Consider the following 139,155-nt stretch of genomic DNA (forward strand, 5'->3'; position numbering starts at 1 on the left):
CCTCTAGGTCTGCTATATTCTACAGTGTAACCTCTGAGATTACATTTACCAGAGGTTAAAAGTGAAATCATACATTATCTGTCCTTACATGTCTGATTTATTTCACACAGCATTATGAGTAATGATATCTTAACAAGGTTTGGTCTTCTAATCCATGAACAAGGAATGTCCTTTTATCTATTTAGGTATTCTTTAATTTCTTTCAGCAATATTTTATGGTTTTCCATGTACATGTCTTCTACATCTTTGGTTAAATATATTTCTAGCTATTTGATTCTTTTTGTTGCTATTGTAAATGGAATTATTTCTCGATTTCCTTTTCAGATTTGCAGCCTAGTTTATAGAAACACCACCGACTTTTGAATGTTGATCTTGTATCCCGCTATTTCATGATTTTCTATATATAGCATTATGCTATCTGGAAATAAGGAAAATTTTATTTATTCCTTTCCAGTTTGGATACCTTTAATTTCTTTTTCTATCCTAATAGACGTGGATAGCACTTCCAGTACAATGTTAAATATCAGTGGTGAAAGGTAATCATAATGTCTATAGACCTATAGATAGAAAGTTGGGATTTGTTGGCATTTAAAGCCAGGGTAGTGGTAACTGGAATAAGGGTGCAGAACAGGAGGAAAAGAGGCAGCCATGGGTGAGGCCGAGGAATACCAGCCTTCGAGAGAACGTTGCAGTACGAAGTACCAGGATTGAGTTAGATGGTTCAGGAGAATGTGGAGGCCTAGGAACTGCCTTTTTCCTTCTTGCCAATTCCCCCTAGGGACTACCCCTGTGGGGGGGGCACATAGCTCTCAGAGAAAGGCTGCTAAGGTGGGCAGGGACAGCAAAATGAGACAAGGAACTGGCTTGGGTGTTCTTAGAAAGTCAATAGAATTTGCAATTGTTTGCCTACAGAGCTGCACAAAGGCATTTCCATGCTGTGCTTATGGCACAATCCTACTTCCTCATGCTTCTTGCCCAGCCATCCCCAACATCTGTACCATCCTCAGCCTCCACTACTGCAGAGGTCACCAACCAGACACCTAGAAGCCAGACCCAACAACATGCAACTTGTTCTGTTTTCACATACATGACTTTAACATGTTTAATTGCTCCTCAACTGGAAAAAGTATAAGATTTTAAAAACAATAGCATCTGGATCTGAGGATTGAAAAATCAGAAGGCCTGGTGCCACTGAGCCCGCCACCTAGCTTGGGAACAAGGCAGGAGTTGAGTTTAGATGGGCCTTGTGTGCTCTAATTCGCCCTTGTCGCCACCACTCCCTGTGGTGTCCAGCACGGACACTAGGTGCTGCATGCCATTTTTCACCTGTGTGCACCATAGATTCTGTCCCTGTGTGTAACCTGTGATATCCCATGACAGTCATGACTGCTGCTGAGTGGCCCGGTAATGGCAGAGACCTCTGGCTTGTAGGAAGATTTATTGATGACATTAAGGACATGGGCTCGGAAATGAGGTGACACCTTTTATTGTTTAATTAACCTTATTGGGGTTTAATTGACACTGTAGAATGACCCATTTTAAGCAGTGAGTTTTGACAAATGTGCACACCTGTGTAATCCTCACGATATAGAAGAACTTTTCTAACACCCTCATCATGGTCAAGATACAGTACTTTCCAACTGGCATTGTCCCAATCTTCAACTCCTCTCCCATGCAGCCTGTGGGCCACCTGCCTTCCCTAAGAGGCTGTACTGTTGTGTAGGTCAGTAGTTTGTTCCTTTTTTATTGCTGAATAGTATTCTATTGTGTGAATACATCACAGTTAGGTGTTTTGTTTTGTTTTGTTTTGTTGCATGGGCAGGCACTGAGAAACGAACCCAGGTCTCCGGCACAGCAGGCGAGAATTCTACCACTGAGCTACCGTTGCCCACACTACACCACAGTTGTTTTTTTTTTATATTTTTTATTTTTTATTTAATTTTGAGGAGTTCCCATTTATTTATTTATTTCTTCAGTGCTCTTGCTTTAGGTGTAAGGTCTATAAAACTGCCTCCAATTATAAGATTGATAAGATATTTCCCAACATTTTCCTCTAACTGTTTTATGGTCTTAGACCTAATGTTTAGGTCTTTGATCCATTTTGAATTAACTTTTGTATAGAGTGTGAGACATGGGTCCTCTTTCATTCTTTCGTATATGGATATCTAGTTCTCTAGGCACCATTTATTGAAGAGACTGTTCTGTACCAGGTGAGTTGGCTTGACTGCCTTATCAAAGATCAAATGTCCATAGATGAGAGGGTCTATATCTGAACACTCTATTCTATTCCATTTGTCAATATATCTATCTTTATGCCAGTACCATGCTGTTCTGACCACTGTGGCTTCATAATATGCCTTAAAGTCAGGCAGCATGAGACCTCCAGCTTCGTTATTTTCCATCAAGGTACTTTTAGCAATTCGGGGCACCCTGCCCTTCCAGATAAATTTGCTTATTGGTTTTTCTATTTCTGAAAAGTAAGTTGTTGGGATTTTGGTTGGTATTGCATTGAATCTGTAAATCAATTTAGGTAGAATTGACATCTTAACTATATTTAGTCTTCCAATCCATGAACATGGTATGCCCTTCCATCTATTTAGGTCTTCTGTGATTTCTTTTAACAGTTTCTTGTAGTTTTCTTTGTATAGATCTTTTGTCTCTTTAGTTAAATTTATCCCTAAGTATTTTATTCTTTTAGTTGCAATTGTAAATGGAATTCGTTTCTTGATTTCCCCCTCAGCTTGTTCATTGCTAGTGTATAGAAACACTACAGATTTTTGAATGTTGATCTTGTAACCTGCCACTTTGCTGTACCCATTGATTACTTCTAGTAGTTTTGTGGTGGATTTTTCATGGTTTTCGACGTATAGTATCATATCATCTGCAAACAGTGATAGTTTTACTTCTTCCTTTCCAATTTTGATGTCCCGTATTTCTCTTTCTTGTCTAATTGCTCTGGCTAGAACTCCCAACACAATGTTGAATAACAGTGGTGAGAGTGGACATGCTTGTCTTGTTCCTGATCTTAGGGGGAAAGTTTTCGGTTTTTCCCCATTGAGGATGATATTAGCTGTGGGTTTTTCATATATTCCCTTTATCATTTTAAGGAAATTCCCTTGTATTCCTATCCTTTGAAGTGTTTTCAACAGGAAAGGATGTTGAATTTTGTCAAATGCCTTCTCTGCATCAATTGAGATGATCATGTGATTTTTCTGCTTTGATTTGTTGATATGGTGTATTACATTAATTGATTTTCTTACCACAGTTTTTTAATTTAAAATTTCTATTTTGAAATAATTTCAAACTTACAGGATAGTTGCATTAATAATACAAAGTCCATACAGAGAACTCCAACATACCTACCCCCAGATAATGACCAATTTTAATGTTTTGACATATTTGACGTGTCATTCTATTTGTCCATCATCTATTTTCTTACCTCCCTCCCCCACCTCTCTCCCTTCCTTCTTTCATATCTGTCTATCTATATTGTGTCTGTCTATCTATCTGTCTGTCTATCATCTATGTCTATCATCTATCTGTTTTCTGAACACTAGAGAGTACTTTGCTCCTTGAACAGATAATACTTGCATGTTCATTTCCTAAGAACAAGGATTTTCACTAATATAAACCACCTAAGTACAGTTATCAAGTTCACAAAATTTAACACTGACTTAATGCTTACGGTCTGTATTCCAGTAGTTTCATGTGCCACAATAGTGTTCTCTTGAGCCTTTTCTCCTCCATATTTGCTGAAGCATTCAGCTCACTTGGAAGCCATCATTCTGCTTACATCTTTTCTGGCTGAACTAGGAGATAACTTGATAGTTTTCCAAAGGTTAAGCAACAAGGAATTATTTTATTGGTGGAGACCTCTAAGGAGTGGAAAAGATGAGGGTTGTGTTCTAAGCAGAAAGAATCACTAGAAAACAGTCATATAAAAGGGGGTAAGGGAGGCAAAAGACAAGGACAGCAGCCAGCAACAAAGCCCTACTTGAATGCCTTGACTGTAAAGAGTAAATTAGATGTCTAGGAACACATCTCCTCATCTTCATAGGAGCATTGCGTGCATTCTGATGACTCTACAGGCCAGACAACAGGGTGGCTTTACTGTTTCCAAGAACAGAAGCAGGACCAAGCACTTCTCTCAGCACCACATCATTCATGACCCCACCCCACTTGAGCTCTTTCCTATTTCCATGCATCTGACATACCAAAATGAGCATTGGAATCTTTATCAATAAAAGGAAGGAAAAATAGACTAAAAAAAAAAAGCTAATACAAAATAAGAAGAAAAAAAAAGGAGAAGTGCCTGTAATAGAGAGTGTCAGTCATAAGATATTTGACCTTATTAAGGGTCCCATACGGCATGCTTGCTTTACTGTCCTGTAATGCTGTGTCCATGCAGCATCAGCCAGACAGTTCTCACAACACCCCTTTTGAATGAGGGGAGTCCTTACATAGCTCCTAAATAAATTTGGCAGAAGCTAGAAATTCTAAGATCATGAACTGTTTTTAAATAGGAGAGGATGTCATTGGATAACCTGGGAGGTTCTAGTGGGATATAAGAGCTGTAAATATAGGCTGATCCATTGGAGTGACTATGAAATTGGCTACAAAACAGAAAATTACTGTCCAACTCATCCATAGCCCCCAAATTGTTGTGGTTCCAATCAACCCTTCCATATATGAAAGTTTCTAACATGAAGGGAAAACACAGGGACAAAAATAATGGCTCCTCACACATTTCTTTCATCCTGGAGGCAAGTCTTTCCCAGAGACCCCCAGATATCTAATAATCTTAAATTGGCTAGATTGGGTGACATGTTCATCCTGAGACCAGTAACCAGTAAAGGGGTTCAAAATTGTCATGATTGGTGCCAGTCATGATTCAGGTGCCAGGACTGGAGGAATGCCATAGAGAATGATGGTCACTTGTTGGGAATTCACACATTGGTTTGATTGTCCCATTGTAACCTTTTAGCCTAAACCCAGTAAATTCACACACATATCCAACTTCCTTCAAAAATATTGCAATGCCCTGTTCTCTTCTGCAATATTTTCTCTTTCCTGGCTGCATACCTCCGTGAGGGGTGAACTCTGTGTCCAGTCCCCACTTCCTCCAGTGTTCCTCAGTATCCATCCCTGTCTTCTAGCTCTTCCCTTCAATGTGATCCTGCATCCTAGTCCCAAATACAGATTGCCACTTTGATACCTTGAGCTGCCTCCAACAGGATGGCTTTCAGAACTGGACCCAAAGGGAAGCCATCAGGCTCTCCACAGACATTACAGAGTTTTAGGGGCCTCAACTACCTGCATCTTTGGGCTTTTATAATAATTATTATTATTGCCAGGAGAGAAAGGTCAAAAGCCGAGTGTTTCCTCACACAATTTCATTCTCTTTGATTCCCCCGACACTGCCCCTTCCAATGCTCATCACATCTCCAGTTCCCCTCTCACAGGATCTAAGTTCTGACTTGTCTTCCATGCACCTATCAATACTTGGCTTCCTCCCTTAGGATGATTATTGCAACTATTTTGCAGACTCAGACTTTTTCTGACTCCATCTGCTCTTCACCTCCCTTGCATCCTTCCCTGGTCTTTGGCCTATCCTTGTTTTTGTTCCCTTGCCAGGACCCAGTTGAAGCAGATCAGTCTGTCCTGATTTGCATCACAGCTTCCCTTGACTGAAAAGGAACAGAGACTAAGAGGTTGCTTCCTGAGCTGTCCAAAGTCTCCAGCCACAGGTGATAAAGTTCTCATAAAAATGCCTCCACTCAGCTTGTCATCTCCAATAGATAGTTTCTTGCTCATCTTCCTACCTCTGAACCCCTCTGGTTTACTGGACAGTGACATTTGGGGGACACCAGCAAGCAGGGATTTTATGACTCACTGACTTCTGTCATATCATATTGCTTTGGCCAATACATGTATTTGGCCAAGACAATGCAGTGACTTCCTGGGTAACATCCCTTGATTTCTGGTCACACTGGCCATTAAAATCTTCTAGTCTCTTCCGCATGCTCATCTAACCTCAAGCCTCACCTGTGTCCCAGGGAATCTGAGGCAGGAAGGATCAGGTTTACTTTTTCTCCTGGCCTGTGCTTCTTAATTACACTGCCTTGGGTTTTGGTGAAGGAAGAATCTTCCTTCTAGGAGGGAAATGTTCCTCCTACTTCAGGGCGATCTATTAGTTCCTCTTATGAATCTTTAAAAACTGTTTAGAGGTTTCAAACAGAGTCAAGAGGTTATCCTGGAGGTTATTCTTAAGCATAAGAAGATATCCCTTTTTAGTTTACAGTGTATTGGCATGGCTGGAGGGAAGTACCTGAAAACCTGTGTCTGATGCTCTTTTTATCCAGAGTATGGACAGATGAGTTAAAAAAATATGGATAAAAAGTAAATACTAGGGGGTATAAGGGGTAAAATAAATTGAGTAGATGGAAATACTAGTGGTCAATGAGATGAAGGGGTAAGGTGCATCATATGTATGAGTTTTTTCTTTAACTTTTTTACTGTGAAATATAACATACATACAAAAATAATAAATTTCCAAGTACAATTTAACAAGTAATTACGGAACAGATTTTAAAATTTGGTATTGGTTACAGTTCCACGATTTTTCATTTTTTCTTCTAGCTGCTCCAAGACCAAAAGAAATATCAATGTGATGATTCAGCAGTCGTACTCATTTGTTAAATCCTGTCTTCTCTGTTATACTCCTCCTCCTCTTTTTTTTCCTGAAAAATAACATACGTGCCAAAAAAAAGCAATAAATTTCAAAGTACATCACAAAAATTAGTTGTAGGACAGATTTCAGAGTTTGATATGGGTTACAATTCCACAACTTTAGGTTTTTACTTCTAGTTGCTCTAAGGTACTGGAGACAAAAAGAAATATCAATATATGATTCAGCACTCATGCTCATATGTTAAAGCTGACCTTCTCTGTATAACTCCACCATCACATTTGATCTTTCTCCCACTCTTTAGGGGTAATTGGGCTGTGCCCACTCTTACTTTTTCATGTTGAAAGTTGTCTGTTGATAATATGGGAAAGGGGAATGGAACAAGCAGTTCCATCAAACTGATGTTCTGGAGAGGCTGGCCACTCTGCATTTCAGGATTTATCTGCTCCAGGGACCCATCTGCAGGTTTAAGTTTCTGAAAGTTACCTTAGTTCATGGAACCTTTGTAGAATCTTATATTGTAAGAATTTGAGAATCCGAGAGTTTTGCCACGCAAAGGAGGACTCCAAGAGACGTTCTCTCATGCAACATGCAAGGGGTTTATTTTCCACACATGTGTAGGGCTCCCTGAACACGCAGGAACAGAGAGCCCCGAACTTAAGTTTGCAAAAGCTTTTTAAAGGGTAAGATGAGCGGGGTGGGGGTTGAGCATGGGTCACAGGTGCTGTTTTGCAAAAAAGCAGATAAGAACAGTTTTACAATAAGCATTTCTTAACAGTTTTACAACAAGTAACCTTGGCGCCAGGATTGTTTATCTTCAGCCTGATGGGGCCCATAATTCTTTTCTTTATAATTCTTAACTCACACCAAATGCATAGCCGTGAATATAAAATGACACAAATGCTTTTGCTGGATATTTCAGAAGCTAAAATATATGTAAATAGCTAAATTAAGCAGGAAAAATTAGCTACTGTTAAGCTTTGTAAAATTCCCTTTTACAATATAATGCCCTAGTATTCTTTAGAATTGGCAGGAATGGTTTTGCTTGGGTCTTTTTGTTTTTATTTCTTCTTCTGGAGTGATGCAAATGTTCCCCAAAATGATCATGCTTATGAAAGTACAACTGTGTGATCCTATTGTGAGCCATTGATTGTACACCATGTATAGACTGTATGTGTGTGAAGGTGCGTCAGTAAAAAATAGAAAATAATTTGAGGGCAGTCAAAAAAATCCCTCTCTTAGTTAATTTAGCAAAATCACCTTCTCTGAGAAACCTAGTTCTCTAAAATCACAATCTGTCAGAAACTTTGCTGTGTGACATCATGTCACTAAAAAATGATGCTTGGAGGATCTCGGTCTCATTGACAGAGAGAATCAGCCTTGATTTCCAGCCCACCAGAGCTTCACATAAGGAGTATTCAGATACAACTTTCTTCTTTTATCTCTACTTTGTAATTCCCAAAGATATAGGAGCCAAAGTCTACTTCTCAGTCCACCCTGATAATCATCTCTTATTTACAGCCCTGCTTTGCATGGAGCCTCTCAAGCACTGCTTCATTGACATTCCCCTAAACTCCACCCTTACTCTCAAACCTGTAATTACCTCAGCCCTTCCTTTGTGGGATAGCCTGGAGGGTTGTCTCCCTGGCTGCAGCAAGATAATAAATCTAACTCTTTTGGAATACAGGATGTGATAGAGTCTGCATCATTCTATTCACTCAGCCTATTATTCTAGCTCATGCATTCTCAGCAGGAGCAAAATTGTACCTGAAGGGTGAAAAGCAATACTTGGGGGCTAGAAAATCATATTTAGATGTTACAAGTTTCTTGCCTTCCAAAGGCCACACACAACACGGAAACAGGTATACAGTATATCTGCGCTATTAAAAGTTCCTAGGGATGGTGGTGCAAGGGTAGTTCAGTGGTAGAATTCTCCCCTGCCACACAGAAGACCCAAGTTCGATTCCCAATCCATGCACTTCCCCCAAAACAAGCAAAACGAACAAATAAAAATTCAACAAATAGTGCTGCAATAACAGGATACTCACATGGAAAAAAACATGAAATGTGACCCCACCATACAGCACACACAAAAATATATAAAAGGCATAGGACAGCAAGTCACAGAAATACATCTTTCTGTCTTTGCCTGTCTCTGAGATCTCCTTTCCTTGGCCTCAGGGAGAGATGGAAAGAGCCGTGTCACTCCCCTCATTATTCTCAGGCGTTTGTCCCAACTTCTGATGACTTTTCACCCTCTCCACCTCCCTCCTCTTTTGCTTCCCCAGAATGGGGAGGGTATAGTACTGGGGTGCTAGTTGAGGCTGCACAGCCCATTAACTTGCCTTTGATTCCAGTGAATAAATCTGGGTGGAGGGGTAAGACTCCTGATCTTACTGTTTTCAGTTCCTCTTTGACTTCTAATTTGGGTCCTTGTTAACCATTTTGGGATCACCTTCTTCCCCTTCTGAAGAAAAGCCCATGTTAGCATCGACTTCATAATGACCACCAGCACTCAGTGCTTCGGGACACACTGATGAGCCCTAGGACAGTTCATGTTCTAAAGTTCAAGACATTAGTAGAATGTTGAAAATTAGTCAAACATTGAAATGTCTAAAGTTTTCAGCTCAGCCACCTGCCATAGTAGGTGCTCAATAAATGTTTATGAAAGAATTCTGACTGAGTGCAAATGAATGCCAGCATTTCTCTGATTTCCTCATTGGGCATAGTGGGTCCTCACTAGCTGTTTCTCCTATATCAGTGGAAAAGGAAACCATCCTAAATGACCACGTTTGGTTAAAAAAAAAAAACTAAAACGTACATCTTGTTTGTAGAACCCTACAGTCAACCATGGTGACTGATTGTCCTCATTAATTTTTTCGGAAGTGTTCCTTTACTGGGAAAAGGACACACCAACACTGAAAGTCAATCTCCTAGTTCTGTTTCTCATGTTGAATTGTTGACATTTGTGTGCTGGCCAGATGGCCTCATTGACTTTGGATCTTTGATAGGGTCAGGTTATAGCAGAGGATACAAACTTGAAGGCAGAACAGCAGAGTGGGTTGGGAGAATGCGCTTCAGAGACAAATAGCCCAGGCTAAGTCCTGCATCAGTCACTTTCCAGCTATCGACTCCAGATCCAAGACTTTGGCTCTCTGTACCTAATATGCAACTATTGAGAGATTAGGAGGTCATGCTTCAAGCCAGCCTGTTTAGGTGGATTAGCTGTTATTTTTATCCATCCCACCCAGATTCTCTCCCACGGTCTTGGCATCTTGTCATTTAACCCTTTTCCTGAAGATCTGGCTCATTTATCCTGCTATTCACCAATTCCACTTGACCCACATACACCATAAGAAAAAACAAGAGAATGAAGAAAGTCTGCCCCCTTTTGCTTGCTATCAGATTTATTTGGATAGTTGTTCTTTTGTCATTTTACATAAATGTCCATGAATATCTGAAAAGATTGAGCTGCAGCCACTTCCTGGAAAAAGTCTCATGAGGGCAGGATGCCCCTTCATACCTGGATCCTGAAATGGCTGCCAAAACTGAGCACCCAGTCCTGCCGGGCAGACTGCTCAGAGGGGTGAATTCTTTCCCTCCACAGTCAAAAGCCACTAGGAAGCTCCTTCAGAACCTCATCACAACTTTGAACTTCTCCTTTACTCTTAGATGACCATGGAAGATGACCCACTGCCATGAAGGTCTCATTTTTCTCCAGAGCAGTCTGTTACCTTGACAACTCTCAGAGCCATCCAAACCCTTGTTGTGTGAGAAGCTGTGAAGGGGACCATTACCTTGTGAGCAAGAGTCGGGCTTACTTAGCACCCCCTTATGAATGCTGAGTATATGCTCTGCTCTCAGCCAACCTCAGTCCCCAGGCTGCCACTCCAAAGTCCTACTTGACTTGAGATAAAACATGACCTGTGAATTATGTGCCAGTATACCCCCAAACCCCTAGAAGACCCAGCTCTCAGCCCAGGCCACTTGGCCACACTCTGCCACAGCCTCCTAGAGTCCACTGCTTTTTTCCACCTTAGACATGTCCTGCAGCTGCCCCTCATCTCCATTCTCTGCTTTCAGTTCCGTACTGCCCTCCAGTTTCCAAGGCCCACAGGCCCCAGCCACCCTCCTCAGCAGTCCATGAAAGTCTGCTTGGAACTCAGATGATGAGAAGTAGTAGACAAGGGGGTCAACACAGGAGTTTAGGGTGCTGAGGAGTAACGTATAACTTCTCCAGGATGGGCTTTTGCCCTGGATGAAACCGAAGACATGGGACATATTGTAAGGCCCAAAGCATACAAGGAAGTTGAGCAGTGTGGCAGCTATAAGCCCCGCAACCCTCTTCCTCCGGCGATGGCTGACTCCCCTGCTGAGGATCCATACCATGCTGCTGTAGCAGTAGCATGTGATGAGCAGGGGCACCCCAAAAAGGACCACAGCCATCTCTAACCGGACAGGCAGCAGAATGTCCAGCTGTTTCTTCTGGAACTCTAGATAGCAAGTTACATTTTCACTCTGGCTATGAAGGGAGCCCCCTGAGAATTCAATGATGTAGACCACACTGCAGTGGGCAGCAGCCAGGAGCCAGCAGGCCCCACTGACCAGACCGGCCTGTCTCAGTCTTGGCCGGGCCCTGTACCACACTGGGTAGGACACACTCAGGAAGCGCTCAATGCTCACAGCTGCCAGGAAGAGGGAGGTGAGATAGATGGTGGTGAAGAAGAGGGATCCGGAGAAGGGGCAGAGGAAGAAAGGCATGGTCCAGCGCATTGCACTGGCCGCCTCCACCATGCGGAACGGCAAGAAGATCAGCAGGAGCAGGTCCGAGACAGTCAGATTGAGCAGCAGCACATCCACAACCACTGGGCGACGATGCAGCTTGCCCACGAAGACCACCAGAGCCACCAGGTTGAGGGGCAGCCCCACAAGGAAGGTGAAGAGGTACACAGAGAAGTAGAGCCAGTGATGGCCAGGAGAGAAGGACTGGTCTGGGTCTGTACCCATGGTGGTGGTCACTGGTGGGAGAGAGAGAGACAGAGTTGGCATCTGCAAGGAGGCGTTCTTCCCCCTTGCCAGCAGCTTCTCAACTGTGAGCAGGAACATTGCCTTAAGCCCCAGCTTCCCCCTGATGCTTTCCCCAGCAGAGTCAGCCTGCCCAACTTCCAGTCCATTCTTTGTCTGCAGTGCCTTCCCTCAGCATAGAGAGCGCCAAGGTTCCAGTCCTGACCACTCACCTACTCCTCATACTTTCATTCAGGGCCCCCATGCTCACCTGAGAGCCCAGGTTCTCTGGCCACAGCAACTTGCCGTCTCCTTCAGAGCAATTGTGGTGAGCTATTTATCTAACAGAACTGATAAAGGACTTGCAACTTTTTCCACAGAATAAAAAAATGCCTTTAGCTCTGTTGTCAGAGGTTGGTCAGTATGCAAAAACAGGAACAAATTCCACAGCTGTGTCTTGTTCCTTGTGCAGTGTGAATGCTTGAGCAGACCTCATCTTCCCACCCCAATCCTGACTTGAATTGCCTATGCTCCTCCTGAATGGCACTCTTCCAGATTGCCTTTTAAGGACAGGAAGCTCAGTGCTGTGATGGGGTGTGTGGGCTCTAGAGCTAGAAGGCCTGGGCTCGATGCTGCCTGCATCACTCAATCACTGTATGCTTTAGAGTAGCTATTCAAATTAGACTTAATCTTAGTATTTTGAGGTGAAAACACAGAAGTAATATCATAGGTTTTTGGTGTAGATAAAAGTATTACTCCATGTCTAGTGGTTAGAATGCAGCTTGCATGTGGTGAGCACTCAACTGATGGTCACTGCCATTGTCCCAGGCCCAGTGCGAGCATGTCTCTAGAATGACAGGATTACTGCTACTACAAAACTACTAGTAGTATATTATTCCTGCTACTACTACAGTATCTACTAATGCAACTACTGTGGCTATCACTACAGCTACCACTACTACTAAAATTATTAATACAACCACTGCCACTACAACAACTGATATTAGTACTACTACAACTACTGTTTCTATTACAACTGCTACTACAGCAACTACTACTGCTAAATTGCTACTACTGTAGTTACTACTACTTCTGCAACAAGTACTATTACAATGACTACTACCACCACAACTCTACTACAGCTACTACTATTACTACAACAACAAGCACTACTAGTACTGCTACTACCAATAATAATGTAGCAGTGATGCTAGCAGCTGCCTTTTTCTGGGCACATCATCCATACTGCTCTGCCGGACAGGGTGTTACCATTATGCCAGGCTGTCCTTGATCCTCAGAGAAGGAAAATGACTTGCTCCAGGTAGCACAGCTATTATGCAAATCCACCACAATTCAAACCCAAGGTTTGTCCACATACCTGGAGGTAGTTTGTTTATTCATCCCCTATTACTTATGGAGCACAATGGGATACTGTTTTATACCCTGTTCTAGTTTGCTAGCTGCTGGAATGCAACACACCAGAGACAGGTTGGCTCTTAATAAAAGGGGATTTATTTCATTCATTCTTCAGAGGAAAGGCAGCTAACGTTCAACTGAGGTTCTTTCTTAGGTAGGAAGGCACAGGGTGATCTCTGCTGACCTTCTCTCCAGGCCTCTGGGTTCCAAGTTCTTTCCCCGAGATGATTTCTTTCTGCATCTCCAAAGGCCTGGGCTGAGCTGCGAATGCGGAGATGAAGTATGCTGAGCTGCTTGGGCTGTGCTACATTGAGCTCTCTCGTTTAAGCACCACCCAATTAAATCAAACATCATTCATTGCAGCAGGCATGCCTCCTAGCCAACTGCAGATGTAATGAGCAACAGGTGAGGTTCACGTACCATCGGCTCATGTCCACAGCAACAGAACTAGGCACCGTCATCTGGCCAGGTTGACACTTGAACCTAACTACCACTCACCCATTAGAATGGCCATAAGCAAAAAGTCGGAGTTTAACATGTTTTGGAGAGGATGTGGATGCCTTATAAACTGATGATGGTGACGTAAAATGGTGCAGCCACTTTTGAAATCTGTTTGGCAGTTTCTTGAATGTTAAACATAAATTTACTACAGGTGCCAACTATTCAATTCCAAGTGTCTCTCCAAGAGCAATGAAAACAGACATCCACTCAAGGACTTGCTTGCTAACGTTCAAAGCAACATTATTCAGAGCAGTCAAAAAGTGGAAATACCAACTGATGGTCCATTAACCGACAAATGTACAAACAAAATGTGGTGTATCCATACAATGGAAATCTATTGAGCAATATAAAGGAACGAAAACACCAATAAGTGCTATGATGAGGATGAACCTGGAAAATATTATGCTAAGTGAATGCAAACCAGACATAAGACTACATATTGCATGATTACACTTACACCTTATGTTTCAGTTTGCTAAAACTATTGAAATGCAATATACCAGATCTGGGGTGGCATTTGTAACTGGAGTTACAAATATACAGTTCTAAGGCCATGAAAATGTCTGAATTAAGATGTCAATAAAATGATACCTGGACTCTGAAGAAAGGCCTTCAGCATCTAGAACACCTCTGTCATCTGGGAAGGCACGTGGCTGGCATCTGCTGTTCCTTGCTTCCAGGTCTTTGCTTTCAGCTTCTGATTCCAGTGGCTTTCTCTCTGTGTCCTACGGGTCTTCTTTTAGTGTCTCCAGGGCATTTCTCTGTCTAGTATCTGTAGGTCCAGTCTTAGCTTCTCCAGGGCAAACTCTGGATTTCATCTCTTAGCTTAGCTCTCCTGAGGCATTTTCTTTTCTGTCTCCAAGCATCTGTGGTTTCTCCAAAATGTCTCCCTCTTAAAGGACTCCAATAAGTAGATTAAGACCCACCTTGAATGGGTGGGGTCACATCTCCATGGAAACAACCGAACCAAAAAGTTCTACCCAACAATAGGTCTACCCCCACAAGATTGAATTAAAAGAACATAGCTTTTCTGGGCTATATAACAATTTCAAAGCAGCACACCAGATCTTGTTTTATTGTCCTTCATTTTTTTACGCTTTACATATATATATATTTATTTACAAATTCATTGTATATTTTTACAAATTCATTGTTTGTGGCAACCCTGTATTGAGCAAGTCTATTGGCGCCATTTTTTTCTATATCATGTGCTCACTTCATGTCTCTCTGCCACATTTTGGTAATTCTTTGCAATATTTCAAACTTTTTCATTATTGTGGTGATCTGTGATCTTTGATGTTACTATTGTAATTGTTTAGGGGAGCCACTAACTAGGTTCATATAAAAAGGCAAACTTAAGCGATAAATGTGTGTGATCTGACTGCTCCACCAACCAACTGGTTCCCAGTCTTTCTCCGTTTCCTCAGGGCTCACTATTCCCTGAGATACAGCAATATTGAAATTAGGCCGATTAACAACTCTACAGTGGCCTCTAAGTGTTCGAGTGAAGGGGGAGTTGCATATCTCTCACTTTAAATCAAAAGCTAGAAATGACCAAGCTTAATGAAAAAGGCATGTCAAAAGTTGATAGGCTGATACTAATAATTACGCCTAAGAGTCACTCCCAGAGAACCTCTTTTATTGCTCAGATGTGGTCTCTCTCTCTAAGCCAACTCGGCAAGTGAATTCACTACCCTCCCCATTACAAGAGACATGACTCCTAGAGGCATAAATCTCTCTGCCAACACATTACCTGACTCCTGGGGATGAGCCAGGACCTGGCATCATGGGAATGAGAAAACCTCCTAGATCAAAAGGGGGAAAAGAGAAATGAGACAAAATTAAGTGTCAGTGGCTGAGCAGAGAGGTTATCCTGAAGGTTATTCTTATGCATTATATAGATACCCCTTTTTAGTTTACGGTATTGGAGGGGCTAGAGGAAAGTACCTGAAACTGTTAACAATGTTCCAGTAGCCTTGATTCTTGAAGACTGTATAACTATATAGCTTTTATAATGTGACTGTGTGATTGTAAAAACCTTGTGTATGATGCTCCTTTTATCCAGTATATGGACAGATAAGTAAAAAAATAATAATAATAAGGATAAAAATAAATAAATAATAGGGGGTAATAATAGATTAAAAATTGGGTAGATTGAAATACTGTGAGTAAATGAAAGGGAGGGGTTAGGGGTATGGGATTATGAGTTCTTTTTTCCTTTTTATCTCTTTTTCTGGAGTGATGCAGATATTCTAAAAATAATCATGGTGAAGATAACACAACTATGTGATAACAGTGTGAGCCATTGTTTGTATAATATGGTTGGACTGTATGTGTGTGGATATTTCTCAATAAAAATTTTTTAAAAAAAAAAGAATGAAAGAATCAACTCACTGAAAAAAAAATGGCTAGGCTGAAGGGTACATGGGTGGTTCTGTGGTAGAATGCTTGCCTGCCATGCCCAAGACTTGGGTTCAATTTCCACCTCATGCACTGCACCCCCACAAAAAAAAGAAAAAGTAATAGGCCTAAAGCTAGACCTCTTGCACCAAACAGTTTACCAAGTTGTTAATGCAAAGGAAAAGTTCTTCAAAAGAAATTTAAAAGGGAACTCCACTTGAACACTTAGATGCCATCGATAAGAAAGTGAAACAGCCTTATAGCTGTTATAGAGAAAGTTCAAGTGGTCTGGATAAAACCAACCACTATATTCCCTTAAGCCAAGTCTAATCCAGAGCAAGGCCCTAATTCTCTTCAATTCTATGAAGGCTGAGAGAGGCGAGGACGCTGCCTAAAAAAAGTTCAAAAGTTCTAGTAAGGGTTGGTTACAGAGAAATCTTTCGTGAACAGAAGACTCAATTGATGTGGCATACTTCAAGTTGTCTCATTTTAAGAAATTGCCCCCGCCACCCCAACTTTCAGCAACCACCGCCCTGATCAGTCAACAGCCATCAGCATTGGGGTGTAAGACCCTCCACCAGTGAAAAGATTATAACTTGCTGAAGGCTTAGATGTTGTTTAGCATTTTTTAGCAATAAAGTTTTGTTTTGTTTTGTTTTTAACATGGGCAGGCACTGGAAATTGAACCCGAGTCTCTGGCATGGCAGGCGAGAATTCTGCTACTGAGCCACCATCACCCAAGTTTTTTTAATTAAGGCATGTACGTTGTTTTTTAGACATAATGCTAGCACACCCTTTATAGACTACCATATAGTGTAAACATAACTTTTATATGCAATGGGAAACCAAAAAATTTGTGTGATTCACTTTATTTCGATTTTCACTTTACTATAGTGGTCTAGAATCATACCCACAGTATCTCCAAGGTATGCTTGTATACAAAATGTCCAGAAAAGGTGAATATATAGATTTGTGTTGATTAGTAGTTGCCTAGTGCTGGAGATTAGCTATAAACAAGCCTGAAGGATCTTCTTGGGGTGATAAAATGTCTTAAAACTGTATTATTGTCATGGTTGCACAACGCGGTAAATTTTAGTAAAAGTCGTTAAACTGCCCCCTTAAAATGGATGAATTTTACAGTATGTAAACTATACCTCAGTTAAATTGTTAAAAATATAGCAGTGAGCCATACAAAGTTTCTCTCCTCATGGTGCTTTCCATTGGGGTGCTGGAGGTTAGGTGGTTGAGTGCCAAGAGGATAATAAAGGCACCCATAATTAAAGCCAAAGACCCACTGGAGAAAACAATGTAGGCAGAGGAATGCCCAGAGCCAGGCATCACATCCTGGGGACCTGATAGATCAGGTACAGTGCTCGAAGGGGTCATGAGAGATGGCTGGGGGTCAGAATGACCAACAGGGCCTCGGTGGCCGTGGGGAAGCACTACAGCCACCGCTGAGTGGGTAAAGACACGAGTGACTGGGAGAAGTGGCCGAGTACCTGGCAGGGGATGGTCCAAAGCAGTGGGAATAATGAGTACCAATAATGGCATGATGGAAAGGGCAGTGGGGCTACCTGGAGCTGGAGCTTTCCCTTCACTGAAACTCCCTGGCATCTCCACTGCACAGGGGCAGAGCTTGCTTTTAGTGTGCGGATCCTCGAACAAGTGACTTGACTTCTTTGGCCTGTTTCCATATTTGTAAACGGGTAATAAAACTTCCTTTGGGGGATTTTTAGGAGCACTCATTTAGCAAATATTTACTAAGTGCTTTCTATCTGTCAGGCTCCGTTTAGGCATGGGAGCTATGTGAGAGAGAAAACCAAAACTCCCTACCCTTCTACCCACTTCAGCATGGGAAGAGATCCCTTGTATAAACCTGATAGTGCCTGCCAGGCATGTGGTTCCCACTTCTTGTGTTCCTATATGCCCATGGTGTGGTCGTCATCGGAGGAACAAGTCCGGTTCCTTCTCGGCATGTGGGAGCAGAGACCCAGGGGTCTACCTCCTTCTTGGCCACTCTCTTCCACCATCCGTCACCTTTGCAAATGGGCCACAAGCACAGGTGTTAACCCCAATACCCTAAGTTTGCCCAGGTTTCCTATCCCTTGGGGTTCCTGCCTTGCAGGATCACAATCCACTTCTACCCGTTCCTTGCTGTGGGAACTCTGGCAAGTTTCCTAACCCATAAAATGAAGGTGATAATATAACTGCCTCCAGGACTGAAGCTAGCTCACGCAGTGCCTTCCTCCCAGTTAGGAAAAGGCACCTCTTCCAGGCGAACACCACCCTGCAACAGAATGCACTGCTTGAGGTGTGCGTGGTGTTTTTGTTCAAATTAGAATAGTACTGTTCTTCCATTGGGTGGAAGCAGCTCCCTGCCAGGCGCATGGCTTGGTGAGCAAAGCACAGGCTGATCTTTAGTCACTGCCTGACCCCCTGCCTGGTGCCCTTGTGCAGTCAACAGTTTACCCAACTATACAGCAGTGGCATAGCTAAATCAAAGGGCTGTGTGAGGGCGAATGAGGCAACGCTTGTAAAGCACTCAGCATGGCACTGGCACATATTAAGGACTCATATTTGTTTGCAACCATTAATGTCGTCGTTTGTAGTCCTCCCTCTCCAAACGGATGTAGCTTTCTTCACAGCTACCTCTTCACAGCTCTTATGCTGCCCCCTTGTGAGTTCAAGACTGTACAACAGCATAGTTATCTCGCCTCCTGCCTCCTCCCTTGTTCAGAAATTCAAATGTCCTTTCCTTGGAAATCATTTCAGAGAAGCACCTTCCAAAGTCTATCATCAGAGTGGCCTTTCCTCTAGGTCAGAAACAAGCTTCCCTCCTCCTTCTCCAATGAGAAGTACCTCTGCCCCTGGCACAACTGGCAGAGAGGCCAGCTTACCTACCTCTTGTGATCCAGCTCCTGGCCTCCATTTTTCTCTCCCACCTCATAAGCAGCTCCGGGTATGCCACAGGCAAGGCTGCCCTGCAGTTCCTCTGGGGGTAGGAGAGGCAGCAGGGCTCTCCTGCCTCATGCCCCTTCCCCCAGTGGTGACACCTTCTTCTGGGTGGTCCCCACGTGTGTCCCAGCTGTGCATGCTCTGCCCCGGCCAATCCCCTCTCCCAAGTAGCCAGTCACCAGTGGATTGAGTACCACGCTCCAGGCCCCTGTGATGAGCCCCAGCTTCCGCCACTGGCACCCTGTGTCAGGGCGCAGGAAGCCAGCCACATTGGAGGCATTGTAGGGCCCTAGGCAGAGCAGCAGTGTAAGCAGAGCCCCGCTGGCTGCCCAGGCCGCCCTCAACTTCCGTCTGTGGCTTAGACCTGAATGGGCCAGAGCCCGGAGGCAGCCCACATAGCAGAAGGCCGTGATAGTCAAGGGCAGAAAGAAGAGTAGAAGGGAGAGACTGAGGCGAGCAGGACCTGCAGACGTGGGGTCCCAGGCCTCCAGGCAGACCGGAGAGCCGTTGACTGGCGTGTTGATACCCAGGGTGCTGTTGGAGCTGTCCATCCAGCCTCCTGGAGCCTCCAGCCCAAAGACCAGCCCCAGAAGGCAGATGACCAGGGCCCATATAGCCACACACACCCCCCAAGAGTAGCGCGGCCTCCGGACAGCTTGGTAGCCCAAGGGGAAGGCCGCTCCCAAGTAGCGGCCGACACTCAGGGCAGCCAGGAGGCTCCCACCCGCATAGAGTGGAGCGAAGTGGGCCAGGGCAAAGACAGGACAGAGGGGGGCTGGCAGAGGCCAGGCACCCCCGGCCAGGGCCTCCACAGCCTTCAGGGGCAGGGAGACCACCAGCAGGAGGTCAGAGCAGCCCAGGTGGAGGGCATAGACAAGGCTAGGGGTGAGGCCGAGCCGGGCGTGGGCTGCAGCACCTCGGATGGCCAGTGCATTGAGTGGGAAGCCCAGTGCAAAGGCAGCCACATAAAGGGCGAAGGAGAGCTGGGGAGGCAGGTCCATGGGGCCAGGCTGCTGGCCTCCCCGGCGTGGCACTCAACTTGCTCTGTGTTCTCAGATCTTGCAGCCTCAGATGAGAGGAGCTCCTGGGATGATGAACAGATGTTACAGCTGTTTGGAGGATGAGAAGCCACGTAGTAAGACTGTTGGTGAAATGGATGCCTGGATCAGAAGAAAGGTCCTTTGCTTTCTTTCCACCATATCAGCTCTTAAAAGGAAGAGACTAGCTATAGTATGACAGAAGAAGGTTGCAGGTATATAGGTCCCACAGGAGGGAAAGCATCTTGATTTTGGAGGCTCTAGGGAGAAAAGAACAAGGCAGAGAAGATTCAGAGCAGGATCCAGCCATATAACATGTTTTTCTTTGGAAAGAAAATGAGACTCCTGCATCCACTCCCCTCTGCCCAATTCCCTGAAAAGAGCACTAGCTGCTCCCCCATAATGGAGTACCTACCCAGCAGATGGTTAAGGGCTGGGGGTGACTCCCAACTAAGGGGAAGAGAAGTCAGGGATCCAGATATGATGGAGAATGCAGGCAGAGGAGTCCCCAGGGGGCAGTCAAGGCAAAGCCAGATCCCACCAGTGTCACAAGGATAGGCCTTATGACATCCTGGATTGGGAAAATTGGGGGTTCGGGGAATATTGTTGGTGGAGAAAGGAGCCACAGAAAGAGGGACTCACCTCTTGACGCTGCCAGATGTCTCTGAGGCTTAGGAGTCCCCCTCGATGGGCTGCGGGAGGATGGCCGGGCTGGGCATTGAGCCGGAAGGGAGAGGGAAGGGCGGGGTGGCAGGGCCATTAACCTGAGGCTTTCGCAGCCTGGGTGAGCAGCTAATGGAGCATCTCTGGCAGGAGCTGGGGCTAGGCCCAAAGAGGTGAGAGTCCAGGAAGAAGATTAGAGCACTGAATCTGTGAAGGGTGGGTATCTGGTTTTCCTCTGGGTAGGCTAGGGAGTGTGCAGCCAGTATTTTGAAAGAGCAGGATTCATGGAAGACAACCAGACCAGCTTCATGCCTTCCCCCACCCTACCCCACAGCTTATTCAAACCTGCTCCTAGATGAAATCGTGGGCAGAATCCATGCCTTAGGGGCTTACTCCAGTCACTTTGGTCACCCAAAGTGTCTCAGTTTAGTCATGAATATGTGGGATAATGAAAACTTCATTCCAAGGCAAAGCTTTTCCCCTCCCCCACCGTGTGCAGCCTGCACACGCCTTCTGTGAGGAGAGGGCTCCTCTTATTTTCCTGCCTTGCCCTTGGCCTTTTCCTTCTAGCTTGGTGACAGTGCTTTCCAGCCCAGTCGGTATTGGTAGGAGAGGGAAGGAGGAAAAGCAAGGCACAAGCAAGGTCTTGCCCAGTCACACTAGAGCAGTGTGGCTGTGATCTCCACTCTGCCTCTCTCCGGGCTGAATGATACCAAAGCTGTGTCTCTTCTGGGACGCTCATGTGGGGACACTGGACAGTACTCACTCAGGCCTGGCCACAGTGGTTTCCTTGAAACCCCTCTCACCAGGTTTCAGTTGGGGGAATATCTCTCATCCCTCCCCTAGGGTTAGTCATCACGATAGTAAGAAATGGGATTCTCAGTATCTCAACAACTCTCTCCAAAGAAATGACCTTCTCTGATCCTTTTATAGCTCAAAGTTGTGGAATTTGTTCTTGGTTGCCTCCTCTCCAGGTCCTACATATGTGATCCAGAACCTCACTCTGAATGCTGAAGAACTTACTACCCACTGTCTGTTGTTTGCATTTGGGAAACACTGAAGAACTGGCAGGACTGAGGAAAAATTTAAAAGGAGTTTCATTTGCATGCTGTAACAAGCATTTGGGGGAAGAATGCAGCTGAGCGCTGGGGGAGGTATCCAGTCTTCAGGATCTTTTTGGCTTTGACACCACCCACCCCAGTTCAGGTCTCTGCCCAGTGTCACATCCCCAAGGAGCCTTCCCTGATGCCCGATCCAAGACCCCTCCTTCCAGTTGGGTCTTGTATTGATTCACAGCACCGGTCACTCAGCAGCCTCTTATTTGCTATCTCTGCTACTAGAGGGCAAATATTTCAATCTGTTTTGTGTGCTGTGTATTGCCTTGAAGGTGTTCAGTAAACATTGCTGAATGAATGGCCAGTTGCCTGGGTTCTGGGAGGATGGTGGGATCTGGGGCTACACAGAGGGCTGCCTGTGGTCTGGAGTCCCTGGCCTCACCTCAGAGCTCCCATTCACCTGCTCTGCAGGCTTCCACGGTGCTTGTTGACAGCTGCATCTCATGGCTAATTGGTCATGAAGGAGGTTTATGTCAGCAGCTGGGCTCAGGGACAGGATGGGTAGGCACCTGCTGGTTGCCAGGGAGACTGCCCTAGGCCTCACTTACTCGCTAGAGTGGACCCTACTCTAAGACCTTTTGGGGACCCTAGACTATTGAGATCCCTGCAATTGGGGCTGGGTCTTACTGCTTTTGTCCCCCTGGCACCTGACTCAGTGTCAGGTGCATTGAAAGATACTCAGAAATGTTTGATGAATGAGTGAATGAACAAATGACACTGTACTTCATTTTGGACATAGAAACCCCCAAACCCTTCCCCTTTCATTTAAACAATTGTTGATTTCTCTCCTTTCTCCAGAAATATTTCTAGGCCTTAGAAAAGTTAATGGTGCCCACAATAAATCAAACTGCAGACAAAGTGGACTGATGGAGAAACCAGCACTTCACTCGACCATAATTCCAGAAATGACCAGAATTTCTTCTCTTAGAAAGCACTCTGGTATTGAGCTGAGATGGGAAAGGAGGGGGAAAAAAAGATGGTGGCACTTCTGGAGCACCAGAGATTTGACATTCATCATCTTGGTGACTTATTGATCACATGCTCCCGGCCCTCTAAGGAGAAGGGTCTTAGCCCATTGGCAGAGGCAGGAGAATGGTTGGAGAAAGATCAAACTTGATAAGTGAAGGGAAAGGTGGACAGGCTTACCGAAAAGTCTGAATCTGTGAACATAATAGAGAACTACTGGGGATGATGGTGAAAGACAGAAAAGCTGTGAGGTTTCTCAAGGCAGTTGGCCTTCAATGAGTTTGTAAGCAGCTACAGGTTGTGAAAGAAATTGGTAGGGTGACTTTTGAGAATAGCTGTAATGAATTGGCTTCCCCTTTTACATCCTTCAAGGGCTGCAAATAGAAGACAGGAATTGTTTTTCAGGGACTTTTGACTGCTGTGCTAAGTTTCTTCTAATACGACTCCAGCATCTATGAGGTTATACCTCACTTCCTCTTTTGCCACCTGCAAGGCAGTGATGGCATTTTCATTTTACAGAAAAAGAAACCAAGGCTCAGGGAAGTTGGCAAACTTTGCCCCAGATCACTCTGCTTGTTAGGTGTAAGAGTCTCAATTCAAATTCATGTTTGCCCGGTCACAAAGCCAGGGCACTCTCTCCGTGCTGTAGATTTGATCTTGAAATTACCATGACTGCCTTTCCTTCTCCCCAAGCCTCACAATGCCCAATGCCTCCTCCATCTCCCCATCCCCAAACACCCTGGCCTCCCAAGGCTAAAAGTAGTTCACGGGTTCTTTGAAATTGTAGCTGAGCCATTTTATTTTACAGCTCCGTGCGCACTGCATGTTTGTGCACACCATGTGTCTGTCTCAGATCATGAGACCCCTGCGGGTGTGGACTGAAGCATCCTGTCTGGAATGCTTAGCTTACATGTAGACATGTTTCTAAAGGAGAAACCAGCGGAGGACAGTCCCTCTTTCTGTCCTACTTCTGTCCTTCTTCCCCTAGGCTTTATCACAGAGGCAGAAATTGAGCATATGATTCAAGAGTAGCAATTTGGAGCAGGGCTGGGGGGTCAAAGGGATGAGAAAAGGCGGGGGCGGAGAAGAGAGAATAGTGACCTGGCTGATCCAAGCTTGTGCATAGCCAGCCAGGGACAGGGTTGGGGGAGCAACATGGTGGCGGGTGGCTTGGCGAGGGACAGAGGACGCTGTAGTGCACAGAGTAGGTGTTTTGATGAGTTTCTGAGTGGGAAGGAGAGAAGAGTTAGACGAGGGATAGGCCCATCAGAAGGGTTACATGCTGAGAGGGTATTCTGGCTCTGGCATGCACACAAGGGTCCCTACACTGACTGGGGAGGAAGTAATTGAGTGACTTAGTGGCTGTGCAGCTGGAACTCCAGAAACTCTAGGACCACCCTGGCCCTGGCTGCCCTGACAGCCACCACAGCCAGTCCTGCTTCTCAGTGCTTGAGAGTCACATATTCCACTTCTTCTTGGGTCGGAGGCCGCTTTCCGGCACCAAACTCAACCAGCTCTGAGTAATGTATCCCCTCGTCTTCTGGAAAGTCTGGAGTCACATTCTCATAGTCGCCCTGAGGAAGCCGCAGTATGGTCAGCTGGCCCTCATGGACCCCATCCTCCTTCCATCTACTTTCCCTGCCCATTCCTGCCTCAATTCTTGGAGGAGAGATTGTCCGAGAACCAAATGGTACTCCCTTCTCCAGAAACTGACTGCAGTTGGTCTCTAAGGCTTGGAGGTGTCTGCGCAGGCTCTGCCCACACCAGTGCCTGACAACCCTCCCCAAGGCCCTTCCCGTGCCACCCATGCGTGACCAAGTTCTTCTCATAGAAGACTTAAAGTTAAGGCCAGACCACACCCACACCCCAGACCCACAGCCCTGCCCTCTTACCACTTGACGCTTCTGCACCACAGAATAAGTGACTGTATCATCCCTATTTGGGACACTGGCTGAGGTCCCTGCACCCCTGAGAGAGAGGACAGATAAATGAGCACAAACCAATCAGTCCTCCTACTCCCAACTCCCCTAGGCCCCCCAGAAGTCCCACCCAGTGTGGCCCCCTAAGCTGAAAATAATTTGCTACATCTCCAGTGCCTGATGCTCACAGCAGAAGCCAGTAAATATGTGCCAAATAAGTGAATGTATTGCAAAGTCCTGGCCTCGGTGTTAAAGACAACTCTAGACAGGCAGGCTCCTGGCTCGCAGAAACTGGCATGACTTGGTAGACAATTACTTCTCCCAAGGGTTGTAATGCAGGCAGAAGGACTTAATGGGTATCTGGCAGTGCCTGGCACAGCCTGGCACAAAGAGAGCAGGCGGGCGTAAGCTTGTTCTCCCACATCCCTCGGGGCACAAATGTCACCTCCCAGTGCCCTCAGTACCCAGTTCCTCCTGTGTCTGTGCTGCTGATGGGGAAGCTCAGGACAGCATAGCTAATTCCATCTTCCATTACTGGATTGTAGCATCCCAGGGCGTGAGAGCCTTCAGAGAGGGGCGTCCTTCTAATCTGGGAGAGAGAGAAACTTTCAGCTCTAACCACTCCTTTCCTCACTCCCGACTCCCTTCCCTTGGCCTATAACTCCCCAGATCACTCCACAGAACTTTTCTTTGGTTACTCTTCTTAGCCTAGTTTCTTTGCTCAACTCCAAGGGTTCCACCCTGCTATTAATCTTTCTCCCATCCTACCTTTTTATTCCTCACAAAGAAGCTCTGCCCACTGGAATTTTCCTGAAACCCCTGCTGATCCCGAATCCTTTTCCAGCTACAGAGATAAAGAGATACTCAGTGAGGGTCAAGGGAATGGGTATCAAGCCTTTTGGGGTCTTCATGAGTCAGCATCTGGAGTCAGGAGCAAATAAGGGAGAGAGAAGCTGGTGGGCAGTGGGAGGGGCTCACCTTTGGCGAAGCTTGGCCCCCCACATTGTCAGGATGAGGACAGCCAGGCAGATCCCGATTCCCACAGCCGCTCGCCTGCCGATGGTCTCGGGGCTATCTGTTGGAGGGATGAGGCCCTCAGTCAATGCCAGCTGCCAAAAGCAGGTGCTGAGCCAGCTTTGCCCTGTGGCATCTACCTGGAAGGCATTGTTGGCTCCTCTCTGTATCCAGCCACTGTCCTTCCCTGCACTCCTCCTCCTTCATGCTTGGGGGAATTATGCAGAGAAATAGCGAGTAGCCAGACCCTACCCCCTGTAGCTCCCCTTAGGGTGAAAAGGTTAGTTCTTTCTCAGGAGGAGCTCCTGCCTTATGACCCACACGGTCATCCACAGAGGACATTAGCCTCATAAATGGGTCCATCTTTATCAGTGGGCAGGTTGGCAATATTATCAGAACACCTATGTAAAAACCTAAAATTATGGAATTATAACCCATGCCAAGCTTCTAATTGTGGTGTGTGCTTTGAAATTTATTGCTTTTTTGTATATATGTTTTGTTTGTTTGTTTTGCATGGGCACGCACCGGGAAATGAACCCAGGTCTCCAGCATGGCAGGTGAGAACTCTGCCACTGAGCCACCGTGGCCAGCCCTTGTATATGTGTTATTTTTTACAAAAAAAATAAAAGTCAATTGTGATGATAAAAAAGCATTTATTCCTTCTAGTCTCCTATATTCTAGAGCAGCTAGAAGGAAAATTATGAGACGATTGTATGGTAGACCACGAGAAACTCTGGGATCTACCCTGTAACTACTTGTTGAAGAGTACTTTGAAAACTATTGTTTTTTTCTTTTTTTATTTGTATATATGTTATATTATACAATAAAAATGTTTTTAAAAAATGTACCTATTGCTATGACCGAGCAGTTCCATGTAGGAATTAATCCAGCAGCTATCTTTGTAGTTATGCCCAGACTGCAAACAGCCTTGATGAGGGCACTGGGGAGATAAGTGATGTGACATTCATACAATGGAAAACAGTGCAGTCCCTAGAAAAAGGGGGTCTGAAAAGTCTAGAGACAGCAAACATATTAGTGACATTTCCATATTACATGCTCAGAATGTTTGCATTTAGCCTCCAGCTTTGCAGGAAATGATCCTCTCAATTTAAAGCTCCAAGCATTAATCTGAAAAAGCACAATAAATAAATAGTTCCCCTATGTTTTCAGATTCTTTAGACACTTTGTCTATGCATTGATACCCAACTGTAGTGTGGCAGATATGAAGAAAAGTCCAGGACCATTTGTGTCACAAGAAGGGTGTGGACACAGATCCATATCTGTACATTGTGCCTGTAAAGTATCTCTGTAAGACACAACAAGCTCTTAACAGTGGCTGTCTCTTGAGGACAGAGGCTGCAGCTAGAATTCTCAGAGTTCAAGAGTAAGTGGCGTCTGCCTTTCCACTCTTACCCTTTTGTGATGTTTTAATCTTTTATCACCATGTCCTTATACTGTCTTTAAAAAAAAAGCATTAAAATCTCAAAAGCTAAAAGCAAGCACCATAATAAGGGTGACACAGAGAGAAACAGAGATGGACAGAGAAGCCAGTAGGGGCTCAGGATGTCTGCAGGGTGGAGGCAGCTTAGAGGAGGTGAGTCAGAAGAGAATGGGCAGGAGGGAGGGAAAGAGAAACAGAGTGAGTCTTAGAGACAGGTGAGCTTCAGGGCAGGGTTACAGAGCCAGATGGGAGGGGGGATGAGAAGGGGTCAAGTAGACAAGCTGGGCTGGGCCAACAGGAAAGGGGAGAGAGGGAAGAAGGGCAAAGTGGTCTGGAGGGCATAGACTTCGGGGGGTCGGGGGGAACCATAGAAGCAGCGGGGCCCAGACAGGAACATGAGCAGAAGTGGGAAGGGGCCTTACAGTAGACAGTGAGGGTGCTGGGGGCTGACTCGCCCACACCGAGCTGGTTGGTGGCCCGGCACCGGTAGGCCCCTGAGTGCTGGATCTGCACAGGCTCCAATCTCAGTGTCTGGCCTGCATTGTAGAGGTTTTGGTTGTTCCAATCAAACCAAGTATACTGGGAGACCGGAGGGTTGGCATCGCTCTTGCATACCAGGACTGCCTTCTCGCCCTCCATCACGCTGTCTTTCGGGGCAATGGAAACATGCAACCCCCTGGGTGCATCTGGAAGGGGAAATGAAATCAGTATATGGGTCACCAGTCACCGGCTCTTCTCCGCTGTCAGCCACCAGCTCTGGTTACTTACACAGCACTTGGAGCTTCCAGGCCTCAGATGTATTCTGTCCTATGGAGTTGTTGACCAAGCATCTGTAATTGCCAGCATCTTCTGGGGAGATTGAGCCAAAGATCAGTTGTCTTCCTGTCTTTATCAGGCTTTCATTTTTCTCCCAGAAGAAGTGGACTTCTTCAGGGCGGCTGCTTGAGAAGTCACATCGGAGGATGACCTGGTCCCCAGAGTGAACCTCAAGATGGGGGTGGATCTTCAGGACCCTGACATCTCTGGGGGCATCTGCAGAGTGAGAGCCTCAGGCTGATTTCTCAGGTCTCTCTCATTCTTCCTGCCCCCAGCACCTCCTCCCTCGGCCTGAAGCCTTGTTCTCGTCCCTCAAGATAAGAAGACTGTGGTCTACGCTCCAGCCTCCTTGCCCTTCGGTCCTCATATCCCAGCTGGGCTACCTCCTCCCAGATGTTCCTGCCCAAGTCACTCACACTGGACATTTAGGTTGACAGGGGGAGCCCATGTACACCAGGAGTTACAGGCTGCACAGGCGATTGGTCCAACATCCCAGGCAACTTTTCGAATAATCAGCAGTGCAGAGTTTGACTTATCCCGGAAAACATGAGGGCTCCATTCATATCTGATAACTGCAGGGTTACTGGAATTATATTTACAGGACAGGGTCACTTCTTCTCCTTCTTGAATTGGTGTGGGGTTTTGAATCACCGTGGTCACCCCCTTAGGGGAATCTAAGAGAAAAAAGAAAACAGAGGTAGGTGAAGAAAAGTCTGGTGTCCATAATAAAATTTTCTTTCCTGCTTCCTCTCTCCCTCAATCTGTCCCTTGCACTTGCACAGCTCCTAAATCAGTCAACTGGAGGCTAGCTAGTGCTTACCTCTTACATCTTTGTGAAGACAGAGACCCTCTTTTGGCCATTTGTCCTGGCTGTGGTTTGAAGTAGGTGGTCAAGTGATTAAGAGCACTTAGAACTGTGAGACTGTGGCCTGCAGGCCTCAGTTTACTCTGTCAGTGGGGTCCTAATGAGAGTATCTAACTTCATGGAACTGTTTGTTGTAAGGATGAAATGAGATGGTCCCTTTAGAGCAGAGGGTGGCAGTAGCAAGTACTCAGTAAGCATTAGCTGCTGCTGCTGTGATTGTCTGTCTTGCTGTCTAGATGCCCAAGACCTGGACAACCCCATCAGTACATTTAGCTCAAACAATGACATTTCAGGATCCATGGATCAAACCTATGAATTCTTTTTATCCTGGGCCCAACCAATGCCAAGGTTAACTGTGTTAAAAAGTGTCAAATGATGGAGCGGTCATGAAATGTGTTGACCAGTTCTCCCTGAAAACTTCAGGATCCTTTCTGGGATTCAGCCACTGCTTGGTAACACTAAACTTCCATGTCCCTCTCATGAATGGCATCTTGTCATTCATTCATTCAGCAAACATCTACCTTTCATGAGCCAGGCCCTGTTCTAGGTGCTGGGAGTACAACTGTGAGCAAAAGACAAAGCACCTGCCCTCAGACATTCACATGTTAGGAGACCTTGGCTTCTTTTTCACTCTCTGTTACAGGACATGGGCCTCCCCTGCACCCTATTGACCTTCCTCCTTTCCTCACCCCTATGCTCTCTCCCTAGAATCCAGAAGCTCTGTGACTACTCACATTGTACGTCCAACTCAGTTTCTTGACCAACCTGTCCAGGACCAACACTGTTCTCTGCCAAGCAGGAATAGCTCCCAGCGTGCTCAAGGAGGACCTTTGGGATCTGGAAATTCTTTTCTGTCATCCCCAGCACTTGTTTCCCATTGTGATACCAGGTGTACTTTGTTGGAGGAGGATAAGCTAGTGATATACAAATCAGCTTCACTGAGCTTTTCTCCGTGACTGGCCAAGTAAGGATCTGAACCTTGGAAGGTTCTGGAGCATCTGGAAGAAGGGGCAGAGGCAAAAGGGAAAGTGAGAAGAGCCCTCTGATGTGTGCAGGTAACCCTGAGTGCCTCCACTGTTCACCTTTCAAGGGCTTGGTTTCCCCCATCCCCTCCCTGCCTGCCCTCTCTCCTGTTCTGAGGGGGCTTACACTGCACTTGGAGGACCACTTCTTTTGAATTTTCTGAGCCCACAGAATTGCGGACCTCACAGTGGTACTTTCCACTCTCCTTCTTGGTCACTGTGGACAGAGTTAGGTTGTACTCCTTCTCCCTCAGTCGGTTCCCGTCCTTATACCAGGATACACTTTGGCTCTCTGGGTTGCTGCTGATGACGTGGCATGTAAGGGTCACGTCTTCTCCCTCCATGACAGTGGCTTCTCTGGGACTGACCTCGATCTTTGGACAATCTGCAGGGGCACAGGGGCAGTGGGGGAGGGGAAAGGAAATTCTCAGAAGATAGAAGGTGGTGAGAAGTGCAGTGCTTTGGCTCAGACTAAGGTCAACAAGGTCAACAAGGGTGGGTTGCTCCAAGCAACTGAATGACTGTCACCACCTCCTAACTGGTCTATCTGTTTTTTCTTCTTCCTCTATCATCCAGTCTCCACCAGCAGCCAATAGTAATTCCTAAGACCTTCCATGAAACATTTTCACTCCCCTGCTCAAAACCATTCTGTGGATTCTATGCTTAGAATAAAATCCAGAACCCTCACCATGGTCCTCGTGACCTAGCATTCTGTTTCCTCCTCACCACTCAGTTCCTGGGCTCACCACGCATCAGCCTCACCCTCTTGTTCAGTTGCAATCGTGGGCACACTGAGCAACTTCTACCTCAAGGCTCTGTCATTGCTCTTTCCTCTCCCTGGGTTGGTCTTCTCCCAAATGTCCTGCTTTGATCCCTCCCTTCACTCAGGTCCTAGCTCAGATGTTCACCTTTCTCAGGGAGGTGGCTATCTGTCAGTCCCTCTTTCTTAATACACTCACATCACTCTCTGCCAGTGTAGTCCATCTTTCCTTTGTTAATCTATTTGATGTTTGTCTCTCCACTGTTACGTCTCCCCACAAGGAGCTGGCACTTTGTCTGCCTACTGCTCTGTCCCTGGCAGCTGTACAGGGTCAGGTACCTAGGGAGGTGTAAAATATGTGTTTATTGAAGGAAGGAATGAGGCCCAGAATAATGATCTGAAAAATATTCTCCCTAAGGAGAATAGACACTAAGCAGATGATCCTTAAACCATGTTGTGGCTTGAGAATAGATGAGGTATCTGTTAGACCAAAGCAGATCTTGAAGTGAATCAGTTTCCTGCAACACCAGAAACACAGTTCTGTGCAGCTAGGTGACCACAGCTTGACTATACTTTCCTTCCATGGCCCCCGATAGTCTCAATGCCCTCTGAGTGGGTTGGGGAAGAAATGAAAAGGACTTTGTCCTTCCCGTGGGAGCACCAGGGAGACTCACGCTTCACATCCAGCAGCACCGTTTCCTCAGAGAGTATCCGCTCTTCTGCGTGATTCCAGAGCTGGCAGGTCAGGTTCTTCCTGTGGTGGGTCCACTGCGCATAGAATGTGAGTTGGCTCTGGGTGGAGACGGTCTTGGTGGTCAGGTAGGTCCAGGTTTTAGCTGACTCCTCCAGGGACCACTGCAATTGGATCGGGTACTCAGGGCAGGCAAAATTCAGTGAGCAGGTCAGAGTGACTTCCTGGGACTCTTGGATTTCCGGAGGGAGCTGAATGTGCGGTGAAAGAGGTGTTTCTGCAGAAGATCAGGGACTCTGCTGGAGGCCTGATGCTTACCAGCCCCTTCCACCCCATTTCTCACTTCCTGCCCCCAAATAACCTGTTAGCCATCCCTTGCTGGTCCCTTCCATCTCTCCCCATCCCACCTTTCTTTGCTTTTAATCACCTTTGTCCAGCCAAGATCCTCTCCAAAAGGTCTTTTGAATATTAAACCTCCTTAGGAATTTCATTTCATACTAATTTCATTTTTACTTCCTGATGGCAATTTTCCAAATGTTCTCAAGATCATTTACTCCCTAAGTTTAGTTCAGCACGTATTTCTTAACTTTCAGGGTAAACTTCTGTTTGTTTAATGGCCACATTATCCGCAACATTCTAGCAATGCCCCCCCAGTGGGATGAGTCTGTGTGCAGCCAATCTCTGCCATCCCTGGGGCTGGGACACCCTTCAAACTGCAGGGCCTGAAGTTCAGAACCTCCCACCAAAGAAATAGGCTGTGGAATGGAGATGCCAGACTCCCCAGGGCAGGGGCCCCAGGTCTGTATTTGATGGGTCACATTCAATCGCTATATGGATGTTGTTTAGCCCATGCAAGAGATAACTAGAATTAGTCACAAATATTAACATATTGGGAGATTTCACTTGAAAATGCTGATTTCAAGCTCCTCTTAAAAAATCATATCTAGAGGGTGCACAGATTGTTCAGTGGTAGAATGTTCACCTCCGTGTGGGAGACCTGGGTTTGATTCCCAGCCCATGAACAAAAAGAAAGAAAAAAAAATCCTAAAGTGCTGACACAGGCAGTGACATTTGAAGATAAAGAAAGAAAACACTCCTGGGGAAGCTGTTTGAAAGAAGAAGCCAAAAACCCCAGCAGATGCCAACTGACAGAGGTGTTCTGGACCCATTGGCCTTTCTTGAGCCAAGGTATCTTTCCCTGGATGCATTAGTTTGGTAATTTTTATAGCTTTAGAACTATAAACTTGCAACTTAATAAATTCTTTTTTTAAAAGCCAAAGGGAAAAAAGGAATTGTCTCTGGGAACCTGGAACTTCAATTCACTCATGGCAGAAAGGACAGGGGTTGAGGGGCAGTGCCCCACTAAAGGTGGATGGAGTGCTCATGCCCCATTGCCTTATGCCACCAGCTTCACTTGTCTGCATCCCTTGCCTGACTGCTGCAGACAAACTTGGTTTGTGACCCTCCGCTGCTTCAGGGAGTCAGGGTATTTCTCATTTCCCTCTCTGTCCTTGCCCAAGGCAGTGGCCCCCTTCACCCAAAGCCTTACCAGAAACATTGACGTTGATTTTCTCCATCCACTTGTCATCCCCCGATGTCATCCGCAGCCCCAGCCAACCATTGTCTTTGATGTCCACAGGGTTGATGCTCAGACTGCAGTTCTGCTTGTTATCACCTATGTACCGCACCCTTCCCATCCTGGGCTTTGAATTCTCATAGAGGATGGTCCCCCTAAAGTTCTTAGTGATGTCGTCATACACGTAATTCTGGTACAGGGTGAAGTTTTCCAGGGAATCTCTGTTCCCTGGGATCTTGTAGCTGCAGGGAATCCAGAGGCAGGCCCCCTTCCAGGTGTAGAGAGTGTTGGGGTGTTCAATCTTCCACCGATATGAGTCAGAGAAAGCTAAGTACTCTGGAACCCATCACAATGATCAGAAAGCATTATTGTGGGGAGGGGAGGGCTTTCAAGGGAATAAAGACTGTCCTCCGAGGATAGAGGGAAAGCTAGTGAGATACCCAAAGAGAGAAGTGTGGATATATCTTGCCTCTTCCCACCTTACCCCACATATATTCTTCCAGCCCCAGAGCTTTCCTAAATTTTGCATCTCTTGCTGCCATCCCAGAACCCAAGCACCCATCTCGGCCACAGTCCTTACCAAAAAGCAGGAGCAAGGGACCAAGGAGACGCATGGTGTCCTGTCTAGGCAGATGCCTGCACCGGGAAGAGTTTGTCTTTGAGCCATCGGATCACTAACTTTTTCAGGCAGCTTTTCTTGCCCACACTGAGCTCCAACCCCTTTTCCCAACTGCCGCCGGAGGACCATGTCCGGTTGCATGGAAGAGATGTAGAATTCTGGATGCTCCCAGGTACTTCTTTGGGTATACTGGGTCTTTCCCTTCAGCCCAAGGATCCTGTAGGGCCAGCACCCACTCTTAGGCTCACTCACTCCATCCATCCATCTATCCATCCACCCTTCCATCCATCCATCATTTTATAAACTCCCTGTCAAGCTCTCAGGCTTTCAGGGGACCAAACCACTGGGAGTCTCAAAAGTCAGGCTCTGGGTAATGTGGAGCTCCACCTGGGGTGACAAGTGAAGGGTTGTACATAGGGGAGAGGCATGCTCAAACTTTGATTTTAAAGACAAGGGGAAAACAGCAACAACTTCAAAATCAATAATGAAATATGATGCCAGGAAGCCATTTAAAGGGGCCTGGAAATACTTAGGAAAACATGACCCAAGGGTTCCACTCAGATGCCCCCAGGACTGGGCAGGAAACATAAACCAATCAGGTAGGGACAGAAGTCATACCTTACCTAAAGGGGGTGACTGTCTTCCAGTTCTAGCCAGTTGTTGCCAATGGAAACATGGGCCCAATAGTGCCTTATCTTCCACTCTTTTCAAGAGAAATTGAAAGCCAGATATTCATGTAAAATACCCTGCCTTAAAGAAACAAAACAAAATATTTGTACTGGCCAAACCAAATCTGTCTGTGTGCTGGAGGTAGCCCAAGGGCGACCCATTTGCAATGCCTCCTCATCTCTCTCTCTCTGTACAGGGAGCATGCTCTTCACTTTCTTAGACTTTTTAAATAGTTAAATTTACATAGAGTTAAATTTAAGTCCCAATTTACATGTTTGTAACTTCTGTGCTAGTCCCCTGGGAGCCAGCAGGATGTACTAACAGAGTGTGTCTCCTGTACAGACCTGTGCCTCTTCCACCCACCCCACCAGCATTTCCCATGCATCAATATCTGGTTCCCATCACCCCTCCCTGCTTCAGCTGTTAATATCCTCAGTTGACTTAGCTTATGACAAAGGCTGTTGGATGTCCAGAACCAGGTGTGGGGGAAGCTAAGCTGCTTGCTGAAAGCAGGAAGGGGGATTCTGTTCCCAGGCTTAGGGGCTGAGCTGGCCTGGACATGAACTGAAGACCAGGAGACTGAAGCTGGGTCAGATTCTCCAGGCAGAGGTAACAATATCTCTTCAAGGGCTAACAGTGTTAATCACAAATCTCTGAGGTCACATCCATTTTAGAAAAACTGGGCTACAGAAGTTAAACAGAATTCTTTACTGTAGGACTTCTCAAAGCCTTTGATGAGCTTGTTTGTATTGTGAATCTCCATACTTCTTTGGCCTTTGGATCTATCTAACATTTTCCACAAAGAGCTTTGCAGAGTCTGTGTTCTGAAGAATGCCCTTTGGGGTCCTCTCTATGATTTCCACAAAGACTGTGGCAAGGACTAGGATTCCATTCCCGTAGCAAAAAACAACCTTGGGGAGCTGAGTCTTTGTGCTCCCCTAGCATCATCCACGTGCTACACCTGCTGTTAGGACCCCAGGACAGTCAGAGAGCATGCTTATGCCAAGAAACTCCCAGGCAGTCTCTGGAATGTAAGAAGTGGGGCCTCAGGCCTGGGAAGGCTGAGGAGGCAGGACGAGGCATGGAGACTGCGACAAGAGTCATTAACACAAAGGCTTAGGGCAAGGCTACCCTGAGAACTGTGGCTTGCTCACCACAGACCTGTTTCGAATCTTGCAGGATTTGAGAACCAGCCCCCCCGACTCCACACTTTTTTACTGGGTATACAGGGACCCCTCTTACTCTCAGAAGACTTGCCAAGTCTGACAAGTGGGATGCTGGAAGACTTGGCTCTGACCTGTTGTAACACAGGCAGAAGAAAAAAAAGGTCACCGTTCCTCTCCCAGCACACAGTATGAAAGCTGATCCACACTTGCTTGTTGAATGCAAAAGAGAACAAAATGGTTTTTACCTGTTTCCTCATGTTCTCCTTCTTCAGGGACCCTCGTAGCATCTGAGAGTGAAAGGGGAAGCGCAGCAAATTCTCCAGTCCCCAGTGTTCACCATCATTGGCCACGCCCCCTGCCCTCCCCCAAGCTCTAGGCATGAACAGGAAGCATGATGTTTTGGGGAGTGAAGACAAGAGGCCGTGGAGGGGATGGGAGCTTGGAGTCAGATTGGCAGGGGTGCCAGAACATTGATGGTCAGTTCTTAGTTTCAGTATGTGAATTTTCCACAATAAGTGTGTTTCAGAGATGGTTCCCCCATGACTCCTCTTCTACAAGCTCGTAGGAAATTCTCACTCATTAATGACTCAAGAACTGTCAGCCTGAAGAAGAAGGTCAATTTGAAAGGGTTGTAGTTTAGTGCACCTTCCAGTTACTTTCCCTCCATTGACATGAATGATGGAGAATCTGACAACTTAAACTGATGCTTGAGCAGCCCCCAAAGATTGAGAGAAGGACATAGAGAGGTCAAGAAAGAAAAAGGTATTTTGGGCAAAGTGTTATAAAAAGGAAAAATCTTAACACTGAAATCTCATTTTTATCAGGCTTTTGATCAGTGACTATCTCTGGACAGGAACCAGAGCACAAGTCCTTGTAAATTTTATAGATGGTAACAAATGTTTCTGAGAAATCCTCGCACTGGCACCATCACACTCTACTGGCTGTCAGCCGTTGGGAAGGGAATGCAAAGGATGAAGAACAACTCCTTTGAAAAGCAGTGAGCTCATTCTGAGAAGATGGAGTAGACATACTTTTCCTTATTGCTCTTGTTAAGTATAATAAAAAGCCCTGGAAAAATACCACTACTCAGTATATCCCCAGAAGAGCTGTTACACAAATGGACATTTTCACACTGATGTTCATAGCAGCATTATTCACGATTGCCAACAGATGGAAAGGATCCAAGTGCCCATCAACGGACGAGTGAATAAACAAAATGTTATGCATAAATGAAATATTATGCAACAGTAAGACTGCTTATGAAGTCCCGAAGCATATGACAACATGAATGAACCTTGAGGACATAATGCTGAGTGAAATAAGCCAGACACAAAAGGACAGATATTGTATGATTTCACTATTATGACTCTGGTAAAGGTAAATTCAGGTTACAATGTGGAATATAGGGGACCTAGAGATGCACAGAAGCTAGAGAAGGGTGAAAGTTTACCCATTGAACTTAAATGTAAGGGAACAGACAGAAGTGATTGTGGTACATTAGTGGGGTAATAAATAACATTGACATATTGAAGTTGACTATAAGCGAAAGGGGTTATATAGAGTCATGTATCCTTAGCATTAATTCTACAATTATAAATAAATTCTTACATGAACTGTTTTAGAGGTTTGATCTTGTACAAAGAGTCGGTGGTATGGGGGAAAATTAACATTGCATGCTATGGCCAGTAGTTAACAGGAAGACATCAACAGTACCACAGCAATACCAGGAATAAATAATTGGGGGGTGGGGAGGGGAATAAGAGTTAAGGGGAGGTTTGGATTTTCTGTTTGGTGAGGGTGTATTATCGCTTATTTTTGTCTTGGGAGCATTGTACAACTAAGTGAGGGTAATATGAGACATGGATTGTTGACTTTGGACATTATACATGATGCCCAATGGAGAGAGGTGGCTGAAGGATACATTGACTGAGAAGTAGAATGGCGAACTGTGGTATATACGTATAATCAGATATTGTGTGGCTCCAGAAAAGAACAAAGTTGTGAGAACTGCAATGAGGTGAATGAACATGGGGGACATTATGTGGTGCAAAATAAGCCAGAAACAAAAGAACAAATATTGTATGGTCTCTTTTAGAAAATACCTATAAGAAAATTGGGCCTAGATTGTAAGTGTCTGATCACTTTTTCAACTTTTTAAACAGTTCCTGTATGGTGTACTGCTGACTTTCATTGCTTCAGAGATCTAACTCTGAGTCTCAGGTGTCACATAAATACGCAAAGTTTCTGGGAAAGACCATGTTATATACAAACATCTCAGTATCTCAGAATTTAGAATTAACAGTTATACCTCCTGAATATATGTGACTGCTGTAAGAGCTGACAATCTAGAACACTTTACAATAAGCTCCATACAATAAGCATGATAGCCCATGCTCTCGGCTTAGATCACTGAGTTTTTATATTATAGTCCATATGACTGAAGAATGGTAATATTTGTCTTTTTATTCCTGACATTTCATTCAACATACAGCTCTTAAGTTTCATTCATCTGGTTGCATGCCTCACAACTTCATTCCTTCTTTCAGCTATTCAGTAGTCTATTGTATATATACACCATGGCTCCCCCTTCCATTTCTCAGTCGTTGTACCCTTAGGCCACCTCCATTCCTTGTGGATCATGAACACTGCCTCCAGAAACACCAGTGTGCAAATGTCCATTTGTGTCCCCACACTCGGTGCCTCCAGATATATACTGAGCAATGGGGTTTCAGGATCATATGACAACCCCACCCCTAGCCTCCTGTGGAACCACCACACTGCCTTCCAAGAGGGTAGACCTTTCATTTCCCTACCAACAGTGAATAGATATATCTCTTTCTCCACATTTTCTCTAGCACTTCTTTCTCTCTGTTCATTTTTAAAGTTTTATTCACACATCCTACAGTCCAGCCTAATTGTATACACCTATGCCTTCATCACCATACTCTACCTGAAAACATTTACTTTTCTTCCACGCAGAATCGGTATCCCTTTTCCAATCCCCCCCATCTGTTGACATTTAGTTTTGCCATAATGCCTTTGTTACATTCAGTGGAAGCAGATTACAATGTTGCTATTGACTATAGACCCTAACTTGCATGGATTATTCTTTACCCCATATGCTATCTATTTTCAACACCCTGCAATACTGACATTCATTTGTCCTTCCTTATGCAAGAACATTTTTATTTGTATATTTAATCACCATCATTGTATACTCCAGGCATTCCTAAATTATACCATGTCAGTCTTTATATTCTATCTTTACTTCTGGTTTCATACATACCCCCAGCCCTTCTCCCTCTACCATTCTCACATTCAGCTTCCTTCAATGTACTTATATTATTGTGCTATAATCAGATAATATTGTGCTATTCATTTCTGAATTTTTACAATCAGTCTTGTTGCACAATCTGTATTCCATCAGCACCAATTGCCCAATCTCTGTCCTTTTTCTATCTCCTGATAACCTGTGTTCTTAACTTCAATTCTCCAAGTTCACTCATTAATATTATAGTTCATGTTAGTGAGACCATACAGTGTTTGTCCTTTTTTTTCTGGCTAATTTCACTCAGCATAATGTCTTCAAGGTCATCCACATTGTTACATGCTTCATGACTTTATTGTGTCTTACAGCTGCATGATATTCCATCATATGTATATACCACAGCTTGTTTAGCCACTCATCCATTGGTGGACATTTGGGCTGTTTCCAGCTCTTGGCAATTGTAAATAATGCTGCTATAAACATTGGTTTGCAAATGTCTGTTTGTGTCCTTGCCTTCATGTCATCTGAATAGATACCTAGCAATGGGATTGCTGTATCATATGCAAGCCCTTGATCTTCAGGCTTGCTCTTGTGACACTTATTTCTGTGTGGAGAAGCCAAGTCTACCTATAGTTATGCCTATGACTTACTTCCAGAGGACCTCTTTTGTTGCTTAGATGTGGCTTCTCTAAGTTCAACTCTGCAAGGAAAATCATTCCTCTACCCCCTATGTGGGATTTGACATCCAGGAGTGAGAGTTTCCCTTGCAACGTGGGACATGAATCCCAGGGATGAGCCTGGCCCTGGCACCGTGGGATTGACAACACCTTCCTTACTAAAAAGGGGAAAAGAATTGTAACAAAATAAGGTTATCAGTGGCTAAAAGAGTTCAAATAGAGTCCTAGTTATTATGGTTTGCCAAACCCCAACCAGAACCATTCCTGTCAACCCTAAAGCTTACCTAGGACTCTATCTGAGATTCTACAAAAGTTTTACACACTAAGATTACTTTCTAGAAACCTACAACCTCCGAATAGATTCCTATACCAGATAAGTCCTAAAACCCAGAGGGGCCATCCTCTCCAAGAACATCAACTAGTTCCCTCCCCCACTCTATATTATCAACACCCTTTTCCAACATGAAAAAGTTAGAATAGGCATAGCCCAAATATCCCCTAAAGATTGGGAGAAGAATCAAAGGAGAAGGAGGAGTTATAACAGAGAAGATAGGATTTAATAAATGAATGAATATGACTGTTAATCATTATATTGATATTTCTTTTAGTCTTCAGTATCTAGAAGGAAAAACTTAAAGTTGTGGAACTATAACCCATACCAAGCTCTGATATCTGTTCTATAACTACTTGTTACAATGTACTTTGACATTTATTGCTTTTTTTATATTTCATAATAAAAAATGTTTTAAAAAATACCTTGACGTTTTCTCTCTCTATATATATATAAAACCCCTGGACCTGAAGTGTGATACAGTTTTCTTTTTGTTAATCCCAGGCTGTATACTGGAGAAGCGGGCAACCCAGAAATACCGATGGGTACAGTTATAAAATGTTCTGGCAGAAATCTGCTCTCTCTGGCCAAAGAACCAGGAAAGGAACATCTGGCAAGACAGAAAATTTCCAGGCAAAACTGCTCTACTGCAACCAAACACTACAAAAAATACTACAACCTAACCCCTGCCTGCCAAACCTGAGTGGAGAGCCTAAACTTCCACATTTCCCAGGCTGCAATGAGGAACTTATTTCCCCAACCCGGTACACCACCCCAGCCTCATCTGTCTGCTGGAGCAGTTCCAGAGGAGGCCTAACGTAGAGCTGAGAGCTTCATCCTCACCAGTCTTATCCTCCCTATGGTGTTAGTAGAGACCCCATGGAAAGCCTGTACCTCTACCCCTAGCCAGTGGTAATGAAGCATTCCTCCCCCTACACACTGGGGTGGTGTCAGAGGAAGCCTAATAGAGAGTCAGAACTTTCACCAATTCTCAGCGGTAACAAGGCCACACCACACAGTGCCAGTGGAAGCCACATGGGAAGCAGTAATAAGACATCCCTCCCCTCCCAGCCAAGTGTCAATCAGCAGATGCCTAGTGGGGAGCCTGAACTTCCACTCCCATTCAGAAGTAATGAGTCCCCCACCCCCTGCCAGATGTCACTGTAGGCCAAGTGGAGAATCTGGACTTCTACCCCCATCTGGCAATAGCAGGGTTGTACACCTCCCTTCACTTCACTAAAGCAATGTTAGAGAAGGCCTGCCAAACCCAAGATTTATTTAAGATCCTGAGTCATTAAATAATAGTTTCAGAAATGAAGAGGAAATTAAAGCATTCTCAGATGAAGGAAAATAAAGAGAATTTGTGGCCTGCAGAGACTTACCCTAAAAGAATAACTAGAGTACGTTCTCTAAATAGAATAGAAGTGATAACAGAAGGAATTCAGAAATATCAGGAAAGAAGAAAGAATACAGAAAGAGAAAAAATATAGGCAAATAAAATAGACTTCTTTTTTCCTCTTGAGCAAAAAACCATAACACTGTCTAATGCGGTTCTCGATGTGTATAGAAGAAATATTTAAGACGATTATAAACAGGGTAGGGCAAAAAGGTGTAAAGTGAAGTAAGGTTTATGCATTTCACTTGAATTGGTAAAATATTAATGCTAGATTTTAATAAGTATATTTTAGATCAACCAAAAAAGCTATTTAGCTTGTGGTTTTCTCCTCTATCTCTGCTGGGTCAGTATGGTGGCCGTGAAGACCCTGAACCCCAAGGCTGAGGTGGCTTGAGCCTAGGTGGGGCTGACGGTCAACATTAGTGTGGTGTGAGGATTGCAGGATGTGCTGAGGACCCACCTGGGCCCAAGGGCACCGTGAAGATGCTTGTTTCTGGTGCTGGAGACATCAGCCTTACTAAAGATGGCAATGTGCTGCTTCATGAAATGCAAATTCAATACCCAACAGCCTCCTTAATAGCAATAGTAGCAACAGCCCAGGATGATATAACTGGTGATAGTACTACTTCCAATGCTCTGAGCATTGGAGAGCTGCTAAAACAAGCAGATCTCTACATTTCTGAAGGTCTTATCCCAGAATAATAACAGAAGGATTTGAAACTGCAAAAGAAAAGACACTTCAGTTTTAGGAACAAATCAAAGTTAAGCAAAGAGATGGACAGAGAAACACTCATGGATGTGGCTAGAACATCTCTATGTGCTAAACTTCATGCTGAACCTGCTGATGTCTTAACAGAGACTACAGTGGATTCCATTTTACCCATTAAAAAAAAAAGATGAACCTATCAACCTTTTCATGGTTGAGTGCATGGAGATGAAACATAAATCTGAAACTGATACGAGGTTAATCGGGGGCTTGTTTTGAACCATAGAGCACAGCATCCTGATATGAAAAAAAGAGTAGAAGATGCATAAATGTGTCATTAGGATATGAAAAAGCAGAACTGAACCTTGGCTTTTTTTACAAGAGTGCAGAAGAGAGAGAGAAACTAGTAAAAGCTGAAAGAAAATTCATTGAAGATAGTTAAAAAAAATAGAACTGAAAAAGAAATGTGATTCAGATAAAAGATTTGCTGTCGTTAATCAGAAGGGAATCGACCCCTTTTCCTTAGATACTCTTCCAAAAGAAGGCATAGCAGCTCTGCCCATAGCTAAAAGGAGAAATATGGAGCGACTGACACCTGCTTGTGGCAGATAGCTCTAAATTCTTTGGATGACCTAAATCCTGACTGTTTCTGAAATGCAGGCCTTGTGTATCAGCATACATTGGGAGAAGAGACGTTCACCGTCATTGAGAAATGAAACAGTCCTCTTTCTGTGACGTTTTTGGTGAAAGGAACAAATAGACACACTCATTCAAATCGAAGACGCAATGAAAGATGGCCTGAGGGCTGCCAAAAATGCTATTGATGATGGCTGTGTGGTTCCAGGTGCCAGTGCAGCGGAAGTGGCAACGGCAGAAGCTCTGGTTAAATATAAGCCCGGTGTAAAGAGCAGGGCCCAACTTGGAGCCCAAGCATTTGCTGGTGCATTGCTCATTATTCCCAAGGTTCTTGCACAAAACTCTGGATTTGACCTTCAGGAAACATTAGTAAAAGTACAAGCAGAACATTCAGAATCTACAGAATTTAGGTGTAGATTTGAACGCAGGTGAGCCATTGGTAGCAGCAGAAGCAGACATATGGGATAATTATTACGTAAAGAAATAGCTTCTGCACTCCTGAACTGTGATTGCCACCAATATTCTCCTAGTTGATGAAATCATGTGAGCTGGAATGTCTTCTCTAAAGGTTGAACTGAAGCTTCCCTTGTATCATCTGAATCATGAAGACTTGACAGAATGATCCTAGGTATATAGCTATGGAATTTTTGTCACAAGCTTCAAATGACTTTCAAAGGAGTTTTTCCCCATATTAAGATGGGAGGATAAACTATGAAGTTTTGAAATTAAAATGAATGTTTTTTAATTGCACCAAGGTGTACACTTATAAAGCAGGTCCTTTTTACCCAGTGAATAGGATGTTTTACTTTAGCTGTAGTATAGAGGTATATGTTGTATAGGCTTATGTTATCTACCTTGTTATTAAATATCCTTCACAAGCAAATTTGAATGATTTAATAATTTTCTATAGGTATATTTAATTTATCCAATAATTCCCTGTTGTTGAGTCTATGTTTTAAATTTTCTGCTATTATAAATAACACCTAATTAACACATTTTTGAAAGCATCACTATTTCCTTAGTATAAATTCCTGTGAGTTGAATTTTTGGATCAGTTGGACTTTTCACACTTTAGAAATAGCTTTGCTAAAATATTCCCAGAAAAAAAAGTTTATATTCTTTAGTAAGTGGAAAAAGGGATAAGCTGGAGGCAAGGAAGTAAAAGAGTTGCAAGTATAAAATTAAAAAAATATGAAATAGAGGGGCAGAGGGAAGAAGACGCCTGAGCATAGTGACTAAGGAAGCTGGAGTTATCAGAGATTTTTAAGCAAATGGTATTTTCATGCTTCTGAACTTTGCTAATGCAGAAATGTCCATTCCAAACCCTCTGGTGTTCTCTTACTCTCAACTTACTGTTCCTCCTTAAGTGTTTCCACAAAATTGTTTTTATACATTGGTATCTGCATTCGTTGAAAATGTAATTATGTTACTAAGCTTTGTTTTTTAATGGATTATAGCAGTTGCCTACAAAGTATGCAATAAATCTTAAGGCAGAACCTAAAATAAAAAGCTATACAAAGTGATGCACTCAAAAACACAATCAATGAATTAAAACAGAACTTTAAAAAAGTGTTCAAGGAGCCCATAGGAAGGCAAGAAAAAGAAAATAGAAATGAAACTGGAGATGACGAAGAGAAAAAAAATAAAATGGCAGACTTAAGTCTTAACATATAAATAATTATGTTAAATCTAAATGGCCTAAAAACATGAAAGAAAGAGATTGGCAGAGTGGTTAAAAAATATGATCCAACTATATGCTATCTGTAAGACGATAACTTCAAATATATTGCCATGGATAGGTTGAGAATTTAAAAATGGGAAGGGATATACTGTGGAAATACTAATCAAAAGAAAATAAGAGTGGCTCTATTAATAACAGATAAAATAGACTTCAGAGCAAAGGAAATTACTAGGTACAGAGAACATACTACATCATTAGGAAAGGGTTAATCCACCAAGAAGACAGCAATCATAAACACGTGTGCACCAGACAACAGGCCAAACTATGTAAAGCAAAAAAAAGAAGAAGAAGGAAGAAGTACATAAATCCACAATTATAGTTGGAGACTTCAGTATGAACTCTCCCTCAACAATTTATAGAACTGGACATAAAATCAGGACTGTTTCAGAAGAACTCAACAACACCATCAACCAAAAAGACCAGATCTGATGATCCCACTGAACAAGAACAGAACACACATCCTTTTCAAGCAACCATGGAACGTATACCAAGATAAACCATATCCTGATCCATAAAACAAGCCTCAAAAAACTAGAAAGAGTTGGAATCATGCAGAGTATTTCTCTAACCACAGTGAATTCCAATTGGAAATCAATAACGGTGAGATAATAGAAAAATCTCCAAATATTTGGAAACTAAATAGTGCACATCTAAATAATCCATGGGTCAGACAGGAAATCTCACAGAAAATATAAAAATACATTGAACTGAGTGAACATGAAAATACAACTTATCAAGTTTTGTGGGATGCAGCTGAAATACAAGAAGGAAATTTATAACACTGAATGCTTATGTTAGAAAGGAAGGAAAGGCTCAAATCAATAGTCTAAGATCCTATCTCAGGAATCTAGAAAAAGAAGAGCAAATACATCTAAAGCAGGAAGAGGCAGGAAATAATAAATATAAGAGCAGAAATCAAAGAATCTGAAAACATGAAAATACTAGAGAATATATAATATCTGATCATTGAAAAGATCATAAAATTGACAAACTTTGTCAGTAAAACTGGAAAAAAAGAGAGAAGACAATTTTCCAATATCAAGAACTAAACAGGAATATTACTGAATATCCTGAATAATAAAAGAATACTACAGACAACTCTACACAAATAATTTGACAACTTAGATAAAGTGGTTCAATTCTTCAAAAAAGTACAAAGTACCATGACTCACCCAATATGAAATAGATGATTTGAATAGCCCTGTGACTATTAAGGTAAGTAAAAATCTTCCTCCAAATAAATCTCCAGGCCCATATGGTATCACTGAGAATTTTACATTTAGAGAAGAATTAACACTAATTCTACATAATCTCTTCTAGAAAATAGAAAAGGGCACACTTCCCAACTCATTCTATGAAGTCAGTATTTCCCTGATACCAAAAAAGAAAAACTACAGACCAATAACCCTTATGATTATGACACAAAAATTCTTAGCAAAATTTTAACGAATAGAATTCAGCAATATATAAAAAGAATTATACACTATGAGTAAATGGAGTTTATTCCAGGGATGCAAAGCTGGTTCAATATTTGACAATCAGTCAGTGTAATCCATTATATTAACAAGATAAAGAAGAAAATCACAAGATTATCTCAACTGTTGCTGAAAAAGCATGTGACAAAATTCAATACCCATACATGATAAAAATTCTCAGAAAACTAGGTATATAGGAGAAATTCCTCAACATGATAACCTACACTAATGAACAAAACTACATCTAACATACTTAATGTTGAAAGACTGTAATTTCTCCCCTAAGATCAAGAAAAAGGAAAGGATAGCCACACTCACCACTCCTACTCAACATAGTATTGGAATTTCTACCCAGTGCAGTAAGGCAAGAAAAGATATACAGATCTGAAAGGAAAAATAAAAGAGTCTTTATTTGCAGATGACATGAGAGTTTATGTAGAAAATCACAAGGAATGTACAAATATTGTAAAACTAATAAATGAGTTCAGCAAGTTTGCAGGATATAAGATCAACTCACAAATATCAGTCACATTTTTGTATACTATGACCATGTGAAAACCAAAATTTAAGACCCAATTTCATTTACATTCATTCCCAAAACAAACAAACAAAAAAATACATGGTTATAAATATAACAAAACATGTGTGGGACATATATGCTTAAAATTTCAAATCATTGAAGAATGATACAATTTTGTAAAAATATCTAAATAGATGGAGAAATATACCGTGTTCACGAATTGGAAGACCCAACATAGTAAAGATGTTGGTTCTCTGCACATTGATGTACCCTTTAATGTAATTGCTATCAATATCCAGCAAGATATTTCATTGACATAGATAGGGTTATCCTAAAAGTTATATGGAAAGGCAAAGGAACTAAAATAGAAAACATTTCTGAAGAAGAATAATGAGGCAGAATTCACTCTACCTGACTTCAAGTCTTATTATGATGTTACAGTAATCACGAATGTGTAGTATTGGTGTAGGAATGGACACACAAATCAACTGAACAGAATAGGGACCCCAAAACAGCTTCACACAAGTCTAGCCAACAAATTGTGGACAAAGATGCAAAAGAATTCAATGGAGGAAAGATAATGTTTTCAATAAATGGTAGAGAAATTAATTAGATACCCATAGGCAAAAAAAAAAAAAAAAGAACCTCAACCTAAACCTCACACCTTATACAAAAATTAACTCAAAATCTTTGAGATCTAGTGAACAGTCTTTATACCTGTCACCAAAAGCATGATCCCTAAAACAAAGAATTGATGCATTGGACTTCATCAAAATTAAACATATTTGCTTTGCAAAACAACCTGTTAAGAAAATGAGAAGACATAATACAGAATGAGAGGAAATATTTGCAAACCACTTATCTGACAAAAGATTCATATCTAGAATGAATGTATAAATAACTCTCAAATTTCAACATTAAAGAAAATAATCAAAACAGTTCCTCAAAAGGTTAAACACAGTTACCATATGATTCAGCCATTCTACTCCTAGGTGGAACACAAGAGAAGTGAAAAAATATGTCCCACTAAACACTTGAACAAAAATGTTTATAACAACATTATTCATAATAGCCGAAATGTGGAAACAATCCAAATGTCCATCAAATGATGACTGGATAAATAAAATATTGTATATCCATGCAAAGATTAGTCAGCAATAAAATGGGATGAAGTACTGATATGTGCTACAACATGGATGAACCTTGAAAGTATTATGCTGTTAAAAACGCCAGTGACAAAAGTCCACATATTGTATGATTCCATTCATATGAAATGTCCAGAAAAGGCAATTTTTATAGAGATAAAAAGTAGGTTAGAGGTTGCATAGAGCTTGGGGCTGAAATTTGAAAGGAAATGGGGAGTGAAAGCCTAACAAGTTGATGAAATGTTCTAAAATTGTGATGGTAATTGCACAAGTTTGTGAATATACCAAAAACCATTGTATGGTGTGTGAATTATATCTCAGTAAAGCTGTTAAATGTTGTTTTGGTTTGCTGGAACTGCCAGAATGTAATATATGAGAAATGGGTTGGCTTTTACAGTGGAGATTTATTAGCTTACAAATTTGCAATTCTTAGGCCATGAAAATGTGCAACTCAAGGTATCAACAGGATGAAACCTGGAGTCTGAAGACAAGCTGCTGGCATCCAGAACACCTCTGTCACATGGAAAGCCACATGGCCAGCATCTGCTGGTCCTTCTCTCCAAGGTTTCATTGCTTTCAGCTTCTGGCTTCAATGTACTCCCTCTCTCAGCTTCTCTTCTGTGAGCTTCTCTAAAAAAAATTCATCTCTTCTCTTCTGTATTGTTTTTATGCTCTCATAAAAGACTCCAGTTAGTGGATTAAAACAGCCTTGAATGGGCTGGGTCACATCTCAACTGAAATAACCTCATCAAAAGGTCCCATCTATAATAGGTCTGTACCCATAGGAATGGATTAAATAAACATGACCTTTTCTGGGGTACATAACACCTTCAAACTAGTACAGCTGTACAGTCTATAAAACAATCCAATTAGAAAATGGGCAAAAAGCATGAAGAGACATTTCACTGAAGAGGACATACAGATGGCTAATAAGCACCTGGAAAGAAGTTCAACATCACTAGCCAATAGTGAAATGCAAATTAAGACCATGATAAGCTGTCGCTACACCACTTTCAAAAGAGCTAAAATTAAAAATAGGACAATACCAAATGCTGATGAGGATGCAGAGAAACTGGATCATTCATACGTCACTTGTGTGGATAGAAAATGGTATATCCACTCTGGAAAACAGTTTGGCAGTTTCATAAAAAAACACACACCACAAGGAATCACACTCCTGGGTTTTATACCCTAGAATTGAAAACTTACATCCACACAAAACTGTACAAGATTGTTCCTAAAAGCTTTTTTTGTAACAGCCAAAATCTAAAAACAACCAAAATGTCCCTTAATAGGTGCATGGTTAAATAAAGTGTGATATATTCATACCATGTAACTATGTACCAATAAAAATGAACGAACTATTGATGCATGGAATGATTTGGATATATCCAGAGGGTTATTAGACGAAGTGAAAAAAAAAAGCTAATCTCAAAGGGTCACATACATTTTGCTTCCATTTATGTAACAGTCTTAAAATGACAAAATTATAGAGATGGAGGACAGATTACTCATTGCCAAGGGTGAGAGATGGTGGGGGAGAAGGTGCATGTGTTACTATAAAGGTATAAAGCTAGCACCTTTATGGTGATCTTTGTGGTGATAGAATAATTCTGCATCTTGATTGCAGTGAAGTTACAGAATCTATAGATATGATAAAATGACTTACAACTGTATACACATTGTAGCCATGTCAAATTCCTGGCTTTGATACTGTATGCAATTAATGTAACAAGTAACCATTCAGGGGAAATGAGGGAAGGGCATAGAATCCTCTGTTCTATCTTTGCAACCTCCTGCGAATCTATAATTATTTCAAAATAGAAAGTTGTTTATTGTTTGTTTGTGTTATGCAGCAATCTCAGTGAGGGACTTGAGGCCAAGGGGGAGTATCATAAAGATCTCCCAGACGGAGGACCGACCCAGCAGGGTCTTTGATCCCTGCTCGTTGCCTACAAGGAGCATCTGAGGCCTTTGCCATACCCAGCTCTAGACATTGCTCATGGTCTCACAACAGGAGGAAACTGGGCAATAGGTTCATGGACATGTTGCAATTTCTGGAAGCAAAAGGCTGAAAGGAGAAGGCAGGGATGGGGGAGCAGGACTTCTGAGACAAAAGCTTTGATGTCTTCCTTCCATCTTTCCCCCTGAAGAGGTAAGTGGTCTCCTTTTGGGTGCCTTGATTGGGAGGTAGTGGAGTGAAGCCAGTAAGAGTGCAGCGTGAGACCTGGACACCCCCTCCCACCACATCCCTCACCCCACTGTGTACCTCTCTGAGCCCCCTCCCCAGGGCTCTGTGACAAGGGTCAGGATGGGGTTTCCTCATAGGCTTACCAAGTCACCCCTCTCAGCAGCAAGCACAGCATCTGATCAGCTTGTGGTACACAGACCTGGTTCTACTCCCAGTTCTGCTGTTTCTCAACTGTGGGTCCTTAGGCTGGTGACAGCTCCTCCATTTGCCCACCTCCAGGTTATGGTGATAGCAGAAGTGCCTACCTCATGGGTGTGCTGCGAGAAACTGTGGGCACACAGGGCACTCTGCACAGTGCCTGTCATGGACTGAGCTGCCATTGTCACTAGTTCTGCTGACCAACACATGCATGGTGACGTCGACACACATACTTTGGTGACACAGCCTTGCCTGAGACCAAGCTGTTGTTTCCCTCCCACATCCCAGAGAAGATGTTACAGGCAGACCGAGGCCTGGGAGTAGGCAGAGGTTTTCTGTGTGGCTGCTGCCCTGCCTGGGAATGAGCACGGCCAAGGTAAAGCAGGCCAGAGTTGAGAGCGAGGAGGGTGGGGTGAGAAGGAGGTGTGGCTACTGCTGAGCAGCCACCTGAATCCCCACATCTGGTCCACCCCCATCCCATCGAGAGAGCCCAATCCAGCCTGAATCTGACTGGGGAGGAGACTCTGGAGTGGCCAGCATCAGCCTGGATCCCTTTCATCAGTGAGGATAATGGAGCTGCCTGCCCCAGGCACGGTCCTTGGGACAGGATGGGGGCAGGCCAGGGATGGGTCGTCTCAGCCAGGGGTGACCCATAGGTTGGTGGGAGGGGAGGGACAAAGAGGTCCCTGTCATGACCCTGGCCTGGGCTTGGTTGTCCTGCCTCCAGTGTGGGGCAGCCTATCTGTCCCCAAGATCTGAGACTGTGAGACCTGCTCATCTTTGTTCCAGCCTGCTGCTTCTTAGCTGTGCATGAGTCACTGGGTCATCGGTTCTGACTTCCTCAGTTTGCCAGTCCCCAGTGCCATCAGCCTCTCTTGGGCCCCTCCCCAGGAACGAACATGGCCAAAGTAAAGCACTTGTGGTCTCCACCCAGCACATTCCCTCCCCGATCTTCAGCATCTTAGAAAGTGGCTGGAGTCCCCTCTGACTCCCCTCTTTCCCTCACCTCCAGGGTTAATGAATCCCACCAGCTCTTCCTCCAAAATGGATCCTGACCCCGTCCCCTTCTCTCCATCTCTGCTTCCTCTCACAGACACCTGTTATGGAGCCTTCTCTCTGCTTTTGCAGATCACCTCTGCCCATTGTCCACAGGACTGCTGGCAGGGTCTTTAAACCTCAGGCACTCCCGCCCCCAATACTCTACAGTGCTTCCCCATTTCACTCCGAGTCTGCTCATGACCCTCAGCCAGCTGTGATCAGGCTTTCTTGGGCCTCCACTCCTACCCCAGTAGGCATGCTCCTTCTAGAATCCACTTCCTGAATCTACTTCCTTCCAGTCTCCACTCAAGTGAGCTCCCTCTCTGAAACAGTAGCCTGGCCCTGCACCCTCCGTGCTTCTCTCCTGCTTAGTTTTGGTTTCCCTCTCTTCTGACTGGCTCTAACCCTGATAATCTCATTGTGTCTGTCACATCCAAAGCTTGTCAGCCCCGTGAAGGCAGGCAGTGTGTCTGCTCAGTGCCTGCTGGATCCCAGAGCCCAGCATCGGCCTGAGGCGCAAGCGGGCAGTCAATCATCCCACGTGCATGGGATGCACAGTTTGGGGGGATGAGTGGACAAAGTCCAGGAGTGTGATGTCTTCAGCTCAGCTCCTGCTTGTGTCACTGAATGTCAGGTCCTCCTCAGAGATGGTCTGTGAGTGGAGGACTTCATTGGTTCTCAAACTTCAGGTCTTTGTCTTTGACCATCTTGACCTTTGCCCTGTGAATCACCTGCAACATTTTATTTCTTTAAATGTATTCATTTGATTGCTTTTTCTTTCTTATTCTTTTTTTTTTTTTTTTTTTGGTTAGTCTCGCCCTAAGTTTTTAGCACATACACACAAATTTACCAGTTTGGTAAGCCGGTTTCCTTTTGCCAAAATGAAACATAAATAGTAAGGTAAAAGGAACCTTTCCACTCCCCTCAGCTCATCTCAGGCACCAGCCTGACCCTCAGACCTCACTTTGGGCAGCTCTGGGTCAGCCGCCCCCACCCCCCCCGCCCCTTGTTGTTGACGTTGCCCAGCTCCTCAGGGCGAAGTCCTCAGCAGGCATCGCTGCCGGGCCAGACCTGCCGGAGCCAGGGTCTGTTGTCAGGGACAGGTGCTGAGTGTGTATGCGGGAGGTGGGGACAGTGCAACCACCCCAGCCACCGCCTCTCCCACCTCTCTCCCCAGTGCCTCCGGCCTTGTATTTCACCCAACTCGTTCCTCGAGGCCTTCAGACAGGGTGCTCCTGTGCCAGACTCGGGGGGGCTTCTACCAGGATTCCCCTCCCATAGGGTAGTTTCTCCTGACCCCAAAACCCTGCCCATACTTACTTCATCTGCTCTGAAAGCCCTGCACTTCCCCTTGGGTGCAGAGGTCACGAGTTGCAGGAAGGCGTTCTGTGTGAGATTATTTATGTAATGTCCCTCTCCTTGCCCAGACTGCTAGTTCTGAAGAAAGGGCAAGCAGCAGGCCAGGTTGGAGCAGGACTCAGAGAAGGGCCTTTGGATGGATGACCTCACAGAGGGACCCTCCCCGACCATTCACAGCCCAGATACCACCTCACAGCCTCCTTTCTCCTGTGTGTGGCCTTTCTATTCCAGTCCAGTGGCCTTGTCACCATCCCTGCCCAGATGGCTTCTTTATTCCCATCTCCGGGCCTTCTCTTTAGTCTCTGCCCTGGATCCTTTGCCCTCTTCCATAACCAGTGCAGAACTGCCTTCCTTGGGAAATCCTTCCCTGGTTGCTTCCAGTCTTCCAGCTTTATTCTTCCTGCTCCCTCAATGCCCCAGCTCCCTGCAAGCTCTGGCTCCTTCTCACCAAAATGGCAGTCAGCACTCACAGTGGCAAGAGCCAGGGCTCCGGAGCCAGCTGCTTGGCTCTGCTCTGTGCCCCACAGCTACCAGCCAGGGTGATCTCACACCCTGCCTTGCTCCAGGAGTTCTAAGTTCTGAACTCTGACCGTTTGCAGCCCTAGGTTTTCTCTCTGCCTCTAGGGCTAGCTTGTGTGAGGAGTCTTTCCACTCTCACAGGGATGTTTGATGCTATATGGGGCAGGCTCCTTGGGACCTTGAACAAATGAATGTTTGTTCTAGGCCTCAGCTGCCCCAGGAAGGGAATAACGGTGTCATCTCCTAGTGGTTCCCAGGCATCAGAATCACCTGGAGGACTCGTTAAAACACAGGTTGCTGGGCCCACCCCAGAGGTTTGATTCCTTTGGGATAGGCTGCACATTTGCCTTTCTGACAAGCTCCCAGATGACACTGATGCTGCTGGTGCAGGGACTATACTTTGAGAACCATGGCCAAGGTTGGTAGGGCATGTAAGTGGGTTAATGGAAAAGTGGGTAGAATTACATGGCACATAATCAGCACTCAACAAATGGTGGTCTGTTTTCGAGTCTAGTCTGCTTTATGTTCCCCTTTAAGAAAAAAGAAAAAGGATTTTCAAGCAGAAGAACTGAGTCCTGTATCTGCCTGCACCATCTCTTTGCTCTGGGACCCTGGGGAAATCATCTAGCTTCTCTGAGCTTCAGGTTCTCACTTTCCCAGGAGGTCTAGGGCCCAGGACACAGCAGGTGCCTAATTCATGTTTCCTGAACCAAACGGAGTGAGATTTGGAAGACTGGAGCTGCACAGTGCAGCATGAATCTGAGGAACAGCTCAAGAGACCTGGGTTCCTACCCCCCATCCTGCAAGCGCCAGGAAGTAATGTCTGGGAGTGAAACCAGCCAGGCGTGGAACAGCAGGTAATGGTAGGGACTGTGGCACCTGGAGAGCCCTGTCCCTCCAAGAGGCAGCGTCCCTCTGTGTGCAAATGTGGGCACAGATCTGTCTGCAGCAAAAGTTGGAAATGAGGTTCAATATGGGGAAATCACTCAGCAGTCAATCTTAGAACACTGTGGGCCAGACTCTCCTGCAGGCGACAGCTCAGAGTGAGCACTCCTTTAGGGTGACTAGCCTGGGCTTAGGGCTAGAATCCCTGGCCCTTACTCCTCCACTGGGCCCAGCTGAGGGCAAGAAGAGAGGCTGTGATCATTCTGGAGGCCATGGGGAGACAAGGTCCCTCAAAGGTGTATCTGAAATCATCAGGATTTAGACAAGTGTGTTTGGCTTCAGGGCATTTATTTCATGTCCTTTTGTTGAGGCCCTAGGGCCAGGTGTGAAGGTGGGAGACCAGGCAGGAATGGCAATAAATAACACGGACAGACAGAACTCCCCTCCAGACAGATGAGGTTAAAAGAGGTTAGAGGGGAGCCACAGTGTGGGGTGGGGGTGCTCAGGGAGGAGGCGGCTGGGAAGGAGGGGGAGGCCAGGCCCCCAGGACCTTGTTGTCACCTTCCCCAGCCTCTTCCTTTCCCAGTCCCCTTTACTTTCCGGAGGAAGGGGGCCCGCAGCCAGCGGGGGTCAGCGAGGGTCCTGAAGGGGGGTGGCCACCCGGGCTGCCCCCGGCTCCCTCACTTGACACGGATTTCAGCATACTCAGCTAGCTCCTCCGTCAGGGTGTAGCTGTCCTTGGTGGGTCGTTTTCCCAGATCCGAGTGAGAATAGCTCAGGTCTAGCTCTGGGGGCTCCCCCCGAAGGCCCAGCAGCCTCCTCTCAGATCCCAGACGCCTTTCGCTCTGTAAGGGGAAGCATCCTGTTGGCAGCATCCTGCCCCCACTTTTCCGAAGCAAAGGCTGGAGTTCAGGCCCAAAGCATGAACTCAGCCAGCCCAGGCTCTGTGTGACTCTTTTTCCCCAAGGACGGCTCCGCCTTGCTAAACCCCTGACATCTGACCCTCTCAGGCCCTTGTCTGTTCTGTTCCCACCACACTCAACAAGCTCCTCGTAGCTAAATTTGAGATTTGCCTAAACACTCTATTTCTCCACGTGGTTGGGACCCCGCCTTTCCAGGGATGTCTAAATGCCTTGTTACATCAGTCCTCCCCCTAGGCTTGAGTCCGCTGTGGCCCCCTCCTCAATCTGGGAAACATTGTAGGTGTACCTTTGGCTTCCCATCATGCATCCCTTCCCCTCCACCCACCCCACGCAGACCTTTGGGTACACACAGGACAAAGGCCACAGACGAGGGAGCAGCAACGGGACTGAATAGACAAGGCTGGGACTGCTGGCAGGGGCAGGCTTAAGCCAGGACCATTCTGAACGGCTGACGAGGACGAACACACACGGAGGCCCCAGAACCTACCTTCTGGGGCTCTCAGTGACTTTCCAGGGGAGAGACCTCTCTGGACTATTGGAGAAGGAAATTCAGTCACAGCCCGGGCGGGCAGGTGGGGACCACAAGGGCGTCCCTTGGGCCCCAGGGCCCATAGCCTCAACCGGGAAGTCCAGGTAGCCATCTACCCTTCCTCCCCATCCCGGCTCCCCTTACCCGCTGAAGCTTCCCTCAGACCCCAGCCTCCCAGGCCCTCCCAGGCCCTTGGTGTCCCTGGCTTCTGGTTCCCAGCCAGCCTGGAGCTGCAGGACTCTGGCCTCACCTCATACTTCTCCGGCGCCCCAGAGATGCGAAAGTCGCTGCTAAACAGGACAGGGGGGTTGTCCCCGGCCGAGAAGCTGGGGCTCTCTGTCACGTTCTTTCTGTAAGGCAGGACATGTCAGCCCCCATGGGAACCCCCACCCCTGTCTATTCTCTTTTTGCACCCCCATCTACCTAAGGGCTTTGGCCCTTGGGCCCCTTGAGTTTCCCCATCCTCTCTCTAAGATAGAGCAAACAGGACCTCTTCCTGTCCAAGGCTGCCCCATTCCTCCCCTGCCTGGGGAGTTTCCTGCCCTGGCTGAGGATGGGCCACCAGGTCCCCAGCTTCTGTCACTTCAGGAGCTCAGCCTGGCTGTTGTACATTCTGCATCTGCCTGCCCTCATGCTGCCAGGATGTGCAGCAGGGAGGGAAATTCATTTTCAGAACAGCTGATGTGGTGTCCCACCAGGAAGAAAAATCACAGCAGCATTGTGTGGGTGAGGTTGGGGCTGGGGAGTGCTTCTGTTGCCTCCAATGTGTGTGATTCTTGGGGGTCCTGGAACATGCTGGGCTGCAAGTCAGGGATACCTGGGCTTTCTGCCTCACATTAGAGGGTATAGGGGAGAGTTCCCAGAGCTCAGAGGACATGGGCAAACAGGTCTGGATTTGAGGAACGTGATCAGCTCAGGGACCGGCATGCCTCTGACCAACAGTGACCCTGTCCTCAAAGCAGGAGCCACCCTCCCCCAATACACAGGGCTGTCCACTCCTCAGCCTCCAGCCACCCTGGAAGAGCCCCGCATCTCCAGATCAGCACTGGCAGGCATACTCACTTTCTGCGTGTCTGGGTAATGTAGCAGACGATGGCTATAAGGATGGCAAAGGCCACCACAGCACCCACAGGTCCAATCTTGGCCCACATCAGTCGGTCTGGGGACAGAGAAGACCCCGGTGCCCTCAGGACTGCTAGTGGTAAGAGGACACCTGGGTTCTTAGGAGATGGGCTGGGGCAGGGGTGAGGATCAAAATATCCGTGAAACTGACCTGCTGTTGCACCGAGCTACCAGCAGCCCCCTCCACCCGCCACGTACTATCAAGGGCCAGGGAGCAGCCAGCAAAGTAGAAGCAAACTCAAGGTAGCTGCTCCTTCCCAGCTGGACAAGGAACCTTTACCATGTCACTTATCTTCATAGCCTGACCCTACTCAGTGTCTGGTCGGCAACCCCTCCCCAACTGCAGCTCCCGCCCCAATGCCACGCCACTCACGGGCTCCCTGAAAGGGCAGCTCCATGCTCTTGGTGCCATAGAGGTTTCGGGCGGTGCAGATGACCCGCGGCGGGGCCTGGGCCTGCCCGCGCAGCGTGAGGATGCTGGAGAGCAGGAGGCCGCTGCGCTCTGAGTACACGAACTCCCGCTCAGTCTCGTTCACGGTCACATTGCGCGAGGGCAGCTCAAAGGCCACGGCCGGCTCTGGGTTGGATTTCACCACACACAGGCACTGCACCGTGTCGCGGGCTGCTGCACAGTGGGACTCCAGAAGGATCATGGGTGCAACTGCAGGGGCAAGACGGAGAGGGGGCTGGAGACAACGGAGCTGAGGGGTCAGGGCCGGGGTACAGCTGCCTCACGGAGATGAGCTGCCTTTTCCCCCAAATTAAGCAGATCAGGGTACACCCGGCTCACAGCTCTCTCACTGCTCGCTGTGTCAGAATGAAATCTGGATTCTCTGCCCAGACCTACAAGGCCACCTCTCTAACCTTCCTCTCTCCCACTCTACACTTGCCTATCCCTTTCCAGTCTCACTGGCCTCCATGCAGTTCCTCAACTCCTGGATCTTCATGATTTCCCCTCTGCCTGGAACACTGCCTCACATACCTACCTAGCTCACTCCACACAGGTCTCTGCCCAAATTACGTCTCTTTACCCCTCATCCCGTGGGAATTGTCCTCACTTCTCCCCATCCTCTACTCCCCATCTCATTCAGGTCTTCTTGCAAGCACCCAGCCCTACCTGGGTTACGGATTCAAAAGGTTGGCCCCCTATTTCCACAGAGACAGGTCCTTCTCTGTGGGTCTCCACTCAGTCCACAATGCCTAGGACATATCATTGGCACGGCAGGAACTTTCACACCCCGACTCCTTCTGTCGCCTCTTTCCTCCGGCCTTTCTCTCTCCATCCAGTCCATCTGCAGATGCCCTCCCTTACATCCCCCAGAGTCCCACATGAGTCAGACATCTCATGGGATTCCCCACTACTGTTAGCACCAAACATCATTTTTTGGGGCTCTGCTGACACTTGCATCTCAAAAATAGTATGGGTAGGTCTTTCTCTTAAAAAAAATATTAAGTTATTTTAGAACATTGAATTTGCTCCTTAAACAATGGTCTATTTTCCTCCTGGGAAATCTGACACTTCACTCTCCTCACACTAGTCTGAGCACAGCATGGGGTCTCAGTTAATTCTGACCAAAACCCACTTACACACAGACAAAAGTCCCTGTGGCCCACTTCTCATTCTCAGCAAAAAAAAAAAAAAAAAAGAACATGCAGATAACAGCAAGTGGGCTGGGAAACACGGAACCAGCTGGGTTAGCAATTGGCAAGATTCCGATTGTAACCTCAATGCAGACCTGTCTGCAAATCAAGTAAAATTCTTATGCCCCAAAGTGTTTGTGTGGACAGACATTATGCTTGCTATAGTGCTAACTAATTAACATGCCATGGAGTGAATTAGTAGCAACCAACTTGAACTGACAGTGACCAACAATTTCTTTTAAATAGCAACAATGGAAAAACCCCTTCCACTCAACACTGCACTGCCATGCTCTAGAGACCAAGCGTCCACCTGGACGCTGTGGGAGAGCCGGCTCCCACCCCGTGTGTGCACTTCCTGGGCGACGCTAGACAAACTGCAAGTCCTATCACAAATGGAGAGTTTGGGGCGCTCAGCTTCGGTTTTGAATCCCAGCTCTGCCCTCTCCTGGCAGGTGGAGGGTGGCCCAGGTTAGATCATACACCCTCCTGGGCCTCCAAGATGGGGCTTTCTCGTCTACACCATCAGAGGAAACAGTACTTAACACAACAGGGTCTCCAAAGACAGGTACACACGGTGTTGTAAACTCTTCCCCCTCCCCCCGCCAATATCTCCTTATTAAATGGACCGTTCCTGCAGGGAATGGCCATGAACGATGCCCTGGCAGAGGGCCCATCTGGCAAACAACCAGACTTGTGTTGAAAGGCAAGACCAGTGGGGCTTAGCGATAGCATCTGATACTCACAAGTGCACAGGGTGTGTAAGGCCCCAGGGGTTGCTTGACAGGACTTCCTCACCCCCCACACCCACCCTTCTGGTTGTCACCCCCAATTTTCAGAAGCGGGAGTTGAGGCTTAACAAAGTCAGTCGCCTGAGATAGCACAGCCAGAAAGAGGCAGAGCTGGGTTTCTGCACCAGGTCTGTCCAGTTCTGACAAATACTGGACACCAAGAACACTTCGGTTTCTTTCTATTAAACTGGGGTGAATAACAGCCCCCTCACTGCCCCTACCCCCTACCCCAACCCCGGTCACACTGTGGTGAGAACTATACGGGGCAGTCTGGGCGAAGCACTTAGGCTGGTTGCTGGCACGTCACAAGCATTCGACATGGGTGGTCTCCTCCCCGCAGGTCCCATGCCCTGCTGGACTCTGGGGTTGGTGGGTGTTCAGGAGGGATACTGCTGTCAGCAGCATGAGAGCTCTGGCACTAGGAGCACCGTGGGGGTGGCAGGAGCAAGCCTGAGGGACAGCTCTGCCCCAGCAGCCGTGGCCACCCTCTCAGGGGGAGTGCTTTGAAGTAGGCCTCAGCCAAGAATCAGCAGGCAGGGGGAGGAGGCAGCTGCCCCTCACCTCCAGCTGATGGAAGACCTCAGGCCCCCAAACCTCTGATGACTTGCTCTGAGAAGTCAGATTAAGGGAGAACTTGGGTGCCAAGGGCTGTGGGGGAGTTAAAGCAGCCAGAGGTTTAAGAGCTGGGACAGGTTCCGAGGCCAGAAGAATCCTGGCTCCTACCAATCTGCCTAGCTGTGTGGCCTTGGGGAAGGCCGACCTTTAGTTTTCTCCTCAGTTAAGGGGGATATTGATGCGATATGCCCACTTCACAGGGCAACCACGAGGATTCAGTGAGCTAATAACTGAAAGGATTTCACATTGGCCCAGAGAAAGCACTGAAAATGTTTGACGCCACTGCTCTTCCTAGAAAGAGGACCTGTGACTCCGGAGAAAGCAGGTGAGATGCTGGTGTGTGTGTGTGTGTTCAGGGGCTTCCATCAGATTCCTAGGGGATTCTCTCACTCTTCAAACTTAATACCCATTGGCTTGGGGTGTGAGTAACAGGTAAAGGGTGCACCAGAAGGGGTGCTGGGCCCAGGATGGCACAGGATGGGAAAAGCAGAGTGCTGGAAGCTCCATTTGCCATAATCACCTCAGAGACTGCCAGGGAACAGAAGTCAGGAGGGACTGCTGCCAAAGTTCAAAGGCCAGCAGAGGAGTGAGCAGCCATAGCTTTGCAGAAGATGGTACTTCCTGAAGAATTCATATACAGATCCACCACATCCTCATTATGACCACAGGCAGACTACTGAGCATGGGCTGTGCAGCAGGCACTGTGCCAAGGGCTGTACATGTTGAATTTCATTGAAACTACAGGCAACCTCGTGTGGTTGGGAACCACTGTAGGTGGTGACTGAGGCCCAGAGAGGTTAACAGCAGTTGTGCAAAGTCACACAGCTTATACACAGAAGAGGCATGATGGAAGTCTGGGTGGGTCTAAATCCCTGGTTTATGCCGTTGGCACTGTTTGGTGGATCAGAGAAGGAAAAGGAGGGTGACAATGACTGACATTGAGCAGTTATACTGTTTCAAGATTTTGTGCATGTTTACTTGGATTATCTAGTCTGACCCCCACCAATCCCTATAAAGCAATACTTTTACTGGGAGGAAACAGAGGCCCAGAAAGGTTAAGAAATTTTCCCACCATGACATAGCTGGGAAGAGGTGAAGCTGGGTGAGCAATGGGAGGTCCAGCACCCACTTTGGAGACACATGCCAGAGGCCAGGCCAGAGGGGAGGAGGAAGCAAGGGAAGTGGGAATGCAGAGCTGACTGCTGTGCTAGTTCCTGCTGGAGGAGGGGAGTCACAGCTGTGACTTGGGGAGGGCAAGGGTTTCCTGATGCTGTCCGTGGAGAGGGGTCAGGAGGGTTGCTGGCTTGGCAGTGGCACTGAGTTTCATCTCCAAGACAGCTAGCTTTTCGTATGCATCCGTCCCATCTCCCTGGCTAGACTATATCATAATAAGCTCAGGGTCCCTTGTTCCTACCCACCTCCCACAGAGCCTCACAGTCCTTTGCACATAGCAACTGCTCGGTTGGTATGTGCCGAGGTGAAAACATAGCATGTGGTCGACTCTGGGCAGTACAGAAAAGCTGTACCAGACTGCCTGGATTTGAATCTTGAATTCTGCCACTTCCTAGCTGTGTGGCTTTGGGCAAGTGTCACAAGCCCTCTGGATCTCGGTTCCCTTGTCTGTAAAATGGGGATGGGAAAAGAACCCCCCTCCTAGGGCTCTCATGAGGATGAGGTGAGTGGGTCCCTGTACAGTGCCTGGTACACAGCCACACCCCACAAGGGTCAGATGTTGTCACGGTTACTGTTTGAGTTGATGCAGAGGGAGCACTGGCCAAAAATCTCCTTGGATAGGAGCCCACCTCAAGATGTGGGAATACCAGCCCTCATCATTTATTCCAGGAGGGAATTTTATTCCACTTCTGGGGATCCAGCATGCCTGCCCTGCCCACCCTAGTCTGTTGATAGGGGGCACAGATGCCCAGAGTTGGGATGTAGTATCCCCTCCCCCCCGGGGAGGGATGAGTCCAGCCAGCCCTCAGCAGGGGCGAGGGGAGAGGGGGACTCACACTCCACAGAGAGGTTGAAGGCGGTGGCCCTCTGGCCGTACTGGTTCTCAGCCACGCACCAGTATTCCCCGTCGTCCTCGGGCGTGACAGCCGGCAGCTCCAGCTGCAGCTCGCTCTCATAGATGACCGTGGCCAGGACCTGCTTCTCCTTGAAGATGGTGAGAATGGGGTCCGGGTTGCTCTGTGTGGAGCACAGGATGGAGACCGCCTCCCCCTCCACAGCCACCACTGTCCCGTTCACTGTCGGCTTCCAGGGTGCATCTGGCGGGCAGCACAGGGTGCGGGATGGTCAGGAGCTGGAAGGCACCTCTGCGGCCAGCCACCCCAACTGTGACTTCAGGCACCCTAAACCTAGCCCAGCAGCTCAGGTTGACTCAGGTAACCCCTGTCCCAGCTGAACTGTTTCCAGGAGCTGGGGCTCTGCAGCCAGAGTGCCCATGTTGGAATCCCTGCTCTACCCTATCCCAGTGGTGTGGACATGTGACCTGACCTCTCTGGGTCTTGGTTTTCTCATCTACAAAATGGCTTAATACTATTTCCAGCCGAGAGGAGTGCTCCTTCAGCATTTACTGAGGGTCAGGCATGGTGCTTGCTTGAGCAAGGTAGAAAAAGGTGTCTGTCCATGTAGGTGGATGTTATGTCAGGAAATAAAATATATAGTTCGCAAGATGGGGATCAGTGCTTCAGAGAAAAATAAAGGAGAATCAGGGTGGTTGCAGTTTTAAATAGAGCAGTGATAAAAGGCTTTCTTAAGACTCACAAGAGGTGTGGCCCGGGAGCCAGCTGCGGTATCTGGAAGGTTTGTGCAAAGCACTCAGCACTTTACTCAATAAATATTTATGAATGAATGAATGAGTAAATAAATGACCTGTCCTTCCTTCCTACTAAAACCCCTGTTCTGACCAGCTTTCCCTCCTCTACCCTATAATGTAAATGTGCACAAGATGGCCAGGGAGGCCTGGGTTCCCCTCAACCCTCCAGCTAGAACTACATGGAGCTCATGTAGTAATACAGATCCTGAGCCCAGGCAGAAGCCCAGCACCCAGCTGCTCCAGGAAGCTATTTATCAGGCTTGCCCAGGTGACCGGGACCACATCTGTCTTTGTTCCCAATCTTGTCCTAGAGGAAGAGCGGTGCAGAGCAAGTGCTCCCCAGATGCTTGTGGAGCTGTGAGTACATACGCTGACCTGCAGCCCTCCCGTCCAGCCTCGCCTCCCTGGTGCTGGCACCCTGGCCCCGCTCCCCTTGCGGACTCACACATGACACTGAGCCCCACGGTGCGGTTGTCCTGGCCATAAGCATTCTCTGCCAGGCAGGCATAGACACCGTCCTCTCCAGGGGTTACCGCATCCAGCTCCAGGAACAGGCTCTCAGCCACAGCCTCCCGGAGCACCACCCCGTCCCGCATCCAGGTCAGCAGCGGGGAAGGGTTGCTATCAGCTCCACAGAGCAGGCTGATGTGGGAGCCCTCAATGGCCTCCACCGAGGAGTTCATCTCCACAATCACGGGGGGATCTGAGACCAGTGACACAGCGGGGTCGGCATGGGGGTGCCTCAGACTCTGCCCTGATCCCCACCTGCCCAGATCCACCCCCTCGTCCCAGCCCCGCCCACTACTGATCCCAGCCCCACCCCCAGGCTCACACTTGACATCCAGGCTGGCATAGCCCTCGAACTGCAGGGTGGTGTTGGGGAAGGAGGCCTGGCAGCCCAGCCGGTGGCCGTTGGCTCCCCTGGTGGGCACGAAGTGCAGCAGCGACACCTGCACCCAGGTGCCCTCATCCTCGCGCAGTCGGCCCAGCACAGTGGGCTCCCCCAGCCCCTCGTGTCCCAGCCAACTCAGCTGGGGGCGCAGCTCTGGGCAGTTGTCAGGCACCATGCAGCTGACCTCTACCTCTGTGCCCGCCACCACCTCTGGGGGGACCACGATGTTGGGGGTGTCTGTGTGAGGCAGGAGAAGGGGGTTAGGAGAGAGCATTGGGTTACAGGATCCTCCCCCACCCCCACCTAACTTGCCCAACTCCACCCCAGGCACCTTGTCCCCTGCTCTGTCGCTGGATACAGAATTCCCTACCCACTTGCTTCCTCTCAGTTCCCCTGCACACAGAAGCCCTCCACAGAGCCAACTGGGTATAATAAGGATGGAAATAATATCATCATAGTGAGGGCTATGAAATATTTACCTTGCTTGGTCCCAGCAATGCTGGGAGGTGGAACTACTGTTAAGCTCATTTTGCAGCTGAGGCCACTGAGGCCACCACAGGGTGAAGGCACTGTGCTACAGTCCTTAAGGAACCTCTCTCCTCCATGTGTGCGTTTTCGCGTACCCTTCTACCTGTGTGTGTGTGTGCATGCACACTGTGTGTGAGTGTGTATGTCTGGCTGTGCCTGGGGGTCTCTTTTTGCATCGATGCTATATTTTGGCTCCTCAAATAAACTCAGTGCTAGTGGGAAATCTGAATCTAAAAGGGCCCTAATTTATCACCAAATCCTGTCTACAGATGAATTTCATTTGGCCTAACATCAGTAGTGGTCATTATTTCAGAATTGCACAGAAAATTACACAATTTTGGTTTCTCGTGAAAAACCAGAATGCCTGACAGCATGGAGCCTGCCTCCCTATCTTAACACCTATTAGCCTGAGCTGGGTGCCCAGCCGGGCACTGCTCTTAGCCCTTGAGAACTGTTAACCCACTGGGGTAAATGCTGCTTCTTTCCTCAGCCAAGGCCCAGGGCAGTTAAGTAAGTCATCTGAGGTCACCCAGCTAAAGCAGGAATCTGGAGGCCCTGGCCCTAATCCCTGGCCTCACTACCTGTCCCCCTAGAAATGTAAGACCACCTGTCTTCTGCTGTGTGCGGGAAGACTATTTGGGGCCCCACTTTGCTCACTTCTTTCATCTGCCAGGTCCATGTGGGCATGAGATTTGCACCTCCAACCTAACTGACACTTCCTAACTGACACTTGGACCTCGCATCCAGAATTCCCAGGGCAGGGTACTGGAACCAACCCTTCCCCAGCCCCTGGGACCCGCACCACCTGCAGGGGACTCACTGATTATGTCCAGGACGCTGTGCTCAGAGAAGGTGTACTGATTGTAGCCTCCCAGGTCCCCCCGGAAGTAGTACTTGCCGCCCAGCTCAGGACTGAGGCTGCTGAGCAGGAGGGTGCAGTTGCGCAAACCCAGGTCCCCCAGGAGGCGGCTACGGCCCTGGAAGCTCTCGTGGACGACTTGGGTGCGGGACTTAAAGACCACCGGGGGGTAGTTCTTGGGGTATGGGCTGTTGAAGTACCAGACGCCATGGACAACGGCAGGTCGCAGCTCATCAGGGAAGTCGAAGCGGCAGGGGATGGAGACGCACGTGCCCTCAAAGGCCAAGATGGACGAGGGCATCCAGGCCCCCCAGTGGCCCCCTCGAGAGGCTGTGGGCGAGCAGGGCCACTAAGGCAGAGGGACATGCCCCACCGCGGCTCCCCACCTCCCTTTCCGCAGGAGCAGCCCCAGCCTGCCCGGGGGCCAACACCCCACAGCACCTCCTGCCGTTACCTGAAATCATGATCCAAAACAGGGGCAGCGCCGTGAGGAATATCATTTTGCACAGCAAGTGAGAGAGAGAGAGCTGGAGAGAGGTGAGGAAAGAGGTAAAGGCCAGGGGAAGTGGGAGGGGTGCTTCTCTCAAGACTTTGGCAAGGGGCTTGTCAGACTGCTGTTATTATTATTTGTAATTAACAAACACTCATTGACCCTGTGTCAGGACTAATTGCTTTTACACCTGCTATATTCCCTCATTTGATCTCTTTGAGATAGGTGTGATTATCCCCAGTTTACAGCTGGGATCCAGAGATCTTAAGTAGCGCGCCCCAGGCCACACAGCTGGTAAATCAGCAGAGCTAGAATTCAAGCCTGAGCTAGCCCGATCCCAGGTCTACTTGTCCTGTCTCTCCATGATTGTGATCAGTGGGTAATTATTTTCATCGCCATTCATGTCCTTGGGGATCTCCCCAAAGTAAAGATAGAGCCGAGGTTGGACCAGCAGGAAGCAGGAGAAGCCAGGAGGGAGGGGGAGTTGGGGGTCTGCCACTCACCTCGGTCTCCCTGGGTTGGGAATGTCCTCCAGACCCACTCGAAGCCGTCAGCCCACCTGGGAGCGAAAGTCAGACAGGTGCACGGGAGTGGCAGCATGAGCACCCGCTGCTCCCTTCGTTCTGGGTCCACCCAGGGTGGTGGGACAGGCCTGTGGTAAGGGTGCCCACGTGGCTTCTGCTGCCCATGGATGCTTGGGACCCTCCCACACAGCCTCAGCCACTCCACATCAGGGAAGTGGGAGCGCCGTGGGGAGGGAAAGGAGAGCAGCAGGGCCACAGCAGCAGCGGGTTCGGGAGGTAGTGGTGATGGTAAGCCGGAGCAGCTGTCCCACGGTTGAGTTCCGGGGGTGGGAAGCAGGGACCCGGCCCCATCAATGACTGGGCTTCACAGTATCAGCATTCCCAACATGCCACGCGAATTCCTGCCGCCCTCTCCCACCCCACAGATGGGCCCTGGTGTCCCCACCCTCAACGGAGGCCAGTGCCCGGCACAAAAGAGCCCGGCACAAAAGAGCCCTGTTCCCTCAGGGTGAGGCTGCCTTCTCTCCAGGGGGCTTCTTGGGTAGGTGGGGGTGAGGCAGGGGGCAGGCACTCCTGGCCAGGCTCTGGGTAGGGCCAGAGAGGACAGGCTTGATGAGCCCCTGGCAGCCAGCTTTTCTGTGGGTCGCCCTAGGATTGGAGCCAGGATTTCTAAGTGGCTGCTTTCCCCTGTTTTCCCCACCCTCTCCATGTGTACACAGACTCATGCAGTCAGACACTTGCAGACAGTGGTGTGAAATGTGACAGATCTAGATTCAGCCAGACAGGCTCCCGCGGGCAGGGCGTTGGCACGCACACACACCAAGTTGCCCTGTGCCCACCAAGCTGTGTGAGCACACAGTCACAGAGGCCAGATAACCTGGACTGCCCTCCCCCACGTCCACCACACACCTGCATAGACATGGGCATGGCATGGGGGAGGGGGCTCACGAACCCCTCCCCCAACAGCTCCATCCACATGATGAATGCATGACAGGCAGGCGCTGCCCAGGCAAATGCACACCTGCCCTCGGGCAGGCTCGTGCACCTGGGACACGAAAAAAGGTGCAGGAGGCAGGCAGGCCAGCCACACGGCATGGACAGACATGCGAAACAAGCATGTACACAGTGCGTTCTTAAGGAGGGCAAAAACTGGTTTTTGGGGTGGAGGTGGGCAAAAAACTCTTAGCTAGTACAATGATTTGTGGGCCCTTTAGTCCATAGATACAGCATTAACATTGCATGGGGGATGGCAATTAAGAAAAATATGGCTCAAATGTTTTCTTGAGGGTGATAATGAAAAAATGGTTGAGAGACGCCACTGCCAATGATGACGCACACAGGGAGGTGCACCTGTGCGCATGCACACCTGTGCACACATATACCTGTGGGGGCCTGGCTCACCCACAGCCTGCTGCCCCCACCCCTCCTGCATTGCAGGCTGCAGGCTCTCTGGTTGACCTGGGTATCCTTCTGCTCTTCACCTGGCTCCAGACCCCTTCCATTACCATCTGTCCCAAACTTGGGGGCCCGCAGCACAACTGTCCCCGCAGAGCCCCCAGCCACACAGGGTGGTAAGGAGGGCTCTTCGTTTATTCCCTCTGGGATTTCTTCTCAACCCCCTGTCACTGTCCACTGTCCCTGCCATGGCCCCAACCCTTTCTCAAAGCAGTCCTAACCAACAGCCCCCATGCCTAAATGAGTGACAATTCACAGCGCCCATCCATCCCTCAGACCTCATGCTCTGGGCCCCCTGCCCCATTCTACCCCCCAGCCCCGGTACTCTGCCCCTCTCGCCCCTGGCCCCTGCAGTACTCACTCGGATGCTCTTGCTCCCACACTCTCGCTTCGCTGGCCTAGCACACAGTCCCCCGGCCTCCAGGGTCTAGGCCCCGACTTGCCGGCTCCTCCCCTCCCCCCGGGTGCCAGGGGCCGCCTGCCTCCAGGGCCCAGCTCCTCCCTGCCCCTGGGGGAGGGGGCACAAAGGGGCCCTTGTCACCACGGGGCTCAGACTGGGCAGCCTGATGCCTGGGTTCTACTAACTCCTTCCTGGAGGAGATTGGGGGGTGGAGGGGATGCGGCTTCCATGCCCCTTCCCCCCCTATTACCGTGCACCCTCATTTTGGGTCCTGGGAGGGGGCTCAGATCCCACTGGCAGTCTCATGCTGAGGGCTGGAGGCTTTGCTCTCAGCTTCTTGGGAATCTTGGTGGCAAAGTTAGGGATAAACCTGGTCCCAAGAAGCCAACAGAGGCTGATATGGGCAGGAGGAGGAGACGGGACCCTCCCACTCCCAGCCTCAGTGTCATTTCTACCCTGTCCAGAATCATATCCCCTAGTCATGCTTGGTCCTCTCATCCTGGACTATTTTATTTCTTTTCCTTTAAAAAAACAAACAACTTTTTATTGTAGTAATGTGTATATTAATATATATACTACCCACATTTTCCTATTTTAACCATTTCTAAGCATACCATTCAGTGGTATCAATTATATGCACAATATTGTGCTACCTTCATTGTCATCTGTCGCCCAAACTTCTATTTTTTTCTAGGCTTTTATTACCATCTAAACTGACCTAGTAAATTAGCTATCTCTTCTCACTAGAACACGACCTCCTCGAGGACACAATCTTGTGTTCTTTAGTCTCAGCCTCTCTCTGTTCGTGGTACAGCTCCTGGCACAGAGTCAAGCTTAATTAATATGGGGTGGGTAGATGAATGTGTTTCTCAAGTGCCCCTTAATACTGACTAGAGGCCTTTGCACACACTGCTCCTTCCTGAAAAGCTCTCCCCAGTCCCCTCCCGCGCCCTGCTCTGTCCACCTTCCCCGACTCTCTCACTAGGTCAAGCCCCTCCACCTAAACACTCTGTCTGCTGAGTTCTCTACTGGCTTCCCACTAGCCTGGGGGGCCAGAGGGCAGGGTGGCTGTTTGTCTGCCTGTCTTGTCCACCATGGGGTTCCCTAGAACGGTGCCTGGTCCACCTAGAGAGCTCACTGAGGACTGCACTGAGCTTCCAGACTGTGGGGACCCCCTCCCCACAAGCCGATCCCACAGATTTTCCAACTGTCAGCTCAGTCCCTCCCACTAGTCCTGACCTCTGTAAGGTGAGGGGAAGTGGCGCAGAGCTGGGGTGGGGGCGGGCGTGGGGTGGGGGGGGCTGGATTAAGTGGAGTGAGCAGCGGTTTGACCATGAGCTGTTCAGCCACCTCGGGGTATCTTCTGTCTTCCACCTGGTGAGAGCAGTAAGGCTGGAGAAGGGGGTCCTTTCACCCAGGGGACAGCCCGGGGGTGAGGAGTGGGGAAATCCCTCTGGATCCTGGAGTGAGAAGTCAGGAAAGGCTGGGAGGGGGAGGGGAGTCCCACCCCCATCTAAGCTTCATGATGTCAGACTCTGCCCGTGCCTTTCCCAGCTGGGGACAAAAGCCCATTGAAAGTGGGGTGGGGCTTGGGTCCCAGAGAAGAGAGGGGCCTGGTGCCTGGCCATTGTGGGAGGATGCCTAGATCCCAGGGCTTCATATCTGACAGCCTTCAGAGTCAACGCCAAGCCCCTTGGAGTCGCGTGTCTGTACAGCTGGGAGCTCCATTCGCCCTACTGTGGGAGCTGAATTCTGTTCTTGGGGAAAGGTGCAGCACTGGCAACCAGGAAGTCAGCAATCTTGGGGCTCCAGGTCTTAGGAGTAGGAGAGGGAATGAAGGCAGCGGACCGGAGACCGTGTCTGTGCTCTGTCTAAAGGGGGCAGTCGCTCTGCAGAACCCCTCAGGTCTCCAGGGTGCTGCCAGATCATCAGATCTTTCGACAGAAGGCCGAAATCCAGATTTGTAGCTGAAATGTCCTGATTTGGGGTATTAACCTATTTCTGTCTGAAACGGGCGCAGGCCAAGCAAAAACTCATCCCAGGCAGCATCAAGCCCTCAGGCCCACTAGCTTAGTGCTTTCTTGAGTGGGAGCTGGTACTTGGTCCAACCAAGAAGCATTCTGGCAGTTTCACACCAGCGGTCCACAAAATATGGACCCTAGGCCAGCAGCATCAGTATCACGTGAGAGCTTCTTAGAAATACAAGTTCTTGGCCCCTACCCCACACCTGCTGAATCAGGAATTCTGGGACTGAGACTCAGCAATCTGCATTTTAACAAGCCCTTCAATAGTTTGTGATGCATGATATCATTTGAGAACCTCTGCTTCACATCTTCTCCCATCTCTAGGGCCACCTGGGAGAAACTGCTTGCTAAGAGAAGAGAAGAGCACTGTGTGTCATCAAATATAAGTAGCTAGTTTGAGTTTCCCACCATCTGGTGTTTTACCACTCTCCCTTGTCATTAGCTACTCCTTTATATTTATAAGGCATTTGATGGTTTCCAAAGCAATTTTACACTCATCCCCTTGTTTAGCAGCTCAAGGGTCAGGTGAACAAGTCCTTGTTCTCGTATGGATGAGGAGGCAGAGTTTCAGAGCACAGAGATTCTGCAACGGTCAGGAGACAGCTCTCCACAGCAGGTTCCCTCCTTGCTTGCCCTTTGGGCTCCATTCAGGAAACCCCTCCTTCCAGACTCTCAGAGGACAAGCTTCTCATGGCTTCAAAGGCAGAGGGCGAAGGTTAATGGTGTACAGGACTGAGCAGTCTCCCAGTTGAGGTTAGTTGGGCCAAAAAAGTATTGATTTATAATGTAAATACCTTTCATCAGTTGCCCATATTTTAAAAAATCAGGAAATTTCACACCAAAATAATGAGTCCCAACTTCTCTTGAAAAATCAGTACTAGCTGTGTGGACTCTGCCTTTGGGCAGGGCAGGCATCTCCTGGAGCCCTCCTCCGATGGAAGCCCAGGCCTCCCCACTCCCTGTCGTGCCCAACACTAAGGCCAAGTAGCTAATGACTAGCGTTATGTTAGTGCTGTTTTCTGATGAGCTAAGAAGAAAATGAAATGTTTCTTGTTTCTGTTTCTATCAAAAGTGGGGAAATAAAATATATTTAGAGGGATACAGTTTTCAAGAGAATGGGGTTGGCACTTCATCCCTTGTAGCGATGAAAAATTTATTTCTGTGTTTCATACACAAAGTGTGTCCCAGCTGAGAGAATACACCTTAAGACGTTCCTATGAAACAAATCCAATATGCCTTACTCATTTACTGCACCTGTCTGATCTCTGCATGCCTGTGGTTCTGAGACTTTTTGGTCTTCTGACCCCTTCACAACAATAAAAAATTATTGAGGACTCCAGAGAGCGTTTGTTCAATTGGGTTTTATCTATAACTGCTTAATATATTAGAAATTGAGACTGGTTAAAAGAAATACTCTAAGCACAAGACACACGATCACACAATTCATCAGCCATCAGTGATATCATCACATGCCATGTAGCCTCTGGAACACTCCACTGGGTATTCATGAAAGAAGGGAGAGTGAAAAAGGCAAATAACGTCTTAGAAGCTTCTACCTTGTGGATCCCTGGAAGGGTCCACTGACCCCACTTGGAAAATCCCTGCTAGGCATTTGAGTTTGTTATCCCTGTTTTCATAGGACCTTCAAGAGAGGAAACTTAAGCTTTCATCCCTGCTGTTGTGATGTAAAATTTTCCTTTTGAAGGGAGGAAAGAAGGGGGAAAAAGAAAACAATTTTGCTTCACCAAGCTTCCCTGCAATCACTAGACATACCAGCTCTGCAGAGTTCACCAGGTAGGGGCCCTTGCAAGGCAGTAGCCAGAACAAGTCTCCCAGATAGACCCCTGGCAGGGAGAAAGGACAACAGACACTCCAGTTTGGACAATCAAAGCAAGGACTGGCCATTTTATTCTAAGACTGTTCACTGAATGTTGGAGGGTGGCAGGAATAAATAAGGAAGAACTGAGGGGCAGGCCAGGGAGGCTCTATGTCTTGCAGCATAATCCACAGTTGGACGTTCTACAGCAGTTGCAGCAGTATACGCAGATGGGGAAGTGGGTGTCTCGCCTCCTTAGCCTGTGGAACACGGGCTGTGGGGAGGAAAGGAGGGTGAGGGAGGGAGGCCTGGGTACATGGGGTGGGAGGGCAGGGGTGGAGGGAACCCCAGGTCTCACCTTCAGGCCCGTCTTCACTCCAGGTGCGTCGCGGGTCTGGAGGTCTGTGAGCTGTCTTGGCTGCGGAAGCAGAAGGGGGACTGAAGGGTGGCCCCCGCAGAGCTCTCAGACCTGCCCCCCTCCCCCAAACTGGCTCCTCCCCAATAGGGGACCTAACAGCACTCAGCAGGAGTGATCTTCCTTTCCTGCTTTACCTCACCTCCTCCACCCAGCCCCAGGCTGTCCTCCTTCAAAACATTCCAGATCTGTCCCCTTCTCTCTCCACAGCTGCTACCCTTCCACCAGCAACCACCTCGCCATGCGTTTCCCTGTGTCTCTTCTTACCCCTTGTAATCCCTTCTCCGCACAGCTGAGTAACTTACAATGTTGGGTTAGAAAGACCACATCTTTTCGCATCTTGAAACCCTACAGGGCCTTGCCCAGTGCCAGTGCTTTTACAGCCAGCAGCCCACGAGGCTTCGCATGCTCAGACCCCTGCTCCTCCCTCCACCTCACCTCCAGGTACGATCTCCTTCACTTATTCAGCTCACCAGCTGCTCCTCCAGGATGCCATGCCTGGCCCCACTGTTGGCCCTTGCGTGGTGTCCCCTTTGTCTGAAGCATCCTGCCCTGATCTCTCATCCTCCAAGCCATAGCCTGAATGTCACTTTCTTAGGAAGCAACCGTGCTCTACTGCCCTCTAATGCAACCCCCATGCCCTGTCACTCTCCCACCATCTTTTATGTTACTTGTGAATAGCATGTACTAAACACAAACTGTCCTTTCTAGAAATGTTTTAATTGCTAGTTCACTAATTCCTTGACCAGGATGTAAGCTCTATAAGAGCAAAAACTTTGTCTCTTGCACACCTTATTCATTATTCACCCCCAAGTGTCTAGAATAGGACTTGGCACAGAGCAGGCCCTCAGTGAATAGCTGCGCAGTTAATTAGCTCAGAGGCCCCAGCCCCTACCCTAAGGCACCACCACTGCCTCCTCTTTCCCTGCCCAGGGCTCTGCTCAGGGCTGCGGAGTCTCTGGCTGTCCCCAGCACCCTTTGCCCAAGGTCTGGCTCTCCCATCCCTGCTGGTGGGCCCCGTGGGTCTCACCTGGCGCAGGGAATCTGAGCCACTGGCCGAACTGGTGAGGAGAAGGAGCAGGAGACAGGCAGCCTGGATCTGAGTGCTCGTTGCCATTGTGCCGTCTGGTTGGCTGTCCTGTTGAGTCTTGAACTTGCTCTGATGTCTGGGTCCCTGTCACAGTCACTTTTATGGGGCTGGCTGGGGAGGCGGGGGTGCCAAGCCCCCTCCCCTTTGCCCTTACTAATTTCCAAGAAGGTGGTGGTGCCGAAAAGGAGGGAGAGATAAGCGGGAACAGAGTGACAGGGAACAGGGTTGTGTCACCTCAGCCAGTGGAGGAGTGTCCAGGGGGTGGGGCAGACGAGGCCAGAGGCATGAGCCTCCGGCCAGGCCCCTGGGGAACCCTTCCTCCAACATGACATCAACCTGTTGATCTTAGAAAAAGTCCCTTTTTTCCCAGAAGTTGAACTGCTAGTTGAGCAGAAATGGGGTGCCCCCTTATTCTCCACCTCCCTCACACATTAATCATTTCCATGGAGGATGGCTGTCACTTGCTGAGTGCCTCAGGAGTGCCGGGCATGGTCCAGGGGGAGCTTCCCACTACTTTGGGGCCTCTTCACACATGTGTAGGTTCTGGTAGAGAGCCCCAGGGTACCTGGAGGCAGGGGGTTCGTGGCAGTGTGAGCCTCCCCAGCACACATGCAGGGTGTTCTCTCAATGTCAAATGGGACGATGCGGCCCTCCTCTCCGGGAAACGTTTGCGTGAACTCTCTGACCATGGAGGTAGCGCAGTGGACATCTGAAGACTGCCATGGGTGCCGGGCACGGTCCTTGGCACAGATACCAACTTGTGCCAGTTCAGCCTGTGCTGCTTGCTCCGAGCAGCACCCTGCCCTGTGCTCAGTGGCCCAAGTGTCTCAGGCTCCCACCCTCAGGGCCCGGCTTCCCAGTCCCTGCTCCCTCTTAGGAAGACCCCCTGCCGCCTCAATCCCATCACCCTCTGAGGCGTTTTCTTCCCTTTATAGAGGAATGACTGAAGGTGGCGATGAGGCACTGATCCAGCTTGTGCAGTCAGAAGCTGCGCCAGGAGCCAAGCCTGAGCAGCTGACCGTGGGGCCCATGCTCTGTGTCATGAGGCTGTCCTGCCTGCCTCTCAGAAGCCACAAGGTGCAGAGGTGCACTAAAGCAGATTGTGCACAAATCCCACCCAGGGTATCACCTGGAAATCCCCAGCGGTGGGAGCATTTATAAGAGAAACCTACAAACACTGAGCCAGGGTGATTTTTCTTTTAGGGGCACTGATTCCCAGCACACCACCATGGGGGTGAATCAAGGCTCCAGGCTGCAGCACCTTCAGTCCTAGCCACTGCCTGGACCACCTCAGGGTGCACCCAGCCCAGGGGATCTCCAAACCCCGACTCCAGAATCCATGTCCTTGGCTACTTGCCACCTTGTCTCCCTGCCTCACTGCCATCCAGGCCAGCCCTCTCATGGAGCCTGGGGCTGATGCTGTCAAGCAATGAACACTTCTTTCTGGTCTCCCTAAACCAGAAAAATGGGAAGTAAGGACTGCTCCCCGCCATCTGCTGGCCCACTCACTCCAGAGGAGGCCCCTGCTCTTTTCTGTTGTGCCCACTCTCACAGATGATCTCCAACTAAACAGCCAGGACTCTCAAAGCAAGGAATAGACATGCCCTCAGGGCTGGGGGTAAGCTTAGAAGGGTGACCAGACTGCAGGCCTAGGTCCTGGGAGCAAATGGCATCAAATGGAGGCTGCAGGATGAGGCAGGGCCCAGCAAACGACCACAGGTGCCTCCACAAGAAGAGACAGCAGCATCCCCCAGCCCTGCCAGGGATCACTGCATCTTAGCACAGCCAGGTTTCATCATCAGCCAGGGGCAGGGGTCACGGTTCAGGCGCCAGAGCTGCAGCTCGAGGCGACAGGCTGACGGGCCAAGCCTGGCTTCCTGGCCCTCGGCCCTCCCAGGGGGACATGGGGCTCAAGGCCAGGCCCCACCATTGGCTGGTGCAGGGGGGAGGGCTTCAGGCCAGGACATGCCACCAGCCACACCTCTTTTTGGGAACTGCTCACACGGGAGACCCCAGCCTGTCTTCCAACAGCGTGGGGCATGTCCTTGACCCCGGCCTGCATTGCACACCTGGGGCATTTGTTCCTTCATCCCTCCATCCAACCAACAGACCAGGGATTGGGTGGCACAGGATGGCAGAGCCTGGCACACAACCATGCACTTAACATGGTGGCCGGCTGCACACCCCAGCCCCTCCCCAGCCCCAAGAGGGAAAGACACAGGCGGACAAGGCGGGGGCCACATGGGGCCTGTTTATTGCAGTTAAATACCTCTCTCTCTATTTTTTTTGTCCATTTTTCCATAAAGAAAATTAACACACACACACACACACACACACACACACACACACACACACACACACACACACACGCACACATACCCAAAGGGGAGCAGGGATCCAGAAACAAGAGGTGGGGGTAGGACATGGCCTCCCTGCTCAGGTCCAGGCCTTGGGGAGAGCCTCCAAAGGCTCCCCTTCTTCCCATGGCTCAGCACCCTGGTTCAGCATCTCGAGAGACCAAGGAGGCAGAGGCATATGGCAGGGCCTCTCTTCTCCCTCTGCCTCCAGGTGAGATCCCCAGAAGTGCCCAGGCTTAGTGGGGGCCAGGAGAGGGAAGACAGACGGACAGCTGAGGGAGGGAGGACGTCGTTTCCAAGTTGAGGTGGGCGGTGGGTGCCGTATCCACAGAAATGCATTATTTCTCCCCTTTTTTTTTTTTGTTAAAAATCTACTATAAAAAAACGCAGCTGGGGGAGGGGCGTCTGTCCCTCTCTGTGCTAAGGGCTGGGGAAGGGTGGTAGGGCCCAGAGGGGGCTCCTGCCCATGGCGGGTGGGCGTCACTGCCGGGTGCTCTCGCCCACCATCTCCAGGTTGTGTTGCTGCAGCTGCGCCCGAAGCAGGGCATTCTCGTTCTTCAGCTCCTCGATCTGGGAGACACGACAGGGCAGGGACAAAGAGGCTGGCTCCCTGCATTCCAGGGTTCCTACCCCCCCGCCCCAGCTCCGCGCTTAGACACGCACCTGTTGCCTCAAGAGGTCATTATCCATCTGCAGCCGCTCAGCCTCCTTGAAGGTCTCCTGCATGCGCTGGTTGGTCTGGCGGAGCTCCCGGATATAATCGCAGGCCTTCGACAGGATCCCCCCTTTACTCTGAGGGTGAACCAAAGCCTCGGAATGAGCACGGCCCCCCGGCTTCAGACCCCGGCTTGCCCCCAGGTCGTGGTCAACTGGTCTTTCTGGAATGGGTTGTGGGGCTGGGCCGACTGCAGCAACTGAGGGTCAGGTGGCCTCCTGGTCAGAATGGGCAGGGGGCAACTCACCGCACCCGTCTTGCTGTTGTCTGCGTTACAATCTGGAATGATTTTTGAAAGCTGGACGATCCAGTTGTTGATCTTGTCCCTCCGCCTCCGCTCCACTGCAGGGATAAGAATGACGACAACTGCGCTTATGGCACCCGCTTTACCTCATAAGGCAAGACTGCCAGAGCTTCCTGAGCTGAAGCCCAGCACAGGCCCTGTCCAAGACCACGGAGCTAGCAAGTGGCAGGGCCAAGATTCGAACCCAGGCAGCCTGGTTCCCATGCTGGCTTCACAATGCTTCTCAAGAACAAGGAAATTTGGACCCACAAGTACCACATTTGCCTTTAGGACAAAATCAAAGCTGGCGAATGCAGGTTTCTTTTGTCGGTCTGCCCAACATATTTTCAAAATTGAGCCAACATCTACTAATTGGAAAATTTTATATAATTGGCCTTTCTTGACCAGGGAAATTCTGATATATTAGGCATGTGGTTTGGGGAGGCAAGAAGTGTCCCAGCTCCTTTGCATAAGACCTGAGTGCCTGTTCTCCAGTCCTGTGTAGTCCCCACAGTTCATGCCATTATACTTGATTCTCCAGTCCTCAGAAGCCCCCAAATTCTTGGCTCTGTGATTTTGTTTTTCTCATCTTTAAAATCAAAGTCTGACCATGTCGCACGTCTACTTAAAATCTTGCTCAGGTGCACAGTAGCCAGTTTCAGCTCCCCAGATTGGTCCTGGTGGCTCTCAGGGGTCTAGCCCCTAAGGGCACCATGTTACCAAAGGAGCACTGTGAACCCTACCTCAGAGGCAAGGGACTGAGAACCAATGGGAAAACCCAGATTTGTGATTTTACATCACAAAACCCCACAACCTCAATCTCTGTTGGCTGAGCTGAGGGCAGCTTCTCCCATTCAGACAGGGTCCACGTCATCTCTCCAATTCCTCATATGGCCTACATCACATCCTGCGACACCGGCCTGGGGTCTGTGCCCTCATTACCCTCCAGGCACGGTACTCGTGCTGGTGAGGGAATGCAAGAGGAGGTGTTTGTTGAGGGGAGAAACCCATGAGGGTCCTGCAAAACTGGTGAGTCCAGGTGAGAGTGAGAAAGCGGTGAGCCAGAAGCATGCTCCCTTTTCTTCCCCCCAACCCTGCTGATCCCTCAGAGAACACTCCTGGCCCACTAGCAGGCAAATTCCACTGTCTTTTCTCAGCACTTGGTTCTACCTCCTGCTGACCAGCTCCTTCCCACCTCTAAGTGCTCCCTACTTTTGGCCTGGGTGACACCACTTTCCTATATGAATTCTCTTCCTCCCTCTCTGATTACTCCTCTGTGGTCCCTTGCCCTCTCTTGCCCTCCTCTTTTTCCTCTGCAACCTCCCTAACCCCATGACAATCGGGGTGCCTTGGTGCTGAGCTCCACCGGGCCCAGGCCTGGCTTCAGGAGTGCTTGGTGCCTGGCCACCACCAGCGCTGTGGTGAGCGCAAACCTCCCGCTGGAACAGTCATGTTTCACAGCCTTCAGGAACTTGAGGGTCAGGCATGTGAAGTCACTGTCCAAAAGCAGCAACTGAACAGAGCATCAAGCCCAGGCTTGGCTGCAGGGCAGACCACCTCTCTCCCTACCATTTCACTTGAGGAATGCAATGACAGATGGCTCCTCAGCAATTTTCTCTACTTTCCTGCAATCCAGCATTCACAAGCCCAGGCACTGGGATGAGGAGTAGGGGATGGGGGGCGCATATCTCCACTGTTTGCATCTACTTCCTAAAAACCTATTGCCTGCTCCACTGAGTGCAAGTTCTGCCACGAGGCCGTTATCCAAGGTGGACTCTATCCTGGCTTCTGTCTTGCTAAGGCTCCCAGCAAGAGCTCTGCTGTGGGATATATGTGAGCAGGTGACACACCACAGGCTGCATGCTATAACCAAAGACTGCTATGGGCCCGGAATGGGATGTCTCTCTAGATAGAGAGGTAGAGAGAAAATGCCTGGGCTGGTTTCTGAGCGCAGTTACATCAGATGGCACAGTAGCAGATCCCAGAAATGGTGACATGAAAATACGTGGGGGAAGGGGGCAAGGCGAGAGGGTGCCGAGGTTGTCAAGGCCTTGAGTGATATACTAACAGGGCTGGACCTCATTCACTAGGGGTCTAGACCCTTGAGTCTAGAGTCTAGTGCCCTTGTCAAAGCAGATGGCAATGTGGTCAGGCCCGTGGCCTGGGAAGACCATTCTGACACATCTGAAATGGAGAAAGACCCATTAAGACCAAGCCATGTCCAGTCCACAGAGGTGCTTCAACTATAGCCACCCAACATCCAAAACACAACTTAGGAGCAAAATCTATCAGCCCTGAAAGGAAGAATGGACAAGTCCACAGATAGAGTTGGAAACTACAATTCTCTTCTCTCAGTAATTGACAGAACAAGTTGACAAAAAAATCAGAATAGACAATACCTGAATACTATCAACCAATTTAATCTAATGGATGCTTATGAAACATTCCACCCAACAGTAGCAGAATATCTATTATTTTCAAGCGTACATGAACTTTCACCAAGATAGACTGTATTCTGATCCATAAAACGAGTCTCAATAAATGCCAAAGCACTGAAACCACACAGTATGTTATTTGTCCACCACAGAAGTAAACGAAATTAAAATCAATAACACAAAAATATCCAGAAAACTCACAAATATTTGGAAATACTTTTAAGCAACACACTTCTGCATAACCCACGGGTCAAAGAAGAAATCACAAGGAAAAATTGAACTAAGTGATAATGAAAACACAACATACCTCAACAGGATGTAGTTAAAGCAGTGTTAAGGGTGAAATTTACAACTACAAGGGTTTGTATTTGAAAAAAAGGCTTACGATCACCTTAAAAAGTTAAAGGAAAAAGAGCAAATTAAATGAATCCGAAGTACCTACAAGGAATGAGTTGGTAAATTGGAAATTCATGAAATGGATAAGGCATTCAATCCAGCATGTGAAAAACTGGATTCTACATAAAGATCTAGTCTCAGAAATTCTAACAGTGGCCTCAAATTCCGACATGGTGGCAATGGGCTGGCACTGAGCAAGGGACCGCCCTTCCATTGGGAGGCCGGGCATGCCAGCTTCACCAGGAGCCCGCCCTTTGCCCTCCGGACCCGAGGGCACTTTGCGCCCTTAGACCCCTGCAGGAACTTGAGTTTGTGACCCTGAGTTAGAACTCGCAGCACCCAGAAATGGTGGGAAGGAGAAAAGGAGAAAGGGAAGCTGATTTGAAAGACATTTCAGCACAGTATCTTGGGGCTTGTGGATGTAAAGGAAGGAAAGGGAAGACTCAAAGATGGTTCCACTTTTCGTTTCTAGCTTGGATAACCGCCTTTTGTTGCTCCAGAAAGAGAAATGCTGTCTAGGGCTGTTGGGGAGGGAAGACACCATGTTTCGTTTTGAATATGTTTTATCCGATGTTTGTTTGGAGTTTGAGGTGTCACTAAAAACGAAGATGGAGATCTTGGGTCTGGAGTTCAGAGAAAAATGGAGTAGGGACAGTTTTAGGCATTATCAATATCGAGGCGGTGAGGGAAATGGTGGGAGGACACGGTGAAGCAGTTCTCATCTTTCTGGAGGTCACATACCCTTATTCCACAGAGAGCCGGGAGACACCCCCTCACTCCACCCCCAGGAAGACGATGAACACCTATAACCAGGGACAGAGTTTTGGGGATATTGATAACAAAGAGCTTCTAAAGGCCATTCATGGGCCTTGTTTTCACATTTTGGAGGCAGATGGAAAAAGAGGCTAGACCTTAAGAAACAGCCAAAGCAGTTTCCCAGATTTGCCCAATGTGAAAAATCTCCTGAGGAGATTGTTATAAACACAGATTCCTGGACCCCACCCTTGACCCCCTCAGTCAAAACCTCCTGGGGAGAGCACTGGAGATCTTGATTATTAACAAGCTTCCTAGGAAGGGGAGGGCCGGGAAAAAGAACCGAGGGTAGGACAACCAGAAAAGGTAGACCTTTTGAAGGGAACGTCCCCCAAAACACGGGGAAAGGCAGGGTCAGATGCTGGGAGCCTGGCCAGGAAAGGAGGCCAGTGGATTTGGCAATGAAGCTGTCACCAGCGGCCTTAAGCAGAGCCATTTTGGTGGAGAGATAAACCAGAGTGCCGAGAGTACAGGGAGGATGGGAAGATGGTGGGTGAAGTGCTCTAAGTTAAGAGAGGACAGAGGTCAGGATGCGGCTGGAGGTGGAGGAACCCTGTAAGAGGCAGAGACAGAGGGTGGTCTGCGTGTGTAGTGCGGGTGGGGGACTGCAGGGTATCACAATAGCCCCTCTCTGCCCTGTTCCCAGGGAACACACCATACACTCTGCTGGGGGACCGCATATCTCAACTCACCGAATCCTAACGAGGAGTCTCTGGGACAGTCATGTCATTTTCAAAGGAAAAAACAGGCACAGAGATGACTAGAAACCAGCCCAAGACTGGGGCCAGGACTGCCCAGGTAGCCTGCTGGAGGTCTCTCAAACTCACTACACCCCAAAACAAGCTCAGACTTGCGCCTTATCCTTCAAATAAACCAGCCCTCCCTGACCTCCTTCCACCCAGCATGAACCCCTGATTCTTCCATCTTGGAAATCCACCCCACCCCACCCAGCCCTGCCCTGTCACTTGGGCCCAGATGACTCTCTCCATAGTCACATCCTATCTTTCCAGCCTCACTGTCCAGCTTCCATACACAAAGCCCCCTGCTGGCTTCCCAGAATGCTAGAAAGAAAACCCAGGGTCCTTACCATTGGCCTCACCATGAGGCCCTCTGTGATCTAGCCCCACCAGCTCTCCCACCTCAACTCCACCAACTCAACTCATTCCCTTCCCCAATTCTGCTCTTCTTCAAACACACCGAGGCCACTCCAGGCCTGGGCCTCAGCATCTGACTGGCTTGCTTCCTCCCTAGGGTCCATTCAGATGTCATCTCAGAGACGCCATTACAGCGTGCCACCAGCAGTGTGTCCACCTGCCACCCAGTTCCACGTGATGAGTCCCGACTACCTTGCGCCATATCCTAGCTTTAGGTCTCCGCCACCAGAATACTCTGCAGGCACGGAGACCTTATTTGTTCTATCACCTACTCTATCTGCGGCCCCCAAACAAGCAATGGCACATAGTATGGAGGTGGTGGACGAATACCCTACTGCTTTAAGTGCAGTTCCATGCCTCCCATCCCCATAAAGTACTGTCAGGGTCTTGTCTGGACATTCAAGGTCTTCTTTGACCCTCCCAGGCTCCCCAAAGATCCTCTGCCCAACCAAGCCCACACCACTCAAAGCAACCTGTCTGGTCGGTCTTCCCCCATTTGCCTGATGGGACTCCCCCAAGGCTATTTTCCTGAGAGGCTTCACCCTATCTCCCTCTTCTAGGCCCCTTAACCCTCCAGGTAAGGTCCCTGTCCTGGATTAGGGCACATGCTGCTCAGCCCAGAACTTGCCTTCAGTCAATATTTGCTCACTGATGACTGTCTGGGTATAAGTATCTCAGGGCTCTTGCCTGGGTCTAAGCCCACAGCAGTGGCTATATTAGAACCAACTCGGGGAGGTGGAGGACTAAAGGACAGCTTCAAGGCCAAAGCCAACTGAGGGTGGGAGATAGTGTTTGTGGGAAGGTGGGATGCTCTGGCCTCAGCCAGTCAGAGGCACCATCTCCTGTAACTTCTTCCACCCTCCCATGTGTTCCCTCTTGGACCACAGGTGCCTATGGAGGCCAGTCAGGCCCAGGAATGAGGGATGCAAGTATATGGAGAGGGCCAACAGCTGTTGAACCACTCAGGTGGCCTAGGCTACACAGAGAGCTCATGCCTCAGGGGACAGTGCTCAGCTCCAGGAACAGCTGCCATGTTGAAAGGTGGGCCCAGGGGAGCCAGACAGCCTAACATTTCAGAGGCATGTGGCCAGGAAATCCATATGTGAATATAAAATTTCCCATTTTAGATGTTGGCCATCAAGTCAAAATCATCAACCAGGTAGGAGAAAACACACAGCTGACTGCAGTTTTGCCCATCTGGGCCCAATGCTAAGCACTGCCCCCCACACCGAACCCCCAGTTACTATCAATCCAACACCCAACAAAGGCCTGCCAAGCACATGCAGTATGCCTGGTAACAGGCTAGAGTTGCTTCCCTGGCTGGGACCCCACCTAGCAGGCTGGCCACGCCCAGGAGGGCCATAGCCTTATCCTCACCTTCATTGTGTTGAGCTCTTCTTCTCTCATCCCGGGGCGTTCTGGTGCCATCGATTTTCCTAAAGAGCAAGAAAAAAATGGGCCCTATTGGTCCAAACATTCATTAGACCGTCAAACTTGAAGATGAGCTTTGTTAATAAAATCCACATGCAGAAAAACAGAGAAAAGGGGTGCTTTCTTTCCTCAAACTCCCAAAGCAGGAACAAATCAACAAATCTAACGGGTGGCTGCTATGTACAGAAATGCCTGGCTCCTGCCCCAGTAAATATCCCCTTCCTCAGGCCCTAGTATGAGGCCCTCCTGGTGTCCTCTGTCCCCAGGAATAAGGCTCCTGCACATACGGGGAATAAGGGTGTGTCCGAGGTGCAATCGTCCTCTGGGTTCCTGTCTGAAGCACATCCTGGGGTGTCATCATGACATAGAACTGGCCTGCAAGGAAAGCGAGAGGTTAGTGTCAAAGCTGGGGCAGAGTTGGGACTGGATGGGGTTTCTCCCTCCCTGCTAGGCCTTTTGCCAACCCCAATACCCTCCTTCACTCCAACCGATCCCCACACCCTCCAACTTTCTACCCTTACCTCCAGCCTGCAAGCTCTGGTCTGTGGTCTGTACAGACACAGCCGTCGTATCTCCCACGCTGGAGGCTGGGAAATAGGCAAAACGTGCTTCCCCACTGACAGCTTCAGCTGCTGGGCTGCCGCCATTGCTGAAGGGATTTTGGATTACAGCCTGGAGGGTAGGACACAGAGGCCACCCTTAGCCATCTCTGTTTCCTCCACTCCACCCACTTGTTAGTGTATCTGTTATTTACTACATTTCCCATGGAAGTAGAAAGTCCTCTGGGTATGTGCTCAGTGGTCTTGGAACCTGAAGATACCCAGGAGCCTCTCACTGAACCAATTCATTTTTACCTCTACGAGGCAGTCCTATTATGGTCATCGCCAATTTACAGACAGAACAAGTTGAAGCCATGAGAGAAGAGCTTGCCCAGGGCTTCAGAACAGGGATTTGACCCTAATCCACCAATGTCCCATCTGCCCCCTACCCTTTCCCAAGGGAGTGTCCCTCCTCCACCCACCAGGGGTTGCTGGGTACCTACCAGTGGGAAGGGTGCTGCAGGACCTGGAGGCACAGAGGCAGTGGCAGGGCCAGGGCGCTGGGCTGCCCCGTCCACACCCACCTGGGTCACAGCTTGCTGCCCCCCAGCAAAGGCAGCTGTAGACACGACGCTGACGGCGCCAGCGGCATCTCCCTGACCATCCAGCTGACCATCAGTCACCTGGACTACGCGATATGTCACCTGCAGGGGACCACAGAGGCCAGTGCTGGGGCTGGGGTCCGGGCCAGGCCAGAGGCCCCTGTGAGCATGCCGGCTCCCCCATCGTCGACTGACCGGGCTCCTGGCCGGCTGCCTCACCTGTCCTCCATTATTCTCTGTGCGGAATTGGTACTGGATGTTGTGGTCGCCGAACGCCGCCTGCTGGACGCTGGCGATGGCCACCGCTGTCTGCTCCTCCGCCCCAGGGCCGTCCCCGCCTGCAGTCGAAGGAGGACGGGGGGATGGTCAGTTGTTGGGCCAGCCAGGGCTGCCCAGCCCCCTCCCCAAAATGGGTCGCAGCCGCGCGCGGGACCCCGCGTGCACTCACCTTCTTGCAGCTCGACGCCCTCCTCTGCCTCCGGTCCCTTATCGTGGCTGTGGGGAGGACGGGAGGGGGAGGGGGTCAGCAGCGCCTGCGCCCCCGCCCCTTCGCCCAGGTGCAGGGCTCCCACCCCGCCCAGCCCAGGTCCGGGCTGTGGTCACCAATCTGGCCGGGGGCATTAAGGGCCGAGTGCCCCCTCCCTCGCGGCCTCCATTTTGAGCTGGGCCTATCGGCCCTCGGGATCATGGCGGCCCGGCCTCCAGGACGAAGGGCCGGGGTCGGGGCGCGCGGCCGAGCCGGGCGCCCTTACCTGGCGGCGGCTGCAGCGGTGGCCGAGGCAGCGGGATCCAGACCCGGGTCCAGCATGTCCATGGGGGGGTGGGGGCGGGGGGGGGCGCGGGGCCCGGGGGGGGAGGGGAGGGGAGGGGAGGGAGGGAGGGAGGGAGGGAGGGAGGGAGGGGAGGGGGCGGGGGGCCGGGGGGGCCCCGAGCCCGGCGCTCACGCCGCGCGGCAGGAGGGGACGGAGGAGACACGGGAGCCGCTCGCGCTGATCACGGGGACAAACAGTGGGGTCATGTGAGGAGGAGATGCCGCCGCCGCCGCCGCCGCTCTTGCAGCCGCCGCCGCCTCTGCCCGCCGCTACCTCCGCCGCCCGCCGGCTCCGGGCGGCTCTAGACTCTCGGACGCAGCGCGGCCGCCCCCCGCCCGCTGCACGCAGCCCTCCGGCCTCCTTCCTCGAGCCGCCGCCGCCGCCGCGACTTTTTTTTTTCTACCACGGGCCGCCCAGGTTGGCCACCGCCTCTCCCCGAGGTCGCCCGCTGCCCGGCCTGGCCCACCCTAGCAGCCGATCGCTGCTGCAGCCGCCGCCGCTTGCTATTTTTCCCCCCCTTTTTTTTTCCTCCTTTACTTGAGCTGCGCGCGCGCGGCGGCGGCGGCGCGAGCCCGGACCGACGCGCGCGGGGGGAGGGCGGCCCCCGGGGAGCGCGCGCGCTGCCTGTCTCCGATGGCGCGCGGGCGGGCGCCAGCCCAGGTCTCAGCGGGGCGCTAGGTCGTCGCTTCCCCGCTAACTTCGCCGGCGCGCTACCGGGATGGAATGCCGGGGTCCCCGAGGAGGGCGGGGCCTGGCCGACCGGCGCGAGGCGGACTGCTGGGCTTCGAGATAGTAAAGTAGGTCGGGGGAGGGGGATGCGGGTGCCCGAAGTGATAGTGGAGAAGAGCGCGCACGCGCGCCCCCGGCGACCAGTTGTTGTACGCGAAGGCGGAGGCTCGCGCGCATGCGCACGTCTGGGCGGGACCGGGGCGCGCACGTAGGGCCGGGCAGAAGTAGTGTGAGGTACGTACTCCCGGGCTCCGAGAGAGAAGGCAGGCTGGGCCGCCGATCCAAGACGAAGTCCAGGGAAGAGGCTGGAGATGCTTAGCCCGGGCCCGGGGAGGGGTTAAAAGGCAGACTGGGGCTTCTCTTCCCGACCCAGGACTGGAGGCATTGACATCCCACCCCGTGGATCCGTCCGGGATTCTTCTCCCCACCTCACGCAGTAAAACAAGACACTCCCCCAAAGATTTATCCTCTGGGATTATCAAGTTTATTAGATTTAGGAGGGGAAGACCAACATTAATATTCCAAATTCAAATTAGAAAAAATATATATATACAAAAGCTACATACAAAACGTGAGATCAGACGACTAAACTTTCCCGACTCAGGGCCAAGTTCTGCAAGGGAAAAAGAAAGGAGGACATGAACTGAGGCCTAAGAGGGTTCCGGGAAGGGTCCTGAAGTCAGGCGAATGGCCCACTCACCTTCTTCAGCCTCCGGTCTCTTGACGCCTGGGATTCGGTTTCAGAGTAGGGGGGAGGTGCTGGGGGGTAGTAGTCTTCCTCTTCCTCCCGGTGGGGTCTCCTCCTATCCCCTAGCCGTTTCTTCCTCAAGGCCTCCTCCAGCAGCCGCCCATCATACTGGGGGTTCCCGGTCCTGGAGCCATCATCCCGAGGATCTCGGGAACCATGGTAGCGGGACCGGGGTTCGGCACGAGACTGGTCCCTGGCCCTAAACTCATCATAGTGGGGATCTCGGGAGTGTGGAAAGTCCTCTACATCGTCTTGGTGGTAGAGGTCATCACGGCTGCGGCTTCTGGGGGCTGCATAGGCCCGGCCTCTCCTACCACTGCTTGGGGGAGACCTCTGCCCTGATTCCGCAGAACCCAGCCGGGTGAGGTCATCCAGAGCATCCACAGAGCGGGCCCGGGGCCGCCCAGCCCCCCAGCCACCCCGGGACTGCTCTGGGGGGTGCTCTTGCTCCCACCTCCTGGGACTCCGTGGGGAGTGGCGACCCCATTCATCATCCCGGATCGGGGTGAGGGCAGGGCCCCTGGAAGGCCGGGATCGCCAGTCGTCCTCATGGAGGGAGGTGACTTCACTCATGGCTGTTGGGAAGGTGGGTGTCACTGGCTGCTAGGAGTCGTCTAGGGGCCCCAGGGTCCAACAATATCACCTACTTGGCTCCTGCACTCTCTAGGGGGCCCTAGGTTTCTCGTCTATTAAGTGATGACATGCAGGACCCTATCCACTTCTGTGTCCTTGGTAGGGAGGGAGGGACGCTCTATGATTTGCAATAAGCATCCCCGAGGCATCAAGAAGATGCATTTCCCTCACCACCCCCTCAGGGAGCGCTGAGGCCCCAAGGCTTCTGCTCACCCCGCTCCACGCGGCCATTGGGGGGGCCAGGTCTCGAAGGGTCGAAGTTAGCCAGCTCTTTCTCCATATAGTACAAAACACGCATGGAATCATCCTGCTGGCTGGCCTGAATGCGGTAGCCGCTGCGAACCTCTGGGGGCAGGGGGTAGAGGCATTAATGTGGGTGTGGGAGGCCGGAAGCTGATCCATCCTCCTCCCGTTCAGGCACAGCCACCTTGTGATGACTGCTTCTCACCCGAGGTCACGCTGCTGTCCGTGTCACGAAGAAGGGGCACCTGCGCGCTGTGGCCGCCAACTGGGGAAGAAGATTGGCTGTCAGTGGCTGCACACTTGGAACACCCACAGCCCAGGTTCCCCCCCCACCCCAATCCACTCTTCCTTTGAACCCTGGAACCCTCTAAGTGCCCAAATGCCCAGCCTCCCCACTCCCCGCAATAGTTCCAGCTCTCCCAGCCTCACCTGAGCTATTCCTGTCGAAGTCTCCAGGGTAACCATTGTAGACAGGGCCCAGGGGAATCATGGCTGGCGGGGGTGGGGTCTTGGCAGGGGAGAGGTGTGCATAGGTGCTGGGTGCGTAGATGCTTGGGGCACCCGAGGTGGCCGCCTTGCCAGCAGCATACACTGGGAGGACACACAATCAACATGACAAGGAGGGCAGTGTACCCTGCACGGTGATCATGGTTCTGGAGGAATGTGGGCTTTGGGCCTTCCCAAACGCCAAATTGTGGAGCCTCCCCAGGTCCTCATGCCCTTGCTGCAGGGCCCCTGAGGTTGGGGGACATCAGCTTTACCTAAGTCCCCACCTCCTGTGTGACTCTTCACAGAGGTTTTCAGGGCAGAGGGTACCCGCCGGCAGCCCACGGCTCCAGTCCAGCAGGCCAGCGTGCTTTCTTTGGACAGTTGGATGGTTTGCCAATATTTGACAATCAGAAGGTTTAACATAAAATCCCACTCCCTTGCCACCTCAGGCCTGTGTTCTTTCAGGGCGGAAGAGGTTGCAGCTGCCCCTTAAATGAAGCCCTAAACGGCCCACTGCTATCCCCACAGGCCACATCAAGTATCCCTTAAGTGACTGAATGCCTGCTCTAGAATAACCTGGGGACCCATGCCCACTTCCATCTCCTGCCTGCTGGATGCTTTCCTGGCTATCTCCGAGCCTCAGATGCAATGGGAATCAGTGTGGGGCAGGAGGCAGGGGCCTCAGAGTTCACTTGCTTCAGCCACAGCAGCAAAATAATCTTTAGAGTTTCCAATGGGAGGGCCGCAACCCCTACCTCCTCCGCTCTAGGCTTGACGGCTCAAGGGCAGAGCCTCCCTTCTACCTTCCCACACCAAGTAGCTGAGTTCTGGTGGCTGCTCCTACAGCAAAGTCTGTGGGGCTAAGCAAGTCCCTTCCTCACAGGGATGCGAACAGGAAAACAAAAGGCTTCCTACACCTGTGACTCTGTTCCCAGGCAGAAGCCTAAGCGCTCAGCTCTGCCCAGGAGGAGCCCTTGTTAGCTGGGATGATCTGCCAGTTTGTAATTAATTGAGGGAGCTGTGCTCTCTGACAGGCCAGCAGGGGCTGGGGCTGTGGCAGAAGGAATAGGGCCTCTGTCAGGGACCTAGTGGGGCCTCGGGTTGTGGTCACTAGATCTTGAGATGGAGGGAATGTGGCCTGCAATCCTGGCCCTAACCCTAGTCTTAATTCACGGTGGAACCACAAACCTGTGAAATGGACTAACACCCACACCTGAGCAAGCCGCTCTCAACCAAAAGTAACCAGGGAGGAAGGGAAGGACAACAGAAGCCTCCAGAGGGCAGTAGATTGCGGGGGTAGGAGAGGAGCGATACTTTTGAGGAACCTTTGTTATCCACTAGTTGTTATCTAGTTCAAGAACTAAAAAATTAGCTGGCCTGGATGGAGGTAGGCCCCATTCCAGGAGCTTCCGCAGGCTCTTCCTTTAGTGCTTGCCAACACCCTGGAAGGCTGGGACCTGAGAGACAGAATCTGGGCTCAGAGAGGCTCTGATTTGGTCCTCGGGCATTACTGAGGTCGACAGCCAGTAGGCGGGGATCGCTGCACACAGGCTGGCTCCACACTGCCCAGGGCCCACCTTTTACAAGGGAGGAAACAGACTTGGAAGAGAGATGCCACTCACTTGGCTTCCAAGCAGATTAAGCTGGGCCTGCAACCTGCACCTGCCCATGCTTGCAGCAGTCGCCTGTTATTTTACTGTCCATGCACTGGGGACTATGTGCAGAGATGCTGGCACATCCTGACCCTTTCAGAGGGGACCCCAGGAATGGGTAGCAGCTGATGTCCATCAGGGGACACGGAGCAGCAGGAGGAGGAGGAAGTGGTGTTCTCCCTTTTTTCCCCTTCTCCTTTTTGATTTTTTTTCCCTCTTTTCATCTCTGGTCCCGCTTCCTTCCCACACCATCCACAGGACTCTGAAGTGCTGGATCTGTGTTGTGGCAGTTTTTAAATCTACTCAAATTGTGCAGTGCTGTGAGCCTAGTTAGCTTCTTACCTTTCATACTTAAGATTTTGTCTTTAAAGGGAGTTTAACTTTTCAGTGAATAAAGTTTGGTACTACTGGAACTTTTTTTTTTTTTTTTAGCCAGGGGCCTGGACTACATCCTCAAAAGAAGAAAACTCAAAATGAGTGAAAATTAAAAATAAATTAAAAGTTGAAGGAAGTACAGGTCCTGTTTGGCCCACTTCCTCCCCATCTGCTGACATCCTAACCTCCAGGCCAGGGGCCCTGTCCTCAGAGGCAGCCAGGACCTGGGAGGCTGAGAGGGGGCAGCCGCACGAGGGGCACTCACAGGCCTCTGGGCAGCAGCACTTGTCCGGGCAGCAGGGGCACCTGACGTAACAGCAGCAGGTGTGGGGGCAGCACTGACACCAGCAGATGCCCAGGAGGAGGAAGACAAGGAAGATGGCCAGGGAGACCATGACCACGAAGAGCCAGTCTGCAGAGAGATGAGAACGGCCCCTGAGCCCCAAGCCTGTGGGGCAGCCAGGATGGACAGCACAGCTGGGCTGGTGCAGTGCCGGGTGGGGGCAGAGGGCTATTTACAAAGCTTAGCCGGGGAAGCTGCAGCCTGAGCTGCATTCTCCAGGCCAGAGGTTGGGGTGCAGCAGCAGAGGCATGCCCACCCCACCACAACCGAGGCTCATCCCTAAGTTGGGGAAGGGGTCCCAGGGTACCTACTAAGGAGGATAGAAAATGAGAGGCAAGCTGGCCAGAGCAAGGCAGGCTGTGGCTCCAGAGAGAGAAGAGAGAGCCAGCTGCCCAGAGCCAACCCCCCACCCAAGGGCACTGCAGGGACCAGTCACAGGGGCCTCTGCCTACACCCCAGCCCCTCCTCAGCCTGCCCAGGCTGCCCAACTGCCCAGAACCAGGCCATCAGATGCCATGGAGTCAGAATCAGGTTAGTGGGGCAGCAAGAAGGGTTTAGGATGGGGAGGAGAATTCCAGAGACAGGGTTGTAAACAGTGGGGAGAGAGGACCCCGAGAGAAGCCCCACTCAGGACTCCACCTCCCGTACCTTCTATGGGCCCCGCCTGAAAACCAGGTAAGAGCTCAGCCACCCCTGAGGTCCTGCCTGGAGGGACAAAAGAGAAACAGGAGATTATGCTGGCAAGAGCCAGCCCAGGCCACCCCTGCTCCCCATGCCCAACTCCAGGTGGAGCAGGTTGAAGGTGTAGCCTGTGGCAGGAGAGGGGTTAGTGGCCTAGAAGGGTCTCAGAGCATGGTTCTTGCTCTCCCCCACCGCCCAGATGTGGGTGCTGTTTTCCCAAAGGCTGCCATACCTTGATTCACCCACTCTCTCATGCCATGGGCCATTCTGTTGCCCAAAGGGGCTCCCACATGGAGATTGTGTGGTCCAGCACCTGCCTGTGGGGTCCTGATGGTCACCTGGCTACATCTACAGGTCCCCATCATCCCAAGGCATGGCATCTCAGGTTGGTGCACCAACTACCAGGCGTGGAAGGCATGACTTCTAGGGGCCCATGAAAATGTTCTCATTTTAATTTCTTTTATAATCAGAACAACAAAAAAAAGGATATAATCCTACTGAATATATAATAATGAAGTGCCTTTATAGCAACATGCCCAGAAAAAAGATAATCTGGCCCAACAAGGCCAAAGTACCTACGGCCCACGAAAGATACTATGTAGCCCCAGTTCTGGGCTCGCAGGCTCTGACCCCGGTTCACAGATCCTATTCTGGGCCACAGCCACACGCCATGTCACCCAGTGGGCTCAGGAGCCCTGGCAGCTCTGGGCCCCCCAGGCTGGCACTTCTGAGGGTGTCTGCACACTTGGGCTCCATGCCATCAAATCTTTATGCTCTGGCCATTACAGGCCGGTGGGTCCTGGCCCCCATGAGGGGGTACCACAGCGCCATCAGCAGTTCTCAAAATGACGTCCAGTCCACAAGGCCAAAGTACTTTCTTAGAAATTCTGAGGCAGCATTTGCCTTTTTCAGTGCGGTTCTCTCACAAGTGTACAGTGGATTTTCCCAGAGCAATGTGACACGCAATGACGTCACCCCTCTGATGGCTAATAGACTGGGGGCTTGGGGAGCTTGCCCTTTAAAAGTTTCTCACTTTTAATTTCTAACTTGATAACTATCTCTAGAGATGTTACACATACACAAAAGCTCTTTGGGGACCTCTCAATCATATTTTTGGAGGGTAAACAAGTCCTGGACTAGTATTTTGAGCTCAGCCAGGCATTTCACCAAAGGCCACATAAGCTGCATGGGTCACCACTGGTCTGTACCCCATCCTCACCAGGTGGGCTCTGTGTGCAGTGTGAGCCCCCTGGAGCGTGTGCCCCACCATGTGTGCTCCTTCACACATGCATGTTTTTGTATCGTGTGTGGGTCGATGGCAAGGCATGGCCTGGCACGCCATCACGTATAGCATATGCCATGCAAGACTATGTGTGTCTTCCCCTGGCAACATCCCTTCCACATTCAGCGCAGAGTCCTCAGGCAGGCAGGGCTAATACCCCTGGGTACCCACCTCGTCTGAGGGGCCCTCACTCATAAGCCAGACAGAGCTATCCTAACAGGGCAGAGGGCAAGGGCCAGGGACATGGCAGAAGACAGGTCCAGTCTCTCTTAATTTTCTACACAATCTACCCTCCTCACTCACTGCTCATCGACTCTGACCCCTTCTGTATTTTTAAATGAGACCAAGAAGTGGTCAAGTCCCCCATTCTCTCCACTTGCCATCCGGCTCAGGCTGAATGATAGGGGGAGATGGGCAGAGGGAGGGGCCCCTGGCAGGAATGCAGGGTGCAGGTAAGCCCAAGTGACTGGAGGTGCTGCAAGGGGAGAGCAAAGCAGGCAACAGAGCCGAGAGAGAGAGAGCAGGAGGCAGAGGCAGATACACGGAAGTGGACAGAAGAAGCGCCCCCTTCTCTCTCTCTCTCCTCTCCCTTCAGAGGCTCCACACTTACCGAGAACGATGAGCTCTGCGTAGGCCTCGTTGTTCCCCTGGAGGTCCTGGGCTGAGACCACAGAGCAGTAGTACACTCCGCTGTCCCCCCAAGCTGTCTGGTCAAATGTGAGGTCAGCATCTGGGCGGGGAGGAGACAGTATGAGGGCACCAGGGGCCAGAACCCCCACCCCCACCCCCAATGAAGGAATCATGACAGCCAATGGGCCAACTGAAACCAAAATCATTCCTCCAAGGGTGCGCTACCTTTTAGGCACTGTTCTAAACACTTAGCCCGTGTTATTTCAAGCAGTCTTGAGGTGGGTTCTGTTATCCTCCTGGTTTTTAGATGAGAACAGGTCTGGAGAGGTTGCCTCCACCACCCAAAGCTGTCTAGTTTGGCGATAATGCAGCTGGGACGCTCCAGCCCCAGAGCCTGCGCTTTGAGACATACAGCTGTGCTTGGGACCATCTTGCAAGGCAACAGTCTTAACTCCCCCTACATGAGTTGCAACAGAGACTGGTGCAGCCCCAGGGTGGTAAGGCGGGACAGGGAAGCGGAGATTCCATGAACTGGGACGTTGTCCAGGTAGTGAGAGAAACTGAGGCCCTGTGCAGGCCCTTGGCCACCCATCCACCCTGCAGTGTCCACATTCCAGGCCAGGCCCAGGGCTTGGGGACGCTCAGGTCCGAGGTAACCCCAGGCAGGGAGCCTGTGAATCATGCCAGTAATGAAAGTCTTTTTGCACGTCCGCCTTCTTCTTTACTCCTCAGGCCCTAATTAATTAAGTTCCCTCAACCACTAGTGTGGGGCAGGGTGGAACCCAATGGGCAACTCTGCCTTCAGCCCCTGGTAGGTGGCACTTGCTTCCCAGCTGCGCCAGCTCCTGGGCTCCCACTGACCTGCCCACCACCCGGCCCCATGCACACATCACACTTCTGCAGAGAGTTCTGAAAGGGCAGTAACTGTGTGCCCCAGTCCCTAGCCCCTGGAAGCTACAGGGCATTAGTCAGTGTCTACTGAGGGAATGGAAGAAGCAGAGCTTTTTTCCTCTTTGGGTCTCCAGCCCAGAACCCATGTATACAAGAAAATCCTCTTTTCAACAGTGTCCACTGATACCACTCTAAGTGCCCGGCCTGGGGCCTACCAGTCCCTTGGCACTAGCTGGTCCCTGGTCACCAGGCCAGCAGCACCCCCATCATCCCCCTCACTGAATTTGGCATGTTGACCTCCTCGCCAGCCCCCAACATGATGTGCTCTGACCTGCCCCAGCTCATGCCTGTTCCCTCTGTTGGCCACATGTCCTTCCAACCTCTGCAGGGCTGGTTCCTTCCCACCACCCAAGCCTCAGCTTAAAGGACCATTCCCTGGCCATCCAAGTTTGCATAGCTCCCTCACCCAGCAGCTGAATTACAGCTCCTGGCTGAGGTGCTGACTGCCCAGCACCCCAAGAGAAGGTGGGCTCTGCAGAAGCAGGACCTGGCCTGTCTTGATCTCTGTGGGGTACCTCCTTGGGCTGGCCTTTGTTGTCTGTTCCAGTGGTCTGGCACATGGCTGTATTCAAATAGGCACCTGATTAATTCATTCAGTATTCAACAAATAATGGCTCAGTGTGCACTGGTTCCAGGCAGGATCTGAGTTCCCTGGTGTGCTAGAACAACCATTCTTAAAGTGTAGTCTGTGGACCCTGGGGGTTCCCAAGACCTTTCGGGGGCTCGCTGGGTTGAAGTTATTTTCATAATAATACTCGAACATCATTTGCATTTTTCACTTAATCTGACATGAGTGGAAGGTGGAGTTTTCCAGAAGCTACATGACATGCGTTATCACGATAGAATGAATACAGAAGCAGCTGCGGGAATCCACGTGCTTCTATTCAGCCAGACTTTTAGAGATTTGCAAAAATATAAAACAAGGCCACTTCTCTCATTAAAACTTCTTTGTTCTGTTTTGAAAAATATGGTTTTTTTTTCATAAAGCATGTTGTTTATGTTAATCTATAATGAGCTTATTATTGTCAGTTAAAATGTCTCTTGAAATTCATCAGTTTGAAAGCTATAAAAACAAAAGCTCTTCGAGGACCTAAATGATTAAGAGTGTAAAGAGGTCCTAGGACTGAAAACTTTGAGAACCAGTACTATAGGGAACAGATAAAAATCCCCATGCTTACAGAGCTTAGATCCTAACTGGAACGAGAGATGGATAAAAATATTGCATATCAGATGGTAATAAACAATATGGAGAAAACAAAGCAGGGAAGGACACTGTGTGCCAGGGATGGGGTGTGGCTGTGCCATTTTAAATTAGGTGGCCGGGAAGCTTCTGGATAAGTGACCTTCGCAGCAGACCTGAAGGAGAGAGGATCCGAGTCCCCTGGTCATGCTTCTAGCCACTGACTGAGCACTTACCATGTGCTGCGCTTGCTCTTATGTGCTGGGTCCTCTGCAAATATTCTTCGAATCTTCATCTAACCTTAAGCTCTATTCCCCTAAGTCCCCCTGACTCTCCCTAATGCCCTCTTGGCCCATTGTTTTTCCAGCTTTGTCTTAAAATCAGATTCTGACCATGCCTCTCCCAAACCGGAGTTAAGAGTGGGACCCTGCCCAGAGCTGGAGAGGTAGAGAGGAACCCCCTGCCCCACAGCAAGAGTGTGTCATAGGCCAGGGTGGGAATCTGGGGTTCTGCCAGCTGGATGCAGCCTTGAATGCATTTTGTTTGGCCTGCATAATATTTTCAAAACCCATAAAAATATGTTTTTCCGGCTTCTTTTGATAAAGCCCAAGGCCCAGACCCACCTCCTTCCTGCAAGGCGCACCCTGTTCCCAGCCCTGAGCTCCCCAGGCTGGGCTCCAGGTGGGAACAGAAGCTGGGTCTCTGGTTGGTTATCTGCACTTGGCAGAGGTGACCCTCGGGTCTCAAGGGTCCCTCAGGGCTCTACGATCCAGTGCTGCTGAACCTGGCCCCCAAGCAGCCTGAAGAGGTATGAAAAGGGCCTTTCTCTAGGCACCCCACATCACTCAAAGCTGGAGGAATGGAAGGGGGAGCAGGAGCCACCCTGAGATGAGGGACACCACGGTGACCCATCAGTTCCAGTTTGCCTGGTCCTGAGCAGTTTCCCAGGACATAGGACTTTCCCTGTTAAAACCAAAATGGCCGGTCCCCCTAGGGACACCAAAGGGGAAGCCCACTTCTCCTTACCCTCAAAGCTGAAATGGAGGAAGCTCCCGTAGCTACTGGGTTTCCTGAAAGGACACATACACAATGGGGTCTGGGTTGAGGCTGCTTGAAAGAATTGGCTCCTGACAGAGCCAGGGGGCCATTCTGGAGCTTTGTACTCAGCAGAGGAACTCATTCCAAGTAGATTCAAGGGCATCCTCAGTATTTGGGTGGTGCTGACAGGGGCTGAGCAGTTTTCCCTAGTCTAGGCTGGAGAAGCCCCTGGGTTACAGGGGAGGGGTCTGTAAAGACTGAGCCCCCAAGAAGCAGGCCTCTGACCTCAGAACAGCAGGCTGCTTAACAGTGAACTGGCCATGGGAAGTCAGGACAAGCGGGTCCCTACTCTACAACAGGACCCCAAGCTCAGCCCCTAGAACCCTGCGTTCCATCCCTGGTCTGGACCTGACAAGGGAAGGAGAGTTCCATGGCCTGGTCTCTTGGTGTCTGCAAAGGGGGCCCTCCCTACCCTACTGTGCCCCTCCACCCAGGATGAAAACTCTATTTATGAGAGTGAAAGGGTAAATCCAGGAGACAGGTGAGCCTTCATCCTTGGCCCCTGCAGCCCAGCACCAGGCTCTCTGCCTTCCAGATTCTTTAGGGCCAAGCCTCAGCCCCATCCCCGCCTCAAATTGCTTCAGCAGAGGTGTTATGGTGGGGTCCTGGCTCATTCCATACAGACCCTCACCCGGCTCTGTTTCCTGTATAGCCCTTAGCGCTCTCTGCAGTTCTCTTTCTGTTTTTCTATCTGCTTGTTTACCATCTCATGCCAGGAGAATGCCATCTCTTCAAGGGCAGGGTACTCAGCTATCCTGATTACTCCATCCCCGGCACCCACAACAGTGCCTGGTACTTTAGTAGGTACTTAATAAATACCAAATTAATGGACAAACGAATGAACGAACATATTTCCCACCGCCCTTGCCCTCCTTAGCCCCAACAGACACTTCCTATCAGGAGGCAGCATTACAGTACAGGACACAGACTCTCAGGGCTGCATCAGTTCAAATCCCAACACCCGCCCTTACCAGCTGTGCACATAGAGGGGCTATGTAATCTCCTACACCTCAGTTGTCATGAATGAATGATGTGATGGTGAAGATTCAATGGGAGAATGTTTGTTAAATACTTGCAAGTCATAGAACTTCCAAGAAAAATCTCTGGCCCCATCAGCTTGCTCCCATCACTTCCTCTGTGAGCCACAGGGTGAAGAGGGGGTAGGTTAGAATCCAACTGTGTGACCCATGCAGGCCACTTTACCTCTCTGGGCTTCAGTTTCCTCCCTCTGTAAAAGGACAATAATAATGTCTGCTCATTTGATTCCGCCTTTTGTCTAAACGAGCAAATTCATATAAACCTGGATTTGAGTCCAGGACACAGGACTTTATACTCTTTTACTGCTGAAGGCTGCAATTGATGGTGGGTATTAGTATGACCAAAGCCCCTTTGTCCCTCTCCCTGACCTGATTTTTGGTATCATGTAGCATGGGACAGTGCAGGTTGTGTTTATCGGGTCTGTCTTTCTCACTGGAATGTGGACTCCATGAGGGAAATGACTTGCTGATTTTGTTTACTGCTATATCCCAGGGCCTAGAACTGTGCCTAGTAGATGCCAGGTGATTACTATTCAATAAAGATGTGGAAAGGTGTGTCCCTTCAGACAGTGGTGCTCCAGAGCTTCTGGGGGGGGGAGGGGGTACTAGGTTTGTCCCACTGGGACTGACACCCCAATCCCCAAGTGAGCCTGCCCTGCCCCCCCCCCAGCCCCATCTCCAGCCTTGCCCTACATACTTCCCGTGATGGTGATCCTCCGGCCTTGGTAGTAGCTGCCCAGGGTCACGGCATTGCCCTGCTTGGTGGCCACCACCCTGACGGTGCGCACGCTGTCCTGGCACTCCACGTAAGGGTTGTAGCCTGGGTTACCAGCCACCAGCTGGGCATTGAGCTGGTTGTCAGCGCTGGCTGGGGAGAAGGCGTCAGCGATGCGGTCCCGGCAGAAAGACTTGTACTTCCAGATGACGATGGGTACCGTGGGGGTCGTGGTCATCTCATAGGTGCAGGGCAGGGTCACAGGCTGGAATAGGATCACCACGTGGTAGGCATCCGACACAGTCACCTGGACAGCACTGGCAGGGGCTGGAGGCAAGAAGAGAATCAGGGGGGCCCAGTGGGAGCCATCTCAGGGAGGTCACAGCACTGGTGCAGAGAAGGACTTTGGTGGGAATGAGAATATCCCCTGTCCCCTTGACACTGACAAGGTGTGGATTTACCGAAAGCCTGGCACAGTATTCCCTCATCCCTGGGACCGCTGCAGTATCTATGACAACTGCGCCCATTTTATAGACCCATGGGGCTGGTATGGCAGGTGCAAGGTCACGCCACCAGATTCCAGAGGGATTCTTTGGAACATCCTCTCCATTTCTCTCCCCAGATGGTGATCCTGGAACCACCTCAGCCCCTGTACCATTCTCCCACAGCAAAGGGCCTCTCTTATGGCCTGTTCAGGCCACATGGCCCGCCTCAAACTTAGCCCCCAGGGTTACCCAGGGTTTTGGGAACGGGGAGACAAATTTGGGGAATTGACTGAATTGCTGTGCCGTGTAACTCCCTTCCCCTCCCTACCAAAATGTCTCTATCAGACTCCCACCTCATCCTACCCAAACCCATTTCAAAGGAGCATGAAAAAGATAAAGCCTTCCAGCTTCCCCCCCACTTACCACATCCAAACAAACATCTGATTACACTTTCCAGCAAATCCTTAAATCCATCTCCATCATACCCTTAGGCATAGGTACCTGAAGCCCCCAGAAGGGGTGGAGAGTGGGAGTTCTCCTATCCAGAACCCACCCCAAACTGGGTGCCCTTTCTTTCTCTCCCTCCAGAAAGAGAATGACCCAGCCCTTGCCTGCCCTCTTCCCGTTACCCCAGGATTTACAAATCCCAGGGCGCACTCAGGTCCTCATTCCAGACTTTCTTAGTTGAACGGCCCTCCCACCCCCTACTCGACAAAGGGTCCCGTTCTTCCTGTTGCTACAGGATCCCAGTCCCAGGAGTTTCACTTCCTGCTATCTCTGGACAAGGGCAGGGATCGCTCTACGGCACGATGGGGAATTCCCCCCGCCCAGGCACACTCGGGCTCTCCGGAGAACAAGAGGCTCGTGAGGTCCTAGTCTCTGCAACCCTCACCCCCAGCTCTCCCGCCTCCTTGGTTGCACAGAACTCTCTCCACCCCACTTCCATTGTGCCCTCCCGCCGCCCCGCAGCTCCAGGGTCCCCATTCCCAGCCCCATACCTGTGCACCAGGTGCTGAGAATGAAGCATACGAAGACAAGCGACCCCCGGCCGCCCCGGGCTGGGTGGGATCCTAACCCCCGGGAAAAGCCACGAGCGACTACAGCCATCGCGGCGGTCTGGGCGAGTCCGACCCGCGCGTCTGCTCCCAGGTACCCGGAGGGTAGGGGGCGCGGAGCGCACTAAGCCTTGAAGGGGTGCCCCCTCCTCCATTGCTTGCTTCCGTTCCTTGTCCCTGGTCCAACCACGCCTCGCCGTGTTCAGGAGTTTTCACACGCAGAAGACGTGGATGAAGCACGCGCTTCCAGCTTTTGGGAAGAAAATGGCTTGACCCAATGTAGTCGGTCCGAACCAGTCCACCCCTGCGCGCTGAGGGAATGGATCGGCCCAGGTACACAAGGGTGGGAGCCGAGGGCTGGCCTGGGGGTGGGTGGTGGGGAAGGGCTCCACGCCTCCCTCCCCGGAAGTGGGCTGTCCCAGGTGCGCTCCAGCCCCGAGGGGTGGAACCAAGTGACCAGCCCGCCGGAAGGGCGCCGGCAGAGCCCGGTTCCCGGCCAGCCCTGGGCTACTCGGGCTAAGCCGGGCGCACCGAGATCCACAGAACCAGGACCTGCTCAGGGTGGTTCACCTGTCGATGAAAGGCGGCTCCCGCCGTGCACCTGTTCCCTGCCAGCCGCCACCCCTTCCCCCGGCTGGCGATGGACCGGCCTGGGAACACCCTGAGGGGAGGGGAGAGCCAAAGGAACTCCAGCCGGGAAGGGCTGGGGCGGCTGCGCCTGGCCTCTTCCCGAGTCTTGGGGTTCCTCCCATCCGGTGGAAATGGGGCGCTGCGAGCCTTGTGTGCTTCCCAGTTAGATGACTGAGAAACACGTGTGAAGCTCCCGGTATGGAACCCTGCCCCCGTGGGGACGCCAGAGCGCAATCCGGCCCAGGAAAAGTTGTGGTTGTGCTTGGGAAACTTTTCCCCGCCTTCCTTCATCTCCAGCCCGTGGTTCGGTCTCCTGCTGTCGCTCACCCAGGTCAGGCCTCCGGAAACTCTGGCTCTTAAAGGGGTCGAGAGGACGCGCGAACCCGGGACCAGCTTCCGCCTCAAGAGTCCCAGAGCCTGGGCCACCTGCCCTCGAGGGCAAGGCGGGGCGCGGAGAGGCGCGTTCACCCGAAAACTTCCCTCTGCTTCCCTCCGGTGGTAGCCAGGGGAAATGCACCCGGGAAGCGTTAGGTGCTTTCTCTTGTCCCACTCCTGGAGGTTGAAAACTGGCCACTAGCGGGCGGGTTCAGTATCCAGCCATATCTTGTTTGGCCGGATCACGACCCTGGCTCAAAATCTTGTGGCTCCCCCCTCGCTCCCGGCAGAAACCATAGTCTTTTACAGTGGCCTGCCCTTTCCTCCCTGACCTCACCTTCTTTTGCTTTCCTCCTCTTTCAGCTTCCCTGGCCTCTCCGATGTTCACGAATGTGCCTCTCCTACATAAGGGCCTGTGCTACTCCCTGTGCTACTCCCTCTGCCTGGAACACCTTTCCTGCACATTCCCCCGTGAGCTCCCTCCTTTAGGGCTTCACTTAATGGTCACCTTTGCAGTGACATCTTCCCCGGCCACTTTTTATAAAATTTCAACCAGTTCACATACCCTGTCCCCCAACTTCTTATGTCTCCTTGCTGCTTTATTTTCTCCTTAGCACTTACCACCGACGCATTATGCATTTTATACAGTAATCTCTTTTACATATTAATCTGACATCCCCCTCCACAAGGCAGAGATTTTTCTGAATTTTACTGTTAACCCAGAACAGAGCAGAGTCTAGAATACAGTTGGCACACAATAAAATTTTCTTGAACAAATGCCATCTCGTGTAATAATGAGTTTCAGCTTCGTTTAAAAAATCAGCCTCCCTCTCCCACAACAACAGTGAGCAAGAGCCGAAAGACACCCACTCCCTTTAGGAGGCGTTATCTGGTCCCCACAGGCCCCACCTGAGCCAAATCTCATTCACATCTCCTGCCTGGTCCCTGTGGGTGATGCCACCACCACCCCTTGCAAAGAATTGTTAGAGACAAAGAAGTACAGATATTGAAGCCATAAGATGGTAAATCCTACCCATGATCTATGCCCTGATGGAATATCTGGTCTAAGGGACCAGACAGATGGTTATAAGTGATGGGTATTAACCCAGTCATAGGGAAATCAGGGAAGCCTTCTCAGAGCAGGTATTATTAGGCTGACATTTGGAAGTTGAGAAGGACTTAATTCATTAGGTTTAGAAAAGGGAAGGCGTTCCAGAGCAAGGGAACAGCATATGTGAGGTCCTGAGCTGAGAGGATTGGATGAAATGAAGGATTTTGAAATGACTAAGTGGAGAGGGAGATTTGTATCAGTCAAAATGAGCTGAGTTATGCTGGGTGACGAAAAATCCCCAAAGCTTAGCAGCTTAAAACAGAGTTGAATTCTCATTTGTGCAGTACATCCACATGGAGTTGGCAAGTAACTGCTGAACATTGTCACTCAGGGACCTATATTGACAGAGTCCATCTCAATATCCATCTCCTTAATTGCTGTGATAGAGAAGAGCAACAAAGCACATACGTATGAGCTCTTAAAAGCCCTTAGCCCGAAGTGGCACATGTCTCTTCTGCTCACATGTCATTGACAGAAGTGAATTACATGGTTATGCCTGACTGAGTTCAACAGGGCAGTGATGTAGAATCTTTAGCAGGGAGAAGCCAAAGAGGTTGCCATGGGGCAGATCATGCCAGAGCTTGAAGCCACACTAAGGGGTTTGGAGGGACATCAGCATCATAAGCAGGAGAGGTGCCTTGTCAGATTGGGCCTCAGAAAGACTCCTTGGCTGCCAAGTGGCCAGTGCACCAGAGAGGGAAGGTTGAAGTGGGAACTCACGGTTGGAAGGCCACAGAACCTGCATTGGGATCCCTTTACTTTCTTCCATCCTTACCTGCCCCTGGACTGGAAGTCCTCAGTTAGAACCTTGAGTGTCCCATCTCTACCTCCAGCCCTCGATAATGATGCCGGCCAAGCACTTTATACCCAGCATCTCATCCAGTCCACACAAGTGCCCTATTCCCATTTTTAAAATAAAGAAACTGAAGTTCACATAGAGAAAACTATTTGTGCTGGCCTACATAGCAGGAAGAGGCTCCATTGCAGTTCCTCAAATATGCAAGGAAGACAAAACAGCTCCTGCTAGCCAGGATGTGGCCTGGCTCTAATAACCAGGCCTCGGTGTGGCTAAGAGCTGGCCTAGCACTCACGGGGTGATCCAGCTGTTCTCTCATCGAACATAACCAGTTACACCAAACATCAGACAAGGCCTCTCTGTGACTGTGATGCATCAAGACTAAAACAAAACCATCAGCCCAAACGGCTAATATCAATGACAGCTGTTTCTTTACTAATAGCAGCTTTAGCATAAATAGAATGACTCCCACCTCCTGAAAGCACACAATCTACAACAAATCTCTGCTTCCAAAGTGCAAGTCCAAATTTTGTCTTACCTAACACCTTCTTGGAAGACACCCCACTGTTCTGATGACATATGTCCTCCCTCACTGGGATGAATCAATAAACCCATCTCTGTTTAACCACAAGTGGGTTCCTAATGGTCTTCGGCTGAAGGGTTTTGACATGGGCCACATACATAACCACCTCCAGGTCTTGACATGTGCAGTGCCCCATCTTGCTTCCTCCAGAATCTGCATGGCTTATCTTATGCAGGTCTGCTCAAATGTCACTTCTTCAAAGAGGCCTTTTCTCCCGTATGACTTTAAAATTGTCTCTATCCTCGTCACTCTCTCCCTACTTTTTTTTTCCTACAAAACACTTACCATGACCTGGCTTTTTTTAGTCATTTATTTGTTGACTGTCTTCCCCAAGGCAGAGACAATATTGCTCATCAAATACTCAAAGTGTCTTCCATTTCCCTCCTGCTCTGTGGTTGGGGGGGAGGGGCTGTATGAAAAATTCTAGTTAATGGTCTGCAAGTAAAAGTGACATGGCCCCTCCCAGACCAAAGTGTTTCATTGCCATGATTCCCTGCCCTCCCTTCTCCTGCCATAGTGACTAACATGTGCAGCCTCCATCATCCCTGGTCTCCGAAGGGTTTAGAGTTCTCCACCAACCCACGTTGAACATGTAGCATGAGGAAAAAAGAAAAAAGGCTTAAGCCACTGCATTTCCAGGATTCTTTCATTATGCAGCCTAACCCAACCTATCCTGACTTAGTTATTGCTACTTGTATGTTAGCTCCAAGAGGGCAGGGCCTGGACCTGAGTCCTTAGTGCCTGGTATAAGATGGGTGGACAATAAATACATGTGAAGGAAATGAAGGCTGCCAGACATGGGGAGGTTACGTTGCTGGGCCCAAATTCCTCTAATATATTGTGGATCAAGGGGTTAAAGTGCTCCCAGAGCCTGGAACTGAAACCACTGGACCACATTCCCACCATCTTAACCACTGTTATATCCTAAACACAAACTATGTGAAAAATGGATATTAGTTGTGGTAGTAATTACCGCCATTTCCTAAATGTCTCCTGGACGTGGTAGAATTACATTTTCTTTATTGGGTTGGTGGTGCCGCATAACTAATTCTGGCCAATATATTGTGAGCAAATGACATCTGTAACTTAAGGCAAGAGCATTTAATTGTAGACAGGAAACTCTACAGTGTCTCCTTCATCCCCCTCTGGCATGAGACTTGAAGTGTTCCAGATGACATTTGCTCCAATAACCTGGGTCCCTGCATGACTATAATGCCAGTCCTCAACAGACATGGACCATGGGCAAGAGAAGCAAACCTTTGTTATCTTAAGTTACTGAGATGTGAGGGGAAGTTTATTGTAGTATAAATCCTAGCCTACCTTGATGGATATGTAAATGAGTATCAGGAATGGGATGGAGTTATACTCACAAACAAAAATGCATGGCATTTGCTTAGACACGGGGCAATGGGAACAAGGAAATTTTGAAGCCAGAAGGATAGAGACTGAGATACCACATAGAAGACAGATAATGTACTTAAATTTACAGCTTTAGGTGAAGATGTTGGAGTACAAAACATCAGGAATAGCCAAAGTGGCTCAACACTGAGAATGTCTTTTTGAGTCAAAGGCTGATTAAAACTCAGCTTTTGGCAAGGATAAAATCAAGGGTATAGCACTGGTTAAATCACTATTAACTATGGTAAAATCTCTGAATGAATGAAGATACTCCCAGAACACCCTTTCAAGTAGACAAAATGGTGCTATGAAAGAGAGATTGAGGACATGGTTCTCCAAGGATGCCTGATATACTTTTTTAAATATAATTTTATTGAGATATCTTCACATATGGTTCATTCATCCAAAGTATACAGTCAGTGGTTCACAATATCATCACATAGTTGTATATTCATCACCATGATCATTTTTAGAACACTTGCATTACTCCAGAAAAAAGAAAAAAGAAAACCCCCATACATCGCATACCCCTTAGCTCTCCCTCTTATTGATGACTGGAATTACAATTTACCCTATTTTAAGACTTACAATAGAGGTAGGTTAACTAAGCCAGTGTATTGACAGATTATATATATATATATAATATATAATATATAATGACTGATATATATATATATGACTATTCTAAAACACCAAGCACTAGAAAGAAATATCTATATAATAAGTCAGTGGTCACAGTTATCTATTAAATCCTAATTCTCAGTTACAGCTCCTCCTTCTCATTTGATCTTTCTCTCTATCTTCAGGGAATCTGGGCAATGACCACTATAACTTCTTCATGCTGGAAAGAGGTGTTGACCTTCTAGGGTAGAGAAATGAACCTGGTTCTTGTTGTAAGAGAGGCTGGTACCTTTGGGTTTCAGGATTTATCTGGCCTAGTGTCAATCTGGAGGTCTCAAGTTTCTGAAAACATAAACTTACTAAGAAAAATTTTTATAGAGACTTAGCTAGAATCCAGGGCACTCTCTAGGTTTTCAGGAATACTGTTGGTTGGGGCATGGCATACTGTGGTAGTTTGAAATATCTGGCTAAAGCTTGCATAAGAGTAACATCCAGAATACATCTGGGCTCTATTTGAAATTTCTTAGTCACAAAACTTTATTTTGATCCATTTCTTTTCCCCCTTTTGGTCAAGAAGGCATCCTCAATACCATGATGCCAGGGCCAGGCTCATCCCTGGGAGTCATGTCCCATGTTGCCAAGGAGACTTACATGTCCCATGTAGGGGGGAGGGTAGTGAGTTTATTTGCAGAGTTTGCTTAAAGAGAGAGGCCACTTCTGAGCAACAAAAGAGGCTCTCTGGGGGTGACTCTTAGGCATAATAACATGCAGGCCTAGCTTTGCCATTGCAGAAATAAGTTTCATAAGGACAAGCCTCAAGATCGAGGGCTTGGCTTACTAAATAGGGAATCCCTAATGTCTGAGAGAATATCAGGAATTCCCCAGGTTAGGAAGTTTAATAGTTCCACCTTTTCCCCCAGTTCCTCAAGGTGACTCTGCAAACATGCTTTTATTTTCTGTCCAAAATACACTGGAATGTATCTGGCTATTACATTAAGTCGTACAGAATAATATGATATCATCTCCTATTCTAGATTCCATGTAATTAGGTTGTTTAAATCAACTGACCAGATAGGTTAAATTGCATAGTGTACTAAGAAAATTTCAATTTTGAACCAACTAAACAACATCTTTGGTCTCCTATAGAAGTTGAAGTTTTAAAATACAGACAAAATCATCCTTTATCCTGTATTCTGATTTACCTTAGTCCTAACCAGGTCCATTTCATTCATATCTCAAATTGGAGTCTGATCTCTATTTCAGCTTTAATAATTGCTGTATAGAGCAATGCTGACTGTCAGAGTTGCAGAACTCTAACTCTGAGTCTCAGGTGTCACACAGATACCCAATGTTCCAGGGAACTACCAGGTTGTACACAAAGAACACAATATCTCAGAATTTAGAAATGACAGTTAAAACCCAGGAACAGATGCAACTGCTGTAAGAACTTGCAATCTAGGAACAATGAGCCTTATTTAAATTTTCTGTATCTTAATCATCTATTGCCCAATCTCTGACCATTTTCTTATCCTCTGATAACTTATACACTCAAGTTCAGTTCTCAGAGATTGCTCATTATAGTTAGTTTATATTAGTGAAAGCACACATTATTTGTCCATTTTTTTCTGGCTTTTTTCACTCAACATAATGCCTTCAAGTTTCATTCTCCTACTTGCATATCACACAATTTCATTCCTTCCTGCAGCCACTTATTATTCTGTCATATGAATACACCATGTTTCGCCCTTCCATCCATCAGTGAATATACCCTTAGGTCACCTCCATCCATTGCAAAGTGTGAATAAAGCCACCATAAACATCAGTGTGCAAAGGCCTATTCATGTCCCTGATTTCAGTTCTTCCAAGTCTTTGTTTAACAATGGTATTGCAGGATCATGTGGCAACCCTATAACTGATAAACTTTTATGTTACTTGCAGTTAGAAAGAGAGAGAGGTCTTGAACAGAACTCTGCACGTGGTTTGTGGCACATGTCGTTGACTGGAGGTTTATAAGAATCCTCAGGTCCCAAACCTGGGAATGAAGGCTAAAAAAAATCCCTTGGGGCCCCAGTGAGGGCTTATCTTTCAATGACTCAATGTGGCCAAGGACAATGGTGGAAAAGGAGAGACATCCCTGGAGAGTAGAGCCACGAGCGGAAAAACCAAGGTTTGGAAAGACCCCACCCCCACCCCAAGGTGCATATTTGCAGCAAATTAAAGAAGAGTGCAATGTCTGCCCACTGGAGTTTAGAAATGGCAGAGTCTGGTGATTGCTGTGACTCTTCTCTTCTTCCCTGTTCCAGTCATTTTGTCCCGTTCTACCATTGTATATCGGATATGTGGAGGCAAGTCATTTAATTCACTTGTCTGTCTTAGGTTCACTTATTTTATTTCCTACTCAGCTCCTGTGGATATTTGAGTCTTTGCCCTTACACTGTACACAATGAGCTGAATTGTGCTCCTGGAAGTTCCAGGGGCCAAGGCCTATTCCATTGCCCAGGCCTGAGGCTTGAGTTCCGTGAGTGACTTCACAATGTCTGGGGCAGTTCCTAGCCTCCTGCTGCAGCTCTATTCCACTATGTTGGCTACAGTGGGGCTGTTTAGCATTTCTCTCCCCATTCTTGGGGCACAGATATTAATCAACTGTGCCCATAAGAGTCTTTGCCAAGAGGCCCTGCTCTCGGGCAATGATGTGGTTCTACAGTGCGGCCATCCCAGGGCAGTCTGGTTCTTCTCTTCCATGCTGGGGGAAGATGCCTTCCCACTCTCCTCAATGCCTAACATAAAGGAACTGCCTGGGGGCAGCCTCCAGTTGACCAACCCGCAGCCCTCCCAGACGGGCCTCTACCGCTGCCAGGACGAGAATGGCATCTTCCTGTTGGAGTATGAAATTGACTTCCAGGACGCCACCACCCTGCATATTACACACAGGGGTCTGGCCCAGGAGCCCTTGGAGAACGAGACCCTAAGCCTGGGCGGCACAGAGCTCATCTTCACGCGCTGGGAGCCCTGGCAGGACTGTAACCGCTGCGGGGGGCCAGGTGAACGCAAACGCCTGGGCTACTGCTATATCGAAGAGCCCCAGGAGGGAATCATGCCCTGCTGGCTCCAGCTGAGAGAGGTAGCTGAGAGGTCCAGCCGCATGCGGCCAGAGCTGCAGGTGGAAGCCTGCTTTGTACCCTGTGACCACATCAAGGAAACCAATCAACCATTCTTCATCTTTGACATTGACCACCAGCTGGGCAAACTGACTAACAACATATGGCTTACCTGCCCCTTGGCCTCCATCTACAGGTGAAAGGACCTGGCCACCAGCCCTGCCTTTGGCCCTCCCCAGGCTTTGTTTCCTGTGCCCACTTCAGCCAGGGCTTTATTCTCTCACTTACCAGCAGGCTCTGCCTCCAGCCCATGAGACTTCATGGTCAGCCTAGGCAGAAAGGGATCTCTTCCCTGGCTTATCCAGATATTCATTCAGCAAGAACTCCCTAGTGCCTGCTCTGAGCCTGTCCTGGCAGGTGATGTCAGGAACATAGTGGTGGCCATCAGAGACCCTGTCTCTGCCCTCACCGTCTTCTGTTATTTACAGGGAGACCCAATGTAAAGCATAGAGACCAAGCCACCCTAGCTGGTGCTCATGCCAGCATAGAATCTGGGTAATTTCTATTTCCCCACTGGCTTCTGACTGAAGCAATTGATCTAACCATCCTTGCACCAATGCCACAGTGTCTAAATTATGATACCTTTATAATGTCATGTTATCTAATTGCATGAGTCTTCCAAATTTGTTCTTCAAGATTGTCTATTCTTGGCCCTTTGCATTTACACAAAAAATTTTTAATCAAATTTTAATTGTCACCCTAAAAAGTCTTTCATATATATATGGGCTTCATTGATCTAAGAAAAATTGTGGGAGACTCAATATATCACCATATTTAGTCTTCCAATCCATGCACATGTTAAGCACTTTCAATGTTTAGGCTTTCTTTAAGTCCTCTCAGCAATGTTCAGTTATTAATGTAGAGGTCTTGATTATCTTTCTTTTTACATTTGTGTTAGTGTCTCTTTAATCTTTTTAAAAACTGTGGCATAATATACATAACAAAAATCATTTTAACCCCCTTTTTTTTTTTGTTTTTGTTTTTGTTTCTGCATGGGCAGGCACTGGGAATCAAATCCGGGTCTCTGGCATGGTGGGCAAAAACTCTGCCTGCTGAGCCTCTGTGACCCGCCCATTTTAACCACTTTTAAGTGAACAATTCTGTCACATAAGTACCTTAACATTTTGTAACTTTCATCATGATTTCCAGAACATTTTCATCATCCCAGAGAGAAAGTCATACCCTTTAAGTAATACCTCCGTCTTCTTCCCTGCCTCCCCCCGACCCCTGATAGCAACTATTCTGCTCTCTGTCACTATGAAATTACCTTGTTCTAAGTATTTCGTATGAGATAAATCATACAATATTTGTCATTTTGTGTCTGGCTTATCATCAGGGTTCAGCCATGTTGCAGCATGTACCAAAATTCACTTCTTTTTAGGGCTGAATAATATTCTATGGTATGGATATACCACATTTTGTTTACCCATTCATCTATTGACGGACAACTTGGGGTGTTGTTATGAAAAGGCTGCAGTGAACATTGATGTGTGAATACCTGTTCAAATACCTGCTTTCAATTCTTTTGGATAGATATTGTGCCAGTTTGAAACTATTATGTACCCCAGAAAAGCCATGTTTTAATCCTAATTCAATCTTGTGGGGCCAGACCAATTGTTTAGGGTGGAAGCCTTTCATTAGATTGTTTCCTTGGAGACTGGCCCACTCAGTTGTGGGCATGATCTTTTGATTGGATTACTTCCATGGAGATGTGACATACAAATTGTGGGTGTGGCTTTTTGATCAGAGGGAGATGTGACTCCATCCATTCAAAGTGGGTCTTGATTAATTTACTAGAGTCCTTTAAAAGGGGAAACATTTTGGAGAAACCTCAGATGCAGGCATTTGGAGAACTTCAGAACCTACTGAAACACAAACGTTTGGAAATGCAGAATCCCCAGAAGACGCCAGGAGCTGAAAGAGCTGGCAGAAGCCAGATAGGAACCAGAGCTGATACAGACAGAGACGTCTGGAGAGGCAGAAAGCAAAAGCCCCCCAGGGAAGCTGTGTGAAACCAGAAGCCAAAGGACCAGCAGACACCAGGCAGGTGGCTTCCCTGATCAGTGTTTGTTGAGTGAGGGTATCTTTCTTTGGATGCCTTAATTTGGGCATTTTTATGGCCTTAGAATTGTAAAATTGTAAGTTCATAAATTCCTTTTATAAAAGCCAATCCATTTCTGGTATATTGCATCTCTGGCAGCATTAACAAACTAAAACAGATACCTAGAAGTGGAATTGTCAGATCATATAGTAATTTTACACTTAGTTTTTAGAGGATCCACCAAACTGTTTTTCACAGCAGCTGCACCATTTTCAATTCCTACCAACAATGCATGAGGGCTCCAATTTCTTCGCATCCTTGCCACATTTATTTTCCATTTTTTCAATAATAGCCATTCTAATCTGTGATATCTCATTGTAGTTTTTCTGTTTTTTCTCTCTCTTTTTTTTTTCATGGGCAGGCACCGGAAATTGAACCCAGGTCTCTGGCATGGCAGGTGAGAACTCTGCCAGCTGAGCTACCGTGGCTTGCCCCTCACTGAAGTTTTGATTTGCATTTTATAATGACTAATGATATTGAGCATCTTTTCATATGCTTATTGGCCATTTACTTATCATCTCTCTTTTTTTTTAATTGGAGAAGTTGTGGGTTTACAGAAAATCATGCATAAAATATAGGATTCCCATTATTAAAATCTTGCATTGGTGTGGAACATTTGTTACAATTGATGATAGCACATTTTTATAATTGTACTATAAGTCCATTATTATTATTGGACTTATATTATTATTATCATATATATAACTTAACATTTCCCACTTTTAACCACATTCAGATATATGTTTCCGTGCTACTAATTATGTTTACAATGTTGTGCTACCGTCATCATCATCCATTAGCAAAGTATTTCCATCATTTCAATTGGAACTTTGTACATTTTAAGCACTAACTTCCCGTTCCCCACCATCACCCCTGCCTCTGTCCCCTGGAAACCTATATTCTGAATTCTGACTCTATGAGTTTGCTTATTCTATTTATTTCCCATCAATGAGCTCATGCAATATTTGTCCCCTTGGTCAGGCTTATTTCACTCAACATGATGCCTCCAAGATTCACTCATGTAGTTGCATATATCAGGATTTCATTCCTTTTTATTATTATCGTATTATACTATACGTATATACCTCATTTTATTTATTCATTCAGTAGTTGATGGACACTTGGGTCCCTTCCAACCTTTGGCAATTATGAATAATGCCACTATGAAGTTCAGTGTGCAAATATCTGTTCAAATCCCTGCTTTCAATTATTTTGAGCAGTGGGATTGCCAGGTCACATGGTAGTTCTTCAAAGCATCCGCACTATTTTACATTGACACAAGCAATGAATGAAGGTTCTTATTTCTCCACATCCTCTCCAACACTTACAACTTTCCATTTTTTAATAGTAGCCGTTCTAAGGCATGTGAAATGGTATCTCGTGATTTTGATTTACGTTTCCCTGATGTCTAATGATGTTGAGTTTCTTTATGTGCTTTTTGGTTGTTTGTATTTCTTCTTTGAAGAAATGTCTATACAAGTCTTTTTGCTATTTTTAAATTGGGTTCTTAGTCTTTTTGCTATTTAGTTGTAGAAGCTCTTTATACATTCTGGATTTTAAACTCTTATCAGATATATGGCTTCCAAATATTTTCTCCCATTCTATAGATTGTTCATTTTACTATCTTGATAATGTTCTTTGCTGCACAAACATTTTTAATTTTAATGAAGTTCAATGTATGTATTTTTTTCTTTAGTTATGGATGCTTTTGGTGTAAAAGCTAAGAATTTATCACCTAACCTAAGGTCCTGAAGATATTTGTTGATGTTTTCTCGAAAGAGTTTTGTATTTAGGTTGTTGATCCATTTTAAATTACTTTTTGTATATGTGAGAGGTAGGGGGTCAAATTCATTGTTTTGCTTGTGACTTTCCAGTCATCCCAGCACCATTTGTTGAGAAGACTATTCTATCCCTATTGAAGGAACTTGGCACACTTGTTGAAAATCAATTCACCATAGACATGTGGGTTTATTTCTGGGCTCTTAATTCTATCCCATTGTTCTATATGTTGCATATCTTTTATTGTAATTATTTCCGGTATTTGATGTTTTTCATGCTATTGTAAATTGTTTTTTACATTTCATTTTCTAATTTTTGTTTCTGGCATATAGAATTACATTTGATATTTGTATATGACTTTGTGTACAATTATTTTGCTAAATTCACTTTCCTCCATTCAATACTCAATGGAAGAGTTGATGGCAGATGTACTTGTCTTGTGCTCCATAATTTCACCATTAACTGTAATTTTGCTCTAAGTTTTTTTTTATAGAAATTCTTTATTAGATTAAGAAAAATCCCCTTTGTTCCTAGTTTGCCAAGAGTTTTGATACAGGAATAAGTATTAATAAGTATTAATAAAGATAAGTGCTTTCTCATTATCTACTGAGATGATAATATGGTTTTCTTCCCTAGTTAATGGGGTAAATTACATTAATAGATGTTCAAATGTAAACCCAACCTTGCCTTTCTGGAAGAAACCCAATTTGGTCATGATGTTTATTCTTTTTATTTGTTATCAGTCGATTTGCTAATATTTTGATTAGGATTTTGTATCTGTTCAAGAAAGTGATTGTCTAAGTTTTTTTTTTTTTTTTTTTTTTTTTGTACTGCCCTTATAGGTTTGGTGTTACAGTGATCAGGCCTTATGGAAGAAGTTCTGAAGTGTTCCCCTTTTTATCTGTTTTTGCAAAAGTTTGGTATGATTGATGTTATTTCTTAAATGTTTAGAAGAATTCATTGGTAAAGACTTCTGGGCTTTTGCTTGGTTGTTTGTTTTAATAGTAAACATAGAACTATTCTGAATGTTTTTCTTGTGTGAGTTCTATGAGTTTTTCAATGCATTTATTCATGTAATCTAAATTTTCAGAAGTTTTGGCTGAAAGTTGTTTGTAATATTTTCTCATCGTCTTTTTTTCCTGTAGAATCTGTAGTAATGTCTCTCTTTTTCATTACTGATATTATTTGGCCCTCTCCTTTTCTCCCCAATTATCGTGCTAGGGTTTATCAATCTCAGTCATCTTTTCAAAGAATCAACATTAGATTTGTTGATTTGATAATTTTCTTCATTTTGTCTTCTATTTCATTGATTTATGGTTTTTATTATACCCTTTTTCTATGCTCTTTGGTGCTAATTTTCTGTTCTTTTCCTAACTTCTTGAGATGCTTAGTTAGATCTCAGTCATCCTTACAACGTTTTTTCAATTTATTTATCTTCCATCTATTGTGCTATTGTTGTCATGTGTTTTCATTTTACCTATATTTTAAACTCTGGTAAACACTTTTTTTTAAGGCAAGCAGTATTCATTTACTTTTGCCCTCATATTTATACTTCTGGTGCTTTAAATTCCTGCATTACCTCACTTCAATTTGGCATTATCTTCCTGCTGCCTGGAGAATCCTCTTCAGTAGTACTTTCAGCATGCTCTGCTGTTTAGACTTCTCTTAGTTTTATTCTGAAGATATTCTTATTTTGCTGTCATCTTTTAAGAATATTTTCACTGTGATATAGAAGTCTAGATTGGCTTTTTTTCAGTGCTTTGACGTCCTCTAGCTTCCATTATTTCTACTGAAGTCAGCTGATGGTCTTATGATTATTGCTTTTTTTCTCCTCTGGCTATTTTGAAGATTTCCTATTTCATTTTTAGTAGTTTTCCTAAAACTTTGGTTTTCTTTACATTTATTATTATCATTATTGCGTGGGCAGGCACCGGGAATCGAACCTGGGTCTCCGGCATAGCAGGTGAGAACTCTGCCTGCTGAGCCACTGTGGCCCACTCATATTTATCACATTTGAAGCTCAAAAATCTTTTTGAATTTTTGGTTTGTTGTCTTTCATCAATTTTGGAAAGTCTTCAGTCAATATCTCTTCAATACTTGCTTATGTTTCTTTCTCTCTCTCTTTTCCTTCTGCATCTCCATTTACATTTCCCCATGTTTCATATAATCTTTTTTGTATTTTCTTATCTTTTTCCTTCACCTGAGTCAGTTGATATATTTTTCTACTGATTTGTCCTTTATTTCACTAATTCTCTCTTCTGCTATGCTTAATAGGTTGTTACCCCTTCTAGTGAATTGTTAATTTCACAAATTTTATGTTTTAATTCTAGTACTTCATTTGATTATTTATCTGTAGCTTCAATGTCTTCATCTTTTCATCTCTTGGACATATCTTAAAGTCCACATTTGATAATTATAGTACCTGAATCACCTGTGGATCTGTAACCATTGTCTATTTTTTTTCTCTTGGTTTTTGATCTTTTGTTTCTATTTCCCAGCATGCTTGGTACATTTTTTTTATTATTAGTGAATGTTTGACATTGTGCATGAAAGCCTGTAAAAGTCCTGGATGATATTCTGTTCCTCCAGAGAGAGTTTAATTTTCTTCTGGCTTGCAGTAGAGTAGGGGCAGCTCACCTTGATCCAGCTAGGGAATTACTTATTTGGGGCCTAGATTTAGGGTTTTATGGGGCATTGTCTAGTTACAGTTATCCCCTGCTCCTAGCTTGTAGCCCTTCACAAGTCTCGACCGTGAGCCAGGGAACTTACCAATCTCCTCCTTGGTAAGCCATAAATACCAACTTTTGTCTCCCTGGCTTTGTAATACTTCTGTGAGCTCTGTTTAGAATTTTAGGTAGGTGCTTTCCATTTCATTTTGTATTTAAAGAATGGGCCTTACCGAAACAGAGGTCTGGCCTTTGTCCTTGGCTTTTGAAGACCTTAGAATGCCTTGCCTGATAAGAGTGTCTTTGTTTACCTGAGGCTTTGGGACACACTGGATAGTTTAGTAATTGTGATCTAGAATGAGGACTTTGGACCACATGATGTCAACCCAACCTCTGAAAAGGATGGAGACAAAGTTCAGCTATGTGGGCAGTCAACCACATCTGCATGAACAAGCCCCAGGAAAACTCTGGACACATAACACTTGGGTGCACTTCCTTCCTTGGCAATATTCCATGTATATTGTCATGCATGATTGTCATAAAAGTTAATGCCGTCCGTGATTGACTGAATTGGAAGCTTCATACTTGAAACTTTCCTGGACTCTGCCCCATGCATCTCTTCCCTGGGCTGATTTTAATTTGTGTTCTTTTGCTATAATAAATCATAATCGTGAGTATCACAGCTTTTGGTGAGTTCTGCAAGTCCTTCTAGCTAATTATTGAACCTGCTGTTAGTCTTAGGGAACCTGAAACATGCAACTGGGATCAGAAGTGGGGATGGTTTGGGGCACTCCCAAACTCTGCAGTTGGTGTCAGAAGTGAGGGTGGTCTTTAGATTATTCCATGGCTTTGCAAGTTTCTTGGCCTTTTACCCCATGCAGTTTAGGATTCTGCAAATGCAATTAAGGGAAAGGGAAAAAGATTATCAGATCGTTGGGGTTGAGCTCACTTCTCTGGGGTTTAGCTTACCTCTCTATGATTCTCTTTTTTCTGGGATCTTGATTCTTCAAGATTGTACATTCTTAATAGCTTCTGAACTCCAATTTTTGTCTCCCCAGCCCCATGAGACTGCCCAAAATTCCAGGCAATCACTTTTAGATAGACTTTTATGCCCTGGGACTAGAATCAGCAAATGTCCTAAGGGGGAGAAAGCAAAAGTGAGAATGGGGCTCACTTTAATGAATTTCCATTTGTGGCTGCTTTGTTGTTGTTGTTGTATCTTGCCATAGTAGTTGTTATCAGCAAGAGGGTTGGCCTGATGCAAGCTGCTCAACTGTAGCAGTAAGCAGGAGTTTCATACAAATTGTTTAAAGAACAGCAAGGAATAGGATTCTCATAGTAGAGCTCTTTGATTTTACATATTGGTCACTCATTCAAATATTCTAAAATATATACTATTTAAAGAATTCCCTGGACTGGGGAAAGACAGACAGAGACAGGGAAGGAGATGGAGGGGAAACAGTAGGGGGATCATTGTTTGTGTGTGTGCTGGTTTGAAAGTATTACGTACCCCAGAAAAGCCATGTTTTAATTCTGATTCAATCTTGTGAGGGAAGCCATCTCTTTTCATCTTGATTTAATATGTAGGCTAGAATATTTTGATTAGATTATCTCCATAGAGGTGTTACACACCCAATTGTGGATGTGACCTTTGTTTAGATGGCGATGTGACTCCATCCATTCCAGGTGGGTCTTGAATCCTTTAAAAGAGGAAATGTTTTGGAGAGAGCCAGAAATGACAGAAACCTCAGAGCCAAAAGAGAGAGAGACTACAGAAATGACAGAGCCGACAGAAACTTCAGAGCAGAGGGGACACAGATCACAGATGCCAACACTTGGAGTACAGAGACACAGATGCTTCGAGATGCTTGGAGCCCAGCAGACATCCCCATGAGATGTTGGGCATGCCAGCCCTGGAGAAGCAAAGTGAGGAGCCCCTACAGAACCAAAGGCTGAAAGAAACGGAGTTCAGGAGCAAGGACCAGCAAATGCCAGCCACATGACTTCCTAGCTGACAGAGCCCATTGGCCTTCCTTGAATTAAGGTATCTTTACCTGGATACCTTAGTTTGGACATTTTATAGGCTTAGAACTGTAAACTTGGAATTTATTAAATTCCCCTTTTTAAAAGCCATTCCTGTTCTGGTATATCGCATTCTGGCAGCTTTCAAACTAACACAAAGTGTGCCTCAGATAAGAGGGAATTTGCAGGGGCCTGGGAAACAGGTGACAACCATAGATGGCTTTATAGATCTGAGAGCAGAAGGGATGTGTGACCCTCTCCTCACTCCCAGGTCAGGAGAGGCAGCAAAACACCACAGAAGCAACAATTCCAGAGAGAGTCTAAGCATATATCTTCTGCCAAAGAAAGTTATGGGGCAGGGACATAACTGGGAGCTCCTGGCCCTAAGGAGCCAGGTAGTGATGAAGGCAAGAGGTCTTGTCAGAGATCTATGTGACCCTCTGACCTCTCCCCACCCTCACTCTCTCCTTGCCCTCTTCATCTCAACCACAATGGCCTCATGCCCTTCAAATATACTAATTAGTCTCCTAAGTCAAGTCTGGCCCTCTCCTGGGAACATTCTTCCCTCCAATACATCTCCTTCTGTCATTCCATTCAAATGTTTCTTGAAACTTCATCTTCTCAAAGAGGACCCAGAGAGACCTGACTACTCTCTGGTCCCATCTTTCTGCTCTGTTTTCCTCTGTAATAATTACTATAATCTGACATTATATGTTATGTATATGTTATATGTATTATGTACCTCTCCCACTAGAAGGGGAGTTCTGAGAAAGGCAGGGGCTTTGTTTAACCTATTCTCTGCTGTGATTAGACTAATGCCTCATGTACAGAAGGCATTTTGTAAAATCTGTGGAATGAGTGAATGACGGATGCTCAGGCCTGTACAATAATTGTTTTTAATTTTAGGGCTAAGAAGGAGTTTGGGGAAGGGGCAGGGAAAGAGGCAACTCAGAAAAATATTTATTCATTTGTTCAAAATTAATTGAGTCATGCAGATATCTGAAAGAAGAGACAGATATGACTGATTCAGGGAAGAACTGGCAGGCTAGCAGGGCTGGAGAGGAGAGATTGAAAGGGAGAGGGTTAGGAGGTCAGAACAGTAAGCAGAGAGGCAGGTTTTATTCACTGCTTTACACCAGCGCCAAGGAGTATGACCTCACAATGCCCAGGCTGGTGCCTCAACCCCTCCTGCAGCCCCCAGTCCACCATGCTGACCACCCTGGGCCTGCTGCTCAGCCTTGCTCTCCCTGTGCTGGGGTTCTATGTCTCCCTCAGCTGCCCTGATGGCAAGCTGTGCCAACGGGCCCTGCTCTCGGGCAATGATATCCTCTTGGACTGCAACTCCTCTGGGGCACAGTGGGCCTACTTCCTTCTGCAGGAAAGCAGACTATCCACCAACATCTCCAGTATCTCCAACATAGAAATGACGCCTGAGGGCAACATTCTCATCAAAAACCCGCAGCCCTCCCAGACGGGCCTCTACCGCTGCCAGGACGAGAACGGTACCCTCCTGGTGGAGTACGAGATCGACTTCCAGGACGCCACCACCCTGCATATTACACACAGGGGTCTGGCCCAGGAGTCCCTGGAGAACGAGACGCTGAGCCTGGGCGGCACAGAGCTCATCTTCACGCGCTGGGAGCCCTGGCAGGATTGTAACCGCTGTGGGGAGCCGGGCGAGCGCAAACGCCTGGGCTACTGCTACATCGAGGAGCCTCTGGAGGAAGCCATGCCCTGCTGGCTCCAGCTGAGAGACGTGGCCTCGTGGTCCAGCCGCATGCGGCCGGAGCTGCAGGTGGAGGCCTGTCAAGTGCCCTGTAAAAAGACCCAGCGCTTTGAGTCTCAATACGTCCTCTTCAAAAGCTTCGAGCTCAATGAAGTGGCAGAGTCCGTGTGGCTCACCTGCCCTCTAGGATCCATCTACAGGTGACAGAACCCGGCACCCACCCTGCCCCTAGCCCCTGTCCAGGCTCCTGTCCAGCCTGGGAGCCTCGTGGTCAAACTGTGCAGGGTGAGAGGGTCGGGCGGCATGCCGGCCCTGCAGGGTCACTCCACGGGCTCGTTCAGACATTAGTTTGGTGTGAATCCCTTGGTGCCCCCACTTTCATAGCCCATGTAGAACAAGGACTGCTAACTCGCAATGAGGGCTGAGCTGTGTGCCCCACCTGGTGTGGGGTGATGGATGCTGAGGCCGCTGCAGAAGCTCCAGGCCCTGCCCTCTGGAAGCCACAGTCAGGGAGAGCCGTGAGGGGTCGGCCCAGGCAGAGGGATTGAGGTTGGGGTTGGGGGGAGCCTGGGCAGGTCTCAGGGAACTGACACCTCTGGGAAGGTCATTCAGAGCTTCCTGGATACCCACAACCAGCCACAGGGTGTCACACTCTCGGACCTGTCTTCCTGCCTCGGGAGCCCCCTGGAAAATCTCCCCATTCCCTCCACACCGGTCATAAGAAACAGAACCACCAACAGGTGCTGAGCTTTCTTCGTGGACAGCATCCTCCTACATGGCAGGCCCAGGAGCTGGGGGCTAGGAGGGGGCCCATTTTACAGATGGGGAGACTACAGCCTGGAAGGCCATGTCCGTACCCAGGGATCCATGGCAGCACGGAGCTCAAAACACACACACTTGGCCACCGGGTCGCCCTTTCTCTCCTTCCCCATGGGAGCCCTGCATGCGCAGGGTAAAGGGAGAGCCTGAGCAAGGGCCCTGTCCATGGCTCTGCAGGACTCACTGTGGCCTCACAGCTCCCAACTTGCACCCCTGCCCACCCCCCCATTATCCCCCTCCCCTGCTGCCATCTGTTCCTTCTTTATTCTACCTACAACTTTTATCCCTCTCTTTCTTTCACCCTCAGATGTGTTTGTTTCTCTCTTCTTCCTTCCTGCCTCCTGTTTTAAGTCTAAAAGTGATACCTGCTCCCTAAGAAAGCCCCAATTCAGAAGTGCAGGAAGCAGAACCGTCTACACTGGAATTTCTCCTCCATCTCATTTGCCAGACAAGCTGTCCCCGAGTCTGGGCCACAGGGAGAGATAAGACTTAGGGAGGTCCCAAGGTTTCAAGAGTTGCCCCATCTCTAGGGTTGAGCGGATTGGAGGTCCCTGTGGAGTTTTCTGTCAGGCTCTGGACTTGGCCCGGCCTGGTTCCAGCCCCAGCCCCAGCCCTGCCGCCTTCCAGCCACGTGACCTGTGGCCTGGGGCTTCCCTCAGGCTCCTTGTCTGTGGAATGGGGGGCGGGTCTCACTAGCCCTGGCCTTGGGAGCTCAGGCCTGGCTGCACAACGTTTCCGTGCCTGCAGCCCACCCAGCACTAGCTGATGGCTCCTGAGTGTCCCCTCCACTCCTTGGCCACAAGGGCCTGTTTGGTGCCTGACTTATCTATTCACAGAGCATTTACCTGTGAATAGGTCCGTTCTAGATACCAGGATGCAGTGAAAATTAAAGCCAACAAAGATTCTTGCCCTTGTACAGCAAGAAGCCAATTACATGAATAAAGTAGGTAGTATTTTAGTTGATGAGAAGGGCAGGCCATGGTTATGGAAGGGGAGGACATTGAAATGTAAAATAGGAGGGTCAGGGAAGGTCTCTCTGAGAAGATGCCAGCAAAGATGCCAGTAGACAGGGTGTGGGAAGGCATTCCAGGCAAAGGGCACTGCAAGGACAAGGGCCCTGAGGCACGGCTGAGCCCAGCCCATTTGAGGAGAAGGGCCTGGGGTACAGTGAGTGTGGGGAGGAGCTAAGGCCAGGCGGCTAGAGGAGGAGGGGCCTATATCAATTAAGCATTTAAGGAGTGTTTTCACTAATTCCTCCAAAGAACCCCATTAAGTAGATGCAGACATTACATCCCACTTTTCAGATGAGGGAACAGCGGCTCAGAGAGCTGGCTATATTTGCCCAGGTTTCCCAGCCAGGAAGGGTGGAGCTCAGAGCTCTCCCAGCCCTTCTGCCCCCACTTGCCCATGTTAGAGGCCGCCGGAGTTGGGGTGGGCGGCATTTGCTGTTCTCCAGGGAGGAGGAAGGTGGCGCTGTCCCTGACTCTCTCCAGAGCTGGTGTCCCCCAGCCCCAACCCCATATCCCTGGAGCTCTGCAGCTGACCTTGTCCTCCTTGCAGGCCCATCCACTGGGAAGCCAATGGCACCCTCCTGACCTGGCAGAGCCAGCTCTCCGGCCAAGACTTCAGCACCGTCCTGGACCCAACCAACGGCGGCAGGCGGCTGCAGATCTTCCAGCCGGCCATTTACAAGTGCTTTGTGCAGCAGGAGCTCATGGCTCGATTCAACCCTCTGACTCCTCCGGAGGTGTGGGAGGCTCAGAGGAGAGAGGACGCTGCGTGGCAGCGGCAGCAGGAGGCAGGGGAAGCCCCGCACGGGAAGGCAGAATCTGTGCTAGAGGGGCTGAAGCTCCTGCTGCTCGTGGCCACAGTCCTGGCCCTGACTGGGGTGCTGCTCAAGCTCCGACGCCCTTCCCGGCGCAGAAGAAGTGACCAGGTGCTGCTGGTGAAATAAAGCATGACCTCAGTGCTCGAGTGGACCCAACCTTCTGTTTCTTCATTGCTTTCACTGTCCCTTCATTGCTTCCACCCTCCCTTCTGGAGCACCTGTGCTATGCCCACCCAGCCCCAGGCTCTGTGTTGTGCAAAGCAGAACAGGCCTGTGGCAGCAGCCTAGGGTGGCAGAGCTCTGCCCTGGGCCAGGTCCTGCTCTGTTAACTCGTTAGGAATTTCCATTCCACAGATGGGAAAACTGACGCCAGACCACCTATCCAGTTCCAAATCAGGCTGCTTGGTTCAAGCCCTGTGCTCCTCAGAGGAAGGGAGGGAGAGGATGAGGGTCCCCAGATGTGGCAATCTGTAGCCACCTCACACACTCTGTTCCCCTGAAGTTAAAGAGAGATGGGGGATGGGAGTGGGTAACGCCCAGACCCTTAGCACTGTACCAGGCCATTGCCTTGCCCTGCCACCCCAAATCGTGTATTCAGACCTAGCCACATCTCCATAAACTGGCATTCCCCATCCCCGCTGGTACAGTGGAGAGAGCCTGAGAAGGACAGACTAGCTCCTCCACTGGGACAAGGCACCAGGCCTGGCCCAGCCAGCCCACAGGAATCTCCAGGCCTGGCTATTCCCAGAAATTATGTGTGTTATTGGCAGAGTGCAAGAGTGAGAAATAAAATATTAATGTCTTAAATTTCATCACCCTAATATTTCACTGTGGGGCACTGACAGGTCAGATCTGAAACTCCTGGAACAGAGCTTCTGCTCCCAAGGACAGAGGGCAGAGCTCATCCCCTCACATGGCAGACACAGTTGACAAAGCACTTAACAGCTTCTCTTCTTAGAAACTCAGATTCCTGCAGAATGAGGGAACGTTCATTGAAAATGTAAGGGGTTCTTTGGGAAGCAGGGGCGGACAATAACAAGGATAATAACAGCAAATAATTGTAATTCTCCTGGTGTGGTCGGGACTCAAATCCTTCTCAAGGATTATGTCCTCCCAGCCCACCAGGCTGACATTACTATAACCTCATTTTGCAGCTGGAGCTGCAAAGCCTGGAGGGCTCAAGCCACCTGCCCGCTGTAACAGTGAGTAGAGAAGGGGTAGGCGATGAAAGTGAAAGGAGGACTCTGGGGTGCCCTCCTCTGACCTTTTCCTAGGAACCACCCCCACCCTCACCCCAGTTTCCAGCATTCCTGCAGTCCCAGTTGAGCAGTAGCTGGAGGGGAAACAACCAGAGCCAAGTGCAGGACCAAATCCTGGGCCCATCTGCACAGCACTGAAGGTCACACAGACACCCAGTTGAGGCTGTGAGTGCCCCACCTTTGTGAACAAACCCTAAGGCAACCCCCAGCAATTTCCCACCTCCTGGTGTCTCACCTTCACGTAATCCCTTTCTCTTGAGTGCACATGAGATCTTAACTTGCTTTTCAAAAGTATGGAATGCCACTGCCTTGACGAGGTTATACTATATGAGACTCCATCTTAGCAGACCAGAGTAAGAGATTCTTCTTGCTGCATTGATGGCATCAGCAGCTAAGTGCAGGAAGCCTCCAAGGCTAGGAATTGGCCTCTAGGAAATGTAAGTGTCCCCTGTGGGCCCAAGAGTGCCTCCGGTTGAGCCAGCATAAGCTGGGGCCCTTAGCCCCACAGCCACAAGGAAATAAATTCTGTCAAGAGCTTAGAAGCAGATTTGATGAAAACACAGCCTGGTCAACACCTTGACGATAGCTTTGTGAGATCCAGAGAAGCCGTGCCCCTGATCCTGAACACCTGCCCCACAGAAATTGTGGGATCATTAAATGTGTGGGGCCATATTATCAGCAACAGATAACTAACACACTCACCCATATTCCTCAGTCCCCTGGGGTCGCAGTCATCTTGATGGTTCTGGTAAGTGCCAGTGGCTTCCTAACTCCTATACCTACTTCTCTCTGCTCAGGAAATCTTGGGATATTCATGGAGCAGGCTGGACGCTAAGCAGAATCCTTAGCTATGAGACATGGGGATTGGAAGATAAACATCCAACTGCTTCACCCCTGGATAGTGCAGTTCTGAGGCTCTTTCTGCACCTTCTCCCAGGCTGTCCCCAGTAGGACCAAGCTTCAGTTGTCTTCGTCAGTAAGCAGCTCATTCACGCACCATTTGTCAGCTTCCCTTCCTTCCTGTCTCAGTGTCCCTCACTACTGCTTCCCACAATTAGATTCTTCAAATATTTTTTTCAGCCCCACATTCTCTCTCCTCCCTTGAGACTCCAAAGAGTTCAATGTTAGACTTTTTGTTGTCCTATAGGGTCCCTGAGACTCTATCCTCTCTCCTTAGATATTTGTGTTTTCTGTTGTTCAGATTGAGTAATTTCTATTGATCTATCTTCAAATTAAGTGACTCTTTGTCATCTCCATTGGCTATTGAGCCATCCGGTGAGTTTACTTCGGTTCTTGCATTTTTCAATTAAAATTTCCATCAGGTTCTTCTTTATGTCTTCTATTTTCTTGCTGATACTTTCCATTTTGCTTGTTTGTTTTTTTGCATGGGCAGGCACTGGGACTTAAACCTGGGTCTCCAGCATTGTAGGCGAGAACTCTGCCTGCTAAGCCACTGTGGCCTGCCTGATACTTTGCATTTTAATTTGCTTTTTCAGGGGCAACCCTAACTCTGATAGGAGATAAACGGAAAAACAGGAGGCCTGATTCTACTGGAAATTTAAAGTGATTCTGAAAAGCAAAGCATTTGTGGGAAACTGTCTAATGTGTAAATGTTGGCTCAAAAAAAGTTTTCAAACAATACAAACCAAATAAAACATGTCTAAAGACTAAATTCTGCCCACAGGTATCAGTTTGTGAGTTCTTGCTTCAACCCTTATTGGGGTCAAGTGTACATTTCCTTTTACATTCATTCAACAAATACGTATTGAGATAGAGTATCCAGGGAGAGTTTCTCTGAAGAGATGACATTTTAGCTGGGCTTTGAATGACAAGAAAGAGCTGGGCAAGTAGAGTCATTGGAGGAAGGCTGTATTAGTTTCCTATGTTGCTGTAACAAATTACCACAAAATTAGTGTTTTTTGAAACAACACAAATTCATTATTTTAAAGTTTTGGAGGTCAAAAGTCTGAAATGGGTCTTATTTGGCTAAAATCAAAGTTTTGGCAGGGCTGAATTCCTCTGGAGGATCTAAGGTAGACTGTTTCTTTTCTTTTTCTAGCTTCTAGAGACTGTCTTTATTCCTTGGCCTGTGCCCCCCTTCCATGTTCAAAGCCAGCAGTGCAGCGTATTTAAATCTCTCTCTGACTCTTTGATCTCTGTTTCCAAGGCCACAGGGCCTCTGCTTCTCTGGCCCCCAGCCTCCCTCTTCAAGGCCCCTTACGATTGCATTAGTCTCACCTGTATAATCTAGGATAATCTCCCCTAATAATCAAGATTCTAACTTAACTGTACCTGCAAAGTCCATTCTGGCATGTAAAGTAACATTCACAGTTTCAGGGCATTAGGAGTGGGCGTCTTTGGGAGTCCATAATTCAGCCTCCCACGAAGTGGTTCCAGGCAGAAACAGCAATGTCAGGGCCCTTGTGCCAGTGTGTGCTTGGTGGGTGGAGCTCACCAGAGCAAGGAGGTAGCCAGTGCCAGACCACAAAGGGCCCTCTAGCCCAGAACAAGGGCATTGGACATTATTTGGCAAGGGATGGGAGCCACGGGAAGGCTTTGAGCAGTGGAGGGTGTGATCTGATATCCATTTAAAAAGGTGAATTCACAAGGTAGAGTCACTTACAGGACTCCCATGTTGGGACAGAGAGTGGCAACCACTTTCCATGTAGCTATGGATAATGAGAAGTTTCAGGTCAAGCAGAAGTGGTAAGGCCAGTGCTCACTCTCCCTCTCCCTTCCCCTCACAGCTTAAAGACATGAGGTGCTCCACATTCCATTCCATTTTTAACCAGCCTATTCTTAACCTTTCTTTTCCATATTATAATTTTGTTAACATCTCAGGCCTACTTTTTAAATAAATAATTGCTAATAAATACAATTCCATCACTTGGCCTTGCTCTACTAGCTTCTATCTGCTGTAGAAAGAAAAGAGAACACATTTCCTTTTCTCTGAAGCTGTGGAAATGCAGACAGCTTTGCTACTGGCCTAATTGTCACCTTAATATAAATTTAAAAAGGCTCCCTTCATATGGACACAGGAGGGCTTGGTGAGTACAGCATGGACTGGGTCTCTGCTTACCCATTGGCTGGACACTGGACATAGGGCTCAACCTGCACAACTGCACATGGCAATCCTGAATACAGACACTCTCTGCATCATGAAACTGTATTTTCAAACATTGTTTTCATCAGTGGAGTCTTGAAAGTTATTCTGTATTAGTCAGGATAGGATAGGCTCTGCTGTAATAACAAGCCCAAGAAATTCAGTAACTTAAAAAAAAGAGGTTTATTTCCTGCTCTCATCATAAACAGATTCAGCTCAGGTGGCTTTCTTATCCAAACTGCCATCTGGAGTATGGATTTCTAAGGTCACCACAGAATGGAGAGACAGAACATAGAACCAGGGGTGGGTCTTAGGGTTGGGTCTTAGGGTTGGGTCTAGAAGTTTTGTTCATTTGTTCTCTACACATTTAATTCACAAGAACTCAGTTACATGGCTCCCACCTAACTGCAAAGGAGGCTGGGAAACATGGCCTTCTGTGGGCCCAGGAAAAAGGGATAAATTGTTGAGTGTCTGGCCAATTACTGCTATAGTTCAACATGCAGAGATTGGGGCCATGTCCTCTGAAGGAAACTTTAGCCCCTCAAAATATCTGTAATTCTGGTTCCTTGTCTCAATGATTTGTTAACCTCACAGTAATATTTAAATCACCATCTCTTAATTCCTAAAACTTATATACGTATCATTTCTTTATTCAGAAATAGGAGGATCATTGACACCTACCTCATTTCTCTCATTTAGGTAAAAATAAGGTTTTAAATTTGTCAGTCTTATTTACACAAAGAGGTTCAGAGGACTCACATCCTTTAATCCTTTAACAACAGCTCGAGGCACTACCTGTCAGCCTTCACATGATTTCTTGGTCACGTTCTCCCTGAATCCTCAAATAAATCCAAGAAGAGCCTACATTTGTTTAAAACCCCATCAATGGCCATTCATCATTCCTAGAATCTGACCAACTTCTTCTCATGGCCTACTAGGTCGCACAGGTCAGCTGCTTGCTCCCTTCTTCCTTTTCCTTGTTACCAGTCCCTCACTCCCCACCCAAGCTCCAACCACGCTCCAGCTTCCTGGCCTCCTTGAGGTTGGGTGAGGTCATACAACTAGTCTGGTCCATGAGATGTGGACAGAAGTGATACAAGTCATTTTCAATACAGAGCACTTAACTGCCAGAGCAAGACACTGTAGAGCTTTCCTTCAGTCTGTGCAAAAGTCGCAACACCTGAGATGGAGGCTCTTCCGCCAGCCTGGATTGAGGAGTGAAGAGACGTGGAGCAGAGCTCCAGCTAACCCTCAATGGACATGACAGCTAAATAAGAAATAAATCTTTGATATTATAAGCCACTAAGACTTTGGAGATATTTGTTACCACAGCATAACCCCGCCTATCCTGACTAATACACCCCTCTTCCCAAACACCACTTTTGCAATTTTTTACTTACTTCTGTCACTACTGTGTTAATACTTTTCTCCACCCACTGAACTGAGAGCTCTATGAAGTCAGGGATCATTTTTTGTTGTTCTTGTTTCCTCATTGTCTCTCCAACTTCTGACAGAGCTGGCGTTTAATGTGAGTTCAATAAATATATGTCGACAGATAAAGGAATAAATGAAACAATCTTTTCCAGTTTGCTAGCTGCCAGAATGCAACACACTAGAGGTGGATTGACTTTCAATAAAAGGGGATGTATTTAGTTAACATATAGTTCTTCAGAGGAAAGGCAGCTAACTTTTCACTGAGGTTCTTTCTTACGTAGGAAGGCACAGGACGGTCTCTGCTGGCCTTCTCTCCAAAGCCTTTGGATTCCAATAACCTTCCCCGAGGTGATTCCTTTCTATGTCTCCAAAGGCCTGGGCTGAGCTGCATATGCTGAGATGAGGTATGCTGAGCTGTTTGGGCTGTGCTACGTTGAGCTCTCTCATTTAAGCACCAGCCAATTAAATCAAACATCATTCATTGCAGCAGGCACGCCACCTAGCCGACTGCAGACGTAATCAGCAACAGATGAGGTTCACATGCTGTTCTAGTTTGCTAGCTGCCGGAATGCAACACACCAGAGACGGATTGGCTTTTAATAAAAGGGGATTTATTTTGTTGGTTCTTCAGAGGAAAGGCAGCTTACTTTCCACTGAGGTTCTTTCTTACGTGGAAGGCACAAGATGGTCTCTGCTGGTCTTCTCTCCAGGCCCCTGGGTTCCAACAAATTTCCCCGGGGTAACTTCTTTCTGCATCTCCAAAGGCCTGGGCTGAGCTGCTGGTGCTGAGATGAGAAATGCCGAGCTGCTAGTAGTGCTACGTTGCAATCTCTCATTTAAGCACCAGCCAATTAAGTCAAACATCACTCATTGCAGCAGACACGCCTCCTAGCTGACTGCAGATGTAATTGGCAACAGTTGAGGTTCACGTACCATTGGCTTATGTCTGCAGCAACAAGACTAGGTATGCTCACCTGGCCAAGTTGACAACTGAATCTAACTAACACACATGCCATTGGCTCATGTCCACAGCAATAGACTAGGCACTTTCACCTGGCCAAGCTGACACCTAAATCTAACTACCACACAATTGTAGGTGGTAGTTTCCATTATCCACTTGCTTGCTCAATGTCACATACAGGTAAGTGGCAGAGATTGGATCAGAACCCGAGTCTAAGTCCAGACCTTGCTCTAACCACTGTACTGTTACCTGCCCTGAGTAGGAAGGCCTTGGGTACCAGGTGTATTTCTTTCTAAGAGCTTTTTATTCAACCACCAAGGAATGTCTCTGTGTTGTTTAAAAGGCAGTTGGAAATTTATGGGACACTGGGCATCTCCTCTAGCCAGAAAAGGCAAGGAGAGTGAGGGCAGGAGGGATGTTTGTCAACTGTCTCTCTGTCCTTTGTTTTCCCTCTCTCAACTGCCATTAATTGAGTGCTAGCTTTTTGCCAGATACTGTGCCAAGAATTTAGGATCAGGAACTCAGGACATCCTCACTGCCATCCCAAATGAATACTGTTCCTCACAGGAGGAAGCTGAATCCCACAGAGGTAGAATCACTTGCTCATGGATATAAACTAGAGTATCAGTTAGTTATGTGATAGTTAGGTTCTGGTGTCAACCTGGCCAGGTGACGGTGCCCAATTGTCTGGCCAGGCAAGCACTGGCCTAACCATTACTGAAGGGATATTTCATGACTGGTTGATAAACCAGAAAGCTGGTTTATTAAATCATCAGTAAGATAATTGCAGCTATGGTTAATTATATCTACTGTCAACCAAGGGTGTGTCTCCTGCAAATGAGAAAATCCAATCAGCTGGATTTTCGTCAATCACCTGAAGACTTTTAAGGGCAAAGAGAGAATTTTCATTTCTTCTTCAGCCAGCAAGCATCTTCTGTGGAGTTCGTCAAGACCCTTCACCGGAGTTGCCAGTCTTGCAGCTTGCCCTACAGATTTTGGACTCTTGCATTCCATGGTTGTGTGAGACACTTTCATAAATCTTATATTTACAGATTTCTCCTGTTTCCTTAGAGAAGCTGTTTCCTTAGAGAACCCTGGCTAATAAATACACAAGCCATCTCCTAACTTAGAAATTTCAAGCAAATAAGCCTTTATTATTGCTGAGGAGTCTACAAACCAGCTGAATGAATCTTCTAGACTCAGCTGGGCTCACTAGTGTATCGTGGTCAGCTCAGAGTAGCTAGATGGCTCTGCTTCAGGGGGCTGGGTAGAAGTTGGCTGGGGAGCCTCCAGTCTCCCATCCTGCAGGAGACCAGCCCAGACACATTAACAGGGTCACGGCAAGGGTCCAAGAGAGCAAGTGGGAGCTATACGACTTCTTGGAGCCTTGCAACTAGCACAGCCTCCCTTCCTCTATGTTCTATTGGCCGAAACAAGTTTCAGGGTCAGTCCAGATTCAAGGGCGGGGAAATCGACTCTATCTCTGGATGGGAGGAGCAGTGAAGTCACATTGTAAGACTGTATAGAGGGAGGAAGGAAGGATTGCATCTATTTTGCAATCACTCTCCCACAGACAGTAAGTAATGTAGCTTGGATTCTAAACCAGGAGATATACTGCCTCACAACCTACTCGTCTCAAGCTGAATCATGTCTGCTCCTTTCCTTAGCTTCCTCTGCTTCCTCATGTATCTTCCCTATCTGTTAAGGTGAGCTCCCAATAACCTTCTGTATTAGCCAGAATATATTTGGCTGCAAGTAGCAGAAATCCAAACAAAGTGGTTTAAGCTAAGAAGGAACTTATTGGATCTTGTAATTGATAAGTCTGGGGGTAGTTCTGTTTCAGGCACATTTAGATCCAGGAGCTTATATGATGCTTTCCAAACTTGTCTCCCTCTATTTCTCTACTCCACTTTTTCTGCATGGCCTTAATTCCTGAGCAGATGCTTCCCAAGAGGAGATGAAATGTCCTTCAGCAGCTCCAAGATTACATCCCAGAAGCTTAGCAACCTCAATGGAAAGAGGATTCCCTTTTCATAACAACAGTAACAGCAAGAACAATGAGTGCTTACTGTGTACCAGGCTCTGTTCTAAGTACTTGAAAGATGTTAACTTATTTAATGCCCACCACACCTTATGGTGGATAAATAATCATCATCCTCATTTTATAGGTGAGGAAACTGAGGTATTGAGAGATTAAATTTGCATCCAATGTTACATAAGTAGTAAGTGGTGGGGCTGGGAGTTGAGCCCAGCTAGACCTAGCTCTTCACTACCTGGTAGTTCCAGAAGAAAAATTCTAATAATAATCAACCCTTATTCTGAGCAGATACTCTGTGCCTGGCACTGTGGGGTCCAGAATCTAAATCTGCCCGTCAGGGGTCCCAGGTAAGCACTGACCTAACCAGATTTCTCCTGCTGGTTAGAGAACCCTGACTCCAGGGTTCAGTAACTTCACTGGACTCACTACTGAGGTCCGACCCTGAGAACTTCTTAAAGTAGGAGTGGAGAGGCCCCAAGGACATCCCAGCGCTCTCATTGGCCTCCCACTCCTCTCCCTGCCACCCACTGCCTGACACAGCCTTCACTTGGGAACAGGCTGACCCGATGGAAGACTAGGCCGGTGGGGTGAGTCCAGGCAAACGGGCCAGCAGCCGGGGCCAGAGTCACCATGCAGGGCTTGCCAGGGCCCAAGTAGCCACTGTGAAGCTGTGCCACGGGGCTGGTAAGAATGATACCTCATGTCACAGGACAGCAGGGGTCCCTTTTGAGCCCTGCCTCACACACCTCCACGTGACTATGACCTTGACACCTGTTAAACTTTTGCAAAACCATCTCACCCATCATGACGGGAAGCCTGCGCAAGATGCCAGTTCATTTTTAATGTATTTATGAGAACCCAAGACATGACTATTTATAGCCTTTGGTTTGTCTGCCAAATGAGAGCTGGGTAAATATAATGACATCGCAGGAGCGGAAACCAGGCAACACCTTCGGCTTCGCTGCATGGAGTCCTCAGATTCTCATGTCTACCTGTGGACATGGGGATAATGGTTCTCATTTTGCAGTGGGAAACTGAGGCAAGGAGAGGGGAAATCATGGGGCACAGCCTCATTCACAACTGGTACGTGCCAGAGTTGGGCATCCAATCCAGCAAACCACCTTGGCTATACAGTTTGCACCATACCGATCACTGCTTTATGGATAAAACTCTTTTTCAATTGTTTGTGAGAATTTCTTGAAATGCTCTGTTTCATGCTTTTCTCCCCTCCTTGCCCTCTTCCTCTTCTTTGATATTAAACTCTTTCTTCTTTCCTCTCTTTTTCCTTCCCTCCTTCTTTCTTTCCTTCTCAGTTCCTCGTATATCTCTTTATTTTTATCAAAGTATTATAAGAATACTAACAACGCCTAATATTAGAGAGGGTCCATGCATCTTCTACGTCCATTATATTCAGAAACTCACCCAGCCTCCGTTGATACTTATTTAAGTATATTATAATTATCCCCATTTTACAGATGTAAGAAAGTAATAAACCACACCAGTTTAAAAAGATTGCCAGGATGGTGCCTCCCAGCTGAGTCTGCCCCAAGGGATCTTGGATTTTCACTGCTCCTGCCCCTGATGCTCTCAGCCCCTGTGGTAGTTAGATTCAGTTGTCAACTTGGCCAGGTGAAGGCACCTAGTTCTGTTGCTGTGGACATGAGCCAATGGTACGTGAACTTCATCTGTTGCTCATTTACATCTGCAGTAGGCTAGGAGGCATGCCTGCTGCAATGAATGATGTTTGACTTAATTGGGTGGTGCTTAAATGAGAGACCGCAATGTAGCACAGCCCAAGCTGCTTGGCATACCTCATCTCAGCACTAGCAGCTCAGCCCAGGCCTTTGGAGATGCAGAAAGGAATCACCCCGGGGAAAGTTGCTGGAACCCAGAGGCCTAGAGAGAAGGCCAGCAGAGATCACCCTGAGCCTTCCCACTAAGTACCTCAGTGGAAAGTTAGCTGCCTTTCCTCTGAAGAACTAACAAAATAAATCCCCTTTTATTTAAAAGCCAATCCGTCTCTGGTGTATTGCATTCCAACAGCTAGCAAACTAGAACAGCCCCTTCCCCACCAATGTGGTCCCTGCCTCTGAAATTCAAGGGGGGCACCAGAAATGAATCAAGAAAATGCCCACTGTTGGGGGAACCTGATGTCTGACTTGTTTTAACTCTGTGCAGGAAGTTCACAGAGGAGTCCCCAGGGCAATGGCTTTTTACAAGGTCACCTCTCTATGCCTCAGTTTCCCCCTATGGGAAATGGAGCTAGAACCAGCCATCTCATCCCTCTGTTGGGAGGATACGTAGGAATGTGTAAGCGTGCAGTGCTAGAACAGCGCCTGACACAGGCGAGGACTTCTGAACGTTGCCTGCAGGTGATGCTGTTGACATTTGACCCTGGCTTTGGGGAAGTGGGGAGGACTCCAGCAAAGCCCTTTGGCTGGATGTGTCTGTGTGATTTCTAGCCTCAAGGCTCCAAGCTGGAGCCCTCCTTGCAGGCAGGATTTCTGGACTGCCATGGAAGTTCCCAAACCCAGTCAATGGCTCTAATTTTATAGCCTCTCTTCCCCATCTCACCAGCGGGGCTGTGGGCGTGCATATCAAAGGGCTCATGTCTTCCGGGCTCATTTCTATCTTGCCACAGAGCCCTGCCACCCACCCCACCACATGCCCACCACTTCCTGCTTCTAGAGCATGCACTAGATATGGCCTCTGCTGTTGCTGTTAAGGTCACAATTTCTAAATCCCCAAACCGAGATGTTTATGCCCGTTTGTTGATTCATCAACGTTATCCAGGACATCACCCATTCTCTCTGAACTTCCTGCCCTGAAAAGTGATACATTCAATCTTGTCCCCAAGACGTGTTCCGGTCCCAACCCCAACCCTAGGGGTGTGAACGCATTTGTAAACAAGATCTTTGAAGATCCTGTTAAGATGAAGCCAAATCAAATCAGGGTGGGTCTTAATCCAATAAGATTGAAGTCCCCATAAGCAGAGGAAATTCTGACGCAGTCTGTTAGTGGAAACCAGAGAAGAAGACCCTGGAAGACAGGTTGCTATGGGACAGAGGATTGCTAGAAAGCCATCACCAGAATGCTTCAGACTCCTTCAGAAAGCATGGCCTGGCAATACCTCAGTGTTGGACTTCTGGCCTCCAAAACCATGACATAATAAATCTTTGTTTTCTAAGCCAACCCTGAGTGGTATGGGCATTGGAGCCCTGGCAAATTAAGACAGTGAGGATTCAATCCACACCATGCCCATCTGATAAAGTGACAGCACATAACCTCCCTGGGCCTCAGTGTCCACATCTGTAAAATGGGGATAATAACAATACCAACTTCATGAGATTGTTGTAAGAAGCAAATGGATTAATTCATGTGACACCCTTAGAACAGGGTCTTGCTTAAGAAAAGGGTGGTATATATATTGGCTATTGCTACTGTTATAATTATTGTCATCAGTTTTGGTTTTCCTATTTGTTACCCTGTAGCTTCTAATGATAGATGGGATCTCTGTGTCTTCTTCTTGCCTTTCCCCCAACCACTTTCCTCCTCCCAGAGCAGCAGACACAACTTCCTAACTATACATAGAATTATATTTCTCCCCAATGTTTAATTATGAAAATTCTAAAATCTACAGAAAAGTTGAATGGATTTTACCATAACACCCATATTCCCACCCCTCAGATTCTGTAACTATCAACATATCATTGTATTTGTTTTATCACACACCTGTCTACCAATCTGTCCCTTTACTGATTTCTTTGATGTTTTTAAAATAAGTTAAAGAGTTTTAAAGCCATACTCTTTACCCCAAATCTTTCAGTGTTCATATCACTAACTAGAGTTCAATGTTTATAGTTCTTATTGAGGTAAAATTCACATACAATGGAATGCACACTTAAGCATACATTTGCTGAGTTTTGACCAATGCATATGCATGTAATTCAAATGCCTAGTACATTTCCATCACCCCAGAAAGCTCCCTTTTACTTCTTCCCAGACAATCCTCGCCCCCACTGCCTCCCCCAAAGGCATATTTTTATAGCTGATATTTTTATAGCTTTACTGTTGCATTAATAGGGTTGATGTCATGTCTGTTCTAGGAGTGACCTTAATTAAATCTTCTGGGCCCTTTCCTCAGGTTGGTTGCTGGAGTTGAAAAATAGACTTCTTTTAAATTTGTATTGCAAAATCTACACATGTAGTCCATTCACAGTATACAATCAGTGGCTCACAATATCATCACATAGTTATGGATTCATCACCATGATTATTTTAGAACATTTGCATCACTCAAGAAAAAACAATGAAAAGAAAAAAGAAAAAACTCATCCATCCATCCCATACCCCTTATCTCTCCCTCTCATTGACCACTAGTATTTCAATCTTTTTTTTTTTTTTACCCCTTGTAATGGTTGGGTTTTGGTGTCAACTTGGCCAAATGTTGATGTCCATTTGTCAGGTCAGACAAGCACTGGCCTGACCATTGCTGCAAGGATATTTTGTGGCTGGTTGATAAACTGGAAGGCTGGTGTATTAAATCATCAGTCAGTTGATTGCATCTGTAGCTGGTTACAGTGCAATTAACTAAGGCGTGCCTCCCACAACTATAATCCAATCATTTGAAAGCTTTCAAGGAAGAAGAAAGGTTTTTTCACTGCTTTTTCAGCCAGCGAGCCTCTGCTGTGGCATTCCTCCAGAACTTTACCGGAGCTGTCAGCTTCATAGCCTGCCCTGCAGATTTTGACAGTTGCATGAAATACCTTTATAAATCCCATATTCACAAATATCTCCTGTTGGTTCTGTTTCTCTTAGAACTTGACTAATACACCCTTTATACCCCCATTACTTATTTATTTTATTTTTCCTTATATTTTTTACTCATCTGTCCATATCCTGTATTAAAGGAGCATCAGACACAAGGTTTTCACAATCACACAGTCACACTGTAAAAGCTACATAGTTATGCAATTGTCTTCAAGAATCAAGGCTACTGGAACACAGTTCAACAGTTTCAGGTACTTCACTCTAGCCATGCCAATACACCATAACCTAAAAGGGGATATCTATATAATGCATAGGAATAATCTCCAGGATAACCTCTTGACTCTGAAATCTCTCAGCCGCTGAAACTTCATTTTGTCTCATTTCTCTCTTCCCCTTTTTGGCTTTCTCATTACTATGATGTTGACATTCACCACCCTGGTACAGAATGTTCGAATTATAACCAATCTAATCAATCCTGATGATAACCTTGGTTTGCCATCATCACACAGCAACTGGGTTGGGAGGGGATGAGGAGCTTTCAGTGTTGACAGTTGGGATCACCTACTGGGGGTGAGGAATTGGCCTGAGCACTGGATGGGCCAAATTGTTTAAGTTCCTGTGCCAACAGTGGTTATCCTACCTTGTGTGCATCACTCACCCTGGAATGTTGTGTCATGTAGGATGCTGTTGGCTGCAAGTAAGGCAATACCAACTTCCTTACAAAAAGGTAGGGAGGTCCTATGGTGATTAATACAGTAACTGAATGGTGTTTTCATGGACCCAGATTCCTTGGTTTGTTGGTAGCATTTTCCCTCATGGTGGCAACATGACTGCCACAGTTCCAGGCATCACCTTCTATAGATGGGTAACTTTACAACCCTATACTTTCTTTTGCTAAAATCTTACTCTCCCCCTTTACTTTCCACATTATCAGTATTTTGCCTTTCTGATTTTGCTCTTGGTGCTAACTAATGGAATTCCAGGTCTTGCCATTGAGGATTTTAGGCTTTCCTAAGTGCTTATGAAACAAATTGCAGAAAGATAAGGAGAAAAATCTTTCTGCCTTTGCAGCTGCAGAGACTGGACACTCTTCAACACCATGAAACTCTTCTTGCATATTTTCTTTGTAAGCCACGGGGGCTTCAGAAATCATTGCTATGTCTTGTCAAAGGAAATTTTAATCTTGCAAAACCTGTAATTCTGATTGATTGTCTTACTTAATAATTTATGCCCTTGGAATAATACTTAGATTGGCATGTGAATTCTGAAAAAATAAATATTTGTGAGCTTTTACTTTGCTAAATTAGAAGAAAGTTATTATCATCCCTTCTTCTCCCACACAGATGGAAGGGAAAACAAAACACATGACTCTTTGTAATTCTTCTTTAGAAAAAAAGTTTGAGAGTCTAATTTCATTTTAATTAACTCCTCCTCACACTGACATGCTTTCTGTGGGAGGCAGAAAAGGGAAGTTCCTTTCTCCTATGTTACTTTTTAAGAGCAAATACATTTTCTTCCAGAAGCCTCCTGCCAACCATGCCCTAGCAAACCTACAACATCTTCTTGGCCAGAAGCATATCACAGTTCCTTCCAAAATCAATTACTAACTGGGAGACCAGAGAATTATGACTGGCTCAGGGGCTGAGCTTACTTTTCTTGAACAAACAAGTCAAACCAGAATTCTGCCCATAAAGAAGAAGAATGGAGGGAAATGGATTTGCTTATTAATAGTGCAGGCTCCAAATTCCTACTGCTGGTTGTGTGGCTCTTTCTGAAGTTCCCCCATCTTTGGCCTGGCACTAGGTTCTACTTTTCTGCTTCAGTTTGAACCTCAAACCCTCAGGCTTCACAGACTAGGAGCTTCTAGAAGGGGTAGGGGCTTCTGAGGGAGGTAAGCCCCTGCCCACTCACCTTTCTCAAGAGGAGAGTATTTAAGCTTGATTTCCTGTATATCTTTGAGGTTTTATCAAGCTTTCTATTGAAAATTACTAAAAGTCAAACAAACTTAAGCACGAAGGGGATTTATTGGATTTTATCATGGAAAACTCCAGGGGGAGTTTAGACTTTGGTGAAGGATGGGTCCAGATACTTAAACAATTTCTTCATGACGTGTCTGTCTCCCCCTCCCATTTCTGCTTTCCTCAGAATTAGTTTCATTTTCAGGCAGGTCTTCTTCTCTCAGGACAATGATGGTATGCTGGTTTGAATCTATGGTGGACCCCAGAAAAACCATATCCTTTAATCCTCAGTCAATATTGCTGGGTGGGAGCATGTTCCCATGGAGATGTGACCCACCCAATTGTGGGTGGTAACTTCTGATTAGATGATTTCCATGGAGGTGTGTCTCCACCCATTGAAGGTGGAGTTGTTTACTGAAATTCTTTAAAAGAGGAAACATTTTGGATCTCTCTTTTTGTAGAGCCACGAGAAAGCTACAAAACGCCACCATGTTCACCATGTATCCTTCCAGCTGAGAGAGGAACATTGAACTTAATCGGCCTTCTTGAACCAAGCTATCTTTCCCTGGATGCCTTAGATTGGACATTTCTATAGACTTGTTTTAATTGGGACATTTTATCGGCCTTAGAACTTTAAACTAGCAACTTATTAAATTCCCCTTTTTAAAAGCCATTCCATTCCTGGCATATTGCATACTGGCAGCTAGCAAACTAGAACAGATGGCCTCCAGCAGCTCAGCTCAATGGTCTGCAGGGGAAGTAAGTGCTTTCTCAGCCACACATAAGAGAAGGGAAGGGTGATTCCAAAGGACAATGAGAAAGGGAAGTTGAAAAACAATGGATAGAACATCACCTCCCAGCACAACCTATCCCATTTGCTCAGCTGCCCTCAACAGCCATCTACACAACCACTACCTAGTCAATAAGGTGCCCAGCACACGAGGCAGTGGGAAGGCTATATGCCAAAAGAGAAATGCAGAGAAGACCAGGGCCAAGATGGCAGCTTTGCGAGGTGTGGGATTTAGTTCATCCTCCAGAGAAGCTACTAAATAGTCAGAAACAGTACAGAACAACTGCTGGGGCCATGTCAGTGACCGGACACACAGTGTACCCCCGTCTGGACCAGCTGGACCGGCTGTGAACCCCCCCAGGACTGTGAGTTCCCCAAGCCATAGGGGCCGGCACCCCTCCCCGCCAGGCTGCTTCCCAGAGGGGAAAGTAGAGAGCTTTACCAGCAGCAGGGGCTGAGTGGAACTAAGCTTCAATTGTGGAATTGATTCACAAATTCTGACTACTAAAAATAGGCTCCCAGCTCAGCTGAACCTGGTCAAAACGGAGCTTGCTGATTTTTGCCCTGGCACCAAGGGGGCAGGGCTGACGGAAAAAGAAAAAAGAAAAAAAGAAACAGAGGTTTTTTGGATTGGATAGCACATAATACTTGAAAGGATCTGGGCCCTGAAGGAAAGGAGGGGGCACATAGGATCTGAAGGTACACAAAGCAACATACCAACTTATGCTCTTGATTGGTGTGGCAGTTAGATTCAGTTGTCAACTTGGCCAGGTGAAGGCACCTAGTTCTGTTGCTGTGGACATGAGTGAATGGTACATGAACCTCATCTGTTGCTGATTACATCTGCAGTCGGCTAGGAGGCGTGCCTGCTGCAATGAATGATGTTTGATTTAATTGGCTGGTGCTTAAATGAGAGAGCACAATGTAGCACAGCCCAAGCTGCTTGGCATACCTCATCTCAGCACTAGCAGCTCAGCCCAGGCCTTTGGAGATGCAGAAAGGAATCACCCCGGGGAAAGTTGCTGGAACCCAGAGGCCTAGAGAGAAGGCCAGCAGAGATCACCCTGAGCCTTCCCACGTAAGAAAGAACTCAGATGAAAGTTAGCTGCCTTTCCTCTGAAGAACTAACAAATTCCCTTTTATTAAAAGCCAATTCATCTCTGGTGTGTTGCATTCCAGCAGCTAGCAAACTAGAACAATGGGCAAACATGAGGAATGGGGGTCCTGCTCTGAGAAGGATTTTTCTCTTTATTTTTTGTGGCTGTGTTTCTACAAAGGCTTCACTGCCTTTGGATAGAGTGGCAGGGCTTCTCAGGCTGCAACTGTCCCAGGCTTAGGGAGAAGCAAGCTTGTTTGAAAGCTTATCTGGAGCCTGTGCCTTCCCCAGAGGAAAGATGGGGCCAAGCCCAGGTGGATTCCCTCCCTCAAGGAAGTCAGACCCCAAGGTTTGGAAATTTGAAGTGATTAAAGCCAGCCTACAACCTCTCCTCTGTCTCCACCATGCCCCCAACAGGGAGAGTCTGCCACAGTTAAAGGTACCACATCACCTTATGCTGGTGGGACCTGCAGTCAGACAAGTGCCACATACTGGAAAGGAAAGGAAAAACACAGATCCCAGAGACTTCACAGGAAAGTCTTTGAACCTGCTGGGTCCCACCCTCAGGGAAAACTGATGCAGGTGACTCTTTCCTCCTGACAGGAGGCCAGTTTGGTCTGGGAAAATCTTGTTGGGGTCTATAATACCTAAGTAGATGCTCCCAAGGGTGGGGGGAAAAGACACCATGCCCTCAGGGCAAGAAACAAGAAAACAAGAACTGAAAAATTCTGCTCTGTTAAACAAAACCTAAGCTAGTGGTCTGAATGTCAGTGAACTGAATGTCAAAGAACAGATAGACAACAAATCCATCTAGCAAGAAAACCCTAGGTAAAAGAAGTGAAAGCGATCTCCAGAATAAACTAATTAAGGCAATTAAATGCCTAGACGCCAGCAAAAAATAATGAATCATACTAGGAAAATTGAAGATATGGCCCAGTCAAAGGAACAAACCAACAATTCAAGTGAGATACAGGAGTTGAAACAATTAATTCAGAATGTTCAAACAGACATGGAAAAGTTCATCAAAAATCAAATCAATGAATTGAGGGAGGATATAAAGAAGGCAAAGAATGGACAAAAAGAAGAATTTGAAAGTCTGAAAAAACAAATCACAGAACTTATGGGAATGAAAGGCACAGTAGAAGAGATGAAAAGAAATAATGGAAAACTACAATGTCAGATTTCAAGAGGCAGAAGATAGGATTAGTGAACTGGAGGGTGGAACATCTGAAATCTGACAAGCAAAAGAAAATATAGGGAAAAGAATGGCAAAATACGAGCAGGGACTCAGGGAATTGAATGACAACATGAAGTGCATGAATTATATGTGTTGTGGGTGTCCCAGAAAGAGAAGAGAAGAGAAAAGGAGGAGAAAAACTAATGGAGGAAATTATCACTGAAAATTTCCCAACTCTTATGAAAGACTTAAAATTACAGATCCAAGAAGTGCAGCATACCCCAAAGAGAATAGATCCAAATAGACATACTCTAAGACACTTACTAATCAGAATGTCAGATATCAAAGAGAAAGAGAGAATCTTGAAAGCAGCAAGAGAAAAGCAATCCATCACATTCAAGGGGAACCTAATAAGACTATGCACAGATTTCTCAGCAGAAACCATGGAGGTGAGAAGACAGTGGGATGATGTATTTAAGATACTGAAAGAGAAAAACTGACAACCAAGAATTCTATTTCCAGCAAAACTGTCCTTCAAAAGTGAGGGGGAAATTAAAACATTTTCAGACAAAAAAAATCACTGAGAAAATTTGTGACCAAGAGACCAGCTCTGCAAGAAATACTAAAGGGAGCACTAGAGGCAGATATGAAAAGACAGGAGAGAGAGGTATGGAGAACAATGTAGAAATGAAGACTACGAGTAAGGTAAAAACAAGGAAAATTAGATATGGCATATAAAATCCAAAAGGCAAAATGGTAGAAGAAAGTACTAC

At 47.8% G+C, this 139,155-nt stretch overlaps 8 protein-coding genes, 1 long non-coding RNA gene and 1 pseudogene across 18 annotated transcripts; 3 read left to right on the top strand and 7 right to left on the bottom strand.

Moving 5' to 3' along the window:
* Nucleotides 1-7,230: 7,230 nt before the first annotated feature.
* FFAR3 (free fatty acid receptor 3) lies at nucleotides 7,231-12,174 on the bottom strand. 2 transcript variants are annotated; one of them, XM_077132124.1, is made up of 2 exons: nucleotides 11,964-12,174; nucleotides 7,231-11,706 (listed from the first exon to the last, which is right to left on the bottom strand). In XM_077132124.1, the coding sequence occupies exon 2, from the start codon at nucleotides 11,693-11,695 to the stop codon at nucleotides 10,700-10,702; it is 996 nt and encodes a 331-aa protein (XP_076988239.1). In that variant the 5' UTR covers nucleotides 11,696-11,706; nucleotides 11,964-12,174; the 3' UTR covers nucleotides 7,231-10,699. The 2 variants fall into 2 exon arrangements, with proteins under 2 accessions (XP_076988239.1, XP_076988238.1); XM_077132123.1 differs by having other exon boundaries at nucleotides 7,231-12,174.
* Nucleotides 12,175-17,719: 5,545 nt separating this feature from the next.
* FFAR1 (free fatty acid receptor 1) lies at nucleotides 17,720-20,975 on the bottom strand. Its single transcript, XM_077133628.1, has one exon. It carries the CDS (start codon nucleotides 19,963-19,965, stop codon nucleotides 19,036-19,038), a length of 930 nt encoding a protein of 309 aa, XP_076989743.1. The 5' UTR covers nucleotides 19,966-20,975; the 3' UTR covers nucleotides 17,720-19,035.
* A 64-nt stretch (nucleotides 20,976-21,039) lies between these two features.
* Nucleotides 21,040-52,141, bottom strand: CD22 (CD22 molecule). Of its 4 annotated transcripts, none has more exons than XM_077132126.1 (17): nucleotides 51,946-52,140; nucleotides 49,533-51,356; nucleotides 35,549-35,905; nucleotides 34,092-34,218; nucleotides 33,430-33,685; nucleotides 32,823-33,185; nucleotides 31,257-31,550; nucleotides 29,950-30,207; nucleotides 29,535-29,798; nucleotides 28,352-28,609; nucleotides 27,888-28,151; nucleotides 27,542-27,805; nucleotides 25,643-25,739; nucleotides 25,433-25,508; nucleotides 25,129-25,253; nucleotides 24,638-24,713; nucleotides 21,042-24,319 (listed from the first exon to the last, which is right to left on the bottom strand). In XM_077132126.1, exons 5-17 carry the CDS (start codon nucleotides 33,461-33,463, stop codon nucleotides 24,188-24,190), a joined length of 2,505 nt encoding a protein of 834 aa, XP_076988241.1. In that variant the 5' UTR covers nucleotides 33,464-33,685; nucleotides 34,092-34,218; nucleotides 35,549-35,905; nucleotides 49,533-51,356; nucleotides 51,946-52,140; the 3' UTR covers nucleotides 21,042-24,187. The 4 variants fall into 4 exon arrangements, with proteins under 4 accessions (XP_076988243.1, XP_076988242.1, XP_076988241.1 ...); XM_077132125.1 differs by having other exon boundaries at nucleotides 21,043-24,319; nucleotides 33,430-33,485; XM_077132128.1 differs by lacking the exons at nucleotides 29,535-29,798; nucleotides 29,950-30,207 and having other exon boundaries at nucleotides 21,040-24,319; nucleotides 33,430-33,485; nucleotides 51,946-52,141.
* LOC143658397 (T-complex protein 1 subunit zeta-like) lies at nucleotides 41,325-42,939 on the top strand (annotated as a pseudogene).
* A 1,542-nt stretch (nucleotides 52,142-53,683) lies between the features above and the next one.
* MAG (myelin associated glycoprotein) lies at nucleotides 53,684-67,004 on the bottom strand. Of its 3 annotated transcripts, none has more exons than XM_077132129.1 (11): nucleotides 66,937-67,004; nucleotides 65,100-65,155; nucleotides 64,561-64,633; nucleotides 64,068-64,436; nucleotides 62,660-62,956; nucleotides 62,273-62,530; nucleotides 61,016-61,276; nucleotides 56,336-56,623; nucleotides 55,903-55,999; nucleotides 55,091-55,190; nucleotides 53,684-54,233 (listed from the first exon to the last, which is right to left on the bottom strand). In XM_077132129.1, the coding sequence occupies exons 3-11, from the start codon at nucleotides 64,604-64,606 to the stop codon at nucleotides 54,069-54,071; spliced, it is 1,881 nt and encodes a 626-aa protein (XP_076988244.1). In that variant the 5' UTR covers nucleotides 64,607-64,633; nucleotides 65,100-65,155; nucleotides 66,937-67,004; the 3' UTR covers nucleotides 53,684-54,068. The 3 variants fall into 3 exon arrangements, with proteins under 3 accessions (XP_076988244.1, XP_076988246.1, XP_076988245.1); XM_077132130.1 differs by lacking the exon at nucleotides 66,937-67,004 and adding an exon at nucleotides 54,799-54,843 and having other exon boundaries at nucleotides 54,125-54,233; nucleotides 65,100-65,224; XM_077132131.1 differs by lacking the exons at nucleotides 64,068-64,436; nucleotides 64,561-64,633; nucleotides 65,100-65,155; nucleotides 66,937-67,004 and adding an exon at nucleotides 63,199-63,969 and having other exon boundaries at nucleotides 53,688-54,233.
* A 3,871-nt stretch (nucleotides 67,005-70,875) lies between these two features.
* On the bottom strand, nucleotides 70,876-72,419 carry HAMP (hepcidin antimicrobial peptide). The gene is made up of 3 exons (XM_077132139.1): nucleotides 72,261-72,419; nucleotides 71,174-71,233; nucleotides 70,876-71,089 (listed from the first exon to the last, which is right to left on the bottom strand). Exons 1-3 carry the CDS (start codon nucleotides 72,345-72,347, stop codon nucleotides 70,985-70,987), a joined length of 252 nt encoding a protein of 83 aa, XP_076988254.1. The 5' UTR covers nucleotides 72,348-72,419; the 3' UTR covers nucleotides 70,876-70,984.
* Nucleotides 72,420-74,546: 2,127 nt separating this feature from the next.
* Nucleotides 74,547-83,869, bottom strand: USF2 (upstream transcription factor 2, c-fos interacting). The gene is made up of 10 exons (XM_077132137.1): nucleotides 83,798-83,869; nucleotides 83,494-83,540; nucleotides 83,265-83,383; nucleotides 82,947-83,147; nucleotides 82,426-82,576; nucleotides 82,192-82,279; nucleotides 81,851-81,909; nucleotides 75,640-75,734; nucleotides 75,341-75,469; nucleotides 74,547-75,247 (listed from the first exon to the last, which is right to left on the bottom strand). Exons 1-10 carry the CDS (start codon nucleotides 83,857-83,859, stop codon nucleotides 75,158-75,160), a joined length of 1,041 nt encoding a protein of 346 aa, XP_076988252.1. The 5' UTR covers nucleotides 83,860-83,869; the 3' UTR covers nucleotides 74,547-75,157.
* Nucleotides 83,870-84,826: 957 nt separating this feature from the next.
* On the top strand, nucleotides 84,827-93,599 carry LOC143659314 (uncharacterized). The gene is made up of 3 exons (XR_013163489.1): nucleotides 84,827-85,920; nucleotides 86,385-86,530; nucleotides 88,784-93,599. It is a non-coding gene; the product is annotated as an uncharacterized LOC143659314 (long non-coding RNA).
* On the bottom strand, nucleotides 85,030-99,012 carry LSR (lipolysis stimulated lipoprotein receptor). 3 transcript variants are annotated; one of them, XM_077132132.1, is made up of 11 exons: nucleotides 98,754-99,012; nucleotides 98,127-98,433; nucleotides 96,626-96,970; nucleotides 91,643-91,762; nucleotides 89,718-89,774; nucleotides 88,992-89,138; nucleotides 86,640-86,801; nucleotides 86,416-86,475; nucleotides 86,181-86,312; nucleotides 85,287-85,909; nucleotides 85,030-85,199 (listed from the first exon to the last, which is right to left on the bottom strand). In XM_077132132.1, the coding sequence occupies exons 2-11, from the start codon at nucleotides 98,233-98,235 to the stop codon at nucleotides 85,164-85,166; spliced, it is 1,791 nt and encodes a 596-aa protein (XP_076988247.1). In that variant the 5' UTR covers nucleotides 98,236-98,433; nucleotides 98,754-99,012; the 3' UTR covers nucleotides 85,030-85,163. The 3 variants fall into 3 exon arrangements, with proteins under 3 accessions (XP_076988247.1, XP_076988248.1, XP_076988249.1); XM_077132133.1 differs by lacking the exons at nucleotides 89,718-89,774; nucleotides 98,754-99,012 and having other exon boundaries at nucleotides 98,127-98,553; XM_077132134.1 differs by lacking the exons at nucleotides 88,992-89,138; nucleotides 89,718-89,774; nucleotides 98,754-99,012 and having other exon boundaries at nucleotides 98,127-98,554.
* A 7,203-nt stretch (nucleotides 99,013-106,215) lies between these two features.
* FAM187B (family with sequence similarity 187 member B) lies at nucleotides 106,216-119,947 on the top strand. 2 transcript variants are annotated; one of them, XM_077132136.1, is made up of 2 exons: nucleotides 106,216-106,991; nucleotides 119,529-119,947. In XM_077132136.1, exons 1-2 carry the CDS (start codon nucleotides 106,231-106,233, stop codon nucleotides 119,920-119,922), a joined length of 1,155 nt encoding a protein of 384 aa, XP_076988251.1. In that variant the 5' UTR covers nucleotides 106,216-106,230; the 3' UTR covers nucleotides 119,923-119,947. The 2 variants fall into 2 exon arrangements, with proteins under 2 accessions (XP_076988251.1, XP_076988250.1); XM_077132135.1 differs by lacking the exon at nucleotides 106,216-106,991 and adding an exon at nucleotides 116,532-117,349.
* The last annotated feature ends 19,208 nt before the right edge of the window (nucleotides 119,948-139,155 follow it).

The sequence above is a fragment of the Tamandua tetradactyla genome, chromosome 16 (assembly GCF_023851605.1).
Source record: "Tamandua tetradactyla isolate mTamTet1 chromosome 16, mTamTet1.pri, whole genome shotgun sequence".
Taxonomy (NCBI): domain Eukaryota; kingdom Metazoa; phylum Chordata; class Mammalia; order Pilosa; family Myrmecophagidae; genus Tamandua; species Tamandua tetradactyla.

Coding starts and splice junctions, on each gene's coding strand:
- USF2 (XM_077132137.1), bottom strand. CDS start 83,859: ATGGACATGCTGGACCCGGGTCTGGATCCCGCTGCCTCGGCCACCGCT. Junction 75,735..81,850: donor AAGAGCTCAACACAATGAAG/GTGAGGATAAGG, acceptor TTATCCCTGCAG/TGGAGCGGAGGCGGAGGGAC. Junction 75,248..75,340: donor ATGACCTCTTGAGGCAACAG/GTGCGTGTCTAA, acceptor CGTGTCTCCCAG/ATCGAGGAGCTGAAGAACGA.
- HAMP (XM_077132139.1), bottom strand. CDS start 72,347: ATGGCAACGAGCACTCAGATCCAGGCTGCCTGTCTCCTGCTCCTTCTC. Junction 71,234..72,260: donor GCTCAGATTCCCTGCGCCAG/GTGAGACCCACG, acceptor CTGCTTCCGCAG/CCAAGACAGCTCACAGACCT. Junction 71,090..71,173: donor GAGTGAAGACGGGCCTGAAG/GTGAGACCTGGG, acceptor TCCTCCCCACAG/CCCGTGTTCCACAGGCTAAG.
- FFAR3 (XM_077132123.1), bottom strand. CDS start 11,794: ATGTTCCTGCTCACAGTTGAGAAGCTGCTGGCAAGGGGGAAGAACGCC.
- FAM187B (XM_077132135.1), top strand. CDS start 116,574: ATGACCTCACAATGCCCAGGCTGGTGCCTCAACCCCTCCTGCAGCCCC. Junction 117,350..119,528: donor CCTCTAGGATCCATCTACAG/GTGACAGAACCC, acceptor TCCTCCTTGCAG/GCCCATCCACTGGGAAGCCA.
- FFAR1 (XM_077133628.1), bottom strand. CDS start 19,965: ATGGACCTGCCTCCCCAGCTCTCCTTCGCCCTTTATGTGGCTGCCTTT.
- MAG (XM_077132129.1), bottom strand. CDS start 64,606: ATGATATTCCTCACGGCGCTGCCCCTGTTTTGGATCATGATTTCAG. Junction 64,437..64,560: donor GTTTTGGATCATGATTTCAG/GTAACGGCAGGA, acceptor GCTCGCCCACAG/CCTCTCGAGGGGGCCACTGG. Junction 54,234..55,090: donor GGGCGCCGGAGAAGTATGAG/GTGAGGCCAGAG, acceptor TTCCCCTTACAG/AGCGAAAGGCGTCTGGGATC.
- LSR (XM_077132132.1), bottom strand. CDS start 98,235: ATGGCTGTAGTCGCTCGTGGCTTTTCCCGGGGGTTAGGATCCCACCCA. Junction 89,139..89,717: donor TCAGGCGGGGCCCATAGAAG/GTACGGGAGGTG, acceptor ATCTCTCTGCAG/ACTGGCTCTTCGTGGTCATG. Junction 86,802..88,991: donor GTGCTGCTGCCCAGAGGCCT/GTGAGTGCCCCT, acceptor GTGTCCTCCCAG/TGTATGCTGCTGGCAAGGCG.
- CD22 (XM_077132126.1), bottom strand. CDS start 33,463: ATGCGTCTCCTTGGTCCCTTGCTCCTGCTTTTTG. Junction 30,208..31,256: donor GGTGCTGCTGGATGTGAAGC/GTGAGTCTCCCT, acceptor GTGCCCCTGCAG/ATTGTCCAAAGATCGAGGTC. Junction 27,806..27,887: donor CTGGAAGCTCCAAGTGCTGT/GTAAGTAACCAG, acceptor TTCCCCTTCCAG/ATGCACCCAGGGGGTTGCAT.